Here is a 141,669-nt window from a genome sequence, read left to right on the forward strand (position 1 = left end):
TGTGACAGGGTACATGTAAGTATCTTGCTCTTTATTCGGTATTCACCCAGTTGTTTTGACATTCCGGATCAATTTTCAGTATGATTTTGCCAAATGGTGATTTTTTTAAAAAAAAATATTACTTTAGTGCCTTTCAGATCCTCAGCACACAGTAGGTGGTTCACACTTTTGTTCGAGAGTGGATGAATGAATGAATGAACCCCAGATTCCATTGGCCTGACTGGGGGCGGGGGAGAGGACCACTGCCGCCTCTGTTAGGGGCTTGACTCCTTCAGCCAATCAAAATGTGCTACCGGGCCGGCTTACGTAGAATGGAGACCTTCTATTGGCTCCGCCTCCGGCTCAGGCACCAATGGACACGCTGGTAGGTGGGGCTTCCGCGGGCCGGAGGTATAGCTTCGTGGCCCGCGCGCGCGCTTCTCTCCGGCGCGGGCACCGGCGTGGGTCATGGCTTCATCCTCTCTGTTATCATCGTGGGCTGTGCGGTTGCTGCGCCCTGCGCACGGCTGCCACCTCCGCCTGCAACCCTTCCACCTGGCGGCAGTGCGGTGAGTGTGTCAAGGAGCGGGAACACGGGAGTGCGGTGTGGACAGATGTCCTCCCTACCGGAGCATCTTTCCGGCGCGCAACCGGCCTCCGACGGGAGGGGTGTGGTGGGGCGACGTGGCACCCGGGCACACGTGGAGATGCGGACGCTGCCCAGGGGACACAGATCTGCCCCCTCAGGGAAGGATGCGAAGACGTCCGCCTTTCCCGGACCCTAGCGGCAGCCGAGGTTGCTGCAGTCTGATGAAATCCGCCTGCCGGCTTGCTGCAGGGGTACCGACTTCCCTCCTCCCGAGTGGGTGTGGTTCGCAAGATGTCCGAACCCAGCGGTGGTCCCCGCAGTCCACTTTGTAGCCTGCCAGGTCTAGCCTAGGCGACCTGAGGTGATACACGCCCCAGAAGTTGCTGGGGGCTGCTGGAAGTGGAGGTGTATTGTTTTAGGGGAAGCTACGGTGTTAGAGCTTCCGTTCAGCACGTGGACCGCCGTAGTGGTCACACCATTCTGAGAGTGTTTATTACCACGTAAACCGTGTGCTTGGAAATTGCCAGAGACGGGCGTGTTGAGATTGCTTCTGAGGTAGGAGAATTACTGCGAGTTCAAAGCCAGCTTGGACAAGGTAGTGAGTTGGAGACCAGCCTGAGCTGCAGTGTGAGACACCTCCCTCCCCAATCTCAAAATAACAATTAAAAAAAAAGTCGCAGTGGTAAATTTCGTATGTGTATTTTATCGTAATTTTTAAAAATTGAAAAAAAAATGAAGCACCCCCCCCCCCCAAATCCCCGGAAAAGTAAGTAGTCGATTGAAGAAAAAAAAAATCTGATGGGTATTCCTTCAGGGGATAATTGACTTGTCGATCGTTCTGGATCTCAAACTCCCATTTCTGAGCCTAGGTAGGAGAGTCCATGGGGACTGTGAATTCTAACCCATCTGTGCTTTGCAGTGCTTCTTGGGAGCATTTATATTGCCTGAATCCCGTGTCTTGTAACAGCTGGTTGTTTTTCCCCCAACATATCATAGAGTTTGATACTAGAAATTTAGAGTCGATAAAAACTTCGCCTTCCACAATGAGACTTTTGTTTCTGTTGAAGGGAAAACAGGTGAGATTTCCACCCCGGGGTAGATATTTCCGGGGCCCTGCATATTGGAGCATGCCATGCTGGGTTTTCGGAGACCTTGGAAGGGTTTTCCAAGATCTGATCCTGACCTACCTCTTTGAACTCCATCTTTCATTTCTCTGTTCTTTCTTTCCTCTTCCGGAGTTCAGGTCGCGAGTGGCTGTGGACCACATATTTAGAGAGCTGGCTAACGGAAAAGATTCTGTAATTCATAACTAGACCAGTTTGCTCCGGCTCCAGGCTTACTCTTGCCTGCTCTTCTGAGAAGTGTGGGCTCCTTATCTCTGAAGGCAATCTGCTAACTGCCCTGCACATTAGATAATTGCCGTCCTTGCTGTCCCAGGGTTTCAGGAACATAAACTCCTTGGTTGAAGGGAGAGTACTGTAGCCTAGGAGACAGTGGGCGGAGGAGTAAATGAATGTTTACACTTGAATCTCGTTTCTCTCTATCATCCATTTTCTCTTCTGTATAAAACAGGCTTTTCATAACAGCCACGGTAACCAACTAACTTACGTAAAGGTGTTGACAAAATACCTAGCGTTCAATCAGTATTAACCCCCCCATTCTCATTACCAGCACACTAGTTAAGTAGCAGAACTTTTTCCAAAATAAGTTGATTGGGAGTTATAAGCTTCCCTAATACTAATTGACTGGAAAATTACTAACTCTTGGCTTAAGAGGAAAGTAAGCATTACTGACTGGGGTATTTGTTTTGACCTTTATTAGACCTCCTCTTTCTGGTCTGTTTTGTCATTTTAATAGGAAAATTTCTAAACATATCTGTGGAAGCATTTAATATCTAAATTAAGTGTACAGATTTAGAATTTAATCTTTTTTTTTTTTTATCTTGGGTCCAAGCTCAGTGTCAACTCCCTTTCGGCAGTGACTTGATTTGACCCATGGCAGAGATGGAGGGCCTTGTCAAATGGCTCATGTTTTACAGGGCTGCAGGAAGTAGTGGAGGCTTAGAATGCAGTTGGATTATAGAACGTTTTTACATTGTGGCCTGACTTAGAATGCAGTTAGATTATAAAACTTCGTTACATTGTGGCCTGGCTTTGTGTATTTTGTGTTGCTTTGTCTTTTTTTTTTTTTTTTTATTAATTGGCATAACATCCAGAGCCTCTCTCTGCAGCAGAGATGAGGACCTGAAACACCGGCCTCTGCGTCCTTAACTCCAGCCCGTCATTTTTGGTTCGTTCAAGTGAGCCTCTACTGTTTCCTCTCTGTTTACTGCTTTCCAAAGAAACTTCTAATGAAGTTCAAGCTAAGTCCTTCTCACAGAGTACGTGTGTGTGTGTGTGTGTGTGTGTGTGTGTGTAATTCCTTTTTAGCGTGTATACATCCTCCTTCTCCTACCCCTTGCAGGGTCTCATGTACTCAGCTGGCCTTGGACTAGCTGTGTCAGCTGTGAAAGGACAATGGGGTGGAGCAGAGCTGGGAGGAGGACTCTACCCCAGTCTTGTTACACCCTGTTGCTGTGATATTACCTGACTAAAGCAACAGTTCAAGGTTATTGTCCGTTGCGGTGGTAGGTCCAGGCAGCAGGAGCTTTAGGCAAGGGATGACGTCACACCCACAGTTAGGAAACAGAGGGATGATACTTGCTACTCAGCTTCTTTTCGACTTTTCCTTTTTTTTTCTTTGCTTTTGTTTTGTTGTTGTTGTTGTTTATTTATTTATTTTGATTTTTCGAGACAGGGTTTCTCCGTAGCTTTTGGTTCCTGTCCTGGAACTAGCTCTTGTAGACCAGGCTGGCCTCGAACTCACAGAGATCCGCCTGCCTCTGCCTCCCGAGTGCTGGGATAAAAGGCGTGTGCCACCACCGCCCGGCTGTTGTTTATTTATTTATTTGGAGATACAGTTTCTCTGGGTAGCTCTGGCTGTCCTTTGTAGATCAGGGTGGCCTCCAACTCAGATCCACCTGCCTCTGCCTTCCAAGGGCTGGGATTAAAGGCGTATGCCATCGCTGCCTGGCTTCTCGTTTTTTTCTATCCTAGTCAGGGAATAGTGCCACCCATAGTGGATGGGTTTTTCCATCTCAAGTAAAGCAGTCAAGATGACGGTGCCTTACTGTCATATCCAAAGGCCTGTCTGCCAGGAAATTCTAGATTCTTCCGGGTTGACAACACTAGCCGTCATGCCATCTTAGCAGAACAGTCCCCGAAAGGGACTAAGCAGTGGCGGGTATTCTGAGGTTTGACCTGCCCAGAGTTGTGTTTATTGATCTACTAACCAGATGCTATAGCTTGTATACAACCAGGGCCTCTGAATCATGCTAAACATACATGGACCTTTATTTCTTGTTATTTCATCAGCAATATATAACAACTGTTCATTGCATTGTGTTAGGTTTATAAACAATCAATAGGTAATTTAAGGGGTGGGGTGTGTGTACAGAGATTATGCAAATAGCCCACTATTTTATATAAGGGACTTGGCCATCTGTAGGCGGAGAAGGCATCTTGGGACCAGTGCTTGAAGAGGGACAGCTGTCCTAGACAGTGCTATCAAAACTAAAACCCAGTTGAGTGGGGCTGGAGAGTTGCTCAGGGGTTAAGAGCGCTTGTTCTTGTTCTTGCAGAGGACCCAGGTTCTATTCCCAAGGCCCACATGGCAGCTCACAACTGTCTGTTGTCCTCCAGTTCCCAAGGATCGGACCCCCTCATCTGACCTCCTCAGGCACCGCACACACGTGGTACATATGCATACATGCAGGCAAATACCAATACATATAAGATAAAAACAAATCTTTTTGAAAAAGAAAATCAGTCCACTACCTGGGAAACATGAGCAGATAGTAATACCACCCACCGGCATCATGCAAATTTCAAATGGAATATTGATATTTAAGAAAACTGGCTTGCCTCAGAGCAGTAGAGGGTGGGGCAAGGAAATCCCAATGAAGTGATAAAACTTTGGGTAGTGATGAAGAGGTGGCTGAGAGACCCTGGTCTGGAAGCTTGCCCGGGCCAGGGCTACTTGTCAGCAATTTAGACTTTGAAGCTTCCAAGAATTGTTTCAGTTGCTGACCATCCTGAACTGGCCGCAGGTGGCCACCCGTAAATCCGTCCTTCCGCTCCCACTTAAACCTAAGCCTTTCGGTTTGGAACGACAACTTTTTCCACTTGGAGCATTCTTCCGCTTTTTGTTTTGTTTTGCTTTTTGTTTTTGCAAAGACCCAATCTACAATTTTGTTAACTTTGTCACCTTCTGCAGAAATGAAGCGGTTGTCATTTCTGGAAGGAAACTGGCTCAGCAGATCAAGCAAGAAGTGAGGCAGGAGGTGGAAGAGTGGGTGGCCTCGGGCAACAAGCGGCCACACCTCAGTGTCATTCTGGTTGGTGACAATCCCGCCAGTCACTCCTATGTCCTCAACAAGACCAGGGCGGCAGCTGAAGTGGGTAAGTGTCGTGTCAGAGGCCTAGTGCTGCTGCTTTGGAGTCTGTCTGAGGTTAGCCCACTCTCGTACATGCTTCCTCTTTCCGAGCAGAGCCCTCAGTGACGACGGCCCACTCCATAATCCCAGCACTTTGGGAGTATGAGTCCGGAGGACCAGGAATTCAAGGCCAGCCTTGGCCACGTAGCAAGTCTGAGGTCATCCTGGACTACATGAGACCTTGTCTAAAAGACAAGACAAAAAACTCAGACAACAACAATTTAAAAACTCAAACACATAAGACCAGGATGATAAAGCTGAATCAAAAACTTCACTGTGGAAAGAATTGGTACTTGCTGGCTTTCAGTGAAGGATGGGTTGCCCTGCTGTGGCTTCTGGGCTGTAATCTCCACTCTGACCTTAGCCTTAATGGTTTGCTGGTGGCCTTGAGCACTTTTTACATTTTCTTCCCCTGAGCAGTAACAGTCTCTCTTGGGTCAGTGAGGTGTCTCACGGGTTGGTCCTTCAGCCCCGCCACATCAGAGGGGAAGGCTCCAGGAGCTCAGACCACCGATTGTAACATGAGCAGACAGGAACATCTGAGCCGGCTGCCTCTAGCCTGCTGTCATATGGTGATCTGCAGTGCCTGAGGGACAGAGCTGCAATCTCCCATCCCCCAAGACCTGAGCCGCTTTAACCCCGTGCTTATGAAGAAAATCAGTGAAGAACTCAAAAACCACTTCCTTAGACGTCAGCCATTTCCTTCAGACCTCTTAACTGTTTATACCTCAGAGGCCTCTTCATCTTACTGCTCAATCTCTCTGGTAATCTTAAACACCCAAGACAGAGATACTCTTAAAAATTGGTAACATGGGCTGGAGAGATGGCTCAGAGGTTAAGAGCACTGCCTGCTCTTCCAAAGGTCCTGAGTTCAATTCCCAGCAACCACATGGTGGCTCACAACCATCTGTAATGAGGTCTGGTGCCCTCTTCTGGCCTGCAGGCATAACGCAGAAAGAATATTGTATACATAATAAATAAATAAGTAAATAAATAAATAAATATTAAGAAAACAAAATAAATAAAAATAAAAATTGGTAACATTTGTTACACTTGTTTACCTAGTGCCTGCATTTTTACTCTTCCCCTTACATTTTGAATCAGAAGACTCACTGAACCCAGAGACTGTCCTCTGGCCAACAGGCTCAGAGAATCTAGGTCTTCTTTTGTTTTCACTAGGTCTCATTGTCTAAGCACCGGGTTTAGAGATGTGTGCAGGTGTACCCGTCTTTTCCATGGGTACGTGGGCTCAAACTCGGGTCCTCGGCAAGCGTGCTAAGCCATTTCTCCCGCTCTCTAGGCTGGCATTTTATCTGTGCCTCGGGCTCCTTCCTTGTCTCAGAATGAGGTTCTGGAATAAGCACAGAACAATGGGGCAGCGAGCCCTGAGCTGGTGTTCAGGAGTGTGTGATTGGAAGCTGGGCGAGTCCTGGTGGGCACTTCCCACTCTAGCTCCCATGGTGGGCACACATGCGCGCTAAGTACTCTGGTGTTCTTTTTTCTCCCCCAGAGAAGAAATTAGTCTTTATCCATCCCCTAGGGTTTGGAGCTGTGTACTTTGATGTTTTTTTTTAAGCCTTGACCTTTCTTACAATAGGAATCAACAGTGAGACAATTGTGAAGCCAGCCTCCATTTCAGAGGAAGAGCTGTTGAATTCAATCAGGAAATTGAACAATGATGAAAACGTAGACGGCCTTCTTGTCCAGCTGCCACTCCCAGGTGAGTTCTGGTCTTCGAAAGAGAAGAGGAGTCTGGACTTGAGAGACAGCTTAGTGGTTAAGAGTGCTGGCTGTTCTTCTAGAGAACCTAGCTTCAATTCCCAGCACTCACTTGGTGGCTCACAACTGCCTATAATTCCAGTTACAGGGGATCTGATGCTGTCTTCTGGCCTCCATGGGCACCAGGCACAGAACTGGTGTATATACACATGAGCAGGCAAAACACCCATATACATAAGAAATAAAATATTAAAAAAAAGGGTTAGTGAATTCTGGGCAGTAGAGGGCCTCTGCTGCTGTTTGAAGTGTTTAAGAAAATGTTCATCATTGCACTGTGTAGCTCAGGCTAGCCTCAGCCTTGCAACGGTCCTGCCTCAGCTCTCCAAGCGCTGGGTATCTAGTGTGAGTCATTCCCCGCCTGATAGGGATCTTGATATAGAGGACAGTGGAAGGAAGCAGTGGGGAAAAGTCTATTGGCTGTGGTATTTGACTCATGGCTTAGCTTATTTTACACTCGTTCTGTGTGTCATGATGTCAGATCAGAAGGGAGTGGGTTCACATAAGAAGCCTGGTACACTGGAGCAGATCAGCCTTCACCCCACATCAGGGACTTGAGGCTACAGCCCTGACTCACCCCACACCAGGGACTTGAGGCTACAGCCCTGACTTACCTCACACCAGGGACTTGAGGCTACAGCCCTGACTTACCTCACACCAGGGACTTGAGGCTACAGCCCTGACTTACCCCATACCAGGGACTTGAGGCTACAGCCCTGACTCACCCCACACCAGGGACTTGAGGCTACAGCCCTGATTTCTTTTTCAGAGCATATTGATGAGAGAAAGATCTGCAACGCCGTCTCTCCTGACAAGGATGTTGATGGCTTTCATGTCATTAACGTGGGGCGAATGTGTCTGGACCAGTATTCCATGCTACCAGCGACCCCGTGGGGCGTGTGGGAGATAATTAAACGAACTGGTAGGTGTGTGTTTAAATTGCATTTCTGCTTCAATAGTAGGGAAATGGCACTGTTAGTTTCGAATTGTTACTTGAGTACGAGCTATGCAGATATTCTCACATCTGCATAACTCCAACATTGAAACACTCCCAGCCCCACATACTTCAGGTAGAGCTGGCAGAAAGCCTCAGCAACACAGAGTGGGACCCCAACCCCCAGCCCAGGTTCCCGTCTGCAGGGTTCGCCTCCTAGCTGTTGCCTGTGATGGCTCTCTCCGTTCTATAGCCTTGTGGGAGGAAATGTAAGGTTTAGCAGTGGTTACAGCAAGAATCCCAAGACATCTTGCAGTTTACAGTGTGCCTTCGCGTGGGTTTCTCTGTACCTTCTCTACGAGGCAGCGCAGCCCAACCTGGCTTACAGACAGATCTATATGTGTGGATAAGGCACTTGTTATGGGACTGGCTCCAAAGACATTCAAGTTCTGGGTAAAGCTTAGATGTAGGCAATGAGACATTTTCATGTGTGGCTTTGGTTGTATTTATTCAAAGTTGATATCTGTGCTGTGTCATTTAATGTATATACACGCCCATACACACACACACACATGCATGCATATGTTGCATGTGTGTTTATATATTTATTTTTGCAGGCATTCCAACCTTAGGGAAGAACGTGGTTGTAGCTGGCAGGTCAAAAAACGTTGGAATGCCGATTGCAATGTTGCTGCACACTGATGGAGCCCATGAACGGCCTGGAGGTAAGGAGGTTTACCTTTCCTGCTGTGTGAGAACCCTTCAAACCTAGCCTATGGCCACTGTCAACACTCAGAAAATAACCGTGGTGTGGAAGGCTGCAGTCAGTGCCACCAGGGGTTCTGGAAGTCGCCTCAGACTGATTGGAGTTCTGGATGAAGCATGGTTATAGGCAGTTAGGAGTTGTCGGCTCTGGCATAGACAGCACTAGAAGCTTCCTTACTCAGAACTAATGCCGTGCTCTGTGTCCTCTGGGAGGAAAAAACTGTCAGCCCCTGCAGAAGAGCAAATCACAGACTGCAGTGTGTCACGTCACGGTCCGTTGGTTCATCTAAGAAGAAGCTAAGTGGAGAATTACTGTAACAATGAACTTTGTGATCAAAGCCAAACCTGTATTTCCAGGTTTTGGGAGCTTTTTTTCTTTTGGTTTTTGGTTTTTCAAAACAGATTTCCTCTGTGTAGCTGCTTTGTCTGTCCTGGAACTTGCATTGTAGACCAGGCTGGCCTCAAACTCATTGAGATCCGCCGGCCTCTGCCTCCCAAGTGCTGGGAATAAAGGTGTGTGCTGCCATGCCCGGCCCCTTTTGTCATTGTTAAAGAGCAGACATACCTTGAGTAATTCTGGTGATGTTTTGCTTAGAAAACATAAAACTCTTTAAAGTCTACAAAATGGGAAATGGAATAAATGGTTATCTATGTCTCCAAAGGTTAGAGCTGAGAGCAATGTTTCCAAAGCTTAGAGCTAAGGCATTGCCAGTGCTAAACCAAGTCTTAGTTTTATTTAAATTTTTATTTCATGTGTGCGTGTGTGTGTGCTTGAGTTCTGGGGATTGGACTCAGCCTGTCAAGGAATGCTTGGCAACTATGTTTACTCACTGACCCGTCTCTCTGGCCAAAGTATCGGCTTTAAAAGATAAATGACAATTAGCCATCTAGAAATCGCGCCAAGTCCATGATTTTCCGGAGGTGTTGAGCTTCTGCAGTGCTGTGAAGAGCTGAACCCCCACCCCCCCAGCCTGGATTTGGAACTCAGGCCTTCTGTTTTTGCCTCTCAGGTGATGCCACAGTTACAATATCTCACCGATACACTCCCAAAGAGCAACTAAAGAAGCACACGATCCTTGCGGACATTGTGATCTCTGCTGCCGGTGAGAGCTCTGAAGAAGTGTATACATGGGCTGCCTTGTATGGACATTCGCCTGCCGCCTGCTGTCCTGCCCAGCTCTCCTCAGCCATGATTCTTTGAGCGGCCTCCAAAGAGGGGGCTGGAGTTGCAGTTGGAATACTTGTACCTGCCACTCTGTTGCAGACTGCAGGAGGGTACCCCGCCCCCAGTACTTTCACATGAAGTTTAAGTGGTCCTTAGTTAATGGTATTAACAACACGTGTTAGTAAGTTCTTCCTGCCTATAATGCCCTCTGACTATAATGTCCTCCTCTGGCCTCCATGGGCAGGAACTGCAGGCACATGGTATATATACATACATTCAGGCAAAAAAATTCTTTTTTTCTTCAAGGCAGGGTTTCTCTGTGTAACAGCCCTAGCTGTCCTGGAACTAGTTCTTGTAGATCAGGCTGGCCTTGAACTCACAGAGCTCTGCCTGCCTCTGCCTTCCGAGTGCTGGAATTAAAAGCATGTGCAACCACCACCTGGCCTCAGGAAAAACATTTATATACATAAAATCTGTAAATATAAAATAAATGAAAATTTTTAGCTGAAGTCTGTCACCTGACCGATTGTCACTCTGTCACCAGGCATTCCAAATCTGATCACAGCCGACATGATCAAGGAAGGGGCAACTGTCATCGATGTGGGCATAAACAGAGTTCAAGATCCTGTCACTGCAAAGCCCAAGTTGGTTGGAGATGTAGATTTTGAAGGTACTTAGTGTAATTGTTTTGAAAACATAAATCTATAAATATTACCTTTCTTGGATATTTAGGGCAGATCATTTTCTTTTTACATAGTTTTTTTTTTGTTGTTGTTGTTGTTTGTTTTTTGAGACAGATCTCTCTGTGTAGCCCTAGCTGTCCTAGAACTAGCTCTATAGAACAGGCTGGCCTCGAACTCACAGAGATCTGCCTGCCTCTGCCTCCCAAGTGCTGAGGTTAAAGGTGTGTGCTGCCACCTCTGGCTTTTTTCTTATAACTTTTAAGCTTGTGTTATTTTGGTAATATTTAAAATGCTTTTTAAAAAACAGTATGGTGAGCTGGGTGGTGGTGGCGCATGTCTTTAATCCCAGCACTCGGGAGGCAGAGGCAGACGGATCTCTGTGAGTTCGAGACCAGCCTGGTCTACAAGAGCTAGTTCCAGGACAGGCTCCAAAGCCACAGAGAAACCCTGTCTCGAAAAAACAAAACAAAACAAAAAACCAGTATGGTGTGTGTGTGTTTGTGTTCATGTTTGCACATGTGTGGGTGCATGTCTGTGGAAGCCTGAGGTTGATCCTGGAAGTCTTCCAAGGTCACTGTCCACCTTCTTCCAAGAGGCACCACCATGCCTGGCTATACACGTAATTTTTTAAAAAATGATGTGCATGTATATTGTGTATATGTGTGTTCTATGGGTATGTCTGGTGTGTATGTGTTATGTGTGTATGTGGTGTGTGTTTGTCTGTGTTGTATGTATGTTATATGTCTGTTTTATGTGTGTGTATGTGGTATGTGTTTGTGTTATATGTATGTTATATGTCTGTTTTACGTGCATGTATATGTGGTGCGTGTCTGTGTTGTATGTCTGTTTTATGTGTGTGTGTATGTGGTCTGTGTATGTTTGTGTGTCATGGTATTTGTGACCTTGGGTGTCTTCAGTTGTTCATAACTTGGAGTGTTCCCATGGAACTTGCTAGTGTGTGCAGGCTGGCTGACCAGCTGCCTCCCAGCACTGGGGTTACAGTCACATGCCACCCCATCTGGCTTTTTCTCGTGGGTTCTGAGGCTTGAACTCAGGTCCTCATTTTTACAGCCAATGTTTTACAACTGAACTGTTACCCTGCCTTGCAGATACTATTTTTCTTAAAATTAAGAGTTTATTTTGTATGCCTGAGTGTTTTGCCTGCATGTGTATGTATGTGCTCCATGTGTGTGCCTGGTGCCCTCAGAGATCAGAAGAGGGTGTCAGATCCCCAGAACTGGAGTTATGGAGGGTTATGAGTCACCAAGATGTTGCTGGGAACCCAGCAAACCACTTCCTCTGCAAGAGCAGCTGGCATTTGTAACGTCTGAACCATCTCTCCAACCCCATAGATGCTGTCTTTCTTACTCAGTTTGAAGCTAACAAAGCCCTTACATTTCTTTTTCTTTAATACTTTTTTCATAACAGGATAAAGTGCTTGTGAACTTTGCACACCTATCTGAAGCTCCCTGCCTGTCTTGTTTCTCTGCAGGAGTCAAGAAGAAAGCCGGTTACATCACTCCTGTCCCTGGAGGTGTTGGTCCCATGACGGTGGCCATGCTAATGAAGAATACCATTATTGCTGCGAAGAAAGTGCTGAGGCCTGAAGAGCTGGAGCTGCTCAAGGCCAAGCAGCGAGGAGTTGCCACCAACTAGCAGGACTCCATGCCAGTCAGAGAGGCAGAGTGGGCCAAGAGGAATGCAGTATTTTTAATTTATTCTGTTGAAGTGGTTTAAAATGATGTTTGTATTTATTGAAAGCTTAAACGGGTGGACGTGGGTGCGCATGGCTCTGCAGAACCTCACCGGGGTGCCCATCCGCGTCCTGCCTTTGACCTGGTGATGCAGGGGAGACATCCTCACACTGAGAGTGGATGCTGAACTTCATCACAAACCCTGCCTTGTTAGGTTCTCATTTCCCAAGTGCTATTCCAATTCAAGTTGATGGCTCATCTGAGGTTCCAAGCCTTCTGAGTTCAACTTTCAAACCAAAGGAAAACGTACTAGAGAGAATCAGGGGGAAAGAAGAAACGGCAGCACCGAGACCGAGTGGAGGATGGCCCCGTGCTTTCTGTGCATGCCAGACTGTGACCAGGTTTCTCTGAAGAGGGCTCAGTTGACTGGGCTGGTAAAGGAAAGCCCAGCATTGCTAGCTGTCCTGTGTGGCTGAGTCACCGGGGAAGGTTTAGGATTTCCCCCACTTGCTGTTACCCTCCTGTGAGCTTGCCCTATTTCAGTTTTCTAGAATTGAGAAAGATCATTTCATAAATGACGTGTGTGATTGTCATGTTCGGCTTCTGCAGCACATTTAAACTTTAAATTTCAGACTGTTGGAGAGTAGGTGTCTATTTTTTTTTTTGGCCTAAGCTTTGAGGCCAGTTTTTTGAAAAACAAAATTTGGGCATGATAATCATGAGGGCAGGTTGTGTAAAACCTACTACTTGCCACCAAAGAAATGACGGCAGCTGCCTGTGTCTTTCATGTACCCTGTTGGCTTTCCTGAAGGTACCAAGGAGCTTGAGTTAATATAAGATTTGATCAGATTTTCTTATTAAAGGGTTCTGTTGCTGTTGTTGGGTTCTTTTGTCTTGTTTTTAAATAAAACACATCTGTCTGGTGTGGAATGAGTTTCTGAAATGCTATCTTCTTCTGTCTCAGTCAGACCTAACCTGTTAGTATTTCCTACCCAGTGTTTGGGTTGGCTGTGCCTAGATTATACCCAGTCTATAAGGAGTTGTGAGGAAACCAACCTAACCCCTTATGTATCCCTTTAAGATACATGTAAGTGATTCTGGGTATCTTCTAAACCATTCCCTCCATTCATATACCACTCACTACAAAGGACTTGTTTGCGTGCAAAATTCTCAACACATGTGTATCATGTGTGCAAGAGATACATTTATCCCTGCTGTGCAGTTGTTCAACAAACTGGAAGGTGCAAGCTGAACTTCCATCCCTGTGTGTTCTCATGGGTGTTTGGGTTTAGGCTGAAAGACTCAGTCCTGCTCTAGGCAGCCCATGCAGTGTTGACCTATTTTTCCCTTGTTCTTCTGCCAGTGACTTTATGGTTTATGGCTTACACTTGTGTGTTTGTTTATTTTAATGTATATGAGTGTATATATATATATGAGTGTATCTGTGCCATGTGCATATAGTACTTGTGGAGGCCAGAAGAGGGCCTTAGATCTAGAACTGGAGTTCAGATAGTTGTGAGCCACCCTGGGATGCAAACCCAGGTGCTCTGCCAAAGCCACAAGTGTCTTTAACCACTGCGCCATCTCTCCAGCTCCCTTGCAGGGGATATTTTTGTAAGTCAGGTATGGTACATGCCTGTTGATGTCCTTGAGTTATTAAAACATGGCATAAGATAAGCAGACACAATTATATTTTATTTAAGTACCATTTACGGAGAAGTCATATGCCGACACGTTAAAGGCTGCTGAGTTTAAATGCTCATGTATATACAAAATACAAGTGATATTTAAGGTGAAAACTACATGGATCAATTTACATCAACCTTTTAAAAGCTAACTGGCTTCTCAGCTCGTTTGATTAATAAAGCACACTTCCCTCTGAATCTGTAACAGTGCTACAGTTCGATCTGGATCGAGGGCTGCTACAGACCAGTGAAGCTTTGAAACTTGGCCGTTGGCTCTCTCAGGACTGGCACAGGAAGACAAACAGTTTTATCGTGGAATGGGTTTAGATCACCGGAGAACTGGGCTGTCATACCCCATTTGGGACGGGGTTCTTCTGACCACTTGCATAAAGTAGCTATTACAAACATGAGCTGTCTAACAGGCAATGTTGCTGAGAAATTTGGGCCTTAGCTATTACAAAGTTGTTGTGAGAGAGGAAGGAGGGAACCTACTCAGATGCATCAAAAAGTGGACTCCAGGTTATGAGGCCACTGGCGAGCGTAAACGGTTATTTGGTTGACCTAATGCGGCTTAAGAGTTCAGTTAACAAGCACTATTTTGTCTAAAGCAAGCCAGTCGAGAAGCACATGCCTTTAATCAATCCCAGAGACAGGTGGAGCTCTGAGTTCTGGGGCCAGCCTGGTCTGCATAGGGAGTTCCAGGACATCTGAGGGTCCTTAGTGAGCACCTATCTCAAAGATAAGCAACCCACCGATACACGAGTTCTTCCATGAATAATTTTGGGACTGGCCATTCAGTGTGTGGAAGGCCCAGCCACACTTCTAGAGTCAGGCCTGCTGTACAGAGGACTCCAGGCAGAACGAGGCGAAAAGACAACTCTCGGCCACTTTCTAACGTGTAAGCCTGCAGAACTCACTCAGACCTTCAAGGTATTTAGATATCAATCTAACCTCTAAAAGATGCTAAATTGGTAAATAAGTAGAAGATACTAAGTCAATATATACTTTAAATACAAGCCCACCACTGCCCATGTATCGTACTTGTAACTTTGGAGAACATTTTTTGTTCATTTCAGAAGAAAGGTTATATCTATGCTGGGTGGCATTTTAAGCCATATGGTTCTGTTTTGGGTATTTTAATAACTGCAAAGGGAAGAGGAGAACTTCATGATTATGTTGGATGTCACGGATAGGCCTCCAGTGGGTAAGGAAACAAGTGAAGGGCTTGACACGCTCTAGATGGAGCCCGGGCCAGCCTTCACGCTGTCCCCAGCCGGGAAGAGCTGGGCTGGGCTAGAGCATGGTCTCCCCGCCCACCTTTCTCCCATAGTCCTCTTTGTCTGTGAAGTCAAGGTCAGGCTCCACCTCTATCTTCACCTGTGGCACCATGAAGACTGGACTCCGTGAGTAACTGAAGGCAGGTGAAGCCGGACAAGCGATTTTGAAGTGCAAGGTGATGCTGAGTAAGACAAAGTGGGAAGAAAAATGAGTATCTAGTCTTGGGTTTGTCCAGCAGTAACCACAGAACAGGCTCTGATGGAAAAGTTCTGTCATTGCTTATCAATTTAAAAATATTTTGGGGGGGGTGGCTGGAGAGATGGCTCAGGGGCTAAGAGCACTGACTGTTCTTCCAGAGGATCTAAGTTCAATTCCCAGCAACCACATGGTGGTTCACAACCATCTGTAATAAGATCTGGTGCCCTCTTCTGGCCTGCAGGGACACATGCAAGCAGAATGCCATATACATAATTAATAAATAGATCTTTAAATAAAATAAAATGCTGCTAGTTAAAAAAATATTTTTTTTCTGCTTGTGTGTCTGTGCACCACACACATGCAAGCTTTTTTTTTTCTTTCAGAAAAACATTACAGTCCAGGGAGCACTCAGGAGGCACAGACAGGTAGATCCGAGTTCAAGACCAATCAAGGCTACTTAGGTGAGACCCTGTCCCAGAAAAATCATTACATTTCCTTACTTATGGGTGTTTGCAGGGGCGGGGAGGGGGCACAAGAGTGGGTGTCGGGACAATGCAGGAGTTGATTTTCCCCCTCCACCATGTCGGTCTCAGGATCAAACTCAGATCATGGTTTGCTTGGTTAGCTGGTTTTCCAAAACAGGATTTCTCTGTGTAGCTCTGGCTGTCCTGGAACTCACTCTTTGAACTCACAGAGATCCTCCTGCCTCTTCCTCCCTAGTGCTGGGATTAAAGATGTGTGCCACCACCTGGCTCAGATCATGCTTTGTTTATTTATTTTTCCAGAAGGGTAATACTGTGTAGAACAGGCTGACCTTGAATTCAGAAGGACCCACCCTCCTGTCCGCCAATTGCTGGGATTAAAGGTGTGGCCCACCTTTTATTTCTTTGAACTCAGGTCACCAGGTTTGGTGGCAAGCGCCTTTACCTACTGGGCCATCTTGCTGGCCTTTTCTGTTTTTTGTGTTTTTGATACAGAGTCTCACTTCATTGCAAACTTGTCTTGTAGCTAAGAATGACCTGGAATTCCTGATTCTCCTGCCTCTGCCTCTCACAGAGCATGAATTTGCAGAATCCTTGGACCAAAGTGTCCCTTAGCTGCTGGGCTCTTAGCCATCATTACTCAACTGGTCCCAGCCTGTTTTAACCTATTCAAACGGCTGCCAAGCCAACTTTCTGAATCATAAATCTGACTGTTCTGTTCTCATTGTTCAAAGGACAGCATCCAGATTCCTTAGCATGGCAGAGAGAGCCCGTTTGGTTTGAACTGGCCACTTCTCTGGTTTAATTGCCCATCAATTCCCGCATCTGTGCTTTCAAATATTGCCTTAGGCCTGTTCCCATGACCCGGACTGACGTTTCCTCCTCTGCCCTGGCTCAGTCTGTGCATCAGGCTGGTCTTTCTGTCCTGGATGTGGCTACTGAGATCACCAGCTTCTCTGTGTGCCCACGCATGTTCTCACATGCATGGTGTGCCTTTGTCTGCAAGTCCCTCTACAACTCCAAGAATGGCACCTCGTGCCTGGCAGGTTTGGAAAAATTTACTTTTTAATAGATATGCGTGTTTGCCTACATGTGTGTCTCTGCACCACATCCTGGTGCCTAGGAGTCCAGAAGAAGGGCTCAGATCCCCCAGAACCAGAATGACAAATGGTTCCTAGCTGCAATGCGGATGGTAGGAACCAAACTTGAGTCCTCTGGAAAAGCTGCCAGTGAACTTAACCTGAGAGCCATCTCACCAGCCCTGCATCTCTTAGCCCCATCTCTCTGGCCCATTCATCCCTCTGACCCCCATCCATCCAGCCTCTTCCCCATCTCTCCAGCCCACCCTTTCCCCCTTAGCCCTTCTCCCGGTCCTCAGTCCCCATGCCTTCAGCTTTGAGGCTTCATCTATGTCTAGCCAAGCCCTGAGCTCTTTGCTCTCTGGAGAGACCTCCTTCTTCCATCTGCTTTCACAGATTCGGGGAACACCAGTGCATATGGCAAGCACCATCTCTAGCTCACCGAATTCTCAGCCTTTCTGTGGCTCTGGGTAATTTAACAGGTTTTCAAAACTTCTCTGTCTTGGTCTAGGCTCTTGCCTGCAGATGGGGTGGGGATCTGGTTTAGGGTTAGCCTTTTTAAATCTTAACTTACAGATGTATTCTGTGGGATCTGATGTCCTCTCGGCCTCTACAGGCACCCACACACTCTGACACTGTGACACCCAAGCAGCTCGAGTCTTATCCAGGACCTGCTATATGCAAGATTCTCTTCATGCATGGTATCTCGGCGAGAGCACCATTGATATGAGGGTCCTTGGCTTCTGAGCCTTGAATATGTCTCTGAAGAAAACTTTTTTTTCCTGAGACAGGATTTCATATAACCCAGGCTGGCCTTAACTTGCTCCATAACACACGATGGCCTTGAACTCTCGATCCTCCTGGCTCTGCTTCCTCAGTGCTGGGATTATAGGCATGTGCCACCATTCATAAAGCCCTGTGGTTTGAACCAGGGCTGTGTACATGGTAGGCAGGAACAACCACCGAGCTACTCCCTAGTCCTTTTCCTGAATGTTTCTATCTCTACTTAATCTCTCCTTTCGGGTTCCCTTTCCTCAATCCTTCTTCCCACCTGCGGTGACTGACCCCACTGTTGATCTCCTACTTAGAGTACCTTGTGCTTTGATCCTTTGTGTTTCTCCATCCAAGCTTTCAGACACAGAGAATCAAGCCACGCTTTCACTGTTGTCTACGTTGTTTTCTTTTTTCTGTGTTTTCACAGAATATTCAATGCAATATTTTTGCAGTAAGCTCCTTTTCTAAAGTTGAATTCCTTTGTGCAATGTAACCACGTTGACGTGAACGAGAACACACATTTATTACGTGGTCTCCTCCTGAAGCAGATCGCTTCCCACCTGTCTCCCAGTGGTGGGCCAGCAAAGCTGCCCTAGCCCCTCAAGCCTTCAGCCATTGCTTAATCTCTTATCTGATACTCTGCCTCACAGGAGGCCCTGCCCATAGCCAGGAAGCTGCTGGCAGTTTATGGCTGCTGGGGCAGGGAGTCATTAACCAGTGTGCCCTCTGAGAAGTTGTCCACAGCCCAGTCAACGACACCACACCCAGGCACATGAAGAGGAAAAGCACCCAACAGCCTTTACCTTCGATCCAGTTCCGAGCCACTGAAGGAAGAGTCAGAATGAGTAACTCCAACTGGAAGATCTTTTTCCTGGAGGTAGATGGAAATGCCAGCTGTGAGAAGGTCCAGGAGGGTACAGGGGAACATTCTAGCTCTCCAGAACCTCCTCACCAGCTCTGGCTTCTGCTCCTCAACCCTATAGTCAATGCTGCATATGAGAGATGGGTGGCATCAGGCTCAGTCCCTCATACGGGAGCTCTTAGCCGGTTAGGAAGGACTGAGGCATGGGGAGGGCAAGGACTAGAGAGGATGACAGAAATGGGTCAGGAGAGGAAGGAACCTGAAGTGACCTTGTGCTGAACCCCGAGGGTGCGGCTGGATGTGCTGGTCACCAAGACCTGATCTGTCTTTGAGAGGAGTGACAAGTCCCACGACAGAGGACTCGAAAGACAGTTTGGACTGTCTGTCACTAGGCTGTGAAAGACCTAGAAGGGTCTTCAAGAGCAAAAGCTGACCCTGCCTAAGCAACCTCCCCGTCAGCAGTGGCAGGCAGCTCTGGCTTTCACGGGATCGCAGCCTAATCTCAGGGATCGAGTCACCCAGATGGTTCTCTAGTGGGGAACACTCAGCCCTGGCGGGAGCTCAGTCATCACAATTCCAGGAAAATGTGGGGCATAGGAGCCACGCCTGGACTGACATGTTCTAAAAAAATGAAGGGGAGACCAGCCAAGGCACGGGGTCCAAAGGAAAGTGAGGAATGGGTACCATGTCTAAAGTGAAGATTGCAGGGTGCTCTTTCATGGGGTGGGGTCTCCATATGTGTGGAGGTCCTGTGCTCAGGGACCTCTATTTCTCCCTAGGACAGAGCTACAGGGGAAGTTCCCTTGGGGAGTAGATGAGTAGGAAGGGGGAGACAGCAGGTGTTTTACTTACTGGCAATGCAGTGGATACCGTTTTGGGGGTCGGATGGGACACTTTCCATGGGGATCTTTATAAGTGAGGGAGGAAGGAACTGGGGCTGGAGAGAAACAGTGGGAAAGCAGATAAACACCAACACAGCCACCCGGGCTTCCTCACCGAGACGGAAAGTCCACATGCGCATGGTGCAAACCTCCCGCCCAGACCAAACAGTGAGGGCTGAGGCAAACACTCGGCCCGCAGAGGCACCGTGGCACAGTAACCCACTGTTCTAGAGACCCAGGAGTCAGGAAGGAATTCGGCCAGGAACGCCACTCTGAACAGTCTAGTCTGCCGTGTATGCAGTCACTGTGAGTGACTCACACTACAGTGGTGCTGTCTTAAAGGCCCTTTTAAAATGCATGTCTGTGACTCAGATCTCGCTCTTCCGCTGAGTATGTGTATCATAAAATGCACGAGTGTTTTTCTCAGCCCTGGAGTAATTCCCGGCACATGGGAGTATCTCAGGTGTTTGCTGGAAAAGAAAAAAACAAAAACAAAACAAAACAAAACAAAGAAAAAGCATTTGTCTTTAAAAGACCATTGGTGAGGGCAGGGCTGGAGAGATGACTCAGCAGTTAAGATCTCCAGCCGCACTTATGGGAGACTGGAGTTCGGTTTCTAGCACTCACATTGGGCAGCTCACAATCACCTGTAACTCAGGGACCTAAAGCTCTCTTCTGGCCTCCACAGGCACTCACACGCACATAGCCACACACCTACACACCCACACATACTTTTAAAATGATAAATATAAAAATAAAAAGGCAACTGGGCTCTACCCTCCCTTCCTTGCATCCTTTCTTCCTCCACAGACTGGCCTCAAACCCATCATGTGCCTGGGGACACTCTGAATTTCTGACCCTCCTGTCTCCACCTCCTAAGTGTTGGGATGACAGGCGTGCATGCCCATGCCTGGTTTACAAGTCACTAGAAATTGAACCCAGGGCTTCATTCATGCACGCTAGGCCAGTGCCCTACCAACTGAGCTATAGCCCCCAACCCCTTTGTTTTAAGAAACTTCTTTGTTTTTAGAAATCTATCTTTGCAAGTCCCTTTGTCAAAAAGGGCACATGAAATAAATTTGAGGGCTCCTTCCTCCTGAGGAGGATAGCAGTTAGGAATGAGAAAGTCACACAGTAGATGACTTACGCTTGCTCACGAGGATTTGCCTGTGAACAGTTTTCACTCACAAATGAAGATGAAGATTGTGGGTTTGAGTCAGATGGGGGAGACTGGGAACTAGGCAGGGTATCAGGAAAGGGCACGATCAAAGCAGGAATGGTTTTCTTAATTCTCTCAGACAGTCAGCTATGTTTCCATCTTGGGAGGTCTTGCTCTCTTTGGGGAAGAGCTGTCATCATTTACAATGAGTGCCCGAATCAGAAAATCGTTCTGTCTAATGTTTTGAGATTTACTGTACAGTGCGGACTAACTCCTTGGCTCTTGAGTCCCTAATGGTTTCAGGGCTGAGATGCAAAAGCATGGATGAGAAAAGGAGCAAGTGAGGAAACCAGGTAATTATTCTACCTTCAGGGAAGACATGTACTTCTCCCTCTTCCGTCCCTAATACCCCATGGGCAAGCCCAAGCCAAGCTTGCTACCAGGGCCACCTACCTGGAGTCTAGGTTGGTTGTGAGTTCCCACTGGCCACCCCTCCTGCAAGGCCTGTGCCTTTCTCTGGAGATCCTCCTTACAACTGCCTTCTACCCTGGAGCCCATTCTGCCCCAGGCACTTGCCTTGCTGATGAAAACAGTCCCGAGAACCCACAGCAACAAGAGGGCAGGTGTGGCTATCACCTGCTCCTAGGCCAGGACGCTCACCAACTCGGACCACCCTGAGGATATTCCCAGGAACAAATGGGTTCTCAACACCCAAGACCAGCACAGATAACATCCCTCCTGTACCAAGTACTGCTGCAGGCCTCCCAAAGAGCCACCCCTCGCCCTGGCAGAAGGGGAGAGTCTCTGCCTTCTGCCGAGGCCACTCACTGTCCCCACCTCCTCATCAGTGTTTTCAAGGACCCCTTTCCTTCTCTTCTTCTTCTTGTCTGTCTCCTGTTTCTCCTTCTCTGGGAGGATGTTGTCAATCCAGGCCAGGTCATGCTGGGAGAAAATCAAGTCCAGGAGCCTTCGAACAATGATAAGGCCCAGGATCTGGGACGGGAAGATGGGCAGAAAGGATGAGTTTTGTGGGAGCTCAGAGAACACCGTGAGCTTGCGTTTTCTCCTCTGTTGGCTGAATTCAGGGACCATTTGTGGCCAGTGTCTTTGCAGCCCTTCCAATGTCCCCAAGACTAATTAGCCAGCCCCAGAGATCACAGCCTCCCTAGTGCTGGGATTATAGCCAGTGCCACCCTGCCCTGTATGCACTCTCAAGTTCTTGAATCTAGGAGTCTGGTCTCTGCCCATCATGACCCATCCATCTTTTCAAATGCAGTTGTTTTACATGGTGAAAAGTTTACTATTATTTTATTTATTTAGGTATTTGTTTGTTTACTACTATTATACTTTTATTTCCAACCAGCTTGAAGTTCAACATGGGAGCTTGGCTTTCTGTTTTGTCTTACTTCTCCAGTTCCTTCCCTATTCCACTTGCCTACCCGGGGAGCCCTGGGACAGCACATGGGTTGTCCCTGCAGAGTCCCGTTACTGTGGCACTTTTCTCTGTTACCTGGCCCTGAACCTCCTGGTGGCCCTGCCCCACCTAGTCCTCTGAGCAGCCCACACTCTCCTCACCATGACCGGGAAGATGATGGCAGCCATGGTTGATTTGAGGATCCAGAGCAGAGCCAGGCAGAGGATCTGCACCAGGGTGAACAGGTGGATCCGGCGAAGGGGCACATGGCGCAGGAAGGCGTGGTCCGGCTGGTGCTTGGCTGGCATGAGGAAAAGCTTGCAGCGTTCCCAGAACTGGTAAGAATATGGCATAGGACTCAACCGGGAGGTCAGACACCTGGGCCAAAGGCTACATACAGGACTAGGGGAAGTGATGGCCTGGTAGGGCCTTAGAGAGGGGACTCCCGATCATGAGAGGCTACTGGTATCTATGCGTGTATATCATCGGGCAGGGGCCCTGAGCACTGGATGGAGGAAATAGTCTGGAGATCGTGACTACAGGAACATGAACATGGGCCATATTTAAGGAAAAAGCAATTAACTTAACTGTGGCACACACTGCCTGGGGACCCTGGCCTCATGTGAGTCAGAACCAGGCAAAAAAAAAAAAAATCCTTTATAGAGTAACTTTAGGGAAGTAGGGAGGAAAGGTTTATTAGAGTTAACTTGACCTGCCTCAGTTTCTCCACCTGTAACATGGGGACCCAAAGGCCCAATCACATAGGTACATGTAAAGTACCTATGTAGTCATTTTGTTGGCACAGTCGATGGATTGATGGAAGTGGCATCGTTACCACAATCCTCTCACACAACTCTAGGTCACATTAGCCTGGGGAGGACCTTACCTGGATGCCGTTCAGTGAGGCTACACCCATGTAGAGGAAGACTCCATAGAGCACGGGCATAGGGATGTACTGCAATGAGAACAAAGGTTTGGGCTGGGGAGGGTCTTGGGCTAGTTGGTGATGGACAGCTGTGTTAGCCAACCACAGAGGGTGCTGGAGAGCTGCCCTCTGGAGGAGCAGACCTGAAGCCAGAGGATGTGAAGGGAACCATGAGGGTGGAAGAGCTCTCCTCCAGCTTGGGTAGCCAAGCAAGCAGGCGGCTGCTTTCCAGGACTGGCTGCTCTCCCGGCCACTCAAAACCTATACGACATGGGTTACTCCTTCCAACAAGAGAGAAAGCTACACAATCTGAGTGCTCCTCAATCCTACCAGATCCCTCCCACGTCTGCTTCAGCTGACAGCCACCAAAGGGAACCCTGGTGAGCTGAGCAGGAGCCTGCCTTGCTCTTGGGTAGTCCTGGGAGAACACTTTGGAAGGCACAAAGTTTGATATCAGTGCTCACCAACTCTGACCACCCTGAGGTTGCCTAACTTATAGGTGCCGTTTGGTAATGTTGAGCTGGTGGCTGGAGGGATGGCACCGGCAGCCACATCAGGCGGCTCACAACCACCTATAACTCCAGCTCCAGGGGATCTCAGACTCTCTTCTGACCTTCATGGGCATCTGCATTCACGCGTACATAGTCACACACAGACACACATCTGCATAATTTTTAAAAGTAAAATAAATCTTTAAAAGAAAAAAAAGTGCCAAGACATCCCAGCAAGCAAACGATCTCTTTTAAGTTAGACTGTTCAATATTTAACCACTAAGAAAGATTTGGATCCAGATGTTGTAAAGGCATTTGAGCTAAAAGCTAAAGGGGGATTCAGAGGGCCTTTGCATCTTCCTGCTAACCTTGTGAAAAGTGTCCTAATTATAAAACAACATAAAATGTCAATATGTTAGCACTATGTAAACTGCATTCAAAGTATGGGAGCAATTCAAAGAAAATCTTAAATAAAAATTAATAAGCCAGTATGATGGCTCATCTTTTTTGTTTTTTTTTTTCATTTGTTTTGTTGGGTTTGTCTGTTTTGTTTTTCCAAGACAGGGATTCTCTCTGTGTAGCTCTGCCTGTGCTAGAACTTGCTTCATAGACCATGATGGCCTTGAACTCAGAGATCTGCCGGCCTCTGCCTCCCGAATACTGGGATTAAAGACGTGCGCCACCACCGCCTGGCATGGCTCATCTTTGTAATCCCAGCATTAAAGAGGCTGGGATGGCAGGACTGTGGAGAGTTTGAGACCAGCCTGGTCCACATCTTAAGTTCTAGGCCACTCAGGGTTACATAGAACAGAAGAACAAGGGCCGTGTGCTGAAGAGGTGGCTCAGTGACTGAGTGCTTGCTGCTCTTCCAGAGGACCTGAGTTCTGCTCTCAGCACTCACAACTGCCTATAACTCCAGCTCCAGGGAAATCCAATGCCCTCTGGCTTCGGACTGCACCCAAACAACATGGTATACACTCACACAAACATACACACATATACATAAATAAAAAGTCATTAAAATTTAATCAAAATCAAGGAAACAAAGAGATTAGAGGCATGCAGTGTTAGATCTCAAACTGCCTGGTTTGCAGCTCTGGGTGATGAAAATGGAGCCCAAGGGTTTGCGTATGCTCAGCAAGCCTTCTGCCAGCACCCAGAGCCCTGGGAAGTTCCTGGCACAGCTTCGGGACACCGCATCCCTTGATGCCTCCTCACAGTTGTAGAGCCCCTGCCAGCAACACCCCAGCCTGCACTTCTGCCTTCTGGGACAGAATTCTCTCAGGCTCCAGTTCTGTGGCTCTTGTGAGAGATGCAGTTGTTTAGTCCTGGCTGGAAAGAACTTAATACTTTTGAAATCCTAGCTTTAAAACAACTATCTTATTTTATTTTTTTATTTTTTTTTGTTTTTTCGAGACAGGGTTTCTCTGTGGCTTTGGAGCCTGTTCTGGAGCTAGCTCGGTAGACCAGGCTGGTCTCAAACTCACAGAGATCCGCCTGCCTCTGCCTTCCGAGTGCTGGGATTAAAGGCGTGCGCCACAGAGGCCAGAAGAGGGGAGCTGGAGTCCCTGGCATTGGAGTTACAGGTGGTTATGAGCTGCCTGCTGCGGGTGCTGGGATCTAAACTCAAGACCTTGGGAAGAGCAGCAAGCTCTCTTAACTACAGAGTCACCTCTGCAGCCACCAGAGCCTTTATTTATAGGCTGCACAGCTTGATGTGCTCAAACCAGAAATCCTCCAGTCCTGATTCCCCATTGCAGATGGAACCCAGGTCCTCACCTTGCTAGGTAAGCACTGTGCCACTGATCCTCATTTCAGTTCTTTTCTTTAACCTGCCGTGGGCCTGATGCCCTAGACTAAGAACACTGACAGTGTTAGTGCAAAAGCAGATGTCAAAATTATGAGCCCAAAAGACTGGCCATTATACACAGGGTAAAGTAAGTGTGCCCATAAAAGAATCCATCGCATTGTAAATGGAATGAAAGAATAGAGACCACAGTAGAATTTTCTAGTTCTTTTGTGGTCAATTCAAACACATAGAAAAAGCTAGTGTTGAGAAAGCTACCGGATTGCTGAGCATGCCCACAGTTGGATTGGAGTCTGAGACGTTCCTGGGAGATGGGAGCTGCTGCCTGCTAAATGCTGAGAGAAACGTTTGGTCACTAAATCACACTCGTTTTAGACTAGTGGATTTGTTTGTTTCTTGTTGGTTGTTTTTTTTTTTTTTTTTTTTTTTTTTTGACACAACCACTAGTCAAACAGTACCAGGACAGACACTGATGGTTCCTTGGAGACCTTTTCAGAAAAGCGAATATTCCATGGACATTTAAAATACACTCTGGGGCCAGGGAAATGCGCAGTAAGTACAGTCTCTTGTTGCTGAGCCTGACAATCCAAGTTCAATCCACAGGACACACGAGGTGACAAGAGAGAACTATTAATTGTGCTCCAACCACCACATGTCGCATACTACATGCTCATGCACAAACACACACACACACACACAGTGAACACTTAAAGACTGAAGGGGGTTCTATGGTCTGGGGGTGCAGCTCAGTAGCAGAACACTGTCTGGCATTCGTGAGACCCTGCATTCCATCCCTGGGACCATAAAATGGCTCTTCTTGGTTTGCTTGTGATCACATTAGAGCCTTGCACGTGCTAGGCAGGCATCCTACCACAGCTCGGCTTCCCCGGGCTTCACTGCCCTATTTATTTTGTGCCTAGGCCAGCACTGAACTCACTCTGTAGCACATGCTGGCCTTGAACTTGTGACTCTGCTTCATTTTCCCATGTTACAGGCCTGACTCTTAAAAGTGTGCTTTATTTTACTTGTATTCATTTAATCACATTTTAAAACATAATATGCTCTTTTTAAAATGATTTATTTTTATTTTATATGTATTAATGTCTTTTTGCCTGCATGTATACATGGGTGTAGTAGTAGGAGCGGCGGGTACACATGGGCACAGCATGTATGCCTGTGTTCACTGAGGCCAGAAGAGGGCATCAGGTCCTCTGGAGTTGGAGTTACAGATCTTTGTGAGTTGCCCTGTGGGTGCTGGGAACAAAACCCAGGTTCTCTGGTGTAGTAGGGTCTTTTTTCTATGTGTTGCTTTCATTGGACAAATAAAGAAACTGCCTTGGCTTTTTGATAGGGCAAAATTTAGATAGGTGGAGTAGACAGAACAGAATGCTGGGAGAAAGTCAGCAGAGTCAGGCAGACGCCATGGCTCTCTTCTCTGAGACGGATGCTGGTTGGACTCATGCTCATAAGCCACAGTCAAGTGGCAATACACATTAATGGAGATGGGTTAAACTAATATGTGAGAGTTAGCCAATAAGAGGTTAGAACTAATGGGTCAGGCAATGTTTAAATGAATACAGTTTCTGTGTAATCATTTTGGGTAAAGCTAGTCGGGCAGCTGGGAGCCGGGTGGCGGGAAGCGGCCCGGGGCTCCTTTTACAACAGTTCTCTGCAAGAGCAACCAATGTTCTTAACCAATGAGTCATCTCTCTAGCCTCTGTTTGTTTTTTACATTGATTGATTGATTGTGTGTATATGTGTGTGTGTATTCCTGTGTGCAGGTCACTGAGCATGTATGAAGGTCAGCGGACAGCCTTCAAGGGTTGGTTCTCTCCATTGACCAGATAGTCCAGGGTATCAAACACAGATGGGTACCCTTAGAAGCAGGTACAAGGGAACTCATGAACTATCTTATGGGCCTGCAGAGAACCTCTGTAAAATAAGCAAGCAGAAGCTGCCCGTCTGTGTGTGGCCTATCATAGACAATGGAGACATTCCTCTGAAGGACCCAGTGGTGCACTGCCACATCCACGGCTGTCTCACCTGTGTGACAAAATGCCTCTCAGGTGGTGGCTGTCTCAAAATGAGGGGCTCGTGCTTCCTGGAGCTTGGCCCCCGGCGGCTCCCTGGCAGTCTGCTCAAGTTGAGGTGCCTGATTAGCCTCAAAGATCTCGTTCACTTTGTTCCTGGCGATGGTTTCTTGCGTTGGCTCTGCTATCTTTTTCTTCTGTTCTATTTTTCTCTTGACAAAAACTTAATTTGTTCAAGGAACCAGGAAACATTCCCATCAGTTCCCAACGGAGGAACTGATGCATCTGTCCCCTCCCTTGATTCAGGCCATTAATGTTATGATTAAGACTCTGGCTCGCTCTCTGGGGGGAATTTACAGATACCCTAGAACAGAAAGAGCTCATGATAGGAGATTTGGTAGAGGATGGGTGAATTATGAAGGAAAATGTATGGAATGGCATGAGTTACCATTTATGGAGAGGCTAGCCAGAATGAGAAACCCCTGGTGCATTTTAGATAGGAAGAAAGGCAAGATATTCTTGATAACATGAAGCCAGCCATTCGATATTGGAGCAAACCCTGGGGGTGGAATCCTGAAGAATGGTGTTTGGGTTACCTTGGCTACCTTGAGGGCAGATATGATTTAGGGCCATGAGAAAGCACAGTTGGTTAATGGTGTGAGACGAATTTCAAAGAAAAGCTCTGCCCACCTGGCCCTGACCGCAAGACTTGCTGAGAATAATCAACTGCCTGTAATCATTTTTCTATGGAAGCTTTTATGTCTGCCAACTTCCTTCTGTAATCTCTTAAAAGTGATGCTTAAATTTTAGTAAAATTGCAACAGATTCAAATCTCATTAGAGTTGCGTCTGTCTGTCATTTGCCGAATCCCGGGTTCTCCTAAGCCTTCACCCCTGTCTTCGATCTCCAAGAGAGTCAGTCCGTGGCAGCGCACCCACTCCTCAGATGTGCCCAGCATCTAGTTTCAAGCCACAAACACTTGTCACAGTGAGTGAATTGGGTGCACCTGTCCATGCAAGGCCACCTCAAAATCAGACTAAAAGGTGGAAGGAGGGAAGGGCAACGAAAGTGGACTAAGCTTAATAGAAAGAAAAGTTTTGGGTGGCGGAGACGGCGTCTTAAGTAAAGCGCTTGCCATGTGACACACAGGGTCCTCAGCTTAAACCCCAGTACCAAGTGAAAAGACCAAGCGAGGAGGCAAACAGTTGTTACCCCAGCGCTGCGGAGGCAGAGGTGAGAGGAACCCTTGAGCTGGCTGGCCAGCCTAGCCAAATTGTGAGCTCTGGGTTCAGTGAGAGACCCCGGCTCCAACAAATAAAGTAGAGAAACCAAAGAGAGAGCTCAGGGGTTAAGAACACATACTGCTCCTGCAGAGAACCTGGGTTCAATTCTCAGCATCCATGTTGGGTGGCTCACAAGCTCCAGGAGAACCTGACACCTCTGGCTTCCATGGATTGTCTCCATACTCATTTGCACACACGGGTGCACACATGCACATATGAAATGCATGTACACACACGAAGGAAAGTCTTGTGTAGGTAATGACAGATGGAAAGGACCATTGCTAGGCAATTGGATGTGGCAGAGAACAGGAGCAGTGCGCTCTGTCAGGACTACCTTCTTCCTGACTAGAACGCAGCTCTCTGGAGGGACACAGGCTTGAATACACCCCTGATACAGTGTCCTCTAGCGGTTGGGATGTGAGTAAGAAGGGTTTCAAATATTTGAGGGAAAGTCACTTGTGTGCCCAAGGATACACAAGATGGAGAAGTAGAACTTGGGGGTTCCCCTTTGCAAAGTTCGCATTCAGAAAACGGGCAAAGCAAGAAGATCCGGAGTGAGCCCAAACCATGGCAATGTAGACTGGCCAGCTCTGGAGATCCTTGACTAGGTAGCAACAGAACACTGCAGAACTCCCTGGGGGAAGAACACTCCCCAGAAAGGTGACAGTGGCTTCTGGAAGGGGTGGGGCAGAGCAGACATGACAGCAATAATGATAACAGACCACGTGGCATCACAGAAAACCCTGAACGATGAAACACCACTGTGGCCTGTTCACACCTTGCCTTTCTTACGGCTTGCAGGCCGGTGACCCTTGGGCTTGGGGGTGATGGGGCAGAGCCTCACCTTTAGAATTGGAGCCAGGAAGACGGAGATGCCTGTCAGGATGAAGACCATGATGCCAGTCACTCTCTGCTCCCTGGCGGAGATGAGCGCACAGTCAGGGGTGACCCGGAAGACACTTAGCGGCCATTCCCAGCTCCTTCGGCTCTTCTACTGGACTTGAAGCTTATTATGTCCAACACTGTGGACTTGAGGGGTTCTTTATTGGGCTCTGCCTTGCAGTCCAAGGCCTAGACTTTGTTAGGAAAGGCGGGCAGCACCCGACGTAGGCCAGGACATTTTGAGGAGTGTCAGGGAGGTCATTCAGTATAGGACCTACCAGTTGGGTGTTTGAGCTATATGGACTTAGGCTGACTCTTGGCTCTGCTATTTATGTGTGGGCATTAGGCAAGGCCAGGAACACTCAGAGCTGACCGCAGTGGAGATAATGGTGGAGGTGCTGCTATTGGGAGGTTGTAAAGGGCTTAGCACCCTGCTTAGGTGTTAATTTCCAACCCCTGGGAATCGCAGCTGCTGAAGATACGGGGAAGGAGCCTGGCTGCTCTCAGAGGAAGCAGCAGGGGCAGGTGCAAGTAGGCCCTGGCATAACCGGACTGGAGCTGTAGGCTCTGGGCAGCTTGCTTAGGCCCAGGAAGCGGACTGGGAAAGGACTCTGCCATGGCTAATCTTGAGCACTTCAACCAAGCAAAAGGGTCTCCCTCAAGGCACACCAGGTAGTTCATGTGTCCTAAGGACACAGGAAGTTCCCCGGGCAGCCATTTTGGAGAACACCAGGGTCTGACATGGGCCCCAGAGTGGCAGCAGACGGGCTTTGCTACATGAACCAGTTTGGGCCTGACGTGGGGCATGAACAGAGAGCAAGGAGAAGAACAGAAACGACAAGCCAGGGATTCGGGCTGGAATCCTGGCTGGGTCCAGGTAGGCTCTCAAGAGGTATGGTGGCTAAGCAGGATGTGAACCTCTAGAGGGTCTTGAGGAATGACACGGGGAGGGAGGGCAAGAAGAGGCCCCACGGTGGCCCCTGGGCAAGGCTCTAGAGCGGCAGTTCTCAACCTGTGGGCTGCAACCAGGCATTTGCCTCACCATCCCTAACAGCAGCACAATTGCAGTGATGGAGTAGCAATGAATGAATTTTCTGTTGGGGGTCACCATAACATGAGCAATTAAAGGGTCACGGCATTTGGAAGGTTTGAAAGCCATTGTTCTAGAGTGTTAGGGTGTGTGTGTGTGTGTGTGTATGTGTGTGTGTGTGTTACTACTGGGGACTACAAAAAATATCACTTAGAATTGATAGAATTGAATTTTCTTCTCTTTCCTTCAGAATATTCCTCAAGGGCTGTGGTTTCGGAGGCCATAGGGAAGACCTTTCTTGCCTAAATACTTAGAGGAAAACCACGTTCTCTTCTCCTGAGCTGTCCACTCCTGGTCAGGTGACTTGTGTCTTGTTCTGTCCTACCTGACTCCCAGGAACTGAGGCTGCTCCCCCGGGGCACTGGTCTCCGTCTCCATCTTGAGGCTGTCGATGTGGGCGATGGAGATGACCGTGGCAGCCACATACCAGGGGAGCCCCGTGAAGGAGCACAGGGCCATGAGGATGCCCACCCAGAACAGGTCCAGATGGTAGCCCGCGGCCTTCTGCAGGACAGTGGGATAGGAGAAGAGTCTGGGAGCCTGATCCTTCCCAAAGCAACCATTTCATGTTCAAGGGCTCCCTCTGCCTTCCAGACTGTATTCTGAGGGGGCTGCCCCACGGAGACATTCACCCTGGGGGCTTAAGAAGTGTTTGGGCTTCACTATCCCCAAGGCTGGCTTTAATTGCCACCTTGTCTAAAAAATTAGGCAAGGTACACAAGTTTGGAGAAGAGGGGTGCCAGGCTTGGCAAAGCCCCAAATTTGGTCTCTGGGAATCAGAGCTCGTGCCCACTGGCCACAGTCTCTCTGCAGTTCTTAGATAAAGGACTCCAGCCTAGAGTGGCCCAGACTAGATGGGGTAGTCAGTGGTGACTGAGCCTTCTCAGACCCAAAGGAAAGCTTCAGGACCTTCAGGAATCATGGAAATTCCTCTGTCTCCCGATTTTAGATCTATACACGCATTGGTACGTGTGAGGTGCCCAAGTTTCACCGTCAGGAGGCACAAGCCAGAAAGACATTTTGAGGTGTATAGGGAGCTTGTGCCCAAGACCCAGCCTGGGCTTGCATGTGCTTCTCAGACCATGCCACCTTGATCCTGTTCAAGGACACATGTCTCTCACCAAAAGACACCAAAGGTGGATTTAATCCATCTGCTCCAAGTTTGAAAGGAGGAATGTTCTTTTCCATCCCCCCAGCTATGCTCCTGGCTCAGCCTTACCTTCAGCTTGTTCTCCTTCCGGTTGACAATGACAGCCGTGATCTGCTGGTCCATGAAGATCAGGATGGTCACCAGCAGGGCGGGCAGGATGCTCGCAGGGTACACCCACCAAGGGTTCTTCCCAAAAGGGGCAACAAACCAGCCTCGGTCAGGCCGTGTGGGCTGAGTGGAGAAAATAGAGCGGCCTGATCCTCTCTCCCTTGACCCAGACACTTGCCTACATCCCCACCCTTCCCATTCTTCTCTTTTTCCACCTGGAGGTACTTTTCAACTACGATATTTATTTCCCCTGTAAAGATGCTAAGAATCTGCCACTTTAGAGAGAGTCACAGAGGCAGGCAGGCATGGGAAGGAGCTCAGACACACTGGGAATACAGAGCTACACAGAACACAGCAGCTGCAACACCCTGGGAAAACAGGCGAGGATCAGAGGGCCGCCAGGAGGGCATGTGTCATCACTGGTCACACAAAGACAAATGGCAAGAATAAGGCCTGGCAGACCATAGCAACAAAGTATCTGAAGGGCCTAGTGTTGTGGAGTATTATTTTAACTAGGCAAATACATACTATATTTATGCTGCGGAATACCACTTTACCTATGTGAAAGTTTGTTACACTTGTTTCTGCTGCCCTTGTTAACGAGGTAAAGGTGTGTTACATTTGTTTATGCTGCATTTGTTTAATTAATAAAAAAAATGCCTTGCATTCAGTTCCTCTAGCCTGTTTAAAGCACCTGATTGATCTAATAAAAAGCTGAAGGGCCAATGGCTAGGCAGGAGAGGGATAGGTGGGGCTGGAGGCCAGAAAGGATGAGTAGGAGGAGAGAGAAGAAGAGGAGGAGGAGAATGAGGGAGAAAGAGAAGGAGAGACACTCTCAGGGCCCGAGACCAGGCAGCCGACAGACAGACAGACACAAGAAGCAGTGAAAGTAGGCCATACAGAAAGACAGAAAGGTAAAAAGCCCCGAGGCAAAACATAGATGAAGAGAAACAGGATAATTTAAGTTGTGAGAGCCAGCAAGAAATAAGAGCTAAAATAGGTTGAGCATTCATGACTAATAAGAAGATTCTGTGTCTTGATTTGGAAGCTGGTTGGTGGCCCAAGAGAAAAAGCCTGCGACAGCCTAGTGCTGCCTCTGCAAAGCTATCTGCCTAAGGAGCCCTGAGGGCTGTCTTAAAAAGTCAAACATCAGAGCAGTGGTGGCACGCCTTTAATCCCTCCACTTGGGAGGCAGAGGCAGGCGGATCTCTGGGAGTTCGAGGCCAGCCTGGTCTACAAGAGCTAGTTCCAGGACAGACTCCAAAGCCACAGAGAATCCATCTCAAAAAAAAAAAAAAAAAAACAAAGCCGGGCGGTGGTGGCGCACGCCTTTAATCCCAGCACTCGGGAGGCAGAGGCAGGCGGATCTCTGGGAGTTCGAGGCCAGCCTGGTCTACAAGAGCTAGTTCTGGGAGAGGCACCAAAGCTACAGAGAAACCCTGCCTAGAAAAACAAACAAACAAACAAAAAAACCAAACCAAAACAAAACAAAAAAAAGTCAAACATCAGTTCAGACTTGTGTGTCAAGAATGTGTACAGAGGTGGTCATTTAAGAGAAAGAGGTGTATGTGCTTGAGCGTGTGTGCACGTGTGTGTGCGCATATATGCGTGTGGTGTGCATGTGAGCATGCAAACCCAGAGCAGTATTATCCGATGTCTTCTGTTGCTCAGCCTTTATCGCCCTGATTCACGGCCTCTCACGGACACAGCTCACCATTTGGGCCAGCTAGTCTGGCCAGCCAGTGAGCACCCAGACTCAGCCCGTCTCTGCCCTCTGATGGGTGGCCGGCAAACACAGCCATGCCTGGTTTTTGCTGTGGGTGCTGGAGGTTCAAACTCAGATGCTCCTGTCTTCAGAGCAAGGGGTCTTACTTGTGGAGCTGTCCCCAACTTTCAGAAACCAGTATTTATTATGTATACAATATTCTGTCTGTGTGTATGCCTGCAGGCCAGAAGAGGGCACCAGACCTCATTCCAGATGGTCGTGAGCCACCATGTGGTTGCTGGGAATTGAACTCAGGACCTTTGGAAGAGCAGGCAATGCTCTTAAACCAGCCCCCAAACCAGTGCTTTTATATTAAGGCTAACATGACTTCAAACAGGTTCTAGACATGGATTCCCTGCTTTGGTTGGATAGCTCGTGCATTTGGGAGGGTTTGTGTTTAGCTGTAAACAAACCATCAATTCTGAATGGGTAATTTTTTTCTCCTTTTTAATTATAATTTGAGGCCAGGCATAGTGGTGCACACCTTTAATCCCAGCACTAGGGAGACAGAGGTAGGTGGGACTCTGAATTGGAGACCAGCCTAGTCCACAGAGTGAGTACCAGGATAGTCAGTGTGGCACAGAAAAATCTGTCTCGGAAAAAAAAAAAATCCTCACACATATACGCAAAATTACATTTTGGACGTGAGTCATGAAAGAAGATGCAAATGAACTGCCTTTCTACTTTTAACTCTACCATGGATATTTTTGGTTTTGGTTAAAGTTAGATGCATAAAAATATATTTGATGGTAAAATGTAAAATCAAACAAGGAACTCCACAGCTTCAGAGTGACTAATTTGGCTATACAGAAGTCGGTTGAGATGGGTGGACTTTGGGGCTGGCTAATCTTACTGTGTAATTTTTTTCCAAGTTCTTTAAAGTTTTCATAATTTTTTAAATTGTATCTTATGTGTGTACTTGTGCCACAGTGCATGTGTGATGGTCAGAGAACAACCTGTGGGAGTCGATTCCCTCTTCTACCGGTGCACCCCAGGGATTGAATTCAGGCTGTCAGCCATGGCGGTGAGCGCCTCTACCCACTGAGGTGTCTCACCAGCCCCTTAAGAGCAACTTTTGAATCACAGACCTCAGCTTTAAGCATGCCCAGCATCGTGTAGAGAGCTCATTAAAGGGTCTACCTCAGTGTTTCAGATTGATTATACAGGTCTAGGATAGGACTAAGAATCTGTATTAGAGCTGGGTGATGGTGGCGCATGCCCTTAGTCTCAGCTCAGGAGGCACAGGCAGGCTGATCTCTGTGAATTCAAGGCCAGCCTGGGCTACAAAGTGAGTTCGAGGACGGCCAGGACTACCAGGACTATTACACAGAGAAACCCTGTCTCCACAAACAAAGAAGGATTTTTAATTTCTTCTTCTTTTTCTTTTTTAAATGAGACCAGGTGTCACTACATAATCTTTTGCATCCTGAAACTCACTATGTAAACCACGCTGGCCTCAGACTCCCAGAGATCCATCTGCTTCTGACTCCCTTGGCCAAGTGACGGGACTAAAGGTGTGTGCCACTACATCCGGCAGAGAATCTGCAGTTTTCAGTTCCTTCCTACCTACCCTCAGGAACTAGGGCTGCTCCCCCAGGAACACTGGTATCTCTCTCCACCCCCAGGAACTGAGGCTGCTCCCCTGGGCACTGGTCTCTGTCTCCATCTTGAGGCTGTTGATGTGGGCGATGGAGCTGACCGTGGCAGCCACATACCAGGGGAGCCCCGTGAAGGAGCACAGGGCCACAAGGATGCCCCACCTGTATGTAACACTACAGCACCAGTACAGGGTCCGCACTTGGGGGTCGACCATTCTAAGGGATCACTTTGGACAGGTCTCAGGTGGCCCAGTTTGTGACGGCCACAGTCAGGGGATCTGAAAGCTTCCCACACAGCGTGAGGCTTCCTCTGGCTTGGAGAGCAGAGTCCAGCCTTCCCCACTCTGAAGGTCCACAGGCCCACGTTACATGTCTGCACCCACCTCTTGAGTGACCACCCTGGGGGGAACACACAAAGGGCTAGGGCACACATAGGGTCTCTGGGCTGAGAGGGGAAAGTTTGAAGAGCACAGCTGAGAAGCTTGCAAGCAGGAGGCGGGCAGAGTGACTGCCCAGGGCAGGGAGCAAACCTTGATGACGTTAGGCACATGCAGCTTGGGGGTTTGCAGGCCAAAACAGGCGTCGATGCCACAAAACAGCAAGATGGAGAAAACAATGGAGAAGTCAGCCACCAGGGTCCGGACCTGCAGAGCAGAAATGGGGGAGTGAGCGCGGTCGGCAGGCCTGGGCTTGGATCAGCGACCTTGGTGAGCACGTCAGCAAGCCTGGGCTTACAGCTTGGATCAGCGACCTTGGGGATAGCCGCCATCTATCTCTCTAGGCCTCAGTTTCCTCTCCTGCACACTGGAGATGATATGGCACCACCTTGGAGGTAGCAGTCGAGAGAACTTGGGAAGATTTGGCCAGAGTGGCAACCCTTGCTGAGGTCACACTCTGATATAAATAAATAAATAAATAAATAAATAAATAAATAAATAAATAAATAAATGGCTGACCTTGGCCTCCCGGCATGTGGGTGAGTTGAACTCACCAGGAAATCCTAGCTCCTCCAACCATGCTGACAGATCGTTGTACCCCACCTGGGCTGAGAGGGACCCCCTCCATTCCATGGGGGACCCTTGACTACTCTCAGACCTATCTGCTAAGAGTCTCCAGTCTCTGGCTGTTTTCAGAAGGCCGTTCCTCACCATGGACCTGCTCTCGTCCTTTTGAAACCAGTGCCCCCAGGGTCTACTTGTTGTCTTTTTCTGTCTTTTCAGAGAAAGTGGCACACGTGTTTTTTGTGTGGAAAGGAACCCGCGGGGACATGTCACAGCTCAGCATGCTCACACTGTTAAAGCACCTCCTACCTGCCCGAGTGTCCCTGAAGGAGGACAAGGTTGACATCAGTCGAAACTGACGTTTCAAGTGTCTGTGGGAGAGAGCCAGGGATGCTGAAGGGACACACAGACATCCCAGGTCGCAGAACTGTGGCTGAGCACCAGAGCAGACAGATGACTGACGGCCCCCTCTGCCCCTCTCTGTACCACCACTGGCTGGAGCTGAGCTCTGACATTCTGTTTATGGAAACCGCTTGAGGGTGGAGGTAGACGCAGCACACAGACTTTATCTCCCCCCCTCTCCCCCCCAACCCTTTCTGGTTTGTTATTCAAACAGCAGGTAACTGGTTAAAATTCGCATAACTGGGGGGGGGGCATATCTCCACCCACTCACTCGTCTTCACCAGGTCCTACCTTCCACATATACCCACACTTGGCTTTAGTTCTGGAAGTCTCTTCCATCGCAATCAACACACAGCTTCATACTTTAAAACAATTGTTTGTATATTTTTACTACTGTCTGCGTAGGTGAACAATGGGGGGCGGGGCACACAGGCCACAGTGTTCATGTGGAGGTCAGAGAGCAAGATTGAGGATTCAGTTCTCCCAGCTTTATATGGGTTCTGGGATCGGGCCCAGTGTGCTGAGCCATCTAACGGACCTTCGTGGTTTGAATTACTAATTAAAAGACCCTACTCCCCATATTGGGTCACCTTGCCCGGCCTTAATACATGGGGAGGTGTCTAGTCTTTTTTTTTTAACTCATTCATGGGGTAGAATTGCAATCCCTGATCCCCATCACAAATGGGGTTCAATGGGTTACCTGCGCCTGAAGGCGGAGGGTAAGTACATGCGGAGCCAGTCAGCCCCAGACATCTAAGGGCATCACAGACCTGTTGTGCTCAATCTCGGGTGGCTTAATGCCACTTGTCCCTTAAGAAGTGAGGTGTTTGGTCTTACTGCAACTTGATAGGCCATGTTTTGTTGATATCCACAGGAGAGATCCTGGACAGAAAGGGAGGAGGAATGGATTGGGGACTGGGAACAGAGGGAGGATACGGGGAGGAACTGGGAGCAGAGCAAGAAGGGTAAACTCCAGCCGAGATGTAAAATGAATTTTTTTTTAAAAAGCACCACCTATAGGAGAGGGTTTAGATTGATTTATGCTGTCCTTCCTGCCCATTCCAAACCCTGGGGAGTTAGTTTTAAATTCCTTCCATGAACGGCCTCTGCTGTTTGTATTACATCACTGCCTCCAGTTTGTGCCAGGGCCTTTAATCCACCATCACAGCAGGTGGCATTGCTGCCCTGCCCTGCCCTGGCCAACACCTCTCTCCTGCTCTGACCCCTTCTGCTTGTGACACCTGCACTCTGATCTCTGTAGTCAAGTGGATACTTTTTGTGAAAAGATTTTCTAATTTTAAATTGTGTGTGTGTGTGTGTGCACAAGAGTGCATAAATGCAGTGCTCACAGAGGCCAGGCAGTTGTGAACGCCTGATTTGTGTACTGGGAACTGGACTCAGGGCTTCTGTAAGAGTAATAAATGATCTGAACTGCTCAGCCATCTCTGATATATGTATTTTTTTGTTTTTACTTATTACATTAAAAAAAACCAATCCAATTTCCCACCCCCTCCCCTCCTCCCATTCCCTCTACACACCCTCTCACCCCACCCCCCTCTAATCTTAAGCGATGGTAAGGCATTTTGCTTTGTGAAAGGTCCAAGGCCCTCCCTACTACATCTAGGCTGAGTATGTATTTTTTTTTTTTTTGGTTTTTCAAGACAGGGTTTCTCTGTGGCTTTGGAGCCTGTCCTGGAACTAGCTCTGTAGACCAGGCTGGTCTCGAACTCACAGAGATCCGCCTGCCTCTGCCTCCCGAGTGCTGGGATTAAAGGCGTGCGCCACCACCGCCCGGCTCTGAGTATGTATTTTTAAGACAGGGTCTCTCTACATAACACTGGCTGTCCTGGAACTCACTCTGTAGACCAGGCTTGTCCTTAAACTCACAGGGGTCCTTCTGCCTCCTGAGTGCTGGGATGAAAGGTGAGATCCGCCTGTCTCCTGAATGCTGGGATGAAAGGTGTGTGCTGCCATGCCTTGCTCCATTTTGATTCTAATAGCTTAAATATATAAAATTGGTCACAGCACAGTCGAGATGCACAGCAGTAGCTGCTTCTTTCCTTATAATCGCAGCACCCAGATCAAAGAATTATTAAGCTAAACAATATGAACTTGGTCATTTTGTCAAATACAGGTAATTTCACATGGTCTAACCTAATACAAAGATGGACATAATACCAAACAATGTACTTTCTTCGGCCTTAAGAAATAAAAGTTTTTGGGTGGGGGTGGTGCACACCTTTAATTCCAGCACTTGAGAGGCAGAGGCAGTGGAATCTCCAAGTTAGTGACCAGCCTGGTCTACAGAGTGAGTTCCAGGACATCCAGGGCTAAATAAAGAAACCCTGTCTTAAAAAACCAAAAATAAAAAATAGAATAGAAATAAAATTTTTTCTGGGTGTGGTGGCCAGCCTGATCTACATGGTAAGTTCTAGAACAGTCGAGGCTATAGAGAGAGACCAGTCTCAGGAAAGAGAGAGAGAGAGAGAGAGAGAGAGAGAGAGAGAGAGAGAGAGAGAGAGAGAATTCTACATTTTGTTGGTATCTTTCACCCTCAGTGGCATTTTGCACTCTACAGAAAACTACCGACAATTTTATCTCATTCAAGAAAATATAGTTTTGTTTGGTGCAGTTAAAAATTTCACATAAATGGTAACATATTATTGGTAATCTTCTGACACTTCCTCTCTTTTTTTAAGACTTACTTACTTTTATTATGTATACCTGCACATCAGAAAGATCTCACTAGATGGCTGTGAGCCACCATGTGGTTGCTGGGAATCGAACCCAGAACCTCTGGAAGAGCAGCCAGTGCTATTAACCTCTGAGCCATCTCTCCAGCCCCCTGACACTTCCTTTATTTGTTCAACATTATTCTTGTGACATTTTTCCTGGTAGAAAGAGCGATGTATATTAATTGTAACAATGGTTCCATGATTGTTTCCTGTTTATTTATTTTAAAATTATTTTTATGTGTATACGTGTTTTGTCTGTGTGTATATGAGTGTACTGTATGCGTGCCTGGTGCCCAAGGAGGCCAGAAGGGAGTGTTGAATTCCCTGGAACTGAAGTTACCAACAGCTGTGAAGCACCACGTGGGTGCTGAGAACCCATAACTATTGATCCATTTATTTATCTATTGTACTGTAAATTGATTCAGATTAGTCAGTGTGTCCCTCCTGCTTTGGAAAGCTGATGCAGGAGAATTGTCATGAGTCTGAGACCAGTGGGACTATAGGCTAAGTGAGACCCTGTTTCAAATTAAAAAACAACAACACTGATTACTTTCATTTTTCCCTCCTAGAATTGATGTTCTTGTGACAACTGTTCATGTGTGAGACTCCCTGGAGTGTACACCGGGGTGTGGAGGTGACGGCCTGGGGACCGTGTCATCTTCAGCTCCGTCCATGGCTGGCACTCCTGAACAACGCTTTCCATTTGCAGTCCCTGGTACTCAACTCTACTTTCACCGATCGTATGAGTACCAACCACATCAGTCTTGTTTTTCTCCAGGAGGCAACAAAACACCTTTTTTTTTCTTTTTTAAAAAAATGTTTGTGCGTGTGTGCGCGTGAGTGTACAAACGACAGCTCGTGTGTGTGGAGGTCACAGGACAGTTTATGGGAGACGGTTCTCTCCTTCTACCATGTGGGCCCCAGGGATGAAACTTAGGTCACTAGTCTTGGATGCAAGCACCTTGACCTGTTAAGCCTTTTCGCTGGTTCCTAGCTTTGGTGAAATTTAGAACGGCACCAAGGTTCAGCTAGAAATGCAAGGGCAATGATGATGTTACTGGAAAAAGACAGAGAAGAACTTGGTCTATAAGACGATACTTTTCATACAGTGTAGAGCTGAGGACTGTGGTACCGGCATATAAACAAGCCAGTGAAATGGAAGAAAAACAAACCAGAAGGGACACTGTTATGCAGGGACACATGAGACATGGCAAAGGATGATTTGCAAAACAGTACAGAAAACAATGCTCTTTAAAAGCAAAAACAGAAACTGGGACAATGAGCCGTTTATACAAAACACAAAGCGTCACTATCTCCCATTATACATCAGAATTGCTTACGAAGGATTGCAGAGCAAACACGAAAGGCAAACCAGGCTTTAAGAGATGACACGGGGTTTCCGCCAGTGTTTTCTAAAAGGGAGACTTGGCTGTTTGATTACAGCAAGACTGAGACTTCTGCTCATCAGCAGCTACCATGAGCCAAGTCAAAGAGCGGGAGAGGCTGGGAGAAGGAGACTCGGCAGTTAAGAGCACTGACCACTCTTGCTAAGGTTTGGTTCCCAGAACATACGTGGTGGCTCACAACAATCTGTAACTCCAATTCTATCAGATCAGATGCCCCTTATCTAGTTTCTTTGGACACTGCATGCACGTGGTGAACATACATACACACAGGCAAAGCATTCAGTACACATAAATAAAACAAATGAGTCTTAAAAACAACAAAGAAATTTAAAGGGGGCCTAGCAAGAAGGCTCAGTAGGTAACCCTGAGGACCTGAGTTTTACTCCCAGGACCCACAGGGTGGGAGGGAAGGAGTGACCCCTACAGATTGTCCTCTGACCTTCAATACATGAGCCATAGTACGCACACATACAAATTATAAAAAAAAGTAATAGCAAATTTTTAAAAGACTCAAAGAGCCAGTTAACAGAATGGAAACAGGTCTTTGCAACACATACATCATAAGAAAGAGAGTACACATCACATAGAAACCAAACTCAACAGAAAACATGACAGTTGAAACAGAATATTTCCAAGAAGAAAGCCAACTTGGCTATGTGGCCAATAAACACACGGTAAGGTGTTTTGTTGTTGCTGCTGTTTTACTTTATCAGTACCAGGGGACAAAAGATTTAGAAACACAAGGAGTTTAGAAGCAAAAGGCCAAGAGGAAAACACTAGGTGCTGTCGTGGGAATCTGGACCTTTCTGCCTCCAAAGTCTTGTTTGCTGTTTGATTTTCAATACTGGAGATTAAATCTAGAGCCTCATCTAGGCATGGTGGTGCATGCCTTTAGTCCTAGCACTTAGGAGGCAAAGGCAGGTGGATCTCTGTGAGTTCAAGACCAGCCTGATCTACAAAGTTCCAGGACAGCCAGGGCTATTACACAGAGAAATCCTGTCTTATCTCGAAAACTACCAAAAGGAAGAAAGAAATCAATCAATCAATCTAGGGCCTCCTGCATGACAGATAAGCACTCTGACCTATATTCCTAACCCTCTTTTTAAAACTTTAATCTTATTCTTAAACATGTATTTTTGTTATTTCTTATTTGTGTGTGTGTGTGTGTGTGTGTGTGTATGTATGTGTGTCAACTGAATGGTATTATGGGCCTCTGGTGGCAAGTGGAGGGCATCCTGTCCCCCTGGAGCTGAAGTTACAGACAGTTGTGAATCACACAATGTGTGTGCTGGGATCTAAACTCAGGTCCTCTGGGAGAACAGCAGACGTTCTTAACTATGGAGCTATCTTTTTAGCCCCTTCGTTTTCTTTTGAGATAGGATGTATGTTTCCCAGGCTGGCTTTGAATTTATGATCCTCCTGCCTTAGTCTCTGTGGAGCTGTGATTACACGCTTGGGCCACAGGGCTGGGCAAAGTTTGTGCTCTTAATTTGTATAAATCCCTCTGGTCAGAGCATTCTTGGTGGCCATCTTTTCAGATGCATGGAAAGACTGCATGGGGGTGTTCCTTTAAACACACACACACACACACATGCATAGGTGCCATTGGCCCCGCTGTGGAGGTCAGAGAAGGATGTGTGGGAGCAGATTCTCTTCTTTCACCGTGTGGGTCTTGGGGATACACAGGCTGTCAGTTGTAGTGAATTGTACCTACAGAGCCGTCTCACTGAGCTGAGCCTCCCTTAAGAACACCCGGGATGGAAGTTCTGCCTACCTGCAGGGGATTCTTACCTTGGTAGGAAAGTGGAAGTTCTGCCTACCTGCAGGGGATTCTTACCTTGGTAGGAAAGTAGCGGCTGAATTTGAATTTCTTCAGGGTCAAGGTCATGGAGTAAGTCCCGAAGAAAAGGATGAAGGACATGAGGGCCAGGTCTGGGATGAACCGGCAGGAGTTCCCGAGCAGGCGCCCACCATAGCTCAGACACTCTTTCTTGCTCAGCAAGGACCAATCCAGCGCTGTGAGGTTAAGGGGGGTGTACTTGGAGACCAAGCACAGGAGAAAAGGGGTCAGGACCCTCCTTTAGACAGTGTGTCCTTCTCCCTGTGGCCCTGGGTAAGCTTAAAACCTACCAAACCTTAGAGGGTCCCTAGCCCTCCTCCCCTGTCCATGATGATGCCCTTAGTAGCAGAATGGTGTCCCTGGGGCAGGTTGTTTAAAGGACGACAAGCGGACAGTTCCCCAGGAAGGTTAGGGACTGTTTCTTCAGTGTGTTCTGAGCTATGTGGTTTTGACAGCAGTAGGAAGATGCTTTCTCCTTCCTCCCACAGGTCTGCCTCCCGTTCCAGGCCAAGAGCCATGGTGCTACTGATGCTGCCTTCCTGGAGACAGTGTCTCTTCCTTTCTCTATGCATATCCTCATTATTTCCTTCTTGGATCATTCCAACCACTTCCTTCCTTGGTGTCGCAGATGCTAAAATTTAGAGACTACGAAACAGTGAATATATATATATATATATATACATATATATGTATGCTTTGTAACTGTTGGCTTCACATACGTGGATTTAAGCAGTTGCAAATAAAAATATCAATTGCATCTGTCTTAAGCATGCATTCATTCTCCCTCCATTCTTGACTCACTGCCTCAAGCCCCTGCAGCCTTGACTTCCTTGCAGTGATGGACTGTAGCCTGGAACTGGGAGCTGAATAAACCCCTTTCTGCCTTAAAGCTGCTTTCTTTTGCCAGGTGTTTTATCACGCTGAGTGGAAGGGAAAGGGGTTGGGAGTTAGTCGAAGCCATTGTAAAAGGCCTCACATGCCTTTCCGCACACTCTTAGAAACCTGAGCCTGCTCTGCTAAGTCGCTAAGGAGTGAAAAAGCAATGCAAAGACACAGACCCAACCATCCCAGCTGGCCCTCTGAGGCCAGCTCCCAGCACTTAACACATAATAGGCACCGGAGAGTAAGCGCTGCCTGCCTCTGCCCTCCTCAAGGTCTGAGATTTGAAGTTTTTGGCTATGTAGTCAACTGAGATGGACACAGACTGAGCCATTGGCTGCCTGCGCAGGGGAATGTAAGCATCCTTAGGGACACTCGAAGCATCCAAGGCTGCGCCAAGGCCTACATGCGGCCCTTTACCTGGATTTTAACTTTGCATCCTTCCATCTACTTAGGCTGGGAGAGGCCTGAAAGCCACTGCTTCCCGTTGTTTGGGAAGGCAGACCCATGGGGGACCCTGGAGACTAACGGGTGCCAAGGACAGGTCAAGTTCATGGGGGGGTGATAAACTTCTGGGTCTGAGAGTGCACAGCTGGATAGGAACTGGGGGTTCCTGGGAGAACAAATACAACCTGTGTATGTATATAGCTCTGGTCACATTTACCGCCTCTGGGCACCCACACATTGTATTGTATTTCTGTATAGAGATGTTGCACACGGAGGATGCCTTAGAGCACAGTGCTTACAGTTAGGTATGGAGCCCAGGTGCTCCTGGGATTGACATCCCAACTCCTTCCTGGCTCCCCACCATAAACAAAGCCCACGAGCAGTCTGTCCTGATAAGAAAGGGCTTACCAGAGACGTGTTGGTGTTTGGTGCCAGCAGGGCTGAGGCATTGACCGTGGTTGTGTTCACTGGAGAAGACACAGAGGACGGGTTAGGGTCAGCGGGTCTTAGACGTAGCCTGCAGTCTCTGCCCAGCTCCCTCTGATCTCAGACTTCACGTCCCCTCTGCTCCCATAAGGGAGGGAGTTGGACAGGCAGCTGCGCCCGTGCAGAACAGCTCGTCCTGAGGACCAACAGCCAGTTCTAACACCCAGCTGAGCAATCTGGTGCTGAGACAGGCCAATGAAGAGTGCGTCTTGTGAATCCCTGCAGGCGCTAGACACAACTGTGTGCTGCCAAACTTTAGAAAAACATTTCAAAGAGCTAGTTCCATGTCATGCACTATGCCAAACCCTGGGAATGCACTCATTTCTTTCCCAAATCTCCGTGACGTATCCCCATTTTATAGATGAGGCAACTGGGGCTGTGACATTAACTTATCTATTACCTAATTTCGGAGCCCATGCTTGGCGCTATGACCCCATCCCAGACCACTGGGAGAGAAACTATAAGGCTTCCTTTCCACCCAGTTTCTATCTACGGACACCTCTCTCCCACCCACTGTCCATGCACTTTAAAGCCCCCCTGGACTTGCCAGGGTGTGCCTGATGTCGCCTTCTCTAATCTGCCCCTCCAGTGCAAGGCAAGGAAAGTGAACCTGGATCTAGGTCCAGAAGGAGAACCAGAAGCCCCAAAGGGCTGCTGGCTTCCAGCTCTTCACTCTGAGTCCCTTGCTAAGCACCCCCTTCCCTGACCTGTGTCCCTAAGTGTAAGTGGAGTATCTAACACTCTCTTGAGGTCTGGGAGGGAAGCTGGGGGAGCCATTCCCAGCCTCACTTCCGGCCTTCCCTCTCCTGTGTCTGGCTTCCCTGATTCTTCATCACCCACAGGGCCAGGCTCCCCAGGTGATGTGGCCACTCATCACAAAGATTGGCTTGCCCACTCTCTGGACTGCATGGGTAGAGGGGAGCCTGGCTTCTCCCCTTTCTTCTCCAAGCAGTTCCTCAGTGGCAGGTTTAGGGGTCGGGGGCTGTTGCTGCTATTATCTGAAGTGTTATAGAATACTCATTTGTTTTTGTTGGCTGGCTACCACCCAGCAAAAAGACCCTGATCCTGAGACCTCACCCAGCCTCTAGCAAGCTGTCCACAGGGCTGGATATGATCACAGAAGCCGGTTGTTTCTGGGCCAGCTGGATCAGTGTTGACCCCGGACAGAACATCATTTCCTAAAAACCATCCTGAGAAAGCCTCTTCATGGGAAATCAGGTAATCTATTGCCTCTCCTCACAAGGAAAGACGATGCCCAGTTAACACTATGGACAGAGAAGCCAGGCAAGAAGTCCCTGTAGGGACTATTCATTCTGCTGCTCAAGAGCCCCAGCACCCAGAGTCTGCAGGCCAGACATCTTGATGTCTTCTACTTGGGCTTGTCAATTCTTTTATAGCAAGAAGTGAAACCCTACAAGAGATGTAAGAACTATAGTGTGGAAAATTCCAGAAAGGTCCAAGTATCAAATATTGTACAATTAATTCTAGTGTGCACAGAGTGGTACTCACTTAAAGTTGAGAGCGGCCAAGTCAGCATTTGCAGCATCCGTAAACAGAATACAAATCAGTTACCATGGAAAAAAATTAAATAGAAAAAGATAGTGTCCCAAGCAAGCTTGTGTGAGAAAGAACGTGAGAGAAGGGTGGTGTCCCATCGTTAGACTGGGCTGTGTAGCTAAGCTAGGGAAATGGAGCAGTTAGTCGGTAGGTGGCACACAAACTGGGAACAAAACCCCGTCACGTCCCCACTACCCTCGTCTGCTAATGTCCAGACCTTTGCCTTCTCATTTCTCCTAATGAAAGTGACCCGGCAATGGCACTGGCTCGTTTATTCTCTGTAGAGAAATCTTGTGGGATCAGTGGTTAATCACAGCTCAGTAAAGCAAAGATTTTCAGACTTGGGGAGGGAGCAGCAGAAGCCCTTGGAAGGCTTGTCTGTACATAGCCAGCTGGGCTCTGTCCCAGAGTTTCTAGGCTCAGGTCTGGGGTTGGAGCCCACGGTTCTGTATTTCTGATAAGTTCCTAGTTGGTGCTGATGCTGCCAGGCTTGGGACCATGCACTCAGAACCATGAAGATGATTCAAGATAATCAGGTATGCAGGCAAGAATGATGGGGAGTAATTCAGAAACAGGCAAGCTTTATAATGCCCTCTGAAGCTCACTGACTATGCTCCTCCAGCCCCTGCACAGGGCACCCCTAGGTAAACAGATGGTTCACTGAGTAGCCAAAGCTCCTCGCAGGACCCCAGGATTTTGGCTATTTCTAAAAAGAGACAAGGACTTGTGTTTCTAGAAGGCAGGGTTAGACCCAGTGTGTGGACTGGATCCAAAAAGCCCCCTATCCCGCAGAATCAAAAGAGCCTGTGGTAGGACCTCTTTAGGAGTCTAGACAAGGACCTGGTCAAAGGGTAAATCTCACCTCTCACTGTTTAATAGAACAACTCAAAGCTAAGGCTAGAAAAAAGAAGAGAGAGAGAAAAAAGCTAAGCCTAGATAGACTTCTTTACAAAATCAGAGCCATAAGGGGAGGCGTGATACTACCCCTAGCAGGAAGAGCATCTTACGAGAGACACAGGCCAGAGTAGGATCCCATACTTGCAATGCAGAATATCAGCTGACAAAATCAATCTTTTTAAGGCAGGGTCTCAGTACATAGCCTGGACTGGTCTGGAAATTCCTATGTAGACCAGGCTGGTCTTGAACTCACAAAGATCTCCTTCCTTCTGATTCTCAAGTGCTGGGGTTAGAAGCGTATGCTGATTCACCTGGCATGGCCAATTCTTTTGATTATTACTATTATTATTATTGTCATTAAGCTAAGGGATTGAACAACTCTAATATCTACTAATTTGAAAACCTTGCAGGCATCTCTAATAAACACTGATTACTCTTTGACAGTCAGAAAAACTGAGGTTCAGTGTGGCCTTGGGTGGCCTCTGGACCTCAGTTTGCTTTCTGCCAGGCCAGTATAGTGGTGCTTGGGTAGGTCTTGCACCCTACACTGCATTCCCTTGGGCCCTCTAGGTTCATCCCGCTAGCTCTTAGGGGCGTGGTTGACTGTGATGGACATCCCATTCTGAGGCCTTCACTTTGCAGATGATGATTTCTTTGGTCAGAAATCAACAAACATGAACGGCACTGAGACTTTATTATTAAGTTGGCCAGTTGTTTGCTCCAGTCCACTCGGTGCTGGGGTCCTTTAAATACTGTTGGCGCATGCATGCCAGACAGTAGGGGGTTGGTAGCTCTCATGAGCTCTCCCCACTGCAAATTCTTCCCTAAACCAGCAGCAGCTGGCTTCCTGGAACGTCTCCTCAATTCTCATTCCACATCCTGTGGTCCCAGAGGGTAGATAAGGTCCTTCATGACAATCCCCTCAACCCGTTCATGTGCCTAGGAGGCCGAATGAGGCCAGTTTCCCCAGCTCTTCTGACGGCATGACTGGCAAGGCCTCCACCCTGACTGTAGTAGGGATGTTTGTCCCCTGGGTTGGTCTCGCTTTATAAAGCTTGTAACCGCATTGGCAGTGGTATGTTGAGGCAAGTTACCATGTGTTAATGGCACTGGGAGGGATCATCAGATCTACCCCAACTTGGGCAGTATTACTGACAGGAATAACCTTCACCCCAGCCCCTATTCAGTAAATCATGCCTTGCTCTTTCATGAAGTACCCTGCAGCTTCCTGATTACAACCCTGGTTGCTTTGACCACAGCCGTGTGGTGGCTTTTACTGGAGCTATTATCCCCTCAAATTCTTTCCAAAAATTAGGTTCAAGACTCTGCAATTAGCATTGTGAATTTCAAAGCCAGCCTCGGTTACATAAGCAGCGCTGTTTCAATAAACAAAGGTCCAACATTTGCTCCTTCGGGACAGTGAGCACCTGGCTAAACAGCTCCTCCAGACGAGCTCCCCTCCTGCACTGAGAGCTGCGGTAGAAGGGGTGGGGGGCCGTGCATGTCGGGGATTACCTGTGTCAGGAGCCACACACTCGCATCTGTAGGTGGTGATGGAGTCAGGCTTGAAGTCCGTGTTAATGGGATAGTAGCTGAAGGCACCAATCATCTTTTTGATGGCGTCGTAGATGAAGATGAAGCTGATGAGGGTTGAGAAGCCCTCTTCGGTGAAGCGGGTGATATACTTGATGATAAAGCTGGCATCTGTGGCCACCAGGATAAGGCACTGGATGGCTGAGTGCAGGCCAATCCAGAGGCGGAACTCCATGTAGTCCAGGCCATTGGCCCTGGATGGCAAAGGGAAGTGAGTGACCTCCTAGGGTTGGCTCCCCAGCCCCGCCCAGAGTGGCTCATACCTCTTTGTAGCATGGATGCCTGTCTAAGGACTGAGAAAGGATAGGACAGGGACTATCCCAGGTTGGGCTGCCTGATCGGTGTGTATGTGTGCTTATGTGTGTTGCATGCACATGTATTTGTGGGTTTGTGTGTATATTGAACGCACGGGTAGAGAGTAAAAGGAAAAGTGTCTACTCAGCACCCCTGAAGCTGGGTTCTCATCACAAAGGAGATTTATTTGCCCCAGGGGGACAGAGGACAGGGAATAAGAGATAAAGACAGGAGATTGAGGACAGGGGAGAAGGGGAAGGGAACAAGGGACAGGGGGCAGGGATATTTGTCTCAGGGAGGGTAGACAGATGTGGCCCACAGGCAAATGGTGGTCTATAAAGATAAAGGGGGAAACCCCACATTCGGATGAGGTGTTTAATTTTAATTGGGCGTGTTAACTAGGTGAGCCAGTGGGGGCTTCTGATTGCTGGGCTTCAATACTTTGATAGCTGGATCTTGGTGGTCAGCCTCAGGAGGACAACGTGGCTAAATAAGGGACTAGACTTTAGTGGCTAGCCTCAGGAATGCAATCTGCTGGTTTTTACAAAGGCAGAGAGAATGGGAGAGAAGGGCAAGGCCTGCCAGAGCCGTGCTCACAATGCTTGAGCTGGCCAGAGTCTGTCCCTTCAGGGAGTCCCAGGGAGCCACCCATCTCCACCCCCAAGCTCCAGGATTGTAAGCATGTGACACCAGATTTTATGTGTGGGTGACTTCTGGGGACTGAACTCAGGTCCTTGTGCATACAGGACAAGCACTTTACTGACTAAGCCACCTCCCCAGTTTTAGGGGTGCCTGGTCTTTGAGAATTCTAGGACAGGACTTCTCTGAGTGTCAGGAAGCTGCTAAGACCTTGGTGCTTGGAGGAGATTTTAAGCTGAATGGTCTGGAGCTACTTTAGGAAATGGTCCAGTCCAAATCCACAAGGCACCTGTCCAAGGCTCTGTTTCTACTACACCGGCTTTCCAGTGACCAGTGACGTGGCCTGACTTGCTTCCTAAGTGCTAATCTGCACTAAGATGACTTCAAGGCAATTTATAGGAATCAGAAGAAACCACCCACCAACTACAGCTGAAGATGCCCCTCCTCACATGCCCCCTCCATCCTCCTACCCCTCAAACCTCACCCTCGCCTTAGCTGACTGCCTCAATTTCAAGAGTAGGCATAGAGCCTACCATGTGGTACCTACTTGCTGAAGTCAAAGAGGAGCTTCTCGAAGATGAGAATGGGCCCCGTGCTGCTGAGGATGATGAGGGGCTGCCCCGAGAAGAGGCAGAACAAGGCACCAGCCATGGCGGTGCCAAGGAAGCTCTCCATTACTCCCTGTCACGTGAGAAAGCAGGAGGCTCAGAGAGGCAGAAGAAGCTGTTGTGTGGCAGTTTCCTGTGAAACTGACACCTTCTATTTTGGAGGGAAACTCATCAGGACGCAGGAGTTTTACAGTGGGGTAAAACAACCCATTGGAACGGGAGGTGAAGCTTCCCACCCTGCAGGGAAGCTCCTCAAGTTTAGAAAGCAAACAACTCAATGGCTTCAGGAAATCCCTGAATCTGAACAGATACACTAGTCAGTCCCACACCATGCAGACATCAAGTATAAGGCCTGCTGAGTGATAATCTCAGACAAACTGAGCTGCCCGCAGGAGGCTCAGGACAGTTGAGCCACCCAGAAAGGACACTCTTCACCCTGTTGAGCTGCCCGCAGGCTGTGCAGTGTTTCCAGCTTTTGTGTGCCGTCACCCCTACTGGGGTTGGCTTTGGTGATACAGCTGTATCTGAGTCATTTCTGTCCCTGCTACATAAGGTGATGGCCAGACTCAGGGTGGCACCCGCAACCTTGGTGCTGGGAATACAAACTGAAACTCTTTATGGCTACCAGGTGGCAATAAATTTGACCGATGTTTACTGGTCTGTGCCTAGCTCGTGCTCACCTGATAATTGTCCGTGGCATCCCCCAGAAGTCCACCAAAGGTGATGGCATTGGTGATACAGCCCAGGTAGATGAACAGAACTGCGGAGATGGACTGGATGTGGAAGCCGTCATAGAAGTCACTTGGGAACCAGGGCAGCTTCCGCTTGACGTCCAGGCGTAGTCCCCCAAAGAACCTGCTTGAGACAGGCAGGAGACGGCTTTCCTCTACAGACACTAGGAGGGGCCGGAGTGACTCAAGGGCCCCAAGGAGTCTGGGGTGAGGAGCAGGGGTGGATGGAATTGCAGTTTTTCTACCAGAGCACTGAGAATCAGACATGACTCTTGTCAGTTTGTAAGTTTGCAGTCAGCACCATCCATGCTGGGGAGGTTGGAGCTGGACTCAAACTGTTCAAGAGAAGGATGTTCTGATGGGAATATCCCACTGTGATGGTCTTCCTGGTGTCCCTAACCAGCCCGACCCGTATAACACATAATGATGAGTGTTAGCTGCCAACTCCACAGACTCTAAACTCATTTGGGAGATGGGTTTCTAGGTGTGTCTGCTGAGGGTTGTCCTGACTTTGGCAACTGATCTGGAAGACTTGTCCTGACTGAGGGAGAGGCTGCTCCCCGGGCAGGAGATCTGGGACTGAAGGAGAAAAGCCAGATGAGAAAGAACACGTATTTACTGTTTCACTGCCTGGGTGTGGCTGCAATGTGACAGGTTCCCTCAAGCTCCTGTGGCTTTGACTTCTCCCAGCGTGATGAGAGGTAGCCTGAACTTCAAGCCAGAACAAACCCTTCCTCCTTACATCACTCTCGTCAGAGTGCTTTTCACAGTGAGAAACTAAGGCATAGCCCACAGCTCTATCCCCAAAGTCATTGTTCGCACAGAGCCTTGTCCTAAATCTCAGTCAACCCGGGCGACTCCAGGAGCAGCCAAAGGACTCAGACCAGGACAGTTTTCTCTTGTTTCCCTCAAAGAAGAGAAAAACGAAGCCTTTAAATAATGCTAAGATTTTAAAACACACTGTTATATATTGGATTGTACTTCTTTTAAAGAGATACATTAAACCTTCAGCCCCTGGCGCTGTGACTATGATTCTATTTGGAAAGCCTCCGGGTTGGGAATGCAGCTCGGTTGGTAGAGGGCTTGCCTACTGTGCATGAAGCCCTGGATTATAATCCAAGCATGGCGGTGCCTGTGAGTTCAGCTCAGTAGAGGGTGGCTTAGGAGCATCGTCGGTTCAAGGTCATCCTCAGCTATAGCAGGCTTGAGGTCAGCTTGGGTTACATGAGACTACAAAAAAGTTTTTGGCTGATATAATTAAGTTACAATGAAGTCATGAAGAGTGGGCTTTGAGTCAGCTGTTAGAGAAACAGGGCAATACTACCCGAACACCCACCCAGGGTCTCGGAAAGCCATGTAACAACACAGACAAAAACTGGGGGAAGCAACTGCCAAGCTAAGGACAGCCATAAGACTCTCAGCTGCCATTAGAACTCCGAGGAGCCTCTGCCTATAATCCCAAAGGCAGTGGTGCCCTGCTGGCATCTTATTTTAGAGGCCAGGGTTGAGACAGGGTCCCACATTATAACCCAGGCCTGGAATTTGCAACAATCCTCCTGCCTCAGTCTCCCCAGTTCTGGAATTACAGGTAGGGTCCACCATGGCCCTGCTCCCTGCTGACTTCTCCATTTCTACCTGTGTGAAAATGGATTTCAGTAGTTTTACACTATCTTGCTTGTGGTACACTGTTTCCGAAACGGGTACCAAAGGAGGTCTAGAGAAGAGTTTGGGCTCCTTTCTCATGGGCGGGGTCCGTCTGTTCCTCTCACCCCGCGCAACTCTTCTCAAGACCCAAGAGGGGCTTCGCTAGAGTTCGGGAAGACTGCAGTGGTCAGACCCCGTCCCTAGAAGGCGCTGCACACAGCAGCGGAAGGATCTCTAACAAGACCGGAGGAAGAGAGGGTTCAAGACTGTAGGCTCTCTGCCGGGCATGGAGCGGGCACCTTCCGGTCCAGATCAGCTCCTCTCCGATTTCATGCACAGCTGGCATCTCAGCCTCATCTCCACTGCCCACTCCGCCGGCCCCGCTGCCTCCTGCCCCTCCGCCACCGCCACCTCCGCCAGCCGAGGCACCGCCTCCGCCCGCAGAGCCGTTCATCTGGCCCAGCTCTGCCAAAGAGAACACAGATTTCCTGAAAGAGAAAGTCGGGGATGGGGAAGAGCAGGGCTCTCAGTGCTTGGAAGGACCCAGCCCCTCAAGACTGTCCCCTTCCCCTCCAAGAACAACAACAAAACTTTAATAACTTAAATAGCAGGGGAAGTGAAGACGGAGGTGGGGAGATGGCTCAGTTATTAAAGCATTTGCCACACAAACAAGAAGACAAGAACTGGGATTCCCAGAAGCCATGTGCAGGTCAGGTGGACAAGCCAGCCACTTGTAATTCCAGCACAGGGAAAACCCAGAACGAATAAGACTAGGCAAATCTGCCAGCGCTGGGTTCACTGGGAGACTGTCTCAATACAGAAGGTGGAGAGCAATGAAGAAAAATTACCCGGGCAGCAACCTCAGGCTTCCACATATGCGCCCACACATATTCCAGCATGAATTCAATGACACCCCTCCCCCTACACGGACTCCCGCCCGGCTTTACGGTTGTTCACAGGCGGCCCTGCTGGCTTCCGATTTCTTGGGAAGAGAATAAACCGCCGATGTGGAGCGCCCTCTGTTGTTCTTATCCTCAGCACACACCTCTTGTCAGCCGAGGGAACTTTCTTGGGTGGCTCAATTCTGATGTTTGGATCCCATTCTCCAGGGGGAAGGACAATGACCTCATCTAGAAATTCATCAATTCCTGCAATGAGGTCTTCTCGGTTCCGGGCTTTATACGCCACGTCGCTGAAGAGCTGGTGAGGGATGAGGAAAGAGAAAGAGGGCTCAGCTCTCCTTTCCTCGGAGTGAGATCATCACCACTATGTTTAAAGGAGTCATTGCTCCAGATGCCAGCTTGGTTTCAGTGGGTAGATAAGGACAAATGGCAGGAGAGGAAATAGGGGACAATAGGAAAGAACCAGTTTTTGGAACAGGCAGTCATCTCAGATCTGAAATCCAGGTTGCTGTAATATTTTAGAGGCGGGTAAGCATAGGGAATATGCTTATCTATCTATCTGTCTATCTATCTATCTATCTATCTATCTATCTATCTATCTATCTATCTATCTATCTTCCTTCCTTCCTCCCTCCCTCCTTCCCTTCCTTCCTTTCTCTCTTATATATTTTTTTATTTTTCAAGACAGGGTTTCTCTGTGTAGCCCTGGCTGTCCTGGAACTCTCACTGTAGATTGTAGCTCTCCTCGAACTCACAGAGATTCGCCTGACTCTGCCTCCTGAGTGCTGGGATTAAAAACATGCGCCACCACCGCCCAGCACACTCACTATTAGTAGTACACTCGGCAGCCTAGGACCTTTATTGCATATACTACACACACACACACACACACCCTTTTGCACGTGCACCTAGCAGCTTATTAGCCACGTAGGGCCTCCACGTGCCCTGAGTCGTATGCACACTCCACTCCGAACGATGGAATTGTCTCCTCCCCTTAACAGCCACCAAACACAGATGGAGTCTGCTCTGTGGTTCTCTCCTTGTGTGGAGGTAGGAAAGTAGGGAGATCCATCCAGTCTGAACTGGTTTTGTTTAATTAGTCAAACCGTGTCCTCCAAGTGAACTTTTAGGGAGACTCCTCTACTTATACCTATGCAAAGATGGGTGTGCATATAATCAAAATCAGACATGTTCTGGGAAGGGACATTCACGACGGGAAAATGATTGTGCAATTTAATCTGTCACTTAAAATATCCACCCAGGGGCTGGAGAAATGGCTCAGCGGTTAAGAGCACTGCCTGCTCTTCCAAAGGTCCTGAGTTCAATTCCCAGCAACCACATGGTGGCTCACAACCATCTGTAATGGGGTCTGGTGCCCTCTTCTGGCCTGCAGGCACACACACAGACAGAATATTGTATACATAATAAATATTTAAAAAATATCCACCCAGATACATCCCTCTTCTCTTGAATACCGTACAAAGGCCCCAACAATAACGGGGGTCCCCAGTACCCTCGTTCATGTGCTGCTGTTACTCTTGACGGTGTGCCCGACCTGTCCTATTGCTTTGCTTTGAATCGAGTCTCCCTGCTGCGTCTGCAAATCTTTGTGCAGCTTTATCTCAAGTCTTTAAGAACCAACGAGCCTGGGTGCACCCACTCGGCCTAGACACCGACCCTGGTAACACCTCTGCAGGACTTTTGTTGTGTTCTTTGACCTTGCGTTTCTGTTTCCACAGAGCAAGCATATGAGGAAATCTCTTCAGAGCCCAGACTTTCCCTCTAGGAGGGCCAGGTAACAGAAAGACAGATTTTCTGGGTTTGTTTGTGTTTAAAGACCTCTAGCCTCCTGCCAGTCTGGAGACGGAGCAGGATCTTCAGGCTCATCTCACTGGGGTTGCCCTCGGGGAGCTCACACACTGAGCTTACGCTGCTGTGCCTCCATTCAGCTTCTCTGAGCCTTCATCACTTCCCTTATCCAGAAGGCTAGCATCCCAAGATCTTGCTAGTCTACCTGCTCCCTGCTCACCCTTGGCTTTTTGTCTGCAGTGTGTGTCTCAGTTCCCCCAGGCATCTAATACATGATTGATTTTATTTTCATCATTTATAATAATATATAATCATCATCATCATCATCATCATCTCTGTCCCTCTCAGATAGTGCTCCTGCATGAGAGGGTCTGGGTCTCTTCCCTGAATCTCATGATCCTTAGGTCCCTGGTGCACAGCAGGGCCTCAGCTGTGCTTGTTAGATAGCTGGTGATCCTGGGCAGTAGGGGAGGCCGTGCCAGTTCCACAGCTATGAGCACTCAGTGCCTGCTTCATAGTCTCACTTACATCATCCACCATGAGGGTTGCAATGGCTCGGCCAATCTCATTATAGGACTTTGCTCTCCCAGAAGGTCCTAGAAGAATGAACAGAAACCTGCAAAGAAGATGGAGAAGGAAGAACAAAGAGGGAAAAATAGAAACAAATGAAGAGAAGAATCCTTTGGCCTTCAATGTCTCCATTATTAACTTTTTACCTTCCTTCCTCTGAATATTTTAAAACTAATCATTATCATTATTATATTTAATTATGTGTATATCTGTAGGGAGGTATGTGCACCCAAGTGCAATGCCTGCTGAGTCCAGAAGAGGGCACTGAATCCCCTGAACTGGAGTTACAGGTGATTTTGAGCCACTTAACATGGGTGCTGGGAAGTGAACTCAGGTCCTCTGCAAGAGCAGCAGGTACCATTAGCAACTGAGTCATTGCTTCACCTCCTATTACTGGTTTATTTTTGCGTTTTTGAGACAGGGTCTCCCATAACCCAGGCTCAAACTCTTTATGTAGTCAAGCATGACTTTGAATCTTCCTACCTTTACTTCCCAAGTACTGGGATTGCAGGCAAGTGCCGCAATACCTGGCTCTTCCTTTCTATGTTTATTTATTTAGCTAGTTAGTGTGTGTGTACGTGCCACACACACACACACACACACACACACACACATGCATGTGCCATGGCACACATGCCACAGCAAATGTGGAGGTTTAGAAGACAATTTACAGGACTCAGTTCTCTCCTTTCATCATGTGATCTCCAAGAATTAAACTCAGATTATCTGGCTTAGTGACAAGCGCCTTTACCCATCAGATCAGCTCACAGCTCACCAGATCAACTCACAGCTTACCAGCTCATCTCACAGCTCACCAGATCAACTCACAGCTCACCAGATCAGCTCATAGCTCACCAGATCAGCTCACCAGATAGCTCACCAAAACAGTTCACCAGCTCACCAGCTCAGCTCAGCAGCTCATCAGATCAGCTCACCGGCTCAGCTCACCAGATCATCTCACTGGCTCACCAGATCATCCCACTGGCTCACCAGATCAACTCACCAGCTCACCAGATCAGCTCACCAGCTCAAAATCTTCCTTTTACTACTTTATTTGCTGAAGAAACATTTGTGCTTCTGCCTCTCGTAGGCATCCTTACATTTGCACTGCTGCCCAGACCTCTCAGCAACTTCCTTCCTGGCTCCTGGCGCCCCCAACCTCTTTCTCTTTGGTGAGGGTCTTGCTGTTGCCCTGGCTGTCCTGGAGCTCTCTGTGTAAAGCAGGCTGACCCCAGACCCACAGAGCTGTCTGCTGAGTGCTGGGAATAAAGACACACACTACCTGGCCCCATTCTATACTAATTTAAAGGACATCCCTGCTTGCTGCCGGCATGGGGAATGGCTCCCTGAAGAGATTGGGGGCACTCTTCAGTGACTCACCTGGTGGGCACAGGTGTGGGGGCACTCCTCAGTGACTCACCTGGTGGGGACAGGCACTTCTGTCACCCCTCCCAGCATGGCAGACTGGACAAGACGAACAAACGCAATGAATGGCTGGTCCAGGAAGTCCACCTCGCCCACAAGCACATTGGAGGCTTCTGAGTCCTTGGGGATCTTCTTCATGAATTTGTTTCTCCGCTGCTCCAGGAGGAAAATACAACCCAAGAAGATTTGGCATGCTCCTACTCTCACCTCAGAGAACATAATTTCCACAGAAATTATCAAGAGACTGAAATAAGTGACCAAATATTCCCTCCAGCTCTGTAGATGACAAGACTCAACGTTTGTTGACCCAAGACCAATTATGCCTTCGTAGATGGTAGGATTCAGTCACTGGCTAGACCCTAAGATACTCCACTGCTGTGTGAGCTAAGGGTCAGAGAAGAGCCCGGGGACAGCTCCCACCCCAGCCTCCTTTGCTGGAACTTAGTGGTAAGCTGCCAAGACCTCCCTCTAGGCCTTCACCTTTGGTGGTGGAGAGAAGTCAGTTCTGATGGTCTGTTTGCCCTTTGCCCTGCTTCCTCACTCACAGCGATCTCTGGACCAGTCTCTAAGAGTGCTTCCAGGTTCCCCACAAGGGGTCCTCCCTGGAAACTCACAGTTCTTAGACCTTAAACCTAGACCACTTAGGGGGTCTCACTCCAGTCCTACTGGCTACCAGCTGTTCAGGGCAAAGTCAAACAGATGGAAAGTCCTCTGCTCAAACTGTCCCACCCTCTGTCTTTATGACTTCTCTTCTCCAGAGCTATCTGATGATGAAATGTCCCTGGGTTACTTATACATTCTTCTTAGTCCTGGGGGAAATCTGGTCCCTTGCAGAGAAAGGTTCTCAAGGCTCTCCACTCTTGACACCAAAGTCCTCCTTCCCTGCCTACCTCTGAGTCCAGGGCAGCGCTGTCCTACCTGGTCTGTGTTTGGGGTGTGAAAGATGTCGTTCATGCTTCTACTCTGGGCGTGACCTAGGAGAGACAGGAAAGCAGGCCTATCAGGGGAAGCCAGGCTCACACCAGTCCTTTGTCCTTGGCCCTGAGCTACAGCAAGGCACCCTCCCCTCAGCTCTGCAGCTCCGTCAGCTGTCATCCCCACTCTCTTTCTCTTCAAGGGCAGCTTGCTTGAATAAGCAGTTAGACTCCCGGCTCTACACCCACTCATTCCTTAAAAAATGAGTGCTCATTTTTTTAAAGCGGTATTCTCTTTTTTAAAAAAGATTTTATTTATTATGTATACAGTGTTCTGCCTGCATGCCAGAAGAGGGCACCTGATCCCATTATAGATGGTTGTGAGCCACCATGTGGTTGCTGAGAATTGAACTCAGGACCTCTGGAAGAGCAGTCAGTGCTCTTAACTTCTGAGCCATTGCTCTAGCCCCGAGCCCACCTTCTTAGCCCTCACTGCGATGTCTACTCCAGGTACAGCATTGTGCCGGGCTCAGATGGGAAGACACATAGAGATGTATTTTCAGATTAGGTACCAGGCACCACTAGCCTGAAATTTGATGAAGAGACCAGCTTCGTCTATAGCCTCCTGGAGATTTTAAAAACAGGTTGGCAGAGTCCATGGGGAGACAGAGACAACACAGGAACTGCCAAGAGCCCCTTCCTCGGGAAGCCATTCCCATTTCCCGTGAGCAGTGTAGTCCAGTGGGCATGTGCAGTCCTGATTGCTTGGCTTTGGACCTGTGGCCGGCCTTGCTTCTCGAACACTGCTCTCCTCCGCTCACTTCCCAGAATCCTCTTCTGCTTGTTTCTCCTTGGGGTTGTTTTTGTCATTATTCCCTGATAAGCATCTCACACTTCATCACCATCAGTCACAGCCACTCCTATTGCTTCTTCTGTGTGTGTGCACGCGCGTGTGTCTGCATGTGTGTGCGCGTGCATGTGTGAGTGTGTGTGTGAGATGACACTCACAATGCATCTCAAGTTCCATCTCTCTTGAGCTTCAGAACCTTGGAGCACCCCCATCTGGTACCCCAGCTCGTTGTCTTCCACCAAATTCCCCCCAGACCTTGTTCTGCTCAGCACTCCCTCCAGCCCACCACTGGCCCCTTGACGCCCTGGGAGGGAGTCTGGGCTCTTCCCTTACCCTTCCCTCCCTCTTTCCACCAGCTGTTGTAGCCTACTTCCATCTTTCCCTCTCCTCCTGAAGGCAGGTCTGGCCTCTTCATTCTTTTTCAGACAGAAACCTGACGCTAGCGCACACCTGTTTCCAGATCTCCAGGGTGCCCCTTACCTTCTGAGGAATGGCTTTGGATTTCCCACTAAATGCACCAGGTCTCCTCTTGTCTGATCTTTGAACCTTATGCTCTTGGTTAACGGAGTGATATTTTTTCCTCAACATCAATTCCCATCAACTGCTGTTTGTGTCCTGGGTCTAGAATTTTCCCCGTATTTCTAGAAGCCCCTGGATCCAACCCTAGCTTTATTTCACACTGACCTTTGGGCTCACTCCATAACAAGATGTTCTAACGAGAGGGTGGTTGTCTCTTCTGTTCTCTTAGGCTCAGTTGCATGTCTCCTCTCTGAGGGTCCCCACTGTCATCTGGGCTCTGGGCTCCCTGTGTACTTGGGCTACATACGATCCAGTTCATACAAAGCCATGATCACTTCCTCACACCTCCTGTCTGAGAGTGCCACTAAACATCGCTGAACAAGAGGGTCTCAGTACACAGGACTCTTTCCAAAGCGACTTTCTGCCTGCTGACCACTGCCCCCTGTCGGCCACATAAGAATAACAAGGCCAGGAGTAGGTGATGGGTACTGAGAGGAATCAAACATTAGGACAGCAGGGGAAAGACTAAACCAGGCAAGCACCTGCTGCAAAGAGACAATGGTGGGTTCTCTCTGTCTCTGTCTCTGTGTGTGTGTGTGTGTGTGTGTCTCTCTCTCTGTGTGTATGTGTGTGTGTGTGTCTCTCTCTTTCTCTGTGTGTGTATGTGTGTGTGTGGGTAAGAGAGAGACAGAGAAATTCAAACTCTCAATCCTCCTGCTTTCAACCCCAGAGCTATGAGCACTGTGCTCATAGCTCACCTGACTGTTCCTAGCCCGTCTGTGACCTTTGACCTGCTACTGCCCAGGCTCATGTTTCATCTCTGTCATGATGAAGGGTGTCTTGGGTGCCCTTTGGCAAAGGAGTTGGGTGGATGTTTGTTTTGTTTTGAGACAGCGTCTCACTCTGTGGCCTGGGTTGACCTGGAATTCACTGTGAAAACCAGGCTGCCCTTGATCTTGTGGCAATCCTTCTGCCTCAGCCGCTGCACCCAGCCAGGTTCCTATCTCATTTTGCTTGCGGTTTTGTGTTGCTGAGGCTCAAACACGCTAGGCAAGCTCTCTACTCCCGAGCTGCGCCTCCAGCCTCAGGGGCCTGCCTTTAATACCACTGCTAGGAAGGCTCCTCACCAGAAGACCCGAATGGTTGCGCTAGTGCGAAGAAGAGTTTTGACTGAGATCAATGTGCCCAGGACATGAGATCAGTGCTGAGATGCCAGGGCTGGGCTGAGCTCCTTGTCCAGCAAGGAATACTATAGCTGTAAATCGGGGCAGGCCTAGATTTCAGGGGAAATCTGGTTTCTCCTGGTGGTGTCTTAAGCAGGCTAGATCCTGGGCTCTACCTTCTCCACCCATGGATATGTGGACACTGGGCTCTACCTTCTCCACCTGTGGATATGTGGACACTGGGCTCTACCTTCTCCACCCGTGGATATGTGGACACTGGGCTCTACCTTCTCCACCTGTGCATATGTGGACACTGGGCTCTACCTTCTCCACCCATGGATATGTGGACACTGGGCTCTACCTTCTCCACCCGTGGATATGTGGACACTGGGCTCTACCTTCTCCACCTGTGGATTTGTGGACACTGGGCTCTACCTTCTCCACCCATGGATATGTGGACACTGGGCTCTACCTTCTCCACCTGTGGATATGTGGACACTGGGCTCTACCTTCTCCACCCATGGATATGTGGACACTGGGCTCTACCTTCTCCACCTGTGGATATGTGGACACTGGGCTCTACCTTCTCCACCTGTGGATTTGTGGACACTGGGCTCTACCTTCTCCACCTGTGGATTTGTGGACACTGGGCTCTACCTTCTCCACCTGTGGATTTGTGGACACTGGGCTCTACCTTCTCCACCTGTGGATATGTGGACATTCTATAGCTGTCACAGCCAGTGCTCAACAGAGAACACTCACACAGATGTCCGTAGCTGGTGTTGTGCCGAATCCTCAGGTCCTCAGTGGAACGGTGCAGAGCTGGGCCTGCCGAGGGGCTCCTGGCAGAGCTGCGATCTGGAAGAGGGAGGAGAAGGCACATGGTTCCAGTGTCCTCGCTGCTACAGCCTCTCTGGTTAGCCCAGTGGCTATGTAGCTACTTGAGACTAAACAAAGCTGCTACAAGACATAGCTTCCCTTCCAAGAACAATGCTTAGAGAATAGGGTGGATAGATTACCTGGGAATGGGGCTGGAGAGATAGCTCAGTGATTCAGAGCCCTGGCTGAATTTCTAGAAGATCCAGGTAAATATTTATACAGTGGAAAGGGAGATAGAATCCACAGTTAATTAAATCAACACTGGGTGCAACAGGCTATCTGCCTTTCTCTCCGATTCTGTCACTCGCTGGCTTCTATGGTTGTCTTCTGGGCCGACCAGGGGTAGGGCCCTCAGACTTCTCAAATACTGAGCCAATGTGAACAGTCTTCTAGAGTGCACAGTCTGCTTTCCCCAGATGGCCCCAGGCTTTGCTGGTCTTAATGACACTAGAAGCCAGGTATACAAGCCCTGGCACACTCGAGGTGACCTCAATGCTCCCACACCTTCATGTGTTCTGTTTTCTTTTAAAGATTTGTTTACTTTTCTCATGTATACAACATTCTGCCTCCATGTATGCCCCCGTGCCAGAAGAGGATTCCAGATCTCATTACAGATGGTTGTGAGCCACCATATGGTTGCTGGGAATTGAACTCAGGACCTCTGGAAGAGCAGCCTGCGCTCTTAACCACTGAGCCATCTCTCCAGCCCATGTGTTCTGTTTTCTATGGGGGAGTCCTGGCTTCTCTTGCGGGTGGGGCTTAGTGGAAAACCCAGCCAACCCTATAGGCATTCCCTGGTGCTGTGTGGGTCTCTGGGAAGGTTCTAATCTGTTTCTCTTTCCCAGGATGCTCTCCAGACCACCAGAATCCAGAGCTCCTGGGTGGGGTCTAGGCATTAGGACACCTTTCAAGGACTGAAGTCATTACCATGTGCAGGACCTGCTGTGCTCTGGTGTCAGGGACAACAGAGTGTGGCTGCTCCCGCCCCAGGCCTCCCAGAGAAAGAAGCTGGGGGAGCCCCAGAACCTCAGAATATCTTCAGGATCATGAAGTCAGAGACTTCCGGCCACTGAGGTAGGCTGTCCTGGCCACATGCCCTGTGCCCACCTGCGAATAGCCTACTCACTTGTAGTGGACACCGACTTCCCAATGTCTGCAAGGGAGCGGTGGATGGGCTTCTTGGTTTGGTGACGATGCTTCCTCAGGAGCACGTAGCTGACCCTTTCCCGGAGCTCTGGTCGCAGAAGCCCATCCTCTATCTGCTTCTCAATGACATCATCTGGAAGAGAAATAAACAGGTCAGGCCCATGTGCGCAGAAAAAGCCCAGGGCTTTGGGGTCTGGATTCTTCCCTGGGGACTGAATACGAGCAAAAAGATCTGGGACGTGAAGGTAGTTCTGTGGCTTTGCCACTGACTGTTAGGACTGCCACCCCCATGTATAAAGTGTATATATGTATATGTATATCTCTAGCTGTGTGCATGTGTGGACAGAAGTCTATGCTCTTTCCATCCCTGTTGTGAAGCATGCATGAAATAAAACCTATAAGTGTGCCAGGACGCTGTGTCAAAGGCACATGAATTCTCTTTTAGAGAAGAAATAGTTATAGCCAAACCGAATGCACTATATAGAATAAAAATCACAGAGATGTTTAGGGACAAGAGGCAAGCCACCTTCTCTTTTGACACTCAATTTAGCGGGGGTTAGTTTGCTAAAGAAGAAAGATGGCCCATTTCCTCTGAAAAGAAACAAGTTGCCATGTCAACAGTAACCTCTGCCCATTCAAGGAGCCCCTCTCCTGTCTGCTGCCTTGCTGAACCACACTTCAAGGATGCTCTTCACCTAGTGGCTGGTGGTCTGTGCAGTGTGGAAATCAGGGCATCTAGGACACTGTCTAGAGAGCTTCAGAATCAAACTCATCTCTGCAGAATCAGGCAAGGGTTGAATTGGCCAGTCATATGGACTTTCAGGTGGGCACGAGACAGGGGGAATTGCCTCATTTGTGGGGACCACAGCAGAGATGCCCTGGCCTCACCTATGATCTGTGGCAGGGAGCCGCTGTCCAGGTCCAGCAGCACTGTCCCCGTCTGCAGGCAGGTGCGGAGCTCGAAGAGGCTGTGCAGGGACAGTGTGGACACGTGGGGCTTGCTCCAGCGTTCTCCTCCTTCCTCCACCTTTTCTTCGAATTTTATCCACCTGGAAGAGGTAAGAACGGGGCTCAGCACGGCTGGGACTCTCAGGAGGAGGCCTGTCTCAGGTCTCCCCAGTGAGCGCTGCACAGCACTTCTAGCGTGTCATCCTGCAGGAAGCTCCTTAAAAAGGAAGGCAAACTACTCACAATAGCTTCATAAAGTCCCTAAAGGTGACCAGACTCACTAGACCCCTGCCTGCTAGAGTAAGCAGTAAAGGCTGAGAGTCCCTCCCTCTCAGAGGAGCAGGGTTGAGCCGCAAAGAAGACTCTCAGATGAACCAAGCTACCTGAAAGAGACAGGAACCAGCTGAGCTGCCTGGAAGAGGTTTAGATGGATTGAGTCACTTGCAAAGGACACTCTCCATCCTGTTGAGCTGCTGCAGACTGTACAGTGAGCTCCAGATCCCCAGCTTTTTGAGCTGTCGCCCATGCTGGGTGGGCTTTGGTGATACAGCTGTCTTTGAGTCTTGTCCACTCCAGGAAGTAACCCTGTAAGTATTCCTATAAGTAACCCCAATAAAACCTACAGTTCACCAATATTTGTACTTTAGTCTGTCATGAGCGTCCCATCTGGGGTAAGAAGATGTGTCTGTGTGTCTCCTCCGGAAAAATGTTGTCACCTAAGTAGACACAAGCCAGGGCACACATACTGTTGGAGACATTGGCCCTGAATTCACAAGCAGGTGATCTCTTAGGGATGCTGCCTGCCTGTCCTCACACTGATGAGGTTGTCATGCTAAGGACAAAATGATAACAGACAGGCATGAAGAATCATTCTGGGGTGACAGAGGTATTTTAACAATAGGATATGATGGTTGAACAGCTCTATACATTGAAAATAATTTAGGACTTAAATAAGACAATATTAGGATATTATTATAGTAATAAAATTGGCGATGAAAGGAGACAGAGACAGAGACCCACATTGGAGCACCGGACCGAAATCCCAAGGTCCAAATCAGGAGCAGAAGGAGAGAGAGCACGAGCAAGGAACTCAGGACCGCGAGGGGTGCAACCACACACTGAGACAATGGGGATGATCTATCGAGAACTCACCAAGGCCAGATGGACTGGGCCTGAATAAGCATGGGATAAAACCGGACTCGTTGAACATAGCGGACAATGAGAACTGCTGAGAAGTCAAGAACAATGGCACTGGGTTTTGATCCTACTGCACGTACTGGCTTTGTGGGAGCCTAGGCTGTTTGGATGCTCACCTTACTAGACCTGAAAGGAGGTAGGAGGTCCTTGGACTTCCCACAGGGCAAGAAACCCTGATTGCTCTTAGGGCTGACAAGAGAGGGGGAGTTGGTTGGGGGAGGAGGAGGGAAATGGGAGGCGGTGGCAGGGAGGAGGCAGAAATCTTTAATAAATAAATTAATTAATTAAAATAAATAAAATTGGGTTGTTTTATTTTTTTAAGTTTCAATTGGAACCTTGTTACTGAGGGCTGGTTCCTCATAAGTGTTTCACGAGTTTTCTAGGAACAAGGTAAATGTCCCCAGACAGAAAGTATTTCTTTTGGCGGGGGAGACAGTTTTGTGGATAAAGTACTTGCTGCATAAGCATAGACCTGAATTCAGTCCTCAGTAGCCACAGAAATAGCCACAGGTGTGGAGGTGTAAGCTTGTAATCCCAGCACTGGGGAGTGAGACCAAACGATTTCTCTGTGTAGCCCTGGCTGTCCTGGAACTCGCTCTGTAGACCAGGCTGGCCTCGAACTCATAGAGATCTGCCTGCCTCTGCTTCCCAGGTGCTGGGATTAATGGCGTGCGTCACCACCATCCAGCCCTTGTTGTTTTTAAAGATTTATTTTTAGATTATGTGTATGCAGGTTTGCCTGTGCATGGCATGCATGCAGTGCCCCCAAAGACCTGAGGAGGGCATTGGAGCCCCTGGATCTCGGATTCCAGATGATTTGAGCCCCATGTAAGCTCTGGGACCCAAACTCAAGTCCTCAGAAGAGCAGCCCACGCTTTAGCCATTTCTCCAGCCCTCATCTTGTGTTTTATTTTTGTTTGGGGATAGATATTGACCAAGCTCAAAGGAAAGTGATGTACCAGGAGATATATTTGCCACGGAGCACCAAAAGACTACTATTTCTAACAAAACTTGCACTTTATAAGAAATTTCAGGAAATGAGCCATTCCTGGGAGACATGAAGAGGAATGAAAATGTGGCATTTGCTAGTGACCTGGGCTCTTTAGTTACTACAATGCAGTGACACCTTAGTTCCTAAGACTGCCCAAAACTAGTCTGGGACTAGAAAGATGGCTCGGCTGAAGGGTTCTTGCTCCTCTTGCAGAGGACCTAGGCTCTGGGGAGAGAGGAGGATGGGAAAATTGTGGCTGGGGTGTAAAATAATAAATAAATAAATTTATTTAAAAAAAAGAAAAAGAAGGTGACCTCAGGTTGGAGAGACGGCTCAGCAGTTAAGAGCACTTGCTGCTCTTGCTACAGGACCTGTGTTTGATTCCCAGCACTCACAGGATGGCTCACAACCGTCCACAACTCCAGTTCCAGGGGATCTGATGCTCTCAACTCAACAGGCACCAAGTATATATGTGCATATAGCAATACACATACAATAATAACAAATCAATCTAAAAAATTCTTATAGAAGGTGACCTCATTCTTTAGAGACAAATACTCAAGCATCTGCAGGTGGAATGATGTGGTGGTTGGGACTTGCGTTAGAGGACCCGGAGCATATGACCTGGCTAATATGACCTGGGAATATGTCTGGAGCAGGGTGTGGGGGACCTCGAGATTGGCCATGAGCTAATTGGTAATAGTTGAAAACTGGGTGATGGGTACATGGAGGTGCATTCTAATACACACTATTTTTGTGTAAATTTGAACTTTCTCTAACCCCATTGCTTAAATATTTTCAAAGTTGAATAAAGACACAGGCTATTTCTAAAGTCTCTGGTCGAAGCCAGGCTTACAAGCTTGTGGTTGCCTGATGGAATGGTTCATGTAATCCCAAACAAATCACTGCAAAGCAACCTTTATGCCACAGTTGGCTTAGAGTTAGAGAAACAGGTCAAGTGGAAAGAAAACCTCTGAGTTGGAAAAAAGACTTTTAGGTATTTCATCCAGTCCTGGTCAGTGCCACGGCCTCCTTTTCCGCACATGCCGGAGGCAGGAGCCAGGTGCTCCCGTCTCTGAACAGAACCTTAAAGAGTCACGTGTTCCAGAAAGCAGCTCTCTGTACCAAAGAGGGAGGTCCAGACCTGAGGTCTCTTCTGCAGCTGATAACTTGACAGGTCATGTTAACAAGAGCAAGAGAAAGAGCATCCCAGGACTGGACACCAGGTACAGTCCAGGCTCCCAACACAAACCCCCAGGCCTAGGAAGAAGCTATCCCACAAGGAAGGTCTAGAAAACCAAGATGGATCTGGGGCTGGAGTTCAGTCAGGAGAGTACCTGCCCACAATGCGGGAAGCCTGTGTGTGATCCCCAAGCACCACATGAAAAACAACTTGGCAAAGCCAGGCGTAGAGGTGTACACCTTTAGTCCCAGCACTCAGGAGGCAGAGGCAGAGGCAGGTGGATCTCCGTGAGCTGGAGGCCAGCCTGGTCTACATAGTGAGTTCTGGGCAGCTAGGGATATATAGTGAGACCCTGTATCAAACAAAAACAAAACAATTAGCAAACAACCAAACCCAACATGATGGGTGCGGGCACTTGGGAAGTAGAAGCAGGAAGATCAGAAATTCAAGGTTGTCTGGCCAGATGGTTCAGTGGGTAAGGGTGCTTTCCAGGAGTCTAGTGATCTCAGTGTGATGCCTGGGACCCACATAAAGGTGGAACAAGAAAACCAACTCCACAAAGTCACCCCCTGCCCCACATCACACCAGTGTGCAGGCACACGCATAATGCTTTTTAAATCATCTAAACAGAGAAGTTCAAAACCATTCGCAGCTGCATAGCTGAGTTTGAGGCCAGCCTGAGCTGCAAAATCCAAGGTGAATCCCAGACTGATTACATCCAGATTTCAGAACCCTGGGAACCAGACATCGGTGTTAAAGGGAAGACGCAGAAGGGCTGCCGAGACAGCTAGACAATAAGAGCACTGGCTGCTCTTGCAGAAGATTAGGGTTCGATTCCTAGCATCCACACGATGCTCACAACCATCTGTAACTCCAGTTTCACGGATCTGGTTTATGTCTGCTTCTTGCACACTAAGCAAGTCTTCTACCAACTGAGCTCTGTCCCCAATGGAATTTGTTTTTGTTAGTCTGTTTTTATTTTGTTTTGTTTCTAATATAAGGTCCCTGTGCTGGTTAGTTTTTTATGTTAACTTGAAACAAATTATAGCCATCTGAGAGGAGGAAACCTCAGTTGAGAAAAATGTCTCCATAAGGTCTGGCTGTAGGAAAGCCTGTAGGATATTTTCTTAATCCCTAAATATCGGGATGTTTATGTGTGTGTAATTCTGTGGTCATGAGCATGTCACAGTGTCCTTGTGGAAGTGAGAGGGCAATTTTCAGGAGCTGACTCTCCCACTGCCACGGAGGTCCTAGTCAATGAAAGGTCATCAGATCTGAAGCAGGCAGCTTTATCCGCTGGCTCATCGGCATAGCCCTGTAATTCATTTTTATATGTGTAATAATATTTTAACAAAATATTATTTATTTCCCTTCATGTGTTTGAGTGTTTTGCCCGCATGTATGAAATAAACGTGGCTCATGCCTGCAGAGGACAGAAGAGGATGTGGATGTGCTGGGACTGGAGTTAAAGACAGTTGTGAGCCTCCATTGCGGTGCTAGGAACTGAGCCCCAGTCTTTGGAAGAGCAGTAAATGCTCTTAACTGCTGAGTCCGTAGATTCATTTCTTAGAAGAAATATGAATGTGAGCTGGTCCCCGTCATCCATCAAAGCCAATTTAACCTCCCAGCTGAGTCATGTCAGGACCCTGCATGTCCCAGCATAAACTGAGAGTGAGTGCTAATTCAGTTACGAGCCAATTGTCATTTTCCTAGAGCTGTGTGAGGACTCAGCAGGTTCTGTCTGGACTCTGTTCTTCACAAGAATGCTGTGCAGAAATGGGAGGAAAGTTTCTGAAGAGTGGACTGGAGCGATGACTGAGCAGTTAGGAGCACCAATGCTTTCTCCAAGGGTCTGGGTTTGGTTCCTAGCACCCATGAAGTGACTCACGACCATCTGTAACCCCAGCTCCAGGAGATCCAATGCCCTGTTCTGATCCCTGGGGACACCAAGTGTACATGTGATACAAATACAAACATTCAGGAAAAACACTCACACAGAAAATAAAATAAACAAATCCATTAAGTATGTTCATGGCCGGGTATGGTGGCGCACGCCTTTAATCCCAGCACTCAGCAGGCAGAGGCAGGCGGATCTCTGTGAATCTAAGGCCAGTGTGGTCCACAAAGTAAATTCCAAGACAGCCAGGGCTACACTGAGAAACCCTGTCTTGAAAAACTATACACACACACACAAACACGATTTAGAGAATGGACCAGGTAAACAAATCTGTCCTGCTTTCACAATTTACACGACAAAGTCACACTATATAGAACCACATGGTGTGGGCTGGAGAGATGGCTCAGCAGTTAAAAGCTGGCTGCTCTTCCAGAGGTCCTGAGTTCAATTCTCCGCACCCACATGGCAGCTCACAACAGTTTGTAACTCTAGTTCCAGGGGATCTGACACCCTCACACACATTATACACGCAGGCAAAACACCAAAACACCAATGAACATAAAACAAATTATATAAAAATAAAATGAAAATCACACAGGCTTGATGGATGGCTCAGTAGATGAAGGTACTTGGTGCCAGGCCGGAGGACTTGAGTTCAGTCCTGAGAACCCCAATGATGGAAAGAGAGGGAGAGAGAGAACTGATTCCTAACAGGTGTCCTTTGACCTCTATATGCACTCTGTGATACACATGTGTACACACACATCACACACACACAGGCTTGCAAATAAGTAAACAAAAGGTAACATTTTTAAAGCACATGTATGGAGGCAGGTATGTGAATAGAATAGAGTACGTGGTTTCTACAGCCAACTTAAACACATGTCCATGGTTCATCAGACTCGGCAGTGAATTTGAAGGACTATCGCATAGAAAAGCATGGCTGGAGTGCTCACATACAAGCCAAGAGTTTAGAAGGCGGCAGAGCGGCTGGTGAGCACCAGAAGGCCTCACGGACCTGTTGGGGTAACCGCTTTCACCCCAGAGCTGACCAGATAAGAGCCGTGACTAATAACAATCAGCCCACAAGAGTGGGTGTAGAAACCTAACACAACTTGCTTCTTTTACAGTACGGTTTTTAACAGTGGAAAGGGCTAGTCTCTCTCGCCCTCCAGCCCTTGCGTTCTATCCTTGGTAGACATATGGGAAAAGTCAAATTATCATCAAGATGTTGCTGAGTACAGCATCAAAATGAAACACGTTGGCTAAACAACTCTGTTGTTTAATAGACTTAGGATAAGGAGCTGGAAGCTGAGATATGCCTGAGACCAGGATCAGACAGATGGAGCCCTCTTTCTTAGTGGATGATCCCACTTTCTTCCTGCCATAGTTACCTGGCTCTCTGTGATTCGAAGTCCCCCTTTAAGCTGTCCTAAGAACCTTTGGAAGGGTTTAGGGATGTCTGGCATTTGGGAATTACTGGCCAGCCAGCCCCTCCTAGGAAGTGACTGCCTGCCCTGTAGGGAGGGAGCTGTGGCAGCCCCATTCTCAGGCATGGGGGAGGGACCCATCCACCTTGTAATACAGCCTACAACGGAGCAAACACAGAAAAAACAACTAGCCAATTCTGAACTTGGCATTTGGGGGAAAGGCTCTGGGGACTGGGCCTCTCTGAGTCCCCTTGTCTGTACATCCAAGAGGTTTCTATCGTTCTCCAGAGGACTTTCAAACACCAACTCCCTCAGCCCCGATTTGTACTGTCTCCTTCCTGATGTTGACCCTCACACTCTCTCACCCACTTTTGCTCTTCAGGGTCAGGCCAAGTTCACTTTTCTATGATGAGGCCTCCCAGGGGTCCAAGGCTAAAACTTACGAAGCCCTTTCCAGGTTCCAGGCGCCCTGCTTCACGTGTAACATATGTTTCTTTACTGTTTCCTCTACTTTATCCTCTACAGATGGGGAGACTGAGGCCCTTAGAGGACAGCCACCCTTCCCAAGGTCGCGCAGCTTAGACAGGGTCTGGGGACAAGTGCTTTGACAGTAGAGCCTGTGTTTTCAAAGTTTGGACGTGCTATCCTGGATCTCAGTTAGCACCTATCTGAGCACACGCCTGCCTTTTACAGTAGGCCAGGAGCCAGGAAATCAGGCCCCTTGAGCTAGGACTGACTGCAGCCTGTTTTGTATGGTCAGCTCCGACGGTATAGTTTCTAAGGGCTGGAGAGATGGGGCAGTGGTTAAGAGCACTGGCTGCTTTTCTAGGAGATCCAGGTTCTATTCCCAGGTTTCCAAATGGATTTTTGAAACCATTATAACTCCAGTTCCAGGGGTTCTGATGCCTCTTCTGGCCTCTGTGAGTATCAAACATACACACGATACCCAGATATACATGTACCCACACACACAAAACAAAAATTTTAAAGGAATGTTTTTATGCACACGCATACACTCACACGTGCAACGGCACACATGTAGAGGTCAGAGAATAACTTGCCGGGATGGGGGCTGGCTTGGTTCTGCTGCTGGGCTTTCTGATCCAGGCTAAAAGCTTCTGGCTTTCCTATCTTCCTCTCCCATCCCAGAGGGGTGCTGGGATTACAGATGCATGCCACCACATCCAGCTTTTTATGTTACCTCTTCAGGTGTCCTGGTCAGTACTGAGCCGAGCCATCGCAGGCTCAGTTTTTGTTACATATTTAAAGCGTCGTCGTTAAGAAGGAGGAGGAAAAGATGAGGTGGGAAGAGAAGATGGTACTCATGAGCCCAAAGCCCAAGGTATTTTCATCCTAGCCTTCAATAGAAAAAGTTCCCCAGTATCCACCTGTGCTAGTAGTCAGAGGATAAGTCCAGACTTGCTTGTCTTAATTCTCCCAAGGGACCTAACACAGCATCCTGAGAGCTCTGATTGATGTGGGAGTGCAACCCCAAGGTGGAGACAGAGATTAACGGATGTCTTGGGAATGTTGGCTAGCAGGCTTCAAGTCAACAAGATGGCCTATCTCAAAAAAACAAGAAAGGCCCAGGCAAGACAGCTGGGTGGGGAATGTGCTTGCTGCCAAGTCATCGAGCCTCTGCACATGCGCCACAGCACACGTGTGCTCTTCCCCCAGACATCTGCACATACAGATAGATGAATGTAAAAGGAAAAGAACCCAAACACGCAAGGTGGATAGCAACTGGGAAACAGCACCAGTAGTTTCTCTGTGGCCTACACATCCACTCACTCTCGCGTGCACACTCACAGATGCACAGACTTGCTATTTTCCAGCTTGCTCACCAGAATCATCAGGCTTGTGTGTGTGTGTTTGTTAGTGAAGGAAGAGGAGCGAGAAGTAGGTTAGATACCAGATGGGAAAACCGCTTGATGATAGTGATCTGCAGCGCTCAGACCAGTGGGTCAGCAGAGTGACAATCTGGGAACCTGCACAGGCCTCAAATCTCCGTACCTGACTATACTGTTAAGACACACAACAGCCACAGGCCTGGACCCCTGCTCTGGGTACCAGCAACCCACAGCTCCTCCGTGCTACTCTTCCACCTCCCCGCTTCTCAAACCTGTTGGGAGCCCCACCTGCACTTAGGGCCTGGCTCTGTTCTGCAAGCCCTTCTCAGCTCTCTGCTCCCTTAAGCCATTCTCTTTCTTCTGTCCCATTTCTATTAGCATCCAATAGGCTCACATCTCTCATCCTAAACACAAAAGCCAAAGCAGAGGCCCCAGCTCAGTGGTGGTCCTGGGTTCCGTACTCAATGGCGCATGAATGGTAGTCGTATTGGGGTCGGAGAAGAGGCTTAGCTGGCAGTGAGCTTGCTTAGCATGTGAGACAGGTGGCGTTTGTTCCTCGGTGCTTCATAAAAACATGGGTGTGGTGGGTCGGAGAGATGCTTTGCAAGTTGGATCCTATGGGAAAAACCTGTAGTGGTGTGCACCTGGAACCCTGCTGCTGGGGGAAAGGGCGGCAGGGAAAAGATAGGCAGATCTTTGGAGCTCGGTGCTAGCCAACTTGGCCAGTTGGTGAACCCCAGGCTCAGTGAGAGGGCCCTCAAACATAAGGTGGAAAGCAATTGAGGATGACACCCAACATTGACCATGGTCTCTACACACACGTGTACACATGGACATGTTCACACACATACACACTTGTATAATCACACGGTCTGCAAGTGTTCTGGTGGCCCACACATTACTCTCAGCACTCAGGCGGTGGAGGTAGAAGGATTAGAAGTTCAAGATCATCCTCTGCTACATAGTAAGCTCGAGATCAGCCTAGACTCTCTCTCTCTATATATGTGTGTGTGGATGTGTGTGTGTGCGCGCGCGCGCGAGTGTGTGTGTGTAGAGCTGGAGATTTCCCTTGAGCCCACACTCTGCTTCAGAGATGTCTACTCTTGAACAAGCCCCTCAGCAGAGCTGTCCAAATGATCAGTCAACTTCCAAACTTGGATCCAACCTTGTGCAGCCCGTGCTTCATTGCTGAGCCATTTCCCCAGTCCTAGCGTTTTCTTTTTATCTCTTCTCAGTACTAAAACCAAAGATCTGTCTCACATACAGAACTCTGTTTTTCCCCATATCTCTTCAGGGTCCCCCAAACTCTCAGCATCAAGCTTTAGCCTCCATAACTCAGCCAGCATGAGATCTGCAGACAGTCTTGGCCATGGACCACGGCAGGTGCTTAGGGTCTTGGCCGTGGACCATGGCAGGTGCTTATGGCCTTGGCCATGGACCATGGCAGGTGCTTATGGCCTTGGCCGTGGACCATGGCAGGTGCTTATGGTCTTGCCCTTGGACAATGATAGTTGTCTAGTGTTGATAGTCTTGCCCTGTTCTCCATCCACAAGGAACACACGCCCAGCCTCTACTGTCCATCTTGGTCTTCAGCCATACCACCCTGTCCACTCTCCATCTCATCTGTTGGGTACATGCACATCAGGCTGTCTCCCCAGCCCTTGCTCCAGGGGCCTCTTCCCCATGGCGTATCCTTGCTCTGCTCACACTGACCCACCCTCCTATCTTGGTATGAACAACCTTGCTCCTGGAAGCCTTTCTTGACCCGCCATGCCTCTATGTTGTACACTCACATCAGCCCTCATTACCAATACGCCCTTATGTGACTCTGTACATCATTACAAAGAAACAATTGAGCAGTGCCTCGCACTTGGCTCAAGGCTTCAGTCAGTAAGACCTTAGCAAATATTTGAATGAATGAATAAAGTTTGTTGATTCCACATTGAGAGGAATTTATAAATCCTCCTCTGATTTATAAAGAAAGGCAGTTCTGTCCCTCCAAGACTGACTCCAGAGAAATGGAGAAGCTCCTGCCCCACACTAAGGGAGATTCTTTTTTTTTTTTAAGATTTATTTATTTATTATGTATACAACATTCCTTCCATGTATGCTTGCATGCCAGAAGAGGGCACCAGATCTCATTACAGATGGCTGTGAGCCACCATGTGGTTGCTGGGAATTGAACTCAGGACCTCTGGAAGAGCAGTCAGTGCTCTTAATCTCTGAACCATCTCTCCAGCCCCAAAGGGAGATTCTTCTAAGGAACATGATGCAAGGTCATACATGAAAGCAAGTTCAAGGCTGAAGTGGGAAGTTCCAGTTCCCTCCATCCTGTCCACGTGGAGAGAACCACTCAGGACTTTGGAAAGTGTCCTCCTGTGGGACTAGAGACGCAGATCAATTGATAGAGTGCTTGCCTAGCAACCATCAAGCCCTGGGCTTCATTCCCAGCACCACATAAACCAGGCAGCAGGAGGAACGAGAATTCAAATCCATCCTTAGCTACATAGCAAGTTTGAGACCAGCCTGGGCTACGTGGGACAAAGAAAGGAAAAAAAAGAATGCTCCAACTAAGCTGACCCATTTCTCACGCACCCTTTGGCCCTTTCCTAGTCATGACAAGAATGTTCTCAGAGCGTATGTATCTCCTAAGAACCTTCTGGCAAGTTCTTGCTCTCGGGATGCTGAGTTGAAGCCAGAGCAGCTTGGATTTAGAGCTGCCTCTCAAGGCTCCTGAGTGCTAAGCTCCAGTTATTTCTGAGTAACCCTGAGGGCCTTCCACTCTTGGATCCGTTCCAGCCTGGACGATTCTCCTGCCGGTCCCTTCCTTTTGCAGTCAGGCAAGTGCTGGTTTGAGAAAGGGGTTCTGGTTAAGTTATTTGCTCATAACAGAGGGGGTCACCCCTACCTCACCCGATTCAGCCCTCCCTCAGGCAAAGTCCTTCATTATCAGGGAACAGTTAGCCAGACGTCTCATGTGGGAACACCAGGGACAGAGTTAATAACGGTCTCTCTTATTAGCAGCCTGGCCTTCCATCCATCACATCAGAAGTGTTGCCGCACATACAGCGCCGATTGTGTGCACGGGGCAAGGCTCAGCAGAGCTCAAAGTCACTTAAATCTATCCAGCAGTGACTCCGTCAAGAACCCGAAATGTCCCCCAAACTAATAAACCCGACAAAGCACCGCCAGGGAAAATTCCTTGAGGATTTGAGATTTTCGCTCTCTTAATCTCCTAACTCAATAAAGCAAGCACTCCCTGCAACAAATTTAATACTTTTATGAAAGGAAGCCCTCCCCCACTTTCTTTGATGTTTGGTATGATTAGCCCCTTGACACCAGGGTCTGGAGATCTGTAGGAGATGCTATTCTTCACCCCCCTTTGTTGTCTTCTTATTCTACAGAGACCCAGAATCCACTGCTACTTGCTGGCTCCTTGATTCTGGAAACTTTTGGGACTTCTGGCTTCCCTGAGGTGGGTCCCATTGTCTGTTAGCTGAGAGAAACGCTGCCATTCTAGGGTGACAAAGACCAAGGAGATCTGACTGGACACCTCTACTTTTGGGTTTTGTTATTGTTATTGCTATTTTGGGTTTCATTTGTTTTGTTTTGTTTCATTTTGTTGTTTGATGATTGTTAGTTGTTTTTTTTTTGTTTTGTTTTTTAACTGTTTTTTTACAACAACATGCCATGGTGTAGCCCTAGTTGGCCTGGGACTCGCTATGGTGTTGACCAGTCTGTCCTTGAACTCACAGAGATCTGCCTGGCTTGCCTCTGGAGTGCTGGAATTGAAGGCATGGAACCGCTTGAAGCAGAGATTTTGGGTGCACACACTGCCCAAAGAGGAGAGAAGCAGTCCCTTTTTCCTCGGTCTTTGTAAGCTTTTTTCTTCTCTATTCACCCACCCTGACTAGAAGAGACTATGCCCAGGGCAGACTGGCTTCAACCCCCCTCCCCAAGAGGTGTCAAATGACAATACCCAAGGCAGGCTGTGGCCATTGAACTGTCCTTTCCCATCTTGTGGGCCCGGGATAGAGATATAGAAGTCCAGGCTCTGCAGATCCAACTCCAAAAGAATTGCTTCAGTCCTAGGTCTTTCCCTGGAGATCAAAACAAGTCCCTAGAAGTTGGAGTGTGGGGGAGGGGACGGGAATGGACAAGAGCCTTGGGAGCACAGGGCAAAGCACAGGGGACCTCAGACTGGAGGTCAGACAGGCCTGGGTGGCAGGGCAAGCTGCTAGCCCTTCTGACCTTCAGAATCCCATCTGCAAAGCCAGATTCCCAGTTCTGCCCTCCTCAGGGTCACCATGGAGCTTGAATGCCGGTAAGCCTGCAGGCTCCTAGCATATTGGGGTTCAGTGGACCATGCGATGAGAAGAGGCTCCTGGGCTTGCAAGGGGGGACTGGGCCCCCAGCTGTGGGCTGCAGGTCGGTTTCCCCGAGACCAGCAGCACCGTCTTCCAGACACCCTTGCAGCAGAGAAGCCTGAAGTTGTGGGAATAAAGCTCCTCCCTCTGCCCAACAACTGCCCAGGTCGCAGAGGGAAATTCCGGGCTGTGGGTGTCACTGTCTCATGCCGACCTTGTCCTGGGCATAGCTGGGAGTTAATGTATGCATTTCCAACTGGAACACTGCTGTCTCCAAGGGGCAAATGTGGGACTCAGGAGAGAGTGGCCACGTGAGCTGACACTAGCAATTCAGGCTTTGCCGTAGTCCAAACTCCAGCTCCTGACAGACCTTACTCCTCAGCATCTAATTTCTCTCCATGGAAATGAGTTGGTGTCATCTTAATTTAATTATGCTTTGTTTTGTGTTTGAGACAGAGTCTTAGGTATTCCAGGCTGGCCTTGAACAAGCTATGCAACTGAGGATGACCCTGAACTTGTAATCCTTCTACCTCCATCTCCTCAGTGCTGAGGGTTCAGTTGGGGGCTTCTACCCTCGGTTTGTGTGGTGCTGGGGATCAAGCCCAGGACCTACTGAATGCCAGGCAAATTCTGTACCCACTGAGCCACAGCCACAGCGTGGATTTTAATTTAATAAAATCAAAGTGGTTTTTCCTATGTGGAGAAGAGGCTCAGCAGGTAAAGTGCTTGCCATTCAGGAGTGGTGATTAGACGTGGATCTCCAAGACCACGCAAAATCCAGGGGAGTATGTCATTTCACTTGTAGTTTCGGGACAGAGGAAGTAGAGCAAACTGGCTAACCACCCTAGCCAGACTAGTTGACTGGGGAAGTTCTGGATACAAGGGAGAGACCTTCTCTTAGACTATCAAGTGGAGAGCAACTGAGAAAAGAAAGATGCCTGATTATCAATCTTGATAGCCCCCCCCCACGGGTATGTGTGCCCCAAGACAGGAAACTATACTACATCATACACACACTCTACCCGGCAGAGGTTAAAAAAATTATTACTCGATAAGTAATAATTAAAGGCGCACACCTTTAGTCCCAGCATTTAGGAGGCAGAGACAGGTGGATCTCTGAGTTCCAGGACAGCCTGCTCTACAGAGCCAGTTCCAGGACAGCCAGGACTACCCAAAGAAACCCTCTCTTAAAAACAAAACAAAAACATTACCTATCTAGGAAAGAGGGGTGTAACTGGAGGCACAGGAAGGCTGAGGAACAACACTCAGTCTGTCTCCTGTCTCTTAGGATCCCTCCCAGGCCCTCCTGCTGTTCCTGTCCCCCCCCCCCCCCCCACATATACACACACCTTCTTGGGTTTTGGGAACACATGGGACTACTAATCTTTTCTGCTTGGTTCAGAGGTCCCTCTGTCCCTGTCACTGGGGCTATGACAGCACCAGTGTTGCTCAGACCTAACCAGCTCCTGACTTCACCACGCAGCTTCCTACTAACATACATGGATTTCCTCCTCCTCCTCCTCCTCTGTGCATGGGGTTCTCTCCTCTCTCTCTCTTTCTCTGACTGCCTGTATGGTGTATATGCATGTATGTGTGTTCATGTGGGTGTGTGATCAAGTACACACACACACACACACACACACACACACACACGCTTGCGTGCATGTGGTTGCCTGTGTGCGCATGCACACCGGAAGTTGACATCTGAAGTCTTCCTCCATCGCTCTCCATTCTATTTTTTTTCCTTAAGCTCTTTCCAGAGCTCAGCTCACAGATTCCGGCTTTCCAGCTAGTCTAGCAGTCACTTGTCCTGTGAATCTCCTGTCTCTGCCTCCTGCGTGCTGGGATTACAGGTGACCACCACTCCTGCCCGGATTTCCTTGGTTTCTAGGAGTCCAAGCTTGGGTTCTCGCATTTGCCGGGCTAGCATTGTACCCACTGCTAGCCCCTGGATTCCTTATACTTTCTTCTATGGCTCTACCTCTGCTTATCCAAACTGCTGAGAATGACAAGCCTAGACCCTTTCCCCGCCTTTCCGATTTAGGCCCCTTCTTCCTCCAGAAAGCCCCCATCCCACTCCCCCTTATCCACCCCCCTGCGCTCCAGTCGACTGGTATTTTTCCCTTCCTTGGTTTTAGTTTGAACCATTTGACATTAAAGAATATATATGGTGTCATGGGTCACTGTTCCATCTTTCTGCTTAGGTGCCCCCCTCTGTGTGTTAATGTGTGTGTTTGTAAATATGTATGTGTATACGTGTGCATAGGTGTGTATCTCAAGAGAAGAGGACAAAGCTCGTTCCTCAGGCTCTGCCCACTGTTTTTTAGAGAGACTCTCATGCTCTAGAACTTAGGCTAGGCTGGCTGGCCATGGGCCCCTGAGATCAGCCTATCTCCACCCCCTGGCTGGCACTGAGGTCACAGGAGCAGCATAGCATCGCTTCTGGCTTATGCTGGGGACAGAGCTCAGGTCCTCGTGCCTCCATCGAGCACTTCCAACTGAGCTAGCCCCTTGGTTCTTGATCTTCATTTATTTGGCAATACTTTTACTCCTTACTGTTTACAGTTCTAGACACCATAAATGGCAGAGAGGAAGGTGCTCGCTCATAAATGGGGAGGATCCCTGACAGCACTCAAGCTGTGAGGTGCCATCTCCCACCAGCCTATACCCCAGACACGCCCCTCCATCCTGACCCCTTCTCACCTGGCTGACTCCTTCCATTCCATCTGGTCCCCATCATGCTGTAGAGTGTCCATCTCTGTGAAGAGGGTGGGGTTGGGAGCCTCATCTTCCTCCCCCAGGATGTCCTGCAGCTGCTCAGCAGCCGGAGACCCTGAAAAGTGAAGGAGTTGGGTGTGCTGAGTGTCCTGCAGAGGTCAGGAGGTCACAAGGCCAACAAGAAGGGAGTAGGCATAGGGCAAGGAGGGAGGGTCACTCACTAAGACTCAGTCCACATTCTGGGACAGACTGAACTCTTGTCCCTTTGCCCTGGATGCGGATGTAAGTCTTCGAGATAAGAAAGGATTTGGTCTGTGTTTATTTTGGGGTCTCATTAGTGCCAGTGAAGGCTGGGAAATAACCGAAGCCAGGGCAGCAGCAGGATCCAGGAACAGAAAAATGAAATGAGGACCAGCCTGATCCAGATGCATTTGGCACTAAATCCTCAAACTGTCTCTTGCTCCACTGAGTCCCAAGCCAGTCAGTGATGGTGAGAAGGCAGGGAAAGGCTGGGCTAGCATCCTCCGGGATTTTTCCTCACTGGCATTGTGGGCCTGATTCCTGGATGTCCTGCCTCCTCACCAGCGGCCCTCTAGAAGTCACCTCCCGAATGTTCTCGGATCCGCCTTTCCTCCCCGCCCCCCACTCCTTCCCTCTTCCTCTTGTGTAGTGACCCCCTACTCTGTGCCAGACATCGTCCTTGGTACCAGAAAGTAAAGCCAAGAAGAAGACCCGTGCTCTTACTTGCTAAGGTCAGGCTACGACAGAGCCGGGTAATAAGCAAGTAAACAAACCCCTGGGCGACCACTGGTTAGAGTGCTGAGTGTCCTGAGAAAAGACAAACTTCCCAAGGGCGGCTGTAGGAAGCATGCTGGTCACAGAAGCCCATCTGAGAAAGGCATTTGAATTGTGAGTGGAACATATCAGGATGAGTTGGGCTTGAGTGTGGTGGATGCCCTGTGTGGCTGCATCACAGGGAGCCAATGAGAGGGACGACGAGCTCAGAGGATGAGCAATGCCTTGGCTGAAGGCATCCCAGGGCTCCCGCCACCTCCTACCCCCTGTGTTGTCAAAGATACTTCTTCCTCACCAGCCCTTGATTTGGCCTCCCATCAACCGTCCCACAGACCTCCTGACATTTCCCTCTTCCTCCCAGTCTCTCATTGCCTCAGTTTCTCCCGCTTCTGCCTTCTTCTACTCATCAGTAGATCTTCCGTTGTCACTATTTTCAAGGACTCTATTGACACCTAACCTTGTCCCTGTAACTTCCAGGCAGGCATTGACCTCATCTTCAACGGATGTGTCCTGAGTCCCAGAAGGTAGGACACACAGTGTGCCTCTGGTCCACGTGGACATGACTCTCACAGTCGCCACGTACCCAGGAAACCCCTGATCCGCCCGCACCAACCCCGGCATCCAGGCTCAGAGCCCACGGCCGAAAGGCGCTTGAGGGTGGCAGCCTCCTGCTTGCCCTGTCAGTACCCCTCCTGTGCCCTTCAGTGTCACCCCAGACCTTCGTGCCTCTCCATAAGTTGCTTCAACTCCTACACACTTCTGTGGGAAGACAGCGTGCAGGTATGAAGTACGTTCGATTTCTTTCTGCTAGTCCATATGCTGCGACCAACTGCCCTTGGTCCAAAAGAGTCAGTCCTTCCTCCACTCACCCCAGTGTCTCCTTCCCCAGGACCGCTGCCTCTACTGCCTCAGGGCACCCCATCCATGCAGGCCTCCTAACATGCTCGTGCAATGGACTTCAGGAATCACAGAACTCTCTGGGCAGCACAGTCTATACAAGTTAGACAATTTGCCTAGCACAAGATGCCAGTGGCTTATGTGTGTGCGGGTCTGCAATGGACTTTGTTGATTGAAATTCATCTGATTTTGAAATTTTTTTGTTGTTTTAAAATTATTTCACTGGCTTTGAGTTTAAAGAAATTTGAAGAAGAAGAAGAAGAAGAAGGAGAAGGAGAAGGAGAAGGAGAAGGAGAAGGAGAAGGAGAAGGAGAAGGAGAAGAAGAAGAAGAAGAAGAAGAAGAAGAAGAAGAAGAAGAAGAAGAAGAATCATTCCTGTAGGCATAGTGGCATATGATGCAGGAGGATCTTTGTGAGTTTGAGGTCTGTCTTGTCTACACAGTGAATTCCAGGATAGCCAGGATTACAAAGAGAGATCTTATCTCAAAAAACCAACCAACCCCACCCCTCCCAACCCCCCCCCAGCCAAAAAACCCAATAAACGAAAAACCTGATCATTAAGAAAACACATTTCCCACCTTCGAATTAGAAGGCAACCATGACTGCTTGATTCTGGGGAGATAAAACAGCTCCCCACAGGTTCAGAGGAGGTTATCTCTCTGTTTTGGTTTTGCCTTGCTGGGAACTGGACCCAGGGCCCCATGTGTGCTGAGCAAGTTCTCCACTGCTGGGCTGCATGGCCGCAGCCTGATAAAAACCCTTCCTGTATAGATTTGCTCTTGTACATCTCCAGCTGGAAAGCTTTGACTGCCTCTCCATTACCTAAAGCTTGGGCCTGGTGATAGGGCTCAAACCACCCACAGCCATCTGGACCTAGCCTGCCTCTGAGCCCAGTCACAATTCTTTAAAAACAAAAGCAATTCCATCCCTTGGGCCTCTGTTCTCATATTTCGTAAATCTGAAATCTTTCACACCCTTCAAGGCCGGGAAGAAGGTAAACAGAGAGATCCTGAGGAGATCTTAGATTAGAAAGCCTAGACAGGGTAGAGGTCTGTGCTGGAACCAGCCTGTCCGGGCAGTACCTGCTCCTTGGAACCGCTGAGGGCTGGAGTCTCCGGTGCTTGGTGCTGCCTCTGGCCCCAGCCTGTTTCCCTGCTGCTGGCTCCTTTGCGTATCCTCTTCCCCACACAAAAGCAAACTCACTTTTGCTCCAGTTTAAGCAGCAAGGGAGGCGGGGAGGAGGAGGGAAGGAAAGGGCTAGAGGGATGGAGGGAGACTGCCGCTAGAGAGAGAGGAATAAACGCAAAGAAACCAGAGACGAGGTGTGAGAATGCCGGGAAATCCTGGGACAAAAGAGCAAAAGAGGGAGAAAAGGCTGGGGAGGGGTGGGGGTGAGGAACCGGAGGTATAACGAGAGAGGAGCCTTAGCAATGGCGCTCAAGCAGAAACCCTGTGCCCTACATCAGCAGGGTGGTGGCGCCGAGGACGGTGAAAACACCAGAACTGCCCCTCCCTCCCCTCTCCCCACCCGCCCGCCCGAGAGCCTTTCCCGACAGACCTGGAGGCTCCAGTAGAGCAGGGCACCTCTCCTCAGGCCCCCTTATAAAGGCCGAGGCAGGGAGGTAGGATTTGTGCGCAAACCCCCAGGCCCTCAAACCCCCAGGCCCTCTTAAGATCTTAAGATTTTGGTGGCAAGAGCCTAGCAGGCCCTATTCTTTCTGCCGCAGCTGGGAGTTGGGTGGAGGTTGGGGTTGTTATGGGGGGGGGGGGTGTTTGCTGTGAGGTCCAGTGTTAAATGAAGATGGATTAGCTTCCTTCCCAACTTTAAACCCAATTATGGGGCTTGCTGTTTGTGCCCACTACTGAGACAAAGTGCCAAATTGTCACTCACTGGACAGCAGGGACTGGCCATTTCGGGGTGTGTGTGAACCCCACTGGACAATTACTTTGTTCTCTGAGGAACTCCTAATCTGGGTTTGGCTCAGCGAGTGCTTGCAATACACAAGGTCGAGCAGAGGTCACCAAGGCTCCCAGGCCTGCTACAAACTCATGTTCCTTAAGCCCCTGGCGTGGGTGAGGTGACCTGGGAATGCCTACTATCCCCCACCACACACTGGCCCATGCATGGGTCCTGACCACATGTTCATATTCGGGGCTAGAAGAGCCAGCAAGGCCTGTTTGAGGTGTGTGCAGTGCAGCCCAGGCCATCCTCGAGTTCACAAAGGATGGGCTTGAGGTCTGGAGCACCTGAGGTTATAATCCAGGGTGCTGCTGCCGCAGCCTCAAGGGAATGCTGGGGCTTGAACCCAGGGCCTCTGGTATGCTTCAATCCCCTGCTGTTTTTTGAGACTAGGTCTTGCTATGGAGCTTAGACTGGTCTCCAATTTTGCCGTTCTCCTCCATTGCACTCCCAAGTGCAGGGGTTGCAGGCATGCACCACTGCCTGGCTCTCATCATTCCCACTTAAAGAATCGGTCAGGTTCATGCAGAGCTTCAAGCAAACTCACCATCACCAAGACCCCAGCAGTTCTTTTTCTGGGGACTGTCCCCCCACCGAGCATTCTGGCTTCACAGATTACACTAAACTGTGAGAGTGGTTGGCCCACCCCTCCTGAGTCCTCCTGGGTAGCAAACGGAGACTCTTTAAGCCAGGGACCGGGTGACCCATCACCTGAAGGAGGATTTCCAAAGATACTGGAGAGATGCCAGGCCTAGATTCATCTCCTGATGCTGCAAATTATTGTCAGTAGCATAATGACAAAACCTTAACCTCCCTGAGCCTCAGTTTCCCTACTAAGTATGTAGAAATGATCACATCTACTTCTTTGAATTCTGGTGAGAATTACTGGGATAATACCAGTCATGTGGCCAGGTCCTCAAATGGTATTGCTACCATTGTGGCTAGTAGCTGTGATTCCTCCTTCCTATCACCAGTCACTAGCCCGCCCCGCCCTGAACATCTCAGGAACCCAGACCTTTCCAGTGTCCAGCCCCACCTTCTCCCCAGGTCTTCCCTCCAGCCCACCCAAGACCTGGGTCTTCTATATGGTACTGTGGGCCCACAAACACATAGTGTGTCACAAACTAGCCTTGGCCCTCATCATGTGAAATGCCACAAGCAACGACATCTCTGGTCTATGACTACAAGAGGCACAGACTGGGGGCCCAAATATCGAAACGGACTCGGGCAAGCTAAGTATGGTAGCACACACCTGTAATGCCATCTCTTGAGAACTCAAGGCCAGCCTCAACTATGCGATGAGTTTCAGGCTAGCCTGGTCTATAGGAGATCCTATCTCAAAAAAGGAAAGAGAGAGAGGAGAAGAGGAGGGGAGAAATAATATGAAGTAAGGAGGGACAGGAAAAGAAAGAGAGGAGAGGAAAAGGAGGGAGGAAGAGGAAGGGAGGGGTGAAGAGGGAGGAGAAGAAGAAAAAAGAGAGGGGAAAGGAGGAGGAAGGGGAGAGGAGGAAAAGAACAGAGGAGGAAGGGGAAGAAGAGGAAGGAAGGAGGGGTGAGGAGGAGGAAAGAGGAGAAGGAAAAGGGGGAAGAAGGAGGAAATAGAGAGGAGGAAGAGGAGACAGAAAGGACTGGACTTGGAAGGGAACTATGTGTGGCTGGGCTGAGGTTCTGAAGCTCACAGAGCACCTCTTTCTCTGGATGAGGACTGCCCACCCATTGCTTGGGCAGAGCACAGGGTGATCTGGTGACCCCCAACCCTGGCAAGAAGCATGGGCTTCACCCTAGGAAAGCCTTGGAGAGAAGTTAGGGTCATCAAAAGGTCAGCGACTTCAGGAGCTGGTCTGCGAGTCTCTCCCCGCTTAGCTTTCCATGGCCAGAGTCTGCCCCACTTCCAACACATTGCTGTACACTGACCGGGGCTTGCACAGCATGGGCAGACAGTGAATCCTGACTAGGTGAGTGAATTTCCGACACTCACGAGCACATCGGTGGGAGCTAAGTACCTAGGAGCCAGGAAAGAGGAGCTGGGGATGAAGTTGTAGGGGATGCATGCGGCTGTGAGTGGCACAGAGAGACAGAATACAGGGGACTGGGAGACATAACCCCAGGGTGCCAGGGTCATTCTTGTCAAGCTAAGTGAGTCTTTGGGAGAGGACTAGGAAGCCCTGTGCCCCAGTTTCATGACTGACAAAATTCCTTTTCCTGATTTTTACAAAAACTCCAAATGTGTCCTCTAAGGCGGGAGAAGAGAGCCTGCCCCTTTATGCCCACAGGAATCCCCCCTGTGGGAGGCAGTTTGGGGATGTCGGCCCAGCCTGTGTTTCCCACCCCTGAAAGCCATCTTTGGGTGACACATGACTTGTGTCACTGGCCGATCCATGTCTGGAAAGGTTGGACTGGGTCTCTCAAGTTAGGTGGCCTTTGTTGATGGTTTGTGGGGTTGTGAACACGAAGATGGGGAGCTGGGGTGTGGACAGAAAAGAGGAATGAGTAGACCTGCCTGCCCTGGAGCTGCTGTAAGAGACGTGAAGCCCCAGAGAGGGGATTCTGGCTCGCTGCATCCTCCGGCTCAAGCCTTGAGTCAGCTGCTCTTGCATTGAGAGCCCACACACGCTCCCCTGGCAGAGACCGATTCTTAGAAGTCTCTCCTTCCTCCCTGGCTCTCTCTCTTGAGACTTAGCTGCCCACTGAAGCTGATCTCTTGTAGATGAACTGTACCCTAAAGTAAACAAGGTCTGAGCAGGCCTCTCTTCCAGAGCACACTCCAGTTTCAGGGTACAGGAGGTCACCCTGGGAGGGTGCTTGTCAGAAATGCTGCCCACAGCAAAAATCTGCCACAGATGGCCTTAACCTTTGACATAGAAACTATGACCACCTCTGTAACCTCTGGACTTGGTGACCTACGTGAGTATAAGAAACCTTGTTCCTGAAGAGGTTGTTTCTTAAAATGCCAAGACAGCAGAGGTATTCACCCATCTGGGCACAGGGGACTGAACAGATAGCTTAGTGGTTAGGAGTGTTTGTTACTCTTGCAGAAGGCTCAGATTCAGTTTCTCCCAATATCCATATTAGGTAGCTCCCAACTGCCTGTGGCTCCAGTTCTGGGGAGCTTGAGCACACTCTTCTTGCTCTGGTGCTGCAGGCACAGGGTACACGCATGAACATTCAGGAACATACGTAAAAATAATACATCTTTTAAAAAAGGAAACAAAAGCCACACAGGCCTAGTATAGCGGTTCATGTCTATAACCTCATTACCTGGGAAGCTGAGGTAGGAGGATTGCTATGAGTCAAGGCCAGCTTGGCCCATGGAGGAGTTGGCTCAGTGGTTAAGAGCACTTGCTGCTCTTCCAAAGGACCTGAGTTTCGGACCTAAGTTCAGTTGCCCACACCAGACAGCTCACAACTGTCTACACACCAGACAGCTCACAACTGTCTAAATTCCAGCTCTGGAGACTCTTAATGCTCACATGCACATCCACATAGTTAAAAAAAATAAAATAAATCTTTTTAAAAGAGAAACTTGTGCTGTATAATTTTACAACAACTTGACACAAGATGAAGTTGTCTGAGTGAAGGGAACCTCAATTAAGAAAATGCCTTCATAATTCAGGTTGTAGGTGGGCCTATAGGGTATTTTCTTAATTAGTTATCGATGGGAGAGGGCCCAGTCCATTGTGGGTGGTTCCATCCCTGGGCTGGTGGTCCTAGGTTCTATAAGAACGCAGGCTGAGCACACCATGGGGAGCAATCCAGTAGGCGGCTTCCCTCCATGGCCTCTGTGTCAGTTCCTGCCTCCAGGTTCCTGCCCTGATTGAGTTCCTGTCCTGACTGCTTTTGATAATGAACTGTTTACATGTACTCACTCATATTTGGTTTCTAGCCATAAATAAAGGACATTGGGCTTATAATGCATGTTCCTAGAGAAGCTAAGTAAGAAGGTGAACCCAAAGACAAACACATAGGCATCCTCATGAATATTAACCTTCATCAGGCGATGAAAGGAGACAGAGACAGAGGAGCACGGGACAGAAATATCAAGGTCCAAATCAGGAGCAGAAGGAGACGGAGCATGAGCAAGGAACTCAGGACCGCGAGGGGTGCACCCACACACTGAGACAATGGGGATGTTCTATCGGGAACTCACCAAGGCCAGCTGGCCTGGGTCTGAAAAAGCATGGGATAAATCCGGACTAGCTGAACATAGAGGACAATGAGGAATACTGAGAACTCAAGAACAATCGCAGTGGGTTTTTGATCCTACTGCACGTACTGGCTTTGGGGGAGCCTAGGCAGTTTGGATGCTCACCTTTGTAGACCTGGATAGAGGTGGGCAGTCCTTGGGCTTCCCACAGGTCAGGGAACCCTGATTGCTCTTCGAGCAGATGAGGGAGGGTGACTTAATCGGGGGAGGGGGAGGGAAATGGGAGGCGGTTGCGGGGAGGAGGCAGAAATCCTTAATAAATAAATAAATTAAAAAAAAATTAAAATTCAATCTTAAAAAAAAATGAACTGTTTACATGAAACTGCAAGTGAAGTCAACCCTTTCCTCTCCAACTTGCCTTTCGTCACGGCGTTTCATCTCTGAGTGTGTATTTGAATCAGCCTACCTCGGAGACCCTTGGGTAGAGGAGATATTGTGGAGAGAAATTAGTCCCCTGCCTTTGCCCATCCTCTTCAGAAATGGGGAAAGGGGCGGGGACGTGGCTCAGTTGGTAGAGCACTTGCCTAATGGGCACAAAGCCCTAGTTTGATCCCTGGCACCACTGGTGGTACACGTCTGTAGATCCAGCGTTGGGAGGTGGAGGCAACAAGATCAGGAGTTCAAGGCTGACCTGCGCTACATGGCAAGTTAGGGCTCATCCAGGGCTACATGACTCCCTGCCAGAGAGGGGGCAGGGAGAGAGAGAAGGTGAGAGAGAGAGGGAGAGAGAGAGGGAGAGAGAGAGAGGGAGAGAGGTGGGAGAGAGGGAGAGAGGAAGAGAGAGAGCGCTCATAGGAAAGGAAGGAAGGAACGAAAGGCAACGTGAAAGACTTCTTGATTCTGAAGACTTGGGACTCTAAGACTCCAGTGTCTATATAGAAAATAGCCTTTCTTCTCCTTTGCTGCTGATCTTGGACTGGGTTTGATTTTTTTCTTTTTTTTTAATCATTTTTTATTGTATGTGTGTGGTTGTTTTGTCTACATGTATGTCTGTGTACCGGGTGCATGCCTGGTGCCTGTAGATGCAGAAGATGGTATTGGATCCACTGGGACTGGAATTACAGACCGGTGTGAGCCACCACGTGTGTGGGGGAATCAAGCCCAGGTCCTCTGGAAGAGTACAGAGCTCATATTTGCTGAGCCCTCTCACCAGCCCCACTTCTGGTGTTTGAATGGCCTCATGACAGCAAACAGAAGACAGCTTCAGCACTTTCCTCTTGCCCCTCCCACCGGTAAGAGCGATAAGCTTCTCCGCAGCAGTAAGGCTGGCAAAGCCAGAAAAGTGTCTGCTCGTGGAGGAAAAGCCTTGGGCTCTGTGTTCTCAACGTGGGTTAACGTATGCAAGTGTGCCAACAGCGGTTAAGAGCCAACCAGGCACAGTGGACTGTGCCAAGTACTCTATCTGTTTGTATCTCGTGTGGCAACCCTGGCAGTCTGGTGTGGCCAGCCATCCAGTTAACCTGGAGCATGATTTTATTGCCGGAAGTCCTGCCTCCTCATGACTGGAAATACCTCCACCTTGCGAAGACCAGAGTAGTTGGTATCCACCACAGCCTTCCACCTACAGATGAGGGGACTGAATGCTGGGACGTCCCAGGTTGGGTCTGCCCCCACTTGATGGGGTCTTGGGCCAAGTTCTTATTAGCAGCTGAGCAGAGAGGAGACGACTGTGTGTATCTAAGGCTCTTGCTTCCATGATGTCTCAAGAGATTCTCAGACAAGAAAACCGTTTCTTCTCCAGTGTAGAAAGTATGTCTCTTGTCCATGCTCATTATGGCTTGAGGGTTCTACTCATTGCACATTCTAGGCCTGAATACAGTTTGAACAACCTGTACAAATTGAGCTCCTAAATTTATATGCACACTGAGAACAGAGAAAGGTAAGGAAGGAGAGGGAGAGGAAGAGAGGAAGAGAATATGCTATTATTCCCCTTTCTTCCCAACCAGCCTGTCTCCGTTGCTGACCAATGACGAAGAGTAGAATTCACACAGGCTTGGGAGTCAACGGTTCATTTCCCAGCTTCCCTGATTACAGGCTGCATTATGCTACGTGTCTTTGAACTTTGGTTTTCTAAAATGAATACAGGATAATGACGTACCTCTCCCTCAGATGTGAGGATTAGCTAAGATGGCTATTGAGTGCTTCAAATTGTACTACAGAGCTACAGTGAATCAAAACAGCACAGTACTGGTAAACAACAACAACATAAGATAAAAGCACACAGAGAGCAATGGAACAGAGGAAGCGAAGGTGTCTAGACGTGAATCCATGTACGTGGAGTCAATCGGTGTGTAACCAGGGTAGCAAGAATATAGGATGGGGAAGGACAGTTACTTTATTAATAGTATTATTAATAGTACTGGCAAGCAATGGATATTCACTGAAAAAGAACGAAACCAGACACCCTTATGCTGTGCACAAGATCTCAAAAGAGATTAAAGACTCCAGAGTAAAACCTCCAAGCCAGGGACTGGAGGGATGGCTCAGTGGTCAACAACTCGAACTGAGCCCTGGCTCCCTGCTCCATGTGCTGGAAGAGGAGATCTGGCTCCCACAAGTTGTCCTTTGAGCTCCACACTTTCACCACAACACAACCCTTCACCCACAAAATAAATGTGAACAAACAAACAAAAAAAAACCTTTTTAAATTTCCAAGCCACAAAACTCCCCTCCAACATAGAGGGAAATCTCCTAGATAGTAGTCCCACTGGTGACTTTTGGGAACTGACACCAAAAGCACAGATAACTAAAGCAAGTGGGTAGGGCAGCACCGAATGAAAACTCCTCTGCAAACAGCCAGACAAAAGCACCTCCCAGTGCTGGAACCATGCCTGGTTCAAGTGCTGGGAACGGAACCAGAGCTTCCTGTGTGCTGGGCAAGTGCTGTGAGCCATCCCTCCACCCAGAGCAGAGTTCCCAGTCACAGAGCGAGCATGGAGAGCTTCAGGTTAGCTGTGTCAGTGAGAAGACAGGAGTAGTGGAGCCCATGGAAGTCACCCGTATTCCACAGAGAAACTCCCACCAGCAGGTTGGCCCTTGAAGGAACTTACGAGTCCTTTTGGTAAGATCCACGCCGCCTCCCCGGCCACTGGCCCTGACCCCTGGGCCAGCCAGCTCCTGCTGTGGTTTGTCCGGCTGCAAAGCCCACTGGACTTTTTGTAAGCCTGGAAGATGTCCCTTTGAGTCACTTTTCCTTTGTGTGTAACTGGGGACTGGAAATCCAATATGTATTGAAGGAAAATCTGTGGAAACAGCACAGAGAGTTACAGTTCCAGCGACAGCTTCCAAAGCAGTATGGAAACACGGGCTGCCTGGTAGAACCAAAGTCCTGACACTGGGGAAGACAGAATCTACCTGTGAACCAACTCAGCAGGTGCTGGGAATCGTGTTCTGTTAAAATGTGCGGGGGGGGGGGGGGGGGCGCCAGGGGCGGGGCATCTCTCACTTTTGCCTCTCCACAGCATTGACAACCAACAAGCCCAGGAAAATAAATCCAAATTCAAAACCTGAAGCATGCTTTCTCCTGGATGCTTCTGTTTTCCCATCACTGTAAAATCAAAGCACCATGACTCCGAAATTCTGATCACAGGCTGTTCTTGTAGAAGACCTGGAGTTTGGTCCCCAACACCCGTACCAACAGCTCACGATAACCTGCCTGTAACTTCAGCTCCAGGGGCCCCAAGCTGGCAATTCTGCACCAAGAGAAACAGCCCCACAGTTGCCTGTGCTGGTTCTAACTGAGCTACTCTTTTCAGAATCTGTTAAATGTTGGTCTCTCTCATTGATCATAGCTGGCAGCATTCGTGAATTCAATGGCTTTCTGTTGGGGGGAACTCTGCCCTGGTCCACTCAGACAAAATGCCCAGTCATGTGGTCCCTCGAGACAAGTTCAGTTCAGTAGTTTGTCACTGTGGTGTGACCGTGTCGCTACCAAGTTCACACCTCAAAAACTGCACAACAAACTGTGGGGGAGGGGGCGGTTACACTTGTTCACTGGTATGGGCTCATGAGCATGCGCACACTGTGTTTGTGGAAGCCCAAGAGTGATGTCAGATGTCTTCCTTGGTTGCTCTCCCCATTATTTATTTAGGCACCCAGAGCTGGATGCCTGGGCTTGTCTACCCAGGCAACTTGCTCTGAGGAATCCCTATCTATCTCTGCATTCCAAGAGCTGAAATTTTGCTCCTGGAACGCCCCATGCACCCAACATTTACATGTGTTCTGGGGAGCTAAACCTGGTTTTCACACTTGCACAACAAATGGCAAAGACTTAACCCCTGAGTCATCTCCCAGTCACACACACACACACACACACACACACACACACACACACACACACACACGGGGGGGGGGGGCGGGGGGAGTTCTTCTAGCTCTGTAGACCAGGCTGGCCTCGAACTCACAGAGATCCACCTGCCTCTGCCTCCTGAGTGCTGGGATTAAAGGCGTGCGCCACCACCATCCAGCCCCATCATAATAGTTTAAAAGTGAGCTTATGGTTTGGTGTTAGGCCACAGTCAGAGCTACTTAGTAGCCTGTGAGCCTGGATTAGATTGGACATGTCTGCTAGGACCCGGTAGCTGGCTCTGCCAGCTTCCGGGACACACTGCCAAGAGTCAAGGCAGGAGAGCTCTCTCAGTCTCCAATTAAGAGTGCTGACACAGTGACACTCAGGAATGCTCAGACCCTTGTGGGAGTGACATCACCTTGACCTGGCTGTCTCCTCCTGTAGACTGTAGGATCCAGCTTTCCGACCCCAGCCTTCTCCTCTTCCACCTTCATCACTATGGAGGAAAAGATGAACACAGCTTCAGAACATTAAAGATGCAGGAGGCCAGGGAGATGGCCCAGTCAGTAAAGTCCTGCCTTGCCAGCAGAGTTTGATCCCCAGAACCCACTTTAACAGATGTGGTGCCAGATGTGGTGATGCACACTTGTAATCTGTCAGGAGCCATTTCAGGCTTCTCCTTTCTCACGTCTCACAGGGCCTTGAGGTGGAAATCTTGAGACAGAAAACTTAAAGTTAACTGAGACATTGTATACTGACCATGGAGATTCAAGCTCCAGAGGGCACCTCAGAGTGTCTTCTTTGTTTGCTGCTTATCACTAACAGCAGGTGCTCTAGCCACTGACCTTGCAACTGCCCAGCTTTGCTGCCTAGCTACCGAGCCCCTCCTTTCCTTCCCCCCTTTTCCCCTTCCTCAGTTCCCCCCTGACCGAGCTCCTCACTGAGGAGTATATAAGATGTAAAACTTGCTTCAATAAACGGGATGCCTTGACAAAAAGAATACTGCTTGGCATCCGTCTCTCTCTCTCTTCCATATCTTTCAGATAGTGACTCTTCAGACCCTGGAATAATTTAGGACCTGCTGGGAGGGTCAGTAATCCGGTGACGGGGAGTCAGAGACAGGCCGGTCCCTGGGACTCACTGGCCAGCCAGCCTAGCTGAATTTGAGAATTCCAGGCGAAAATGAGAAAGCTTGTCTCAAACACAAGACGGGTTCCATGCCTCAGCCTTTGGCCTCCACATGTACAACAAATTCATGTGCATGTCCACCAGAACACACATATGCACACAAAACAAAACAAAATTATAAATTAAAAATAAAATGTAGATGATAACGGCTGCCATTAATGGGCAGTATTTTGAATGCTTTTCATGTATGACTTAATAGAATCGTCTCATCCGTGCTATAGTCTTAGTAGTAATAGTAATTTACTCTGCAGAGGATGCAGCCACAGCCTTACCTATCTTTTCTTTGTTTTCGAGACAGGGTTTCCCTGTGTATCCCTAGCTATCCTAGAACTTGTTCTGTAAGCCAGGCTAGCCTTGAACTCATGGAGATCCTCCTGCCTCTGCCTCTAGAGTGCTGGGATCAAAGGCGTGTGCCACCACCACCAGGCCACTTAAAATGTATTTGTTTATTTTGAGACAAAGTTTGTGTCTGACCCTGGGTGACCCGGAAGTCACTATGTAGTCAAGGTTGGTCTGGAACTCAGGCGTCTGCCCGCCTTCCTCGCACGTGGTGGGATGAAGGGTATTCGTCACTAAGGCCTTGCCTATCCTAAACAAGTGTCCAACCCCTGAGTTCCACATTCAACCATATTAGAACCATTATCCAGATCTGGAACTGAGGCACTAAGAATCTAAATTACTGTCAAAATGGAGAAAGAGAAATCCAAACCCAGATTGTCTGTAATGAGAACTATACAGAATTCCTAGCCTTACAGTTTCTAAAAATATATTCTTACCATAAAAATAATGGAAGCGTCAAATTTGACTGTAAAAGATTTTGAACACCCGAGCTGATCAGTAACCTTGAGTTCCTGGTACAAAAGGCTCATCACTATTTTTTCCAGTTTTATTTTGCTGTTGTTGTTTTGAGACAGGGTCACACTATGTAGCACTAGCTGGCCTGAAACTCACTGTGTAGACCAGGCTAGTCTCTGACTCCCAAAGACATTCCTGCCTCTACCTCTTGAGTGCTGGGGTTACAGGTATTCACCACGACACCTGGTGTGTTCGCCACCACATCCTGCACGTTCAAGAACTGTTGAGCAATAGAAAATAAATAACAAAGGCCAAGAATGATGGCAAACCCCTTTCATTCCAGGCTTCAGGAGCAGAAGCGGGCAGATCTCTCTGTGTGAGGTCAGCCTGGTCTACACAGTGAATTCCAGGCCAACTAAGGCTATCTAGTGAGCCCCTATCTCAAAAACAAACAATCACAAACATGATCAATTGATTGTGCCCACAAGTGTGATAACTGTTAGGCTGTTGTCTGTAGGTTTGATGGCTGGCTGGTGTGCAGCCTCCCTGACCGCTCGCTGACCATTATGACTGGCCAGTGTCGAGGCATATTGGTTGCTAAGTCCTCTGAACACCACTGGTGGTAATAACTGTCTTGGGCTGGAGAGAAGGAGGGTCAAAAGAAAAAGCAAGCAGCAAGGTGTCTAGGGCTGGTGCAATGGCGAGCTGGGTGACAGACCTTCAGGATGACTGCTAACTCTCCTTCACTTTAGAGACAGCTCCATCTCAGTAGCTTTGCAAACTTGCCCTCAGCTGTGCTGTCTTGACATCAAAATACACTGGAAAGCCCCATATAAGAGCACAGATGGAGAGTGAGTCCTGTTCCGAGGAAATCCCAACCCACTCCCGGAACTTCCTGGAACTCCCCACATTTCCCCTAACATAGCTCATGAACAGTTTACCTTTAAAATGAGCCAGCTAAAATTCCAGTGGGGCCTGTGGGGTATCTCTGGGTAGAAGTATTCCCCCAGAACCTGGGGACTGAGTTCAGTTCCCCAAATCCACATAGAGGTGGAGGGGAGAGCTGACTCCACAAAGTTGTCCTCTGACCTCTAAGACTTGTGTGACAAATGAACACCACACATACATGATAAAGATAACAAATTAATTATATTCATATTTTAAACTGCAGCAGTGCAGCTCTCTCCCTTTTATCTAAATGTCTACCTTTCATTTTTCCCTAAGACAGCATCTCCTGTATGACTTTGAGCTTGAGATGTGTGTGTGTGTGAACCAGGATTCAAACTGAATTATTTCTGATTCCTAAGCCCAAGGGAGTAAGAGAGGGTGTGAGAAGGGGAGAATGGAAGAGAAAGGAGGGAGGGGAGAGCGAAAGAAGTAAAGTGAAGGGGAGGAGAGGAAGGGTCCGGCATGGGCTTTTGCCAATCTCCCACTTTTGGGTTTCAGGCCCTCCCTGAGCGCTGGCTGAAGTCCTGCACTCACCACAGCCCAGGGGCCTGTACAAGCTGACTCTCTCAGCACCTTCAGTAGATTAGAGCGAGTTATGTCTGAAGAGTACGAACGCCTACAGCCACCTACAATGATAGGTTAGCAAAGACCTACAACCACCTACTATGATAGGTTAGCAAAGACCTACAACCACCTACTATGATAGGTTAGTAAAGACCTACAACCATCTACTATGATAGGTTAGCAAAGACCTACAGCCACCTACAATGATAGGTTAGCAAAGACCTACAACCATCTACTATGATAGGTTAGCAAAGACCTACAACCACCTACAATGATAGGTTAGCAAAGACCTACAACCATCTACTATGATAGGTTAGCAAAGACCTACAACCATCTACTATGATAGGTTAGCAAAGACCTACAACCACCTACTATGATAGGTTAGCAAAGACCTACAACCACCTACTATGATAGGTTAGCAAAGACCTACAACCATCTACTATGATAGGTTAGCAAAGACCTACAACCACCTACTATGATAGGTTAGCAAAGACCTACAACCATCTACTATGATAGGTTAGCAAAGACCTACAACCACCTACTATGATAGGTTAGCAAAGACCTACAACCATCTACTATGATAGGTTAGCAAAGACCTACAACCACCTACTATGATAGGTTAGCAAAGACCTACAACCATCTACTATGATAGGTTAGCAAAGACCTACAACCATCTACTATGATAGGTTAGCAAAGACCTACAACCATCTACTATGATAGGTTAGCAAAAGACTTATGGCAACGGCCCCTGGGTGCAGCAAGGAAAGAGCTTGCAGGGTCAGCTTTTTCCTATCTCCAGGCCCTCCCTTGCTAGAGTACTGTCATTTCCCTGTCCGCTTTGGATCCCAAATCACCTCGGCCTTGAGTATGGTTCATAGTTCAGACCAAATTTTCTTTTGTTCTGAGAGATTGGTCAGCACATTTCCATGTCCCTGCTGCCAGCCCAGAATCTGGGATCCTCAAGAACAATCTAGAACCTTCCTGGCAAACCAGATACTCTGAAGTTGAAGGGCTGAGTCCGTGGTACCCTAGCACATAGACACTCAGAGTCCCCCACCCAAGCCACCTTTGTGTCTGGTGTAGCAGGACATAGTGATATAGCCAGCCTTAAAGGTACATAGCACCAGGGGCTGAAGATATGGTGCAGTGGTTAAGAGCACGAGCTGCTCTTCCAGAGGACCCAGGTTCAATTCCCAGCACCCACATGGCAGCTCACAGCTGTCTGTAACTCTAGTTCCAGGGTACCAGACACCCTCAAGCAGGCAAAACACCAATGCACATAAAGAAAACCCAAAAAAATGAAAAACAGAAAGATATATAGCACCTCATGACCATCAATACCCTAGTGGCAGAATCACCTGCCAGTTAAACACCCACCGCCCTGCTCCATCCTCAGGGCACATTGATTCAGATATGTGCACCAGAGGCCTGGACATAGTTGAATGAAACAACAGGCTGACTATTAGGGAAAAAAGGCAGAGGATGCTGATGTCCTCGGTGCTAGGCAGCCGTAGCTCTAGACATGAACTACCTGGAGAACGCTTGCTACACTCTGCCGTCTGGGAGTTTTCTTTGCCCACCTGTTTTTAAGCCATTTGACCTTTATGGTTAAGAATGTTAACCAGACAGCATCATGTCTGGTGAACCCAGAGTATCTCAGGAACGAAATTTCCCTCTGGTTCACCCTGGATGATTTTATCAAATGAATTGACAAAAATGACCTTAGGAAGCTGAGCTGGAAGCCAGACAAAGGAAGGTGGGCATGGTTGCCCATGCCAGTTGTTCCAGCACTTGAGAGATGGAGGCAGGAGGATCAGGAGTTCAGGAGCTGCCTGAGCTGCATAGCCAGTTCCGGGACAGCCTAGGACACAGGCTACCCTGACTCACACAAACCAAACAAAATAAAGAAACCAGAGAAAGGTTTCATTTGTTGTTCAGGCCTACCAAGCAAACTCCTATACTCCAGAAGAGAAGAACAAGAAAATGAAATGTCCCTGAGCAATTGACAGTAATCATGGCAGGTGCCATATCCACAACCTAGAAACAAAGACGCATAATGAAGACTTAGCAATTGGTCTTTCCTCATCCCGGTGTTTCCAACAGTCACAATCTGTCTTTCTACAACTCTCAGGCAGAGAAGAGGCAATCCTCCTGGTTCTGGGTGCTTCTTAAGTACGGCCAGTCTCACAAATGTTGTAAAGACAGACAGAAATACACAGACGGAGAAGCGAAGGAGACTTGCTTCTGTCAGACGGAAGCAAGGGGAAGTGATTCACTAGGTTCTGGGAGCGCAAGAGTCTCCGCTCACCTCCATTCCTTTGGAGAATTCACACCCCGAATCAGTGGACCCAAGGCACTAGAACGACTAATACAGTGCACTTTTTCAAAGGAAAGGCAGACACCAGGGCTCGCCTGGAAAGTCTGTCTAGCATTCTGGGTCAGTGTTTGTGACAACCACACTTCAACACTCAGAGTCCACACACACACACACACACACACACACACACACACACACACACACACACAAAACCACTTTGTCTATCACACTTTAAGCTGCAGACTTACCCGTGTGTTCCCAGCAGCAGACACCAGGCTCCAAATGGCTGTAAGGCCAGAGTCCTTGGCTTGGCTCCTGTTGGGTGGGCAGGAAGGCTTTCTGTGGCTTCCAGGCTGAGCAGTATTTGGGCCATTGGAGATTGACTTCTGGGGTTCAGTAGCGGTCAGCCGGTCAGCCGTGTGACCAGGGTGGGGGAAGGGACACTCCCGCAGGGTCAGGCAGGGGATTGGCTGACAGACAAGGGTATAGCAGGGATTGACTAGAGCCCACAACAGCGTGGGCATGGGACTTTGCTCCAAATATCTTCTTCAATTTCACTGGTGATTTTAACCTGGTGAGCATTTCATGGCTGTGGTATATTCCAGTCTTGAGTATGAAATACCGATTTATCTTCCTGCTTGATTGTACCCAAGATATTTTTCTCTTTGAAATTCTGTATTGTGTGCATATGTGCGTGTGTGTGTGTATGTGTGTGTGTGTGTGTGTGTGTGTGTGTGTTCCTGCCATAGCAATGTGCAGCGGTCAGAGGGCAGCTTTTGGGCTCCAGGTTTGAACTGAAGGCATCAGGCTTGTCAGCAGGTGCCTTTGCCCACTGAGCCATCTTGTTAGCCTCAGATCTTTCTTGTAAAATTCTGACTTGGAGGGATGTTACAGTTGGAAAAAAACTTGGAGATGATCTCACCCTACCCCAAAGTACCCAATTTGAGTTAAGGGAAACTGAGGCTCAGAGAGATGTGGCATCATTTCCAGGAGCCTGCGCAGGCCTGGGTCGGCTGTCACACACTATGGTGACCCCAGCTGACTCAAAGTTACAGCTCCTTTGAGAGTCTCCAGCTTTCAGGTGTTAGATCTCTGAGGACTGGTAAGATGGTGGCGTGGGATCCGACCCCGCAGGTACCTAAAGGGGCAGCTGATAGACCGAGGAACGGCTGGGGAATGGTGCAGCCAGGGCTACAGTCGGAACGTTTGGACATTGCGAGTTTCCTCGCTTATTTGCATATTGTTTTGCCCTCTAATGTGGGAAACTTTGTTTTGTTTGCTGATGTGTCTCTGATACCCAAACAAAGTGTGGCTTCTAAATAGTGGGGGTCAAGCATCTGCCAAATTGAGTTTGTTTTGTTTTTTAAATGGGTTCAGAGCTCACCTCACATCTCTGTGGAGCCTTGGCAAAGCGGTTTCCAGGTGGTGGTGGTTGTCTTGGTTTCTTTCTTCTTCCCCCCTCCCTCCCTTCTTTTTCTCTTTTAACCTCAATTTCTTCAACTGGAAAAAATGGGGGCAATCACCTCTACACCCGAGGCTGGTTGAGTCCATGCAGGTGACATATTAGGCCTGACTATTAACGTTTCATAATTGTGACACTTGCAGGAAGTTGGCAACGTGTCCTGGATTAGTGGGGACGAGAAGGGTTGTGCTGTAGTGGAGAGGAGGCAGCTGACTCCTAGCCTTCCTAGCATATAGGAACCAACATGCCCCGCATGATCTCTGCTGCCATCTGGTGGTCATCCTCGGCAGTGGGCTGAGATTTACAGATTACATTTTCCACAGAGAAAAATGAGCTTTGCTAGACGACAGCCCCTTTCCTTAAGCAAAGCCAGACCGTCAAGGTCTCTGATCTTCCAAGTTTGGTCCTTGACAAAGCTTGCCCTGTAGTCGTTTGGTATTGCCACGGAAACCAGTAAGACCAGAAAGGAACTGAGGGTCCCTGGGTAGCCATTTCTGAGACATGGCCCCAAGAGGACCAACACAGGCAGGCAGTTAGGACTGGCCACTTCCCTCCAGTCCCCCATTGAGGCTGTATTTGCTGAGTTGAGAATAGTGCTTTGGTCACTTTTGTCCAGCTGAGCGACGCGATTAGCATCCTGACTGCGTCTTCGTGGGGGTCAAAAGACCATTATGTTGTTAGTCTACTCCCTGGAGGCATAGTGTGTGTGTGTGTGTGTGTGTGTATGTGTGTGTGTGTGTGTATGGTGTTGTGTTGGGGAGGAGAATCATCACTGGGATTCAAAGGCACTGATATGCCCTGATTAGGCTATCGCCGGGAGGGGGAGGTTTCATTTCCAAGACGGCCTGGTGTGGTAACACACACCTTTAACCCCAACATCCCAGAAGCAGCGGTAGCAGGATCTCTGTGAGTTCAAGGCCAACCTGGTCTGCATAGCCAGCTCCAGGACATAGTGAGACCCTGTCTCAACAAATAAATAAATAATATTAAAAATTTTAATACAAAACATCTAGAAATGAACTTGCCTAGATATGAGTCTTATATGAGACTGTGCAATAAACTTTGCTTAGGAATATATGATAAAAAATCATATTTCTGGATGAGGAATATATATTAAATATTCAGAAATGTATATAAAATTCAAATACAATTCTAGTTACATTTTAGATGATAATAACAAAAAAGAAAAACCATTCCTAAAGTATTAAAGGTCTCTCCGACTTTCACTACTAAGTCCCGCCATGCTATATTTCACTAAAAGGAATTTTTGTTCTCCTTGTTTATGGATGAGAGAACTGAGGCTTAGAGAGGATGAAATGACTTATCCAAGGTCACACCCCTAGTGAACAACCAAACAGGCTGGGGACAATGGCTCACACCTGCAATCCAAGCACAAGGGAAAATGAAGTAGTGTTGTGGGATGTTTGTACACTGTGTGAGGTATATTGCTGTGATTGGTGTAACAAAAAGCTGAGTGGCCAATAGTGAGGCCAATAGGCGGGATTTCTGAGAGAGAAAGTAGAGGATGAGGACTCTAGGCATGTGGGAGACAACAGAGAGGAAACAGAAAGTGCAAGATGACAGAGAGGCAATACCATGTGACAGAATGTAGATTACATTTTAAGAGCTAGTTAGGAATAAGCCTAAGCTATGGGCAAGCTTTCGTAATTAATAAAAAGTCTCCATGTCATTATTTGTAAGCTGACTGATGGGACAGAAAAAGACTTATTACATTTGGCGCTTTCACGTGGGCATGACACAACCACATGAAGGAAGAAGTCATGCCAGACAGTGGGACAGTCACTGCAGTCATTGTGTGGGCCTCTCTGCTAGCACTCACAACAGTCGGCTCGTTCACAGGGACCCAGGAAAATGGGCTCAGTAACTTCCCAAAGCTGGGGTGGTAAACATGGCTCCTGCCCATGCCCACATGAGGCAAGGTCTCAGGGAAGCAAGAGGGGTGGAGTCAGCCACCAGAGCTGCACGGGGTCAGACGAGCTGTTTGAGGCTTGGCTTACCTGGTCAGAGAACACTGCAGACATGCAAAAGGCCAGGTTCAGACACACACACACACACCCACACACACACACCACACACCTCTTAGAAAGTACAGTATGCTTTCAAATGTGCTTAGATGCTGAAGAGAGAAAATGAGTATAGACACAGATGGGGAAAGTGATTTAGAAATAACAGTCTTTAAAGAGAGTAAAGCAAGATAGCAAGAATAAGCCACATAAGGATGGGAAATACACAGGCATCTGGACCCTGTATGGTGCTTTGGTGACCTCGAATTTTTTAAATGCTGATGTACAAAAAGCAGTCACTTCTGAGAGACAATAGATCATGGAAACTGCTAAATTAAACCAACCTATATATTTTAAGAATGTCTGAACCTCAAAATGGAAGTCAGAAAGTATGTTATGTTGAGGGAAAGGTTATGTCTTTGTTTCCAAAGGAAACAAAGATCTATGGTTCTCTTCAAAGTTTGTAATAAAGATCAAATTTGAAAACCTAGGCTACAAGCATGAAGAAAAACCAAGAAAGAAAGATTACAGGACAGGTGACATACATGCTGATCCCTCTACTATGGGAATGGCTCTGAGACTGGAGGAGACATGATAGAGTTTGTTGGCTACAGCGTCCTCATGACTTATTATTACATACATCCTTCCATATGGCGAGGATAGAGGTTTGGTCATACGGGCCAAACAGACTTATAAAGTTGACAGATACCTTTTATCTTTAGCTGATTTGTGCACACTTCAGATTCCATACCTGTGTGTGTATGTATGTATGATGTGTGTGTGTGTGTGTATATATATATATATATATATATATATATGTATTATGTATCCTTTAAAAATTTATGTGTTTTCAGAAAAAAAGAACCAAACACCAATAAAGACAAGTAGCCCAGGTGATTCGGCCTCTCAGAATGCCTCTGTTGCAGTTTCCTCAAAATTCTGCATCCAGAATAACTTCAAAACCGCTGAGATGGTCCAAACTCATGCAATAAATAAATAAATAAATAAAATAAAGGACAGACTTAGGGGCTGGGAAAATGGCTCAGTTGGTGTGAAGACCTGAGAGACAGGTGTGAGGGCGTGAGCTTGCCATCCATCCCTGGAGCTCTCCGGGCAGCCAGAGTCCCTTCATCAACAAGCCCAAAGTCCTAGTGAAAGATCCCATCTCAAAAAAACAAGGTGGACAGCTCCTGAGGTTATTCTCTAGCCGGTACACAGACACACAGACAGAGACACACACACCACACACACAGACACACACAGAGACACACACACACACAGCCACCCTAGTCACTAGTTTTGTGGTAACCAAGCCCGACCTCCAAGGCCTCCCTGGTCTTAGCCCCTAAAATGGCATTAGCTATGCACTAGCCTTGAGAGTACTAAGTTACCTAAAGAACTTTCCCAAAACTCCAGCAGGAAAGGATAAAGACAGGGTTTTTAAATCCCACAATCCATTGACCTTCCTAGAGGGTGTTTTGATTGCAGATGAAGCCCCTGGACTCTGCCACTTCCCCTCCAGCGAGGCCCCTCACCCACCTTGACCAGGCCCCTTGAGAGCATCTTTCCCCACACGGGCAGTATGAGAGCACCATGAAAAGCTGGTCAGTGAAACCTGGACTAAGAGCTGAAGTTCTAGAACGCTAACAGGCTCTAAGTCTCCCTCCCAGAAGTACTTCAACAGGTCTAGAGCGAGACCAGAAATCCAAAAAATTCACAACCCCTACTCCCATGACACTGATTTGGAGCGAGTTTTGGCACAAGTTTTGTGACCTGCATTGAAGTGGACTGAAAACATTCAAGTTGTGGGGAGGCACAGAGCTGGACGAGCTACAGGGTTCCCCCTTCCGCTAAGCGCTGTCCCATTCTCAGAGCAGCTTACTGCATGTGTATTGAGAGGACAGTCCTTCACCCATCTCCAGGGGGGCTTTCAGCCTTGGCCCATCCAGTTTCTTCAGCAATCCTCCTCCACCCGTTCTGAACCAGTTAGCCCAAGTCCCACTCAGAACCACACAGAAAGCAGTGAAGTAAAAGTTGCTTTAATTGGGGGGTGAAGTCCTCAGTCAGGGAGACCTCACTCAATCTTTAGTGGAGGGGTGTCAGACCCCCTCCAATGCCCTGAGGCCCCTCGGGAAAGAGGGAGCAGCGGAACAGCGAATTAAGGAAGAGGTCAGGGGCGGATAGGCAAACCCAGGTTACGGAAGCTGCAGGACCCTAACCAGACCTGGGGAAGCTGACCCAGGCAAGAGCTTTAGCCCACGGGTTCAACCAAGGAGTGGCTGAGGCAGCTGCGCACTGAACAGTGGTGCCAGGGGGGTCCGTGGGCCAAAGGGGACAGCAGGGAAGGAGTGCTTAGGAGATCAGGCGACTGTGGAGCTGGTGCAGCTGCTCCTGGGTCAGCACCAGACGGTGTCGCTGTCCTAGGCCTGCCGCACACGAGAAGGTCACCTTGCCCATATAGACAGTGTCATCTTGCTGTTCTTCCTTGGCCTTGTGTTGGGAAGAGAAAGAGGACGTCAGGTCAAGGGCTGCCTTGACTATGGCCACTGAAGGCCCCTTGCACTGTGGCAGTCCCTGGACACTGGGAACATCTTTCAAACTAGAACAGGTGGGTCTAACAAGGCAACTGAGTCCCTCCTGGTGTAAAAGCCAGGGCAGGAGTTATTTATGTGCTGGGACAGTCCAATCTATAAATGCCGAAAGCACTTCGGGGATCTGAGCAAGCAAGACGTGGCCCTGCCAGATAAAGGCCTCTTGGAGATAAAGGCTTCCTGGAGGCCCAGGAAGAAGAGCAGAAGCCACAGGAGCACCTGGCACAGTCCATCACCTCCCGCCGCGTGCTCCCCCTTACCCTGAGGAAGGCTGACGAAGGGAAGGTGGCAAAGTCAGTGGGAACGGTAGCTCCAGGACGCTGAGTTACTGTCTCCTTGAGGACTTCATCCTGGGGAGGGGGAGAGAGGGGACCCCGTTGGTAGTTCAAGACCTGCCCAGCTTCACAGAGACACTAGTTCCAGAGGACTTGGCTTCCTATCACCACACTTGCTCCCGTCTCTAACCCCGTCCCCACCCAGCGCCCTTCACGCTTTATGCACCGTCACCCTGGAAGGCCAAGCTCGGCTTCTGTTACAGCCATAATGGTACAGTGTCAGAAACCACCGGCAAATGCTCTGCCCGCCAATGGCTTCAGCTGACAGAAGCTGTGGCCACACATCCTGAAGAACCACTGGCTCAGCACTGTGGTTCAGCAGCCTAAAGAGGATCCTACCAGGCGCTTTGTTGAGAGGCCTCCCTTCCCTCCCACCCTCTCCCCAGTATGCCTCAAAGCATGGGGCAGGTGCAGAGAGACTCCAGAAGTGCCTGGCACTGCCAGGGGGTGAGCCAATCAAGTCCAGTGTAGGAAAGGCAGGATGTGACTGACCTTGAGCTTCTCAATGGTGTCACTCAGGGACTTGAGCTGAGCCACTTGCTCCATAAGCTGAGCTGACGGGCTCTTGGCAGCTGTGAAGAGGGAAGGATGCTGAGGACACAAAGGTCCCTCCGAGCAGCTGAACTACATGGCCAGGAGCATCAGTATTGAACCCACATAGCACAGGCACTTTAGAGAGAACGTGAACTGGGTCTGGTGGGAAAGCCTAGAACCCAGCCGCTGGGAGACTAGACAGGAGGATAGGTAGTTCAAGGCCTGCCTGGGCAACTTACTAAGACCTTGTCTCAAAAATAAACATAAAAAAATTAAAAAGTGCCGGGCATGGTGGTACATGCCTCTCTCTAATCCCTGCATTCAGGGAGGCATCAGCTGGATCTGAGTTCGAGGCCAGCCTGGTCTACAAAGTGAGTTCCAGGGCAGCCAGGGCTACACAGAGAAATCCTATCTCAGAAACCAAAACAAACAAAAACTTAACAAGTAAAACGCTGGGCCCACAGAGCATTAGTAGCAAGCTTGAGGCCTTTAGTTCAATCCCCTAGTAGGAGAGAAGAGTGAAGGAGAGACAGAGGACAGGGAAGAGAAAGCGAGAGAACAAGAGTAAGGCATGGGGAAACTGACTCGAGGCCGCAGCCATCTTCTTAGTGGGGAGCACACACCTGGGCTGGTCCGTGTGATATCTATCACATGCGTGTGCGTGCTCAGCTGGTTTAGTGTCTCCAGTAGCTGGCTGGTCTTGCGATACAGTGTCCCAGCCACCAGCTCACCACCAGGGCCCTCGTGGGGCGGGACGGAAAGCTTTGCTACGTGCAAAGGGGGCAGAGCGGCCAAGGATGCCTTCATCTGGGCTCCCTATCAGGATGTGGGAGGGAACAGAAGTCGTGTAAGAGGTGCAGGCGGCCTTCAGTGCTCATCACGGGCCGGCACACCCATCACGGGCCGGCACATCCATCACGGGCCGGCACACCCCCCACGGTCCTTACTTTGAGGATGCTGTTCTCATGCTGGAGCTGCGAGATGTGCAGCCTCATGGCAGAGATCTGCTGGAGCAGCAGCGGTGAGTCCTTCACCAGCCCCGGACCTGGCAAGGCGCCTGGAGCCTGCCCAGGAGTGGCCCCTGTCAATGTCACAGAATGTCATCAGTCCTGGCTGCAGAGGTTGAAAACTGGCTCTTCCCTCACACCTCCACTTCTGAAGGCACATGGGAGAAGCCTCGTGCTGTCCCCGTCCCAGTGCCCAAGGCCTTGGTAAACCCCAGCCGGGGCAGTCTACCTCGCTGTTGTTCTTCTGTGTGCAGGAGCCCGCGGGGAAGCAGAAAGAGAGAGAGGGGTTAGACAATGTGGGGGCGCAGGACGCAACAGAGGAACTCTGGACACAACATGCAGAAGAGCCTCTTCGTCACCACCAAAGCCTCCTCTCTAAGACCCTGCTCTGCCACTGGTGAGAGCAGACATGTGAAAGAGGGCAAAACCCATGAGGAAATGGCGCAGACCCGCTGAGGGACCACGAGACCCTGACATCAGGCAAGGCTAGATATTTCAGCAGTGTGGCAGGTCCAGCGGGGAGTTTCTAGAGTCTAACTTGGTCGTTACTCTGACTTCACTGGCAGTCTTGGTAACATGCTACTTTACTCAGTGGGTCTCCAAACCTATCTTCATGGCAAGAGAAAACAAGTGTGTTCTTGGCTGAACACCTGGGGTATAGGCACCTGAAGTCAAACTGAGGCCAGAAGAGAGGACAGTCAGTCTCCCTAGGCCAATGCCACCTGTACACTGTACTCACCACCAGCAATGCCAGAGACCAGGGTAGCAATGCCTGAGGGAGGGGGACCCCGAAGCCCTTCAATTGTGCGCTTGGACTGGCTGTTCAGCCGCTGCTTTAGCTCTGCCTTCTCTGCCTCCAACTGGTCGATGTCAGCCTGGAGTGCATCCATTGTCTCCTCAAAGTCTCTGTGATAGAGAACCTGGGTTCAGGCATGTTCCTCACAGCCCCACATGACTTTCCACCCTGACAGCAGGCCCTTAGATGCAACCCCAGCGACACAGTGGTGTGCGCTAGGAAGTACACTACAAGGAAGAAGTCTCTAGTGACAGAAAGTGGCAGGTAGGAGGAATGGGTGGAGGATCGGGGCCTAGGATGGGATGGGTGGAGGACTCAGGGCCCAGGGATGGGATGGGTGGAGGACTCGGGGCCCAGGGATGGGATGGGTGGAGGACTCGGGGCCCAGGGATGGTGCTGACTTCTCCTTCTTTCGCAGCAGGGTCTGAGTCTCCTCCAGCCGAGTCTGGACTTTCTCAATGCGCTCATCTGCATCCTTGGCAGCGCTGTCCAGCTTCTTCTCCAGGAGGCTCAGCCGCACGTTGGCCTCGCTCAGCTCCTCTCCCTGCACAAAGTAACACTTCTAGCTCCCCAACATCCTCCCCAAAGCCCCAGGACTGGGTTAGGCCATGGGATGTGGGGTTCCCTCCCCAATGACCCCTAGCTGCAGGCTCCATTTCTTTCCTCAACTCCCACACCACCTTGATCCCCACTGCCAGCACCTGCTGCTGCCCAGGCCTGCCACACCTCCCACCTTAACTATTTAATCAATTATGTCATGTGTATGGTGTTTTGACTACACGTGTGTACGTCTGTGTGCCATGTGTGTACCTGGTGCCCTCAGAGACCAGAAGAGGGCATTGGATCTCCTAGGACTAGAGTTAAAGATGGTTGAGAGTCACCATATGGGTGCTGGGAATCAAATCAGGGTCCCTTGAAGAGCAGCCAGTGCTCTTAACCATAGATCCATCTCTCCAGTCCTCCGCACCTTAATCTTGAGAGACTTCTTTAACTCCTTGATAACTGTCTCTCTATCTTCAAGCTTCAAACCCAGACCTTCAGCATCTGTGATCTCCGCACGCAGGGCTGCAGCCCGAAGTTCAACTGGAGGAGGCTAAAAGACAGAGTGGATCAGAGATGGAGGCAGAGGAAAGAGGATGGAGTGGGTCAGAGGGTGGAGGCTGGGGAAGGAGGATTGAGTGGGTCAGAGGGTGGACGCTGGGGAAGGAGGATGGAGTGGGTCAGAGGGTGGAGGCTGGGGAAGGAGGATGGAGTGGGTCAGAGGGTGGAGGCTGGGGAAGGAGGATGGAGTGGGTCAGAGGGTGGAGGCTGGGGAAGGAGGATGGAGTGGGTCAGAGGGTGGACGCTGGGGAAGGAGGATGGAGTGGGTCAGAGGGTGGAGGCTGGGGAAGGAGGATGGAGTGGGTCAGAGGGTGGAGGCTGGGGAAGGAGGATGGAGTGGGTCAGAGGGTGGAGGCTGGGGAAGGAGGATGGAGTGGGTCAGAGGGTGGACGCTGGGGAAGGAGGATGGAGTGGGTCAGAGGGTGGACGCTGGGGAAGGAGGATGGAGTGGGTCAGAGGGTGGAGGCTGGGGAAGGAGGATGGAGTGGGTCAGAGGGTGGAGGCTGGGGAAGGAGGATGGAGTAGGTCAGAGGGTGGAGGCTGGGGAAGGAGGATGGAGTGGGTCAGAGGGTGGAGGCTGGGGAAGGAGGATGGAGTGGGTCAGAGGGTGGAGGCTGGGGAAGGAGGATAGAGTGGGTCAGAGGGTGGACGCTGGGGAAGGAGGATGGAGTGGGTCAGAGGGTGGAGGCTGGGGAAGGAGGATGGAGTGGGTCAGAGGGTGGAGGCTGGGGAAGGAGGATGGAGTGGGTCAGAGGGTGGACGCTGGGGAAGGAGGATGGAGTGGGTCAGAGGGTGGACGCTGGGGAAGGAGGATGGAGTGGGTCAGAGGGTGGAGGCTGGGGAAGGAGGATGGAGTGGGTCAGAGGGTGGAGGCTGGGGAAGGAGGATGGAGTGGGTCAGAGGGTGGAGGCTGGAGTGGGTCAGAGGGTGGAGGCTGGAGTGGGTCAGAGGGTGGAGGCTGGGGAAGGAGGATGGAGTGGGTCAGAGGGTGGAGGCAGGGGAAGGGACAACTGTGTCTTCCTTTTTTTTTTTTTTAAAGATTTATGTATTAAGTATACAGTGTTCTGTCTGTCTGTCTCCTTGCTGGCCAGAAGAGGGCACCAAATCTCATTAGAGATGGCTGTGAGCCACCATGTGGTTGCTGGGAATTGAACTCAGGACCTCTGGAAGAGCAGTCAGTGCTCTTAACCTCTGAGCCATCCCTCCAGCCCTAGTGCCTTCCTTTTAAAGACATCCAATCACAGGCAAATCATCCTGACTTCTAGGCAGGATGCTCCTCCTCCTAGACTCCTCACCCTCCACAACCAGGGCAGCTCTGCAAGCCGCACTTCTGCAGGCCCCTGGGTCCCCAGAAACCTCCACCCACCTTGCTGGGGGGCCGCTCTGCGTCGTACTCGCCCTCCTGCATGGCTGTGGCCAGCTTGTTCATTGTGCTGATCAGGATGGTGCAGGACTGGCGCAGGCACTCGTAGGGGCTGCTGGAGGGGCTCCCGTAGATCTGCAAGAGCCAGGGGCACGTGGAAAAGGCTCGCAGTGGCCACTGCCTCCTCAAGCCCCACAGCCCGGGGTTCCAGGCCAACCTGCTCGCTTGCTTTGAAAGCCAGCTCCTCCAGTGCAGCCACAGGCAGCCCCTCATTCTCTGCCAGGGGGGCAATAAGCTGGGCAGCTGCAGCCGCCACCTCCTGCAGAACAGCCACCACCCACGTCAAGTGCTTCCTGCAGTCAAGGAGTGTGTCGGACACCTGTGTGACAGGCTGGAGTCAGGAGCCCACCCAGTACAGCACGACAGCTCCTAGCTTCCCAGTCTAGATCTCTATGTGATAGCCCCGACCCTCCCCCCCATCCCCCACCCCCCCACCCCCCACCCCCGTTTCTGCTCAGCTTCCTTCCCTCACAATCTCAGTCCTAAACCTGTGATCCAAAGGCCAGGGCTGCTGGGATCCCCGGAGCATCTGTCCCTGGCATTCGCCTTCGGATCTTCTTGCAGAACTGGCGGATGTCACTGCAGGATGTTTCCAGGTCTCGGAGAAGAAGGGCAATATCTGTTGCCTCCTGCCCACCCTACACACGAAAAGGAAATAGGCGGAGCCAAGTCAGCACTGGCACTAGGAGAAGTAGGGGAAGGAAAGAATCGTCAAATCCAGATGTGCCTCACCTGCAGGAAGGCACGCAGCCGCACCACCTCCACACTCATACAGTCCAGGGCACTCTGGGTGAACTGTGCAGAAAGAAACATGTGGTCTTAGCCTCTAATGTGAGCTCCTCTGCCCCATCACTGTCTCTGAGGAGACCCCACCTTCTGATGACTGTACACATGGGTCCTGGACCTTCGCTGACCTCGTGACTGATTTCCTCCCCCATCCCTACAGCAATCTTAATCACTGATCTACATGTCACCTTGATGTGGTCGGCCAGCTGCATGGTGGAATCCTCCGGCTGCTCAGCAAGGTGGATGCTGTACAGATGCTGAGGAGGATGACAGAGAGAAGACTTTAGCCTATGGAAGAGCAAGGGCTAAGGGACCGTCCTCGTCCCAAACTAGAGTTTGAACCCTGGATACTGTGGTCTTCAGAGGAACAAACTTTCCCCACCTCCAGGTAGCTACATCACAAGACAAATTCACATCAGAGCAAAGGAGAACTGGGATTGGTGGTGTAGGGCCATAATCCTAGCACTGGAGAGGCCAAGACAAAAGCATTGGAGTTCAAGGCAACCTGAGCTCCAGTGAAAGGCTGTCTTATATAAAAACATGAGTGAAATAGCTCAATAGTAAAGACACGTGCTCCCAAGGCGCGCAACCAGAGTTCAATCCGCGAGACCCGTATGGGGAAGGAAAGCAGTAACTCCCTCATGCTGTCCTATGACCTCTACATGTACACCATGGCATGGGATACACATGCATGCAAGCATGCACATATACTACACACAACAGTCGTTTGTTTGTTTTTTAAATCCAGGCATGATGGCATAGATCTATTATCCCGGCATTTGGGATGGAGGCAGGAGGATCAGGAGTTCAAAGTTATCTTTGGCTATGTAGCAAGTTTAAGGCCAGCCTGGGTTACATGAGACCCAGTCTCAAAAAGAACTAAACAAAAAACTAGTCCTACCTCCTCCAACAACAAACCTACCCCAAACAACAACTAAAACAAAACCAGAGCAAACTGGGTCTCAAGCAGCCAACCACAGACATAAAACCCTGTATACCCTGGCAATAACTCCCCTTAGGTAGACTCCCCTCCTGCCCTGACACTTCCCCAAGCCTGAGTTCTGGCCCCAGACCTGGTAATACTTGATGGCCTTGGTGAGGGGCTCCACGTTGACAGTTTCATCCAGCTGGTCCTTGTGCAGCAGCTCGATGAGGAAATCCAGGGAGCGCTCGTGGGCACTCATCTCGGGGTAAAGGCTGCCCACCTTCTTATACACGTCCACACTGCACTGGGAGAGGGCATGCTCGTAGCGGTGCAGTGTGGCCTGCAGCAGACTCAGTGAGTATACCAGCCCAGCAGCAAAGCTCAGCTGCTCCCCAGCAGCTCCGCGAAGCCCAGGCCGCTCTGAACAGTTCTCACTGAGGTCAAACTTCTCCTGGGCCTGCTTCCGGATGAGCTCTGCCTGTAGAAAGAAGATCAGGGTACTGGGCTGGGAGTAGAGGACAAAGGACACAGACCCAGCAACCCATGGCACAGCTAAACAACCATGTGGAGGGTACGAATACACAGGAAGAGCAGCAGAAACAACTCTAGATGGCAAGGGACTGAGATAAGCAGGGTCACGATGCCAGGAGCTTGTGAGTGCCCAGGAGAATGGAGGGCAGTAGAACCAGGTGACTTAAAGCTGCTGCTCTTGCAATCTGGCTGGACTATTACCCTGCCATTTAACCCCTAGCTAACTCCTGGCTACCTCTGGTCTAGCTTAAATGTTATTCCTTCAACAACCTTCACCTGAAACTCCCTCACAAGAAGGCTACTTCTCTCTTCTGAACAGTTTCTCCTATCTGGAGGGGACTGGTTTCAGACCCCTCCTGTATATACTAGCACATGATGTCTGTGTACCTCATGTCAAATGCACAGGATCTGCATGTAAACCACGTGCACACTCTGGTATATGTTAAAGTTCCTCTGAGTTACTGATGCTACCTAACACAAGCTATACCGGATTGTTTAGGAAACCATGAGAAAACAATTATACAAGGTTCTTCTCCAGGTATTTCTGATCCACAGTTGGGGAATGTGGCAGCTGGCTCTGTACTCACTGAGACCTTGCTACCCGAGCATACCCCACTACCTTGTAAGCTCTGAGGACAGATGGTGCCTGCTGCCTTCCTCTCACACCCTCGATGCCTGGCTCACAGCAAGTGTTAACAGGTTCCACCACACGTGTGACTGACTGGTCATACCTTGCAAATGAGACGGGGCATAAGTAGCAGCACCAGGACACAGTCATGGTCTCCTCCTGGCCGAAGGAAGCTGTCAGGCATGAAGGCCGTCAGCAGGGACATGTGCCGGTTGGCCTGGGCCACCTCCATCTGTCTCAATTCCATCTCAATTGCCTGTAAGGTGGACAGGGAGGAGGAGGGCTCTCAGCCTGGATGGGAAGCTGTAGAACCACCATGCTTGCTTCACCAGGCCCTTTGTTTCTAGGATAAGCCCAGGCCAGAATTCTTCCACAACTAGCACATAAAGCACCCCGAGTCCATAACCCCATACCATGTCAGCCCCTAGCTACCCCCAGGTTGGGCTCTTTAACACCCCTGACTTCAGGGCCCGCGTTCTGACCTTGGCATGAGCCTTGGTCTCAGCAAACTTGATTTTGAAATCAAAAGTCTCTGGAGGTGGCTGCTGTTGTCTCTCCACAGACGCCTCCTGCTGGTTCGTCAGCTCCCGATTGACATCCTGCGAGCAGACAGTGAAGCACAGTGGGTCCTGGAGCCCTAGCGTGACCGTGAGCTGAGAGCAGGGACTAGGCAGTCACCTGTAGGTGTGCAGTCAACTGGCGGTACTTCTTGATAGTTTGCTGATAGTCCGCAACTGTCTCCTGGGCGGCTTCCACACGCTTCTGGGCCTCCCGTACTCGGGCGCCTGCCATGTCCAGCTGCTCCCGCAGCTCCAGCTCTGTCTCCCGTGCGTTCTCCTGCAGCTCGTCGTTCATTTCGTTCATCGCTTCCTGGATGCCACAGAGTTGGGGAGGGCATAGACAGGGTCAGGATGCTCAAAGGTTAAGGGTCTGATGTCAGTCTCTCTCTCAGAAGATCCTTTCCAAATACTCTCCGACAGGAATAGGAATCAAGGACCTGCCTTTCTCTTACCAAATCCCCTACAGTCTCCCGCAGTTCCCGCACTTTCTCTTCTAGATTCAGGTTCCGGTCAGTCAGCATCTCCACCATCTCCTCGGCACCCAGAGCGGCGTCCACCTGTGTTGAAGGGAAGGGACAGGGAGGAGTGCCGCTGTAAGGGCCGAGAGGGAAGAGGGCAGCAAAAGCGTCAGTCCAGGGTCTGGGTGGGGGTGGTGCGCTCAGACCTGCTCCTTGAGCTCATCAATGGTGCTCTCTGCCTGGTTCAGCTCCTCCTGGAGACGCTCGCGCTGCTGCCTCACAACCTCCAGCTCCTGGTTCTTCTTTTCCATGAGCTTTTGGAGTTTCACATGCTCCTGCTTCTCTGAGGAAGAGAGATCTCGCATCCTGTGGAGATGCGGAAAGAGGAAGGGAGGGAGTCAAAGAGAAGACAGAGATGGCAGAAAGCGTGTGTCAGACCCAAGGTAATGAGTACTCAGACACTGAGGCAGGACAGGACGGAGGAAGGCCTACCTCACCAGGGCGTCTTTCAGGCGGGCATTCTGCTCCTCTAGCTGCTTGAGCTGGTAGCTTGACGCAGCCCCGTCTGAGCCTGTGAGAGCAACAGTGTGTTCGGCTGGTCCTACTCCACCAGCTGGCTCCCCTGTTCACAGCCCCTTACCTTTCTCTTCAATTTCAGCTTTGAGGATCTCCAAGTCTGTGGTGAGCTCGTCCACACGCTCCTTCAGAGCCTCCACCTCCTGCTGCAGAGACTCAGCCCGCTCTTCGGCCATCTCCTTGTCCAGAGTGGCCATCTCAATGGCATCGGCTGTGTCTGCCATCTCCTCCATGTAACGCTCCTTTGCCTCCAGTGCCTCCTTGGCTTCCTGGAGGTTGGAGGTAGGTGGAGAAGAGCAGATGAGTCCCATGCTGCCCGTTCTCCCGAAGCACCCTATATTCCAGCCTGGATTCTGGTTCACCTCACCGCCCCAGACCAGCTTCATCCCAAGGCCCACCTTCCGTGCTTCTTTGAGGCGCCGCTGCAGGTCTGCCTGCTGCTCCTGCATTTTGCTCTTCCATTCCTGCACCTGCTCCAGCTGGATCTTGTGCTTCTCCAGCTCTTTCAGCTTTGCCTTGTCTTCCGATCGTTTCAGACGCAGGGTCTCCAGTTTCTCTTCCAGGTCCCGCACCTGGGCCCTCAGCCCTTCCTCCTCCTGCCAAGAAGAGATCCCATGGTTTCTGCACAGCCCCCACCCCACCTTAACAAAATTGAGCTGGAGCAAAGACAAAAATGTATAAAAATATCTCTGTGGACTGAGAACCAAGAGAAAGTGGCATACAGACATCAAGAGGAAAACGTGGCACACAACATATGGAGAAGGTGTAAAAGCGCAGGAAGGAAGAACAGCCCAGCCAAGAGCTGACCATCCACATGCCATGTCCCTCCTAGTGCTTTCCAACTCCAGCCCAGCACCTAGCCAGGGGTCACAGGCCCGTGGGTGCCTTAATTCTATCCTTACCTTCGAGGGAGATGGAAGTGGAGGTGCTGCTCCGGGAGAGGTGAGGGCCGGTGTGGGGATGATGGGCGCTGCCAGCGGAGTCTGAGCTGGGGTGCTGGGCTCACTGCTGCTTAGTTCACCGGCTGATGCTGATCCAGAGGGGCCCAGGGAGCTGCTGGCCCCCGTCACCCCAGTACTGGCTGGGCGAGTAGGCTATTAAGAGGACAAGGGCAGGCCACAGAGAATAGAATATGGGAATGTGGAAGAAGAGACGGAGCAGGGGAAGGAGCAGAGGAGGGAAGACAGAGCGCATATGAAAGCACAAGGAGACCAAAGATGTGGAGGGGAGGGACAATGACAGAGTCCAAGAGCAGCAGGACGAAGGACAGTGGAGAAAGGAGGAGAGGAGGAGAGACATAAGATTACAAGGTTCCTCCCTTGGCACAGTGTCCACACTCTCCTTGCTCTGCTACAACCTTCAGAACAGGATCTTACTCCCCAAAACTCCCTTCTGTGACCTACATGTGATTATTCTAGCAACTTCTAAACTCCCATTCCCGTCCTTGTGCTGGGTCCATGTCCAGCTCCCCCAGCAGAGAAGAGTGCTTCAATGTCATTCCCAGAAGCAAAGAACAGATTAGAGATTGTTCTCAATTGTCATGTTCTCACAGAGGGCTGGAACAAAAACGTGGTATCAGGCTTGCCCCTCAGTCCTGAGAAACAAGCTGAATAGCACCCCTTTGGTCTATGTCAAGGGATCCTATAGGCTTTGGGCTGAGTCAGGAGCTGTAGAGTCCACCCTGGGAACACAGTAGGTAGAGTATACCCCTCTACTTCCTCCCCAAGTACAAAGTTATAGTCAAGTAACAGAATCCAAGCCCTCCGTAAGGTTGGAGTGGGGAGTTGCAGAGCTTCCAGGAAGCCACAAACCCAAGGGTAGACAGTGCTGCCCCTGGTAATGCTGTACCCCAAAGTTCTCCTGGTGAGCAGACATGTGGAAACCACAGAGCACCCACAAATACTCTCCCCAAGACCTTCAGATAGTCACCCTCACCCAGATACTGTGCACTGCCAAGATCCTCACTTCTTTTAATCTCACCCGTCAAAGCTAGTCAAAACCTGTCTTGATTAGCCACAGCCCTGCTTACTGCTCTTCCCTACTAAACCTACTGGCTAAGATGGCCTCTTAAGGATCAGAGGTTGCCAGGGCTGGCGAGATGTCTCAGCAGTTAAAGAGTTCTGGCTGCTTTTCCAGAGGACCCAGGTTTGACTCCCAGCACTCACGTGGCAACTCCCAAAAGATCTGACACCCTATCTTGGCCTCTGAGGGCACACATATGGTACACATACATGCAGGCAACATTCATACACATAAAATAAAAATAAATCTTAAAAAAAAAAGGATGAGAAATCGTTTTCCCAGGAGGGCCCAGTTACCAGCCTCAAGCTGCTCTTCTCCCTCAAGGGAACCCTTTGTACACGGTAACCAACATTTACTTGCTAGCATGCATGACCACATACATGCACATGCCTCAAACGTGTGTGCACTTGGCAGTGGCTTACAGAGACCTGCTTGTTCTCACCTTGGGCCGTCGAGTTGTGGTCTGGACAGGCAACAGGAGCCAGAAGAGAAGGAGTCAGGAAAGAAAGGGTCATGGCAGGAGGACAGAGGTAGCAATGAGAGCAGAAACAGCAACAGACGGGGCTAGCCCCATCAATCCCGTCCCACTGCATCCCTCAGGGCATCACCATACCTACTCCAGGAACTCACACTCCAGCTGCCCTGTTCCTACCCTCGTTTTTACCCAACCCTTGTAGGCCTCACCCCTTCGGATACCATACAGATCCTAGAAGCCCTTCCCTAGGCTGAGCCACACGAAAGCAAAGGCAGCAGCTGGCAAGAAGGTCTCCAGAGACTGTCCTTCTGTGAAGGTTCTCCCACTCCAGCCTAGGGGCCCCACCCAGACACCACTCCCAAGGACTTTACCAAGTCTGCCTCTTCCATCAAGTGCTAGACTCTAGAAAGAACACCCTATACGACCTGGCCCATGACAGAGTACCACACACTCAGAAATGGGAACTCAGAACCCTCCAGATCCCTAAGACAGAACAAGGCTATCGTGTATGTGTGTGGGGGGTGGGGTGGGGTGTGTGTGTGTGTGTGTGTGTCCGGGTCTTGCAGCAGGCTCCATCCCTAAGGCAGAGGGCTCAGGTGTCAGGACTACGAATACTGCACCAGTAAAAGCCCACAGCTCAGCAAAGTAACCCTCCCACTGGAGGAAAGCAGTGGGGGTGGGCAGAGCACACAGGATCCACTGTTCCAAAGCAACCCGGGAGGCCTTTGGGTTACTTCGAAGTGGCAAGGGGCAATTAGCTCCAACTCCCAGAAGTCTGCTGGCTGTGCCTCAGGGCTCTAGCAAGGATTCGACTTGAGCTGTTTTCAGCAGACACTGAGTCCAAGAAGACCAATGCCCACCCTCTAGTCAGGACTAATTCACCACAGCTGTGAGTCAAAAGCTCTTCTAGGGTCCGCATCCTACCCTGATTAACTCCCTAGCACAAACTCTGGGGAGGCAGGATGATGGAAGAACAAGCAAAAGCTTAAGTAGGCATGCTTCAAGCACTGACCCACCTAGCCTGCTGCCTCAGGCTGGACCCCAGGAAACCCTCCCGAGTGAGTCTGCAGTAAAGACGGCCTGAAGCCCAAGCCTGTGAGGCCACTGGGTACAAGGCCTGGAACAGGCTCAATCAGAGCCCAAAGTAGGTATATCAAGAAACATACAGGGGTGGGGCACAGTAGTGACACACACCTCTCCCTACCCCCCTCCCCTTCATCCTTACCCTCCTCCCCCAGCCAGGTAGACTGATGAAGTCAAATCAGCCCCCACCCCCACCCCAGCAGCCTGCTTCCATCGCCCTGGCAACCCGGCAGCAGGACCAGAGCAAGCAAGAGTACCTTTCGGGCTGTCGGTGCCTGTTTCATCATTGCAGAAAACCACAGAAAGCAAGGAGAGGAAAGAGAGTGAGGGGCAGAGGAGGGCAGACAAACACAGGGAGGAAAGACAGACGAAGGGAGGGAGGGAAAGGCGGCGGAGACAGGAGATTAGTGCATTAAATCCCAACAATGCAGCCTTAGCTTCCGGGCCTGCAAAAGACTGCTGCGGTGACACAGATGCCCTGGCAGGTGCGCAGCGAGCCAGCAGACGATTCCGAGCTCCGGTAGGCTCTAGCAGGCTCCCGGAGCCTTGCCTGGCCCAGGTCGCCAGCTTAAGCTGATGGCAGCCTCAGTGGCCGCAGCAGCAGCAGCAGCAGCTCCGCCTGACGTCATGCACCCACCCTCTTCGGCTCCATGGGGGTGGAGCTACCAGTCCTAGGTCACCTAGCAACCACCCAGAACCGGGTGGCTCCTCCTCCTCCGGATGGGACTAAGTCCTGCGCAAAACTGCCCTTCCTCTCCATCAAACCCAAGGTTCTAGCCCCGCCCTCTTTTTCCCCTCCACCTCCAAGTCCTTGCTTCAAAAAGCTGGGCCAGGGCCACTTGCAGAAATGGCACATTAAGGAGTCAGGGAATTTGTGGACAGGAGCAGAGGGTCTGACGGCTCCATCAACCTCTCCTCATTACATTCTGGCCCCCACAACCCCACTGCATCCACTTCTCACACACACACTAGAGACATCCTTAAGTCTCTTATCAGCAGGACGGTCAGAGCACCCTCCAGCACCCAGCTCCAGCTCTGAAGAGTACACAGTAATTAGGGAGCCCTGGCATATGCCACTGGCAGCAGCAACAGCTCTTACAACAGTGTTGGGCTCTTCCCTCACTTCTCCAAGCTACATAGAGATGAAAGCCTGGGTCTAAAGCTTTCTAGAAAGGGCAAGTATTTTTAGAGGCACCCATGTTCTCTCCCGCCTCCCTCTCAAAACCCTAGTTTGGGGGAGCTAACGGCTCACAGGTTAAAAAGCTGCTCTGACAGAAGATTCAGTTTGAATTCCAAGCAGTCACTTGGTGGCTCATACCCATGTATAACTCCAGTCCCGGGGGCATCTGTCACTCTCTTCTGGCATCCACAGGCACTGTTCAAACATGGATACTAACAAACATGGAAGCAAAGCACCCATACACATAAACACACATACACTGGTTTCTGCTCTAGATCTAGCTCCCCGTACTGTGGGGATGACAGGAGAGAACTCTGACTAAATGATCTGCTTTGACTGAACCCCCTGGGTGCAAGACTGGAGACAGCAGGGGACACCACCGCTGCATTTTGTAGCATAAGCAGTCGAGGTTGAGCTGTTCCATTTCTCCAGAACCTGGGCATTGCTCACATCCCTACCAGGGCCATGTGAGCCTGCAGCCAAACTCGGCCAGTCTCACACAGCAGTTTCATGTTTTCCTCTACTCAGGGACCTGAATCCAATCACAAGACAAAAAAAATCAAGGGATGAAGCAAGTCCCCATGCATCTGGAACGTGTCCAGCATTCTTTACAGCGATATCTGCCTTAGAATTCTATCCCTACCGGGAGCCAGGACTGAGAATCAAAAATAAGTACCAGCATGTGGCCTCTACCAAGGTAAGACTCCCAAGTCTTTTCAACGCCCACCAGGAGTTGAAAAGATGCTCTTCCCCCTTCCCACCCAATCCAGAAGCTTCCATGCAACATCAGGAAAGCCTGAGACAGCCTGGCAACAAGAAGCCCACAGAACTGCACACATGGCTCAGACAGGGGCATGCAGGGCAGAGGCCCAAGGCAAGGACTGGTCATGGCAGCAATTTAAGTGTGTAAAAGTCTCTGGAGAGGAGCTGGGCATGCGGTGGCCATATGGAATGCCACCACTATGGAGGCCGAGGCAGAAGATTGCCATAAGTTCTAGGCTAGTCTGGCCTACACAGTGAGTTTCAGACTAGCATGAGCTACGAAGTGAGACCCTCTCAAAAGACCTACAGAAAAGCCTGTGGAAGGGAGGGGGTGGCACGGTCAATACCCTGGGGGAGAGGGGCTCAACACATACTAGACGGGGAGACAGCAAAAGACCACCAGGCAGAGTAAAGCAGGCACTCGTGGCAGCACCGACTCAAAGGCAGGCAGGCAGGCAAAGTGCTGACTTCCAACTGCTCTTCAGGAGTCTGACCTCCTCTCTGCACAACCACTCTATTTCTGGTACTTTCCCCAGCTCCATTAGTCCTAAGTCTAGCTAAGTGAGGACTCACCGTCAACTAGCTGCTGTGATGCGCCATCAGGCACCTGCAGTCTCTAACTGGGGGGCAGGGGTGGGCAGTAGTCTAGAGCAGGGAAACTGTCTCTAGTGAGGGCTGCCTTGACCTGGTCCCTAAACATATGTCCTTGTTCTCCTCAAAGGCACTTTGGAAGACAAACTGCCATTTCCTCTGGCCATCCCAGCCCCAGTGGTTACACACACGTGCATGCAGTGGTGGGGGTGGGGGGACATGCAGGAGAGCGGGATGCCCGGGCTCACAATCCACCCACCCACCCAGATACAAACAGTAAACACACCACCTTCTTAGGCTTCAGTCCCCGCTGCGTTAGGAGTAGGAAAGGGCAGAGTTAGAGAACAAAGCCTGGCCAGACACCCTGCGCCAGGTGTGAGTACCAACTGAGGGGAACACAGGCAAGGGTGAGGAGCTGGGCAAGCTCCAAGTGATCCCTCAAGGACCCGCTTCTAGGGTATTCACCCCAGCTCAGAGAAGCTGGAGGCCAGCCTCCCAGCCCTCTGCAGGGGAGAGGTGAAGGGAGCTGGAAAGGCCCTCTGTATGCATCTTACAACACTAGTGACCAAGAGTCCCTCCACCTTACCCTGCCCTAAACCCTTAGGCCTTGGCTTCTTTGGACACCAGAAGGTCGGAAGCTGGCTACCGCACTGGGGTGAAGCCTGTCCTTCCCAGCTCCCTCAGCTCAATCCTACCTGACCCTAGCAGTGTTTCCTGCCACCTTTACTTTAGCCCTAATGTAGCAATTCATTAAGGACCCAGAAAGTGTCCTTCTTGGCGAGGTTAGGTGCTTGCAAGTTCAGTTCAGACCCATCTACTGCTTTGACCGGCCTAGCCCCGGGTCTTCCTCCCTCCCAGCCCCCAAACCACTCACCAGTTTGCTGGTCTTTGTAGCTGCATCAGCTCCCTCTGTAGAAAGCAAATAGCAACAAAGTACATTTATACTGAGGGTAAGGGGGAAAGACCCCCTCAGTGGGATGGGGAGGACGGAAATAGGAAGCACAGAGCTGAAGCCCTGATGTTAGGGGATGGGCGGAAAACTGGGATGTGAAGATGCAACTTCAGAGTGTAGCTAGTACCTCTCTTAAGGACCTTTGAAGCCGAAGAATCAGGAGTCTCTGGGGAAGTAGTATCTGCTCCATCTTCAAATACCTGGATCTGAAGCCAAAGAGGAGACTCCGCAGTCAGATCAAGAACGCTGTGATCCCTTCTGAGCTTCCGAGCAAGTGGGAGTACCGGAACTTCCCTTTCTCCCAACCACAGCCTTGTGTCCCACCCAGGAAAAAGAAGCACCTACACACTAGTGGCACAAGTAATATATGTGCATGTACACACCATACATACCACATGCACACGCACACACACATACGCATGCATACATGCAAGCATGGTGTGTTACCTGGGACTGGCGTACAAAGATGCCATGGCCTTCGTCGCACGTGAAATACTTCCTTCCCTGAACAGTGCCGTCGTTCTTGCCTTTTGCTTCATCCAGGATCACGCCCACCCATTTGCCAGTGGCAAAGAGTGTGGCTCCAACATAGGCCACAGTGCCTCGGTGGCCTTTCCCAATGACCTCCACACGGGAGCCTACCCGCAGGGGCCGGGCACTCGCCTCGGCACTCATCCTGCTGCCGCTGGGAGTCTGGAAAACAGACATGGCAGACTATACAGTCAGAGGCTGCAGACAGGTCCTCACCTTAAACTCCATTCTAAGGGCGGAGTAAGGCTACAAAGTTCCCTTTGAAAAACATCAGTGACATGTCCAAAATTTCCCCAAAGACAGGAGGATAGCCATGAGTTTGACGTCAACCTGGACTACAATGAATAAGTTAAAGGTCAGCCTGGGCTACATAATGAGACCTTGTTTCAAGAAAAAAAAAGCGTGTTTTGATAGCTCACACATGTAATCCCAGCACTTGGGAAGCTCAGACAGGATTATCATGAGCTTGAGGCTAGCCTGAACTACACGGTTGAGCTCTAGGTCAACCTGGCCTAAAATGAGATGAACCTCAAGGGAAAAAAGTCACAAAAATGAATAATGACAATCTTAAAAATTAAGAATTTAAATTGAATAACAAATCAGGATTCATGGGTAGATCTTTGAACGTCACCATATGGCTGCTTCTTAAGTGTACTGCCCCCAAGGAGAGGAAGTAAGAGCAAGCAAACAGCTCAATCCAGAGCTGAGAAAGTTGGTGGCTCAGTAGTGGCCCTCTACACTGTCCTCTGTGTCCCTTGGGATTCAAATGCCCTTCTCTGAGCTCTCCACCACACTCCACCCATTTCTTCTACTGTGTGTGTGCATGCTTTTTTTTTTTTAAAAAAAAATTCTTGTTATTGTTCTTTGAGACAGAATGTCAGTATTACCCTAGGCTAGTATGGACCTTGCAATCCTCCTGCCTCAGCTTCCTGAATGCTGGGATCACAGGCACAGAGCATTCCATCAAGCTAGACTTCTCTTCAGAGGCGGAGAGCTGCACCTATCCAGGCCCTCAAGCCACTCCATCCACATGTTCACTGTGACATTCCAGGGTGGCTGACAACACCCATTCACCACACAGCTCCTCTTTCTGGTCCTTGTCCTGCTGTCTACTCTCCCTCCAGCTCTGGAGCTCCTTCCCCGCTCATGCTATCACAAAGAGGAAAACACAGACCAAATGAACAAAGTCCCTCAAATTAGCCCCTTACAGTACTCAGACCCTGCCCAGCAGTTCAACTGGGCAGGCAAAGAAACAAACAAAAACGCTGTCCTTGGGAAGTTCCCAGCTTCTTACGTAGCCGTGATGACTGAACACATGAAATTAGGTCCCAGATCAGACCATGATTTGGAAGAAAATCACACCTAAGCCATTTTTAGCAATAATTATTCCATGAACCAGCAAGCTTGCAGCAAACAAGTAAGGCAAGAAAATGTGACCCCATGGGCCTAAAGACTGCAGGGTGTCCTTCCTGATACCCCACACTCAGCACAGCTGGTGTCCTTCCTGATACCCCACGCTCAGCACAGCTGGCTTCAGAAAGGAGTCCTGCCAGAGCCAGGGAAGTCAAAACACTTCCCAGGCTGCCACTCTCTAACTCCCTTCCTCAAAAAGCCCAGCCAGGAAGATGAGGCCATAGCTCCAAGGGATGTGGGGATCTCAAATCATACCTGGGACAACGTGGAGATCATGGGCCCAGCAATAAGGAAACTGCCAATGACATCAAGGCTGGACACAAACTCAGGAAAGACCCTCCCACACCTCCCAACACGCCTCTCAGAATCAGGTGGCTGCATCAGTGGATGGCAATCTCATCTCAGACAGGAGAGTAGGGGCAGACCGCACAGCCTCACTGCAAGGCATTCTGACCCACAGCCCAGTAGGAGACAGACTGGACCCTCAAGCGCCTAGCTCAGGGCCAGTTGGAATTAGAGATCAAGTCTGGAGGGTCCCACTTAGGGCCCAACTTGGGGGGGGGGGCTGTCCAGCCTGCTAGTATCTGAGTCCTGAAGGCTCCTTGGAAGCCCAGTGTGTGAGTGCCTCAGCTGAGGGCCAGCCTCTCCCCAGCCCCCACACAAGTGATGTCCACAGGCACCGGGCCTGCTCTACCAGCCCTCCCAGGGCCATCCCACACTGACTGAGGCCACTTACCCGACTGTACGTGTGCCTCTTGCTCTGGGCCATGTTGCTCACCCGGACTCTACCCCTTCCCCCAGCTAGCCAAAGACAGAGAGAAAAGGCAAAAACCTAGGCAGGAGGGGTCAGGGTGATGGGCCCGCATGGACCGGCTCAGAAGCCATCAGGCAGGATCCTCCCTCCGTCCGTGGGCCTCCCTCAATAGGGGTAAGGACAGTAATGGGGCCGAGGTGTATAAGTCCCTTTCACTGCCCAAGGATTCCTGAACCCGGAGACACTGAGCCCCGCTTGCCAGCTGATGAGTCTCACTCTGCGCTAGTGCTGCTCTAGACTGTCAGGAAGCATGCTGGCCTCTGGGTCCTAGTGCTCCCCAGCTTCACCTGGGCCAGATAGGACCTGCTAGAACCCAAGGATGGATCCATCCACAAATCCTCAGCACTGGAGTACAGTGCTCTGGCAGTCCCGACCCTTCTTTCTCACCTGCACCCCCCATCACTGCCCCCATCTCCAGAATGCGAAGCCTCAGCAGGTCCCCAAACATTAAGTGCTACTCCCAAATGATCAGCTGCCTCCAGCCTCCACGTTGACAACCCCCTACACAAACACACACACTTTCTGTTGCTTCTCTGTGTCAGCCTCCCCCAAAGAAAATCTGGACTCAAGTTCAAATCCATAAGATTAAAGTCTGAATTTCATCTCACACTGGACAGATAAAGAGCAAAGAAGGGATAGAAATGGAGGCGTGCTCACCCAGAGAAAGACAGTAAGATCCCAGGTCCCCACCCCGCAAGGGAGAGGTCCTCACATTCACTTTCTCTCTTCTGCTTGTTGTGTCAGCCAGGCTCTGATCCCCCAGACATCACATTCAAATGGACTATTAAAGACAGTTTTCAAAAGCCAAGAGCCTCACTGTCCCCTTGGGCCCAAGCCCACCCTACCTCTGTCCCCATCTCTTATATCCTTGGCTTTGTCTCCTAACATCAGGCCCAACAAGCTATTTTTTTTTTTTAGACAGGGTTTCTCTGTAGCTTTGGAGCCTCCCTGGAACTCGCTCTGTAGACCAGGCTGGCCTCAAACTCACAGAGCTCTGCCTGCCTCCATCTCTTGAGTGCTGGGATTAAATGTATGCGTCACCACTGAGAAGCTAAGCGAATCTATTTTTTATAGTTGTGTATTTCACAAAATTTCTTAACAATGTTATATCACCTTAATAATTAAAGAAAAAAATGCTGTTAATTTAACGAAATACTCATTCCAGTGAGATCTCCACATACGACCCCATTTATTTACGTATCTGTCAATGACTAGGAATCAACAGACCTGGGTCCTTACCCTCAAGCAAAGTATGATTGGGGTCTGACCACTGGGTCCCTGGCTGTATCGTGGGTCTGGATCCCCAGACATACGTGTCTTCCTTCAACAACAAAACTGCAGTTTCTGTCATTCTGCCCACTAGCCCAGCAGCAGAATGAGCCACACAACAGTCTTCTAAGGTGATGAGTAAGTGTGAAATGCCACAACGAAACCCATCGCTTTAGATGCTAACTTCAAGTTAAATTAAAATATTCTCAGCTGGGCGGTGGTGGCTCAGGCCTTTAATCCCAGCACTCGGGAGGCAGAGACAGGCGGATCTCTGTGAGTTCGAGGCCAGCCTGTTTTACAAGTGCTAGTTCCAGGACAGGTCCCAATGATGGGGTGGGGGTGGGGGCAAGGGGAGAAAAAAAACAAAAACAAAAAACAAAAACAAAACAAATTCTGTCTCTTCACTTCTCCCAGAACCTTTAGAACTCACTTCCCTGCTTCCCTGCAGTCCCAGGTAGCTTTCCTTCCCTCGCTCCCCACCGCACAGGTGCGCAGGGCCATTCTGGCCCAGGCAAGCACACTAACCCATCCAGAGTACTTGCAGTCCACAGAACACACTTGAGGGCTCAGCAGATGGCTCAGTGGATAGGACAGAAATTGGGGCTGGAGAGATGTCTCAGAAATAAGGACCACTGGCTGCTCTTTCCGAGAACCTACGTTCATCCTAGCACCCACAGGTGTCTTCAGTTCCATTCCTAGAGGATCTAATGCCCTTTTCTAACCTCCAAGGGCATGGCACACGGTGCAGACATATATGCAGAAAAAGCACTCATACACATAAAACAAAACTTCAAAAAAATAATAAATTCTTTAGGATAGGGGTTAATGGCATTTGCTCTTCTTGATGAGGACCTGAGTTTGGTTCCCAGCACCCACACTGTGCTACTCCCAACCACCTCTAACTCCAGCTCAAGATGAGATGCCTCTGGCCTCTGCAGGAACCGACACTTATGCATGCATGTATGTGCGCGCGCACACACACACACTTTTTTAAATAAAATAAATCCTTTTTAAAGATAAAAAGCATTAGAGGTGGCTCAGTTGTTAAGAGCCTGTCCAGCTCTTGCAAAGGACCTGGGTTTGGTTCCCAGCACCCACATCAGGTAGCTCTGGGGACTCTGACTCCTTTGACCTCCCCATGCACACATGTGCACATGCCCACACACAGGCACACACCATACACATAATGAAGAATAAACCGCCGGGTGGTGGCGGCAAACACCTTTAATCCCAGCACTTGGACTCTGCCTCCCAAGTGCTGGGATTATAGGCGTGTGCAGCCACCACCTGGTGGATAATAAATCTTTTTAAATAAATAAAATAAGAACATGTAAGACAATAACTGTCTTGTAAATCTACGTGCTCAATAAAAACTACCTAAGAAGGCCATCATCACCACCCATGGATATCACAGTAATCTGGGGGCAGGTCAGGGATGACAGACAAGGACACTGAGGCTGAGATCCACTCCTACTCAACTTACACAGGAGAGCCCCAACCTGCTCTAGGACACTCGGTACTTCCTACTACCCTTACCTCTGGGCTTCCAATAGCAAGCTCTAAACCATACTGCTTTCAAAATTCACGCACACAAACATAAACCTGCAATCCCAGCACTAGGAAGGCAGAGCAGAATGGTGATTTCTCGGCTAGTAAGAGCAACACAGTGAGAACGCAGGTCTAGAGCAGCCTCGCTGTGCTTGGGCAACACATGGACACACCACTTCTCGAGAGCTGTTTATTCTAACAAGTGGGAGTGCCTGACACATCGACATCAGTACTGCAAGACTCAGATAAGAGAAAGCAGGTGAGGAGCATTCAAACTATAGTGTTCCAAACAAGTACAGCCTGGCAGGAACTAGATATATATAAGCCTTCGAATGCATAGACAATAAATACACAAAATTAGACAGGAGAAAGGTGGACTGGGAAAAAATTATGACTGTGTCTTGAATTGTGCGGCTTTTTTGTTTGGCTTAAGGCTATACAGAAGCCCTGTAAGTTATGAACACAGAATGGACAGCAAGAAAATTATCTTCTTGGGTTCTTCTGTCAAACTATAAAGAGTTCCACGGGGTAGCCCAAGTCTCTTTATGATGCAACTGCCTTCCGTGCAGAAAGTCAAGTACTTAATTGAGTAAATAAACACACTGAGACGCACTAGGTAGGCAGGGACAACGGGAAGCCGGTCTCCTTCCTGAGCTGTGGAGTGGCAGAGTGAAACTGCTTTAGGAAGATGGAACATGCAGGTCAGAGTGGACACATGAGCAAGCTACAAAGGCAGGGTTACAGCAGGGAGCACGCCGCAGTGCTGAGCCTGGGGAGAGACAGGCAGACAGACAGATGGAACAGGGAAGACAGCAGACTGACATGAGCCCCACACACAGCCCAGGACACAGCTCTGTTCTACGTTACCTCTGGGCAAGGTGGTTAACTGACTGAGCCACAGTAACCCAATCCATAGCAAAAAGGCATTCTTTACCTTATGGGTGTTACAAAGAATAAGGAAAACAAGGCAGGTGTGGGGAGCAAGACATACTAGCACTTGGAGCACACAGAGGAAAGCCGACCCCTGAAGGTGTTGCGATTTAAGCAAAGGATCTGTTATCATGCCTGACACAAACTGTGCTCAGATGCAGGTGCCTTTGTGGTTACTGCATCCACTCATCAACACAACCTGCTCACAACTGAGACTCTAAAGCTGAAATAAATGAAGACATGAATGAATGTAAGAATCGGCAAGTGAGGGGCTAGAGAGGTGGCTCAGTGGCTAAGAGTGCCTGATGCTACTACAGAGGACCTGGGCTGGTTCCCAGCACCCACCCCGTAAGGCTCACAACCACCTGTAACTCCAGTTCCAGATCTGACTCTCTCGTCTGGCCTCCACAGGTCACCCCACATGTACTTACACACACACACACACACACACACACACACACACACACACACACACGGTAAATATTTATAAAATAACACACAAAAATTAAAATTAGCAAATGAATAAATCAACTGAGAAGCCTTGAGGTGTGAATAATAAAAATGAGGGTTGAAGCTAGTGAGATGGTTCATGAGCATGCGTCCATAGTCCCACCCCATGGAGACTGGGGAGGTAGGAATCCTCAAGAGACTCTGTCTCGAACAAGGTATAAGGCCAGCACCAGCGACAGAGGTTGTCCTCCAACCTGCACAAGCACACTGTGGGGTACGCCTACACTGGAACATACAAATGCAGACACTCTTTGTGTAATAGTCCTGGCTGTCCTGTAACTTGCTTTGTAGTACAGGCTGGCCTCGAACTCACAGAGATATGCCTGCCTCTGCTTCCTGAGTGCTGGGATTAAAGGTGTGCACCACCATCCAGTCACAAAAGCATTTTTTAAAAAGCAGAAAAAAGAGGGGGATCAAAGCAGAATTGGGAAAGGGAAACTGGGCAGTTCTCAGGGCCTTTTCTGGGGCCAATTCAACTGTGCACACTAAAATGTGTTTCTTCACCTGCTTCCAACGTGAACCTGTGAGATAGGTGCTTGCCGGTAGTCAAGGACTAAAGGGAATGGAACGAGAAAGAGACAGGAATCCTTAAAAGACAGCATGAGGGATCTGCGATGGAACCATTCAGTTGTCACAGGGACAATGCCTGTGTCCAACCTGGGACATCATGCACAGCCTTACAGTCCTTAAACACAGGGCTGGGGAATGAACTAAGGAAGAATACGTGTGATCTCTATCATTTTTGCGTGAGTCTGTGTGTATGTGTTTTGCTGCAAACTTAACCGCCACTCTCACGTGTCAGGCAAGCACTGTACATACACAGCCCTTTTTCTTTTTACTTCTTTACTTGTCTGCATGTTTGCAGGAGTGCAGAGGCTAGAGGTCAGTATTAGGTTCCTTTCTCAGTTACTTTCAACCTTAATTTTGATACGGGGTCTCTCACTGAACTGGAGGTTGCTGATTCTAGCTAGACTGACTAGGGAGCAAGCCCTAGGAATCCTCCTGTCTCTCCTGTTCCACTACTACAATGCTGGGTGCACACTCATGAGTCTGGCTTTTTTACATGGGTACTGGAGGTCAAACAGGCTGCCATTCATGCATGACAGCATTTTACCAACAGAACCATCTCCTAGGCTGCATACTTTTCATTTTGAGACAGAATCTCAAAAAATTGCCCAGGCAGATTCATAATCTTCCTGCCTCAATCTCTCAGGATTACAAACCAGAGCCAGCAGGCCAGTTTTTCACTGTTATTCCTTATACTTTATGTAAAAGTACTAGTTATTCCAAAATAAAATATTTCAAACATAGCTGAGATGCAGGTTTACTTGCCTGGCCTGTGACGGCAGGTCCATGCCCAATACTGTGAAGCAAAGCTTCTGATGTTGCCAACAGAAACAAAGAGGGGCTAGGGAGATGGCTCAGCAGTTAAAGTGCTTGGTATGAAGTATGAGAAGCTGAGCTCAGATCCCCGGGACCTGCTAAAAGCTGGGCATGGCCATGCGCATCTACAGCGCAGTGTTGGGGTAGAGACAGGCAGATCTGGAGATGCTGGGCTCCAGCCTCGCTGAAGATGGAGGACATTCTGATCAGGGATACATTCTGATGTCAGCCTCTGGTTTACACACACACAAGACTGTGTTTCCTCCGTCCCTGAGTGACACAGACCCGTGCTTTCCACAGCATCACTAGGTCCCTGACACTGCCCCATAGGAGTCTTCACATTCCTTCAGTAGAGAGCAACAGTGTTCAGATTTCTAATCCATTTTCCTCCTCAACAATATTTAGGAAAGTGGGAGGAGTCCTCACCCTATGGAAATTAAGTCCTGGAGAATTTTAGAAAACAGCAGGAAACAAGCAGACCTGTGTGTGGGGTGTGGAATGGAGCAGCAGGAAGGAAAGTCTCTTCATCCTTTTTTTTTTATCCTTCTTTTTCTACCATTTTTTTTTAACACCAATACCTCAGGATCCCTTAATATTCTAGTTCTCTTTCAGTCTCATGCTGCCAAACTTTGATCCTGGGCTGACTATGTGGGCGGTCTGACAACAGAGTCAAATTCTCCCAGCACCAGTGAAGAAGAGGTGACTGTGCACACACATCTCCCAGAGTCTAACAGGGGAAAGGTCTGCTTGCCTAGAGAAGATGCTGGAGGCCGAACCCAATCCCGCAAAACAGAATCCAAGATCTGCCTTGCCAATCTTACAGAGATGGGAGTGGATCCTGAATGGACTTTCTTCAGCGCTCCAGCTAATTATCCCCAGAAATGTCTGCATCCTACTCCCGATGTGAATGGAGCTTACCCCACCCTCAAAGCTTCCTTCACTCCAGCAACTACCCAGGAATTTCCAGGTCCACCTCCAAGAACCCCTTACTTATCCTGAGAGAGGAACTTCTGCAGGAGTGCCGGAGGCACTCGGGCCCCATGCTCAACAGTAGCAAATCTCACACTGACAGTAAGAGTCCTACCTGTCTAGTTTCCAAGTCTCAGTTAGTTCTTTCCCCTGAATCAACCAGCGGGATCCAGGCATTAGGACCCAGCAGGCAGGGAGCACCGAGACTGCGCTCTACTGAGGTAGATGCACCATTCCACAACTTCAGCAAAAGCCAAGGCAGCCAACAAAGGCACAGCCGAGGTGGCTGTGCCTCTACCGCTGGCTCGCTCGGGCAGCTCGCCAGCCACTCCTCAGAAGCAGACCGTACCATCCTTTCTTTTTCAAAACCCACGCCAGCACCTGATCACAATGGAGATCAATCTCCTTAAACCACCAAGCAAAGGCGTATCCATAGCAACCCCAAAAGGAAGGACACAGAGATGCTCCAGTGGCTGCAGAAAAAAAAAGGTGAGTTTGTTTCTCCTCTATCCCATGGACCATTCTCCTCCACTCACCAGGGGTCAGTCCTGCCTGCAGATTCTACCCATCTCACTGACCAGAAACTCAAAGGTGAGCTAAGAATCAGACTGTAACATAAAGATATAGGTCTGCAACATCCAACACTGGCTGACAGAATGCATTCTCGTTTTCTGGAGAATGCGAACAAGGTCTCTCTTCTTATTCGCTGCTTCAGGTGATAGTCTCACCCTTTGGGATCTCACAAGGACAAGCAGCCATCAGGTTCTTGTCTTTCTAGTCAAGATGCTGGGCAATTACTCTACAATTTGAGAATTCCCCTATGGCAGCAGCAGACCCCACCTCCCTGCCCACTAAATCGCTCCCTTCTCTATTGCCTCGGGAGGACTCCCATTTCTGCAGAGATCCTCCCGAAACATGAACACTAAGCCTAATAAAGCCCTGCATGCTCAAGTCCCCTCTCTGTAAACCAGTAATATACTGATAGGGCTGTTGTGAAAACCACAGGAGGGCTTGGGCAATCCAACTTTGCATGGACTGCATACTCCCATGCTGAAGAGCACTTAAAACTGAGTGTGGGGTAAAGCACTCAACAGTGTCAGTCACTATCACTACGATGAAGATGGGTAGGTCTGTAAGCAAAGGACTCCAGCTCTGAGTGGCTCGGCCACACTCCTGGGCTTATCTCAAGGTGCTTGCTCTCCACTCTGATCAGCTGCTTTGGGCTTCTTTTACCCTATCCAAGCAGCTATTCCTGATGGAGCTCACCCTGAGCACCCTAGCCCTCAGCAAACAGCCTTGCTGAGAAGCAAACAGCCTATTAAGTAAGCGTTCCTTTGCATCCATCACTGCCTCTTTCTCCCCAGATTCATTCCTCCTCCCATTGCTCTCCGCCCTTTCACCTCCTCTCCTGAGGACTTCCATTTCAGATGCACCCTCTACTGCTTCTTAGACATCATCACACAAACTTGCCCTGGCCTCTCCAATACTAGGAAAAACTATTTCTAGACCTCGCTGTGTCCTCTGCTGGCTGCCACCGCATCTCTTCTTTCTTCTGTTTGCATCCCTCAGTTCCATCACGGCCTGCACCCCCATTCTGCTCCATGGAAGCTGTTCATAGTCACAAATGAAAGAGCCCTGGTGTCCAGAGCTTCTTGACTCCCCAACCTCCAGGCGCACTACCCAGTCAAACTCACGCTGGGTGTCTATGCTGAAGCAACTGAACATGGGGACCCCCTCCCTAGAAATGTTCTCCTTCCTCACAGACACACCAATCCCTGTCTCCTTTGTTAATGCCCCCCATTCTCTAAGTATGGCTGGAAGAGCTCATCCCCACCCCACTTCATCAACCACACTCTTCTGAAACGCAGAACCCACACCTGGACCTGATGGCCAGGCAGCACAGACCACTCAAGTTCAGTATGCCCCAAACAAATCTGCATCTTCCCCCAGAGACTCCTCTTCCATCTTTCCTCTTTGATACTGGCACCACAGTATACCCAAGTGAGACAGGTGAGTCACCTTCAACAGCCCCCTCTTCTCAGAAGCAATTAGTCAGTCGGGTTAATTCTGCTGCTACTGTAGCTTCTCAAATTCAACCACTCCTTTCCATCCTCCTTGGCCTAATTTCAGCTCAGCCATAAAACGTTTGTTATCACAAGGGTTTCCCCTTTACGTCCATCTTATGAGTTTCCCAACAGCCTAAACCCATATTCTCCTCCTTCAGTCTCTCCATCGTCAGCCTCCCCAAATCGACCCATGCCACCCCTGTCTAAAACCTCCCAACAGGGCCAGTGAGATGGCTCAGCAGGCAAACCTGCTACCAAATCTGATGACCCAAGTGTGATTCCCAGGACCCACAATAGAACGAACCAATGCCTACAAGTGGATATGCGTGCAGGGACACACACACACACACACACACACACACACACACACACATGTTTTTTATTAACTTTGCTGTGAACAGCAATAACCTCCCCTTTGATCCAAAGTTCTCACATTCTGGCCACTTGGATCTACTTTCTCCTATGCCCTACACATCTGCATCCCCAGGTCTGCACTCTGCAGTCACCTCTTTTCTGAAATTCTCCACTTCTCCCTGTGTAGTCTGCTGTTTCCTCTCTGCCCTTATAGAGACAGACACTTGGACAAAGTGTTGTTACAGTGCTATCCTTTACTGAAAATATTGCCTATTATCTCTGCGCACACTGCTTTGCCCAAGAAACACAATATTCAAAAATTACTGTCCTAGCCAGGCTCTAGGCATACGAGCATGGCCAGATTTCAGAGAAGAATCCCCATCCTTACAGTCCACACGAGTAGGCCTGGAGTTACCTCAGTGGTTAAAGGGGCTTTCGGTGCAACCACAAAGCCCAAGTTCAGACGCTAGCACCCACCAACAAGCTCCAGCACTGTGAGAGGAGAAGGGATATTGCTGGGGTTTGCTGGCTGCTTCTAAAGGAATATGTCATCACAGCACTTGGAGGCTGAGAAAAGCATATCTCTATGAGTTTGAGGCCAGCCTGGCCTATATATTGAGATTCAGGCTAGCCAAGGCCTCACAGCGAGACTCCATTTCAAACAAGCAAGACAGAGAGCAGGTCAGAGGGTTAAGAGGATGCCACAGGGGCATACACCCTACCCATATATCACACCACACACAGACCACCACAGTGCGGAAGTACACAAGACAAAAGAGCAGGTCAGAGAGTTAGAGGATGCCACAGGGGCGTACACCCTACCCATATATCACACCACACACACAGACCACCACAGTGCGGAAGTACACATGTTCATACATACATACACACACAGCAATACATGAAGCTCTTTCTGATAGGAGCCTAAGCCTGGGTCCTATGGAAGTTGGTACTAGCACACAATCTTAAATTAAAGGAACTAGACTATAGACAGGCTGTATGTAAAATGCAGACCTCCTGAGAAGGCATGTTCGAAAGGCTCCGAGGGCACCAAAGCCCCACTCTCTGCTGCCATGAGGCCCCTGAAATAAGAAGGGGCAGGGAAAGATCAGGAAGCACATGAACTTGACCTGTCAGCCAACCTCAACTAGTACCCCCAAACGTTAGAAAGAAAACATCAATAAGCCAAAGCCAGAATCTCCAAAATGGGAAGGACCCTAAGACAGATTTGCATCAGGCTCTTACCTTGTCCTGGTCCATGGACATACACTCTGGGTAGCAAACATCATAGGACTGACAGTCAGACCACCAGCTTCCAGAACAAACTGTAGCCATGGGTGACAGGGGACACTGAGATCCCAGTTTCCATCTCCCTTGATATGCAACAGATGTCTGAAGTCCCCTCCATAACTAGCTAACTTCCAAAGCAGGTCACATCAACTACAGTCCTAGCCTCCACCTCCTAGTAGCCACTACCGCCAGCGGAGCTGCCTCAAAGGGACAGCAGTTGATGGGATTCTCCCAGCCTCGGTGACTCTTTCATTTCTGTGTCGTCTCTGTGCCCTCATATCCAGCCAGGCTTAACTGAGTGCCTGCACCCTCCCTTTCTCCTCCATTACCACTGTCTGCACTCTGCTCTGCCGCTTGATAGCTTTGAAGATTAAAGCAAACCATTTCTCCTTTTTGGTGTTTCATCTGCTGCTCTGCCATCAAATTACATCAAATGAGATCATGCCCATCAAGTTTTGTAATCTACAGTTAACATAAAAGCAAGGCATCACTAATTACTATGCAAAACCTCTGCCTCTCTCCTCCCCCACTTCCCACCACTCTTTGCCCCACAGAGAGATAAATACATTTTCAAACACTGCTTTGCTTACACTCATCTGCCTTCCTTCCATGCCGTCTCCTTCCAGCTGTCATCTAACAATCCTGGCTCTGGTGTGTACAGTCTCGTCTCTGTACCACTATAGCTGCTTCCAGGACTTTCTGCAGTCTTGCACACCACACCCATCCTTCAAAGTCAGCTAAAGACCATTATGTACACAGCAAAGACAAACTTAAGAACGAGTTTTCTTAAATGTGGTGAAAGATTCAATTCAGTTTGAAGAAAAAAGCTGGAATATCTGTCATCAGATGCTGTAAGAATAGATTCCCTTTCCACTAGGATTTAGGCAGGGCCTCACCTCTGTAGCTGAGGCTGGCTTGGAACTCACTATATAGCCCATACTGTCCAGACTCAAAGCAATCTTCCTGTATTGTTCTCCAGGGGTCTGGAATTACAAACATGTATCATATGCATGACTTAAGAGCTAACTTTCTATTTTATTTTTAAGTACCTGGGGCTACCCTGGAGCTCAATATGTAGAATAAGCTGGCCTCAAACTCCCAGAAATCTGCCTCTTCTGCTGCCCCAGTGTAGGATTCGAGGTATATGCCACCACATTTGGCAAAAGTTAACTTTTTTTTTTTTTGACACAGGGTCTCTCTATGTAGCCCCAGATGTCCTGGACTCAATACATAGGCCAGGCTGGCCTCCAACTCACAAAAATCCTTTTACTTCTGCCTTCCAAGTGTTGGATCAAAGTTGAACATAACAAACATGGCGGCACACACCTTTAATCCCAGGATCTGGGAGGCAGAGTTTTACAAAGAGAGCACCAGGACAGCCAGAACTACACAGATAAACCCTGTCCCGAAAAACAAAAACAACAACAAAAAAGTTGAGTACTACCACTCCTGGTAAGAGTCAACTTTCTAAAAATAAGTTGCTTTTCTTTGCTTTCATTCTAAGAGCTTGGACAAGAAGGACGGATGTGGGAGGGGTTCACTTCATCAACCTCAACAACATCTTTAGTGTGTTATCCCATGAATACGATGAGACGTTTTATGTCTGGAATCCTAGCAACTGGGAAGAGCAGGTTGAAGCAGTTGCTCAAGGTCAGCCTTGGCTACACAGGGAGTTTGAGGCCAGCCTCTACCACAGGACCATATTCAAAAGGGGGGGGGGATGAAAGGGAGAGGTAGACTTTATATCTAGTTATTTCTCAGCTGTTAGAAATGTTCTGACCAAATTGCAAAATCTGCCAAACTGACAAGGGTGTCATATATGAAAGTCAACGGCAACAAAAGTAACTGGGTTAGGACCCCAGTATTGAGACGAGAGGAGGCTGAGAGTTCTCCTAGTCCTGACTCCTGATTCAAGCTTTGGACAAAGTGACTGACCCCTGGCAGCAGACTGTTCTACATAGCAGTCAGCAAAAATGTGTTGGTCAATTCAGTGATCTGCTACTAAGAATCTGGTCCCAGACCATCACCTGGGAACCTATTACAGCCGCAGACTGGATTAGATTTGTGTTCTCACCAGACCCTAAACTAAACACATACTCCCATTAAAGAAAACCCCCTGGCACCACTGCCCCTCTACAACGATGGGCTCTATTTCTGGAACTTCATTTCCCAAACTGCACCAGATGTCAAGCAGAGGCACAACCAAAACAAAACAAACACGCAAGCAAGCAAGCAAACCAGTATCTACCAGTCTATTTGGGGAAATTCTCCACATATCCCCTAGCTGGAGACCCTTGATAAATACCACGAGCATAAAAAAAAGTTCTGAGTCTGTAGTTCAGAAAACTTGAACCATAAACTCTCAAACATATATGACTGCAAACACCTTCACAAAATAAAAATTATGGCGGTTGAAGAGGTGGCTCAGCACTTAAGAGCACCTACTGCTCTTACAGAGGACCTGAGTTCAATTACCAGGATCTACAACCAGCCCTAAGTCCAGCAGCAGGGGTCTGACATCTCTGGCCTCTGTGGGGACCCACACCCATATACTTTTCTTTTTTTTCTTTAAGTTATCCTTATCTCTTTAAATGCAGTGCGATTCAGACGTTGGCACTACAGCAGGCTAAGAATGCCACCTCCAGACTCTCGGGACCTTAAGTATACTAAGGTACTAAGCGGCCAAGAGGCGCTTAGGGCTCTCCACACTACTACAAATAAGGGTTCGTTCTAAAGATGTGCCTCCTTCAAAACAGCAGCTTCGCCAGTCGTTGTCCAGCCCACGGTGAAAAGGGATGTAAGAACAAGACGACTTCGCAAGGATCATCTTGCCATCCTAGTCGGGACCCCAGGACAGGGAGTAGTCACACACCAAACGCATTTCCAGACCTCTACACGTTTACACCCTCTAGGGATTACTTTTTGTCTTTGTTTAACACAAATTCCCAACCACGTGTCCACAGGACACCTGGGCTCGGTACCGGTCAGGGCAAGGAAGGGCCCCTTGCAGAGCTGGAGGCTAGTGGGCAAGTCTGGGAGAAGCGCTCACCGGGGCCCCAGGCCCGCGGCCGGCCTTCAAGATGCCACCCACCCTCAGATCCCACCTGGCCCGAGCCCTGGGCCCCTGGCAGCTCCGCGCGAGTTCAGGGGCAGCTCAGCAGACAGTTGGTGGGGTCGCCACCCGCGTACCTGCTGTCAGGGCTCCGCGCCCGACTCGGCCCCGCCGCCGCCCGCCGCCCGGGACTTGCTGCCCCGCCCCGCCCCGCCCCACGGGCTGCCCCGCGCGCAGCCCGACCCCGCAGAGATCCCCGAAGCCCTCGTCCCAGGAAATTCTAGAGTTCTGGGTACAGTCTCCTCATCCCTGCAGTCCCGCCCTGGCTGACACGGTCACGCCGAGCGCGGCAGAGAAGACGTCGGTAAGGCACTGAGCTGGACACCTGCGGCAGGGTGCATACAGGCGCACGCGCACTGCGCCTGGGAAGTCAATTAGGACCACGGTGGAGAGGAGCGAGGTGAGCGCCCTCTGCTGGCGGAGGACCCTGGGGACGCATTAGGAGTTTTTTGTTTGGCCTCTTTAAAGTGCCAGTATATGGACTTGAGGAAGGGAGAGATAAGCTAAAATGTCCACGCCTTTTCTAGTCCCTCTTCAGCTGTTCTTCAGCCCCCCAGAGCTGAACTGGCTAGGGCCAAGAGGTCAGCAGGAAAGTGTTGTAGGAAGTCTCAAAATCTCAGACTCTTTTTCCCTCAGTATCTCTTTGCTAGCTTCTGAGTATTAGTTGGCTTGTTAAAACTAACCATAACCCAGTACTAGAAAGGGGATGGAGCTAGGATTTCACAGATGGGTTCCAATTCTACTTTCACTAGTTGCTTGAAATCCTGGGCTGGTTACTCACCCTCTCATTGACATTTCCTTACTTGGAAAGTCTCAGTGGCAGGATCTAGAAAGTGTTCCTTTCCACTCCCACTTCATCCTCTCAATGTTTCCAATTATTCTGAACATCAATGCATTCCTACCATTCAAAAACCCAACCTAAAGCCAGGCGGTGGTGGCGCACACCTTTAATCCCAGCACTCAGGAGGCAGAGGCAGGCGGATCTCTGGGAGTTTGAGGCCAGCCCGGTCTACAGGAGCTAGTTCTGGGACAGGCACCAAAGCTACAGAGAAACCCTGTCTTGAAAAACCAAAAAAAAAAAAAACAAAAACAAAAACAAAAAAAAACCCAACCTAGAGCCAGTGAAATGGCTCAGCAGATAAAGGAACTTGCCACAGGCATCTGACAAGGTGAGTTTGATTCCTGGAACCCTCAGGAAAGTAGACGGAGGGAATTGAGCACACATACACATACACACACACACACCACAAACACACACACGCATGCACGCACACACACAATTATACACATACCATACACACACTGCTAAATAAAATACAATAATCAAACTAATACTTTGAAGTATTCACTGAGTCAGGCACAGTGGCACATACCTTTAATCCCTGCACTCTGAAGGCAAGGGCAGGTGATTATGAGTTCAAGGCCAGTATGTTGTTTTAGCAAGTTTCAGGCCAGCCAGGATTACACAGTAAGGCCCTGTCTCAATCAAAAATAAAACAACAACAACAAAAACCTCAGGAGACAGAATCTCTGAATTTGGGGCAGCCTGATCTATAGAGTGAGTTTCAGGACAGCCAGGGATACACAGAGAGACCCTGTCTTGAAAAAACAAAAAAAAGAGACCGTGTCCCACCAACTCTCAAAAAGTATGCACCAAGAATCCTCCCTTTAATCCTTATTTCCTAGTTATACAAGCCCACGTCTGTAATCCCAGCACTTGAGAGGTTGAGGGACGAGGCTACAAGAGACCCTGTCCTGAAAAACAGAGAGAGGTCCTCATTTGTGCCTATACATAAGTTACTAACTGGATTCCTCTAATTACTTTGTGTCTAGCTGTGTGTATGTTTGTGTGTGTGCATGTGTGTAGGTGCATCTGGAGGTCAGAGATCACCTAGGTGTCACCCTCAATCACTCTCTACCTTTTTTTTTTTTTTTTTTTTGGAGACAAGATCTCTTACTGAACTGGAGCTCATCAATTCTGGCTGGACTGGCTGACCAGCAAGCCTTAGGGATCCTCCCATCTACTCCCCCAGTGCAGGGACTATAGGCTGGGACCAGTACTGAGGGCCTCAGTGTGTGGCTTTGCTGTGCACAGCAGGTGTTTTACTGACTGAGCCATCTTCCAGGCCCTGTTTCTAGTCTTCTGCTGTTGCATGTTGTGCCACCATAGGGTACTAGGACATTTCACATGAGCAGATTTATGTGTATGTTGTAATTGTTTAAGATTTATTGGAGGGGCTGGAGAGATGGCTCAGTGGTTAAAAGCATCGCCTGCTCTTCCAAAGGTCCTGAGTTCAATTCCTAGCAACCACATGATGGCTCACAACTATCTGAAATGAGATCTGATGCCCTCTTCTGGCCTGCAGGCAAACACACAGAATATTGTCTACATAATAAATAAATAAAATATTTTTTAAAAAAAGATTTATTGGATATGTATGAGTGCTTTACCTGTAAATCTATATGATACAATGTTTTCCTGGCATATGCAAAGTTCTAGGTTCAATTCCCAGAGCACAGGAACAAAAACAAATAGAAAAGAATGGATTTTTCAATCCAGGATGAACTGACTAAGCTCCAGGAGTCAGAAAAGCAGAATGAATTCACTCATGTACAGAATCACTCTAGGTTTATAATCAGTTATGTCCGTCTTCCCCTACTGAAAAGGCAAAGTTCTCCCTAGGAGCCAGATTCACCCCACCCCACCCCCACTCCCACCCCCACCCTTACAGTCCTCAAATCTTCTCCTTTAAGGTGTGTTTGAGGAGACAGGGATGTGTCTAGAATGATTCCGCTAGGGAACAGCCCTGATCCTTAAGGCGTGCCTCTGCCGGCTAATAATGACAACTGTGCCCCCTCCCCCCCAGAGTCCAGTAAGAGACTACACAGCCTTGGAAGAAATGGCACCATCTCGCCGGTCAGTTCCTGCGGCCAACGCATTTTTATTTTGGGCAAGGTTCAATTCCCAATGTGGAGGCTCAGGACCCAGAGTGGGGTACAGGTTTGGTTGGGAGCTGCCAGGCTTTGGGGGTTTCCTTCTTTACTAGCTGTGTCATAATCACCTGCGGCTTGGACACACCTGTCTGGATGGGTTGCTGCTCAGTCGCATGGGAGGTGCCTCCTTCAGCCTCCTCCTGGATGGCAGCAGGGCTGAGCAGCTCCTGGGTGCCCCGGTTCCACATACTCACACCAGGGACCAGCTTCATGTTTTCTGAAAGAACCATGGGCTTCCACAGAACCTGGGACGTGGCCTCGAGGACCTGGGGCGCCGCTAGGGGCCATCCGGAGTCCTCCGCGGTGTCCTCTTCAACAGGTTCCTGGCCCTGTGGAGGGACGCGAGTCCGACCCGCCCACAGCTCGCCCAACTGCTCTGCCTCCAGCTCCCAGCCACTCGGCCACTTAGCTCGAGGCCATAGTTTGGGACTGGGACTGCGGGAGACTTCGGGAGGGTTTGACTTTCTAGCGAGGAACCGGAACCCGGGGCTGAGGAATGGCAATTTTGACCCGAAGGATGGTGAGGATTGGGCCAAGTTTAAAGTGAGATCCGGGCCCAAAGCACGGAATGGAGCAGAATACTGGAGAGGAAACTTTGAGGTAGAGAATGGGAGTTTGGGGTGCGCGCGCGAGGCGAGGGCTTGGGACCCGCTTGCTGAGGTTCGGACCCCAGCTTGGCTCTTTTCACCCCGCAGGCGCCCGCGATATATTTCCAAAGGGCGAGCTTCGGTGTCGGGGATTAGGACCTCGGCCACAGGGCGCACCCAGTGGCGGGGCAACCGTGCGGGATCCAGGCGCACTATGGGCGTCTTGCGGCTATGCCGCGTATCCAAGCTTTCAGGCTGTGGCGACCCGGAGGGCTTTTCTAGGGTGAGGAGAGGCATAGACCCTTCCGAGGAGGTGCGTGTCGTGCCCTTGCTCTCGGGTTTCAGCCGGTCCCCAGCCGCGTCTGGCTGAGACACGCAGCGGTAAAAATCTTCGAGGGACAGGTGGGAGCTGAGGGACGAATTCTTCTCCTCAGAGGCCTGGAGGTTGACTGCTTGGGGCAGATCCAGGGAAGGATGGGGACTTTGGACTCGCACCTCCTCCAGCGAAGGTCGTAAGGACTCCTTCGAAGGCACGGCCAAGATGTGGCTAGGCCGTAAAGACGCGTTTGAAGACGTGGCTAGGATGTGGCTCTGCTCCTGGTCATTGGGGTCTTCCAAGATATCCCCGGGCTCAATTTCCTGAAACACCTCCAAGGTGGGCGTGGGTCTTGGCTCGGCAGAAGGCCCTGAAGATGCTGTTGGCTCCCGGGAGTCTCTGTCCAACCACGGTGAACCTAAAAGGAACTGGTCCGGGTTCCCAGGTTCCTGGGGAAACACATAAGGGTAATGAGATGTAGGAAGAGTGGGGAAGGACCTCACTTCATGGTCCTGAGTGGCTCCGGAGGAGGCTTCTGTCGGAAGGAGGCCGGGGCTTGGGCTTACTTCGCCTTGGAAGTGCTCCTCTACACCAACGGGTGCCGGTGCGTGCAGTACAGGCACGGAGCCCTGGGCCCAAGCATCCGTGATGCAGGACAGCGGTTCCTCGTCCTCACCCCACGTGGGGTCCTCGGCCACTGCAGATTCTCCCTCATCCCGGGCCAGGAAGCGCCACTCAGTGATCTGCAGCATGGCTTCTCTGGCCTGACTAATGGTGAATGGGACGCACTGTGGAAGTGAGGGAGTGTCTCAGCTTCTTCAGGAGGGGCGGGAGTGATTAAAAAAAAACAAAAACAAACCGGGTCTGGAAGACCCAAATCTAGGCCCACCTGCTGGGTCAGGTAGACTTTGAAGGCACACTCCATAACTCGAGTCAGAAGGTCGGCCAAGATGTCACCCACTACTTCCTCGCCCTCCTCCAGGGACATAAACGCAATCCATTCTGCCTCATTGAGCCGCCCAGGCACGATGTCCACCTGCGGCACCGGCTGGGTGGGCGGCCGGGCTTTTTCAGCCTTGGATCGGGTCGCCCCACGGTCTCGCGCCTGCCTCTGTGGGGAAATGGAACAGGAAAACGAAGGGATGGAACTGATGGACTAAGTGCTAGAAAGACGCTTTCTTGAGATGTTTACTAAGTAAGAAAAGGGACTAGGACAAGGCACCGAGAGTCTGCGAGGCTGTGGAGGGACACTGAAGGTATGCAACTCGGTTTAATAACGTAGCAGCCCAGGAAGCAAGGAAACTGACACTTGACAGGAGTTAACTCTCACCTTTTGGGATGCAGACTGAACCCCAGACCTAATCATGCTCAATTTATAGCTCTAGCTATTTGCTTTACCACAGTATCCACGTTCTTGAGAGTTCAAAGAACTTGAATCTGTGAGTCAATGAGGTCACTATTACCTAGTCTCCTCTGCTTTTGTTTTGCTTTCAACAAGTGTTGTTATGTAGCCCTAGCTGGCCCTGGAACTTGCTTTGTAGGCTAGGCACACCTCAGAGTTGCAGCAATGCTCCTGCCTCTGGTTTGAAACAGTCTCTTTAAATAGTCCTGGAAGTCTCCTTGTAGAGAAAGACTGGCCTCAAACTCAGATCCACCTGCTTCTGCCTCCCAGTGCTGGGATCAAACACCTGTGCTGCTACCCGCCCCCTCTTTTTACTTTTTATTTTGAGATCTCACTAAGACGCCAAGGCAGGTCTTGAACTCACTCTGTAGTACAAGCAGGCCTTGAAATTAATTTGTGGTCCTCTTTTTCTTTGTAATTGAAAATTGATACAATACATTCTGATC

The 141,669-nt window shown here is 49.4% G+C and overlaps 4 protein-coding genes across 18 annotated transcripts in view; 1 reads left to right on the top strand and 3 right to left on the bottom strand.

The window, feature by feature from the left end:
• The first annotated feature begins 397 nt into the window (after positions 1 to 397).
• Mthfd2 (methylenetetrahydrofolate dehydrogenase (NADP+ dependent) 2, methenyltetrahydrofolate cyclohydrolase) lies at positions 398 to 12,997 on the top strand. The gene is made up of 8 exons (XM_075983730.1): positions 398 to 548; positions 4,883 to 5,067; positions 6,700 to 6,822; positions 7,648 to 7,800; positions 8,430 to 8,537; positions 9,588 to 9,680; positions 10,287 to 10,412; positions 11,918 to 12,997. The coding sequence occupies exons 1-8, from the start codon at positions 448 to 450 to the stop codon at positions 12,079 to 12,081; spliced, it is 1,053 nt and encodes a 350-aa protein (XP_075839845.1). The 5' UTR covers positions 398 to 447; the 3' UTR covers positions 12,082 to 12,997.
• A 796-nt stretch (positions 12,998 to 13,793) lies between these two features.
• Slc4a5 (solute carrier family 4 member 5) lies at positions 13,794 to 81,806 on the bottom strand. The gene is made up of 25 exons (XM_075983734.1): positions 81,752 to 81,806; positions 78,963 to 79,092; positions 63,285 to 63,445; positions 62,377 to 62,529; positions 61,134 to 61,229; positions 57,844 to 57,899; positions 56,921 to 57,078; positions 55,459 to 55,546; positions 53,265 to 53,419; positions 52,519 to 52,707; positions 50,525 to 50,699; positions 49,784 to 49,917; positions 48,226 to 48,497; positions 44,179 to 44,237; positions 42,442 to 42,642; positions 35,591 to 35,704; positions 31,659 to 31,820; positions 30,765 to 30,943; positions 29,312 to 29,384; positions 22,818 to 22,886; positions 22,093 to 22,266; positions 21,355 to 21,510; positions 19,330 to 19,414; positions 18,419 to 18,486; positions 13,794 to 15,263 (listed from the first exon to the last, which is right to left on the bottom strand). The coding sequence occupies exons 2-24, from the start codon at positions 79,013 to 79,015 to the stop codon at positions 18,452 to 18,454; spliced, it is 2,997 nt and encodes a 998-aa protein (XP_075839849.1). The 5' UTR covers positions 79,016 to 79,092; positions 81,752 to 81,806; the 3' UTR covers positions 13,794 to 15,263; positions 18,419 to 18,451.
• Positions 81,807 to 102,442: 20,636 nt separating this feature from the next.
• Dctn1 (dynactin subunit 1) lies at positions 102,443 to 136,090 on the bottom strand. Of its 15 annotated transcripts, none has more exons than XM_075983740.1 (31): positions 136,002 to 136,090; positions 120,183 to 120,428; positions 119,863 to 119,941; positions 119,658 to 119,692; positions 119,073 to 119,093; positions 116,508 to 116,525; positions 115,135 to 115,155; positions 113,573 to 113,764; positions 113,069 to 113,266; positions 112,735 to 112,939; positions 112,587 to 112,665; positions 112,301 to 112,460; positions 112,089 to 112,193; positions 111,755 to 111,946; positions 111,559 to 111,675; positions 111,180 to 111,332; positions 110,066 to 110,395; positions 109,181 to 109,249; positions 108,939 to 109,001; positions 108,695 to 108,844; positions 108,364 to 108,525; positions 108,150 to 108,281; positions 106,650 to 106,775; positions 106,084 to 106,226; positions 105,626 to 105,792; positions 105,116 to 105,130; positions 104,827 to 104,960; positions 104,503 to 104,695; positions 103,838 to 103,917; positions 103,271 to 103,360; positions 102,443 to 102,909 (listed from the first exon to the last, which is right to left on the bottom strand). In XM_075983740.1, exons 2-31 carry the CDS (start codon positions 120,408 to 120,410, stop codon positions 102,772 to 102,774), a joined length of 3,795 nt encoding a protein of 1,264 aa, XP_075839855.1. In that variant the 5' UTR covers positions 120,411 to 120,428; positions 136,002 to 136,090; the 3' UTR covers positions 102,443 to 102,771. The 15 variants fall into 15 exon arrangements, with proteins under 15 accessions (XP_075839855.1, XP_075839850.1, XP_075839859.1 ...); XM_075983735.1 differs by lacking the exon at positions 136,002 to 136,090 and adding an exon at positions 122,416 to 122,733; XM_075983744.1 differs by lacking the exon at positions 116,508 to 116,525.
• Positions 136,091 to 138,796: 2,706 nt separating this feature from the next.
• The window catches only part of C8H2orf81 (chromosome 8 C2orf81 homolog), a 5,773-nt gene continuing 2,900 nt past the window's right edge, over positions 138,797 to 141,669 (bottom strand). Inside the window, exons 2-4 of the mRNA XM_075983751.1 lie at positions 140,711 to 140,932; positions 140,388 to 140,609; positions 138,797 to 140,270 (exon numbers count right to left, since the gene is read on the bottom strand). Of these exons, the coding sequence (XP_075839866.1) occupies positions 138,903 to 140,270; positions 140,388 to 140,609; positions 140,711 to 140,932 (1,812 nt within the window). The 3' untranslated portion in view covers positions 138,797 to 138,902. The remainder of the gene's footprint in view (positions 140,271 to 140,387; positions 140,610 to 140,710; positions 140,933 to 141,669) is intronic.

Source organism: Microtus pennsylvanicus, chromosome 8, assembly GCF_037038515.1.
Source record: "Microtus pennsylvanicus isolate mMicPen1 chromosome 8, mMicPen1.hap1, whole genome shotgun sequence".
NCBI classification, from domain to species: Eukaryota; Metazoa; Chordata; class Mammalia; order Rodentia; family Cricetidae; genus Microtus; species Microtus pennsylvanicus.

Coding starts and splice junctions, on each gene's coding strand:
- Mthfd2 (XM_075983730.1), top strand. CDS start 448: ATGGCTTCATCCTCTCTGTTATCATCGTGGGCTGTGCGGTTGCTGCGC. Junction 7,801..8,429: donor GGAGATAATTAAACGAACTG/GTAGGTGTGTGT, acceptor TTATTTTTGCAG/GCATTCCAACCTTAGGGAAG. Junction 8,538..9,587: donor AGCCCATGAACGGCCTGGAG/GTAAGGAGGTTT, acceptor TTTGCCTCTCAG/GTGATGCCACAGTTACAATA.
- Slc4a5 (XM_075983734.1), bottom strand. CDS start 79,015: ATGGACACTCTACAGCATGATGGGGACCAGATGGAATGGAAGGAGTCA. Junction 55,547..56,920: donor GAAGTGCCTGTCCCCACCAG/GTGAGTCACTGA, acceptor TCTTCTTTGCAG/GTTTCTGTTCATTCTTCTAG. Junction 42,643..44,178: donor CAAACACCAACACGTCTCTG/GTAAGCCCTTTC, acceptor TTGGTCTCCAAG/TACACCCCCCTTAACCTCAC.
- Dctn1 (XM_075983735.1), bottom strand. CDS start 122,448: ATGGCCCAGAGCAAGAGGCACACGTACAGTCGG. Junction 119,693..119,862: donor TTCAAAGGTCCTTAAGAGAG/GTACTAGCTACA, acceptor TGCTTTCTACAG/AGGGAGCTGATGCAGCTACA. Junction 111,676..111,754: donor AGTTGACTGCACACCTACAG/GTGACTGCCTAG, acceptor GTCTGCTCGCAG/GATGTCAATCGGGAGCTGAC.